General features: G+C 50.6%; 10 protein-coding genes and 1 long non-coding RNA gene across 33 annotated transcripts in view; 3 read left to right on the forward strand and 8 right to left on the reverse strand.

The window, feature by feature from the left end:
- Positions 1–11,703, reverse strand: part of LOC128091787 (deleted in malignant brain tumors 1 protein-like) — a 38,789-nt gene extending 27,086 nt beyond the window's left edge. The window contains exon 1 of the mRNA XM_052705097.1: positions 11,424–11,703. Within this exon, the coding sequence (XP_052561057.1) occupies positions 11,424–11,538 (115 nt within the window). The 5' untranslated portion in view covers positions 11,539–11,703. The remainder of the gene's footprint in view (positions 1–11,423) is intronic.
- The window catches only part of LOC128091788 (deleted in malignant brain tumors 1 protein-like), a 25,564-nt gene extending 891 nt beyond the window's left edge, over positions 1–24,673 (reverse strand). The window contains exons 1-14 of the mRNA XM_052705104.1: positions 24,407–24,673; positions 23,043–23,363; positions 21,560–21,889; positions 20,797–21,111; positions 19,402–19,716; positions 18,480–18,794; positions 17,683–17,997; positions 16,620–16,934; positions 15,263–15,577; positions 12,867–12,929; positions 5,133–5,480; positions 3,891–4,223; positions 2,994–3,323; positions 592–921 (exon numbers count right to left, since the gene is read on the reverse strand). Of these exons, the coding sequence (XP_052561064.1) occupies positions 592–921; positions 2,994–3,323; positions 3,891–4,223; positions 5,133–5,480; positions 12,867–12,929; positions 15,263–15,577; positions 16,620–16,934; positions 17,683–17,997; positions 18,480–18,794; positions 19,402–19,716; positions 20,797–21,111; positions 21,560–21,889; positions 23,043–23,363; positions 24,407–24,479 (4,018 nt within the window). The 5' untranslated portion in view covers positions 24,480–24,673. The remainder of the gene's footprint in view (positions 1–591; positions 922–2,993; positions 3,324–3,890; positions 4,224–5,132; positions 5,481–12,866; positions 12,930–15,262; positions 15,578–16,619; positions 16,935–17,682; positions 17,998–18,479; positions 18,795–19,401; positions 19,717–20,796; positions 21,112–21,559; positions 21,890–23,042; positions 23,364–24,406) is intronic.
- Positions 24,674–33,063: 8,390 nt separating this feature from the next.
- LOC128091805 (uncharacterized) lies at positions 33,064–35,179 on the forward strand. Its single transcript, XM_052705158.1, has 2 exons — positions 33,064–33,467; positions 34,512–35,179. The coding sequence occupies exons 1-2, from the start codon at positions 33,301–33,303 to the stop codon at positions 34,957–34,959; spliced, it is 615 nt and encodes a 204-aa protein (XP_052561118.1). The 5' UTR covers positions 33,064–33,300; the 3' UTR covers positions 34,960–35,179.
- Positions 35,180–44,080: 8,901 nt separating this feature from the next.
- On the reverse strand, positions 44,081–48,350 carry LOC128091800 (uncharacterized serine/threonine-protein kinase SBK3-like). Its single transcript, XM_052705151.1, has 4 exons — positions 48,179–48,350; positions 47,477–47,652; positions 47,048–47,250; positions 44,081–46,532 (listed from the first exon to the last, which is right to left on the reverse strand). The coding sequence occupies exons 2-4, from the start codon at positions 47,646–47,648 to the stop codon at positions 45,777–45,779; spliced, it is 1,131 nt and encodes a 376-aa protein (XP_052561111.1). The 5' UTR covers positions 47,649–47,652; positions 48,179–48,350; the 3' UTR covers positions 44,081–45,776.
- Positions 48,351–51,248: 2,898 nt separating this feature from the next.
- Positions 51,249–54,807, reverse strand: LOC128091802 (CD5 antigen-like). Of its 2 annotated transcripts, none has more exons than XM_052705155.1 (5): positions 54,683–54,807; positions 54,381–54,410; positions 53,126–53,437; positions 52,224–52,540; positions 51,249–52,138 (listed from the first exon to the last, which is right to left on the reverse strand). In XM_052705155.1, exons 1-5 carry the CDS (start codon positions 54,714–54,716, stop codon positions 52,130–52,132), a joined length of 702 nt encoding a protein of 233 aa, XP_052561115.1. In that variant the 5' UTR covers positions 54,717–54,807; the 3' UTR covers positions 51,249–52,129. The 2 variants fall into 2 exon arrangements, with proteins under 2 accessions (XP_052561115.1, XP_052561114.1); XM_052705154.1 differs by having other exon boundaries at positions 53,126–53,440.
- Positions 54,808–54,990: 183 nt separating this feature from the next.
- LOC128091785 (soluble scavenger receptor cysteine-rich domain-containing protein SSC5D-like) lies at positions 54,991–68,192 on the reverse strand. 22 transcript variants are annotated; one of them, XM_052705078.1, is made up of 11 exons: positions 68,088–68,192; positions 66,924–67,077; positions 64,827–64,853; positions 63,027–63,341; positions 62,888–62,953; positions 61,435–61,794; positions 60,801–60,968; positions 60,102–60,416; positions 57,072–59,837; positions 55,485–56,588; positions 54,991–55,299 (listed from the first exon to the last, which is right to left on the reverse strand). In XM_052705078.1, the coding sequence occupies exons 2-11, from the start codon at positions 67,066–67,068 to the stop codon at positions 55,010–55,012; spliced, it is 5,556 nt and encodes a 1,851-aa protein (XP_052561038.1). In that variant the 5' UTR covers positions 67,069–67,077; positions 68,088–68,192; the 3' UTR covers positions 54,991–55,009. The 22 variants fall into 22 exon arrangements, with proteins under 22 accessions (XP_052561038.1, XP_052561037.1, XP_052561043.1 ...); XM_052705077.1 differs by having other exon boundaries at positions 66,924–67,186; XM_052705083.1 differs by lacking the exon at positions 64,827–64,853 and having other exon boundaries at positions 66,924–67,186.
- A 132-nt stretch (positions 68,193–68,324) lies between these two features.
- LOC128091789 (zinc finger protein 628-like) lies at positions 68,325–74,317 on the reverse strand. The gene is given in 3 exon segments (XM_052705105.1): positions 68,325–69,324; positions 69,326–73,079; positions 74,220–74,317. Coding segments are annotated over 2 exon segments (3,906 nt in total). The 5' UTR covers positions 73,070–73,079; positions 74,220–74,317; the 3' UTR covers positions 68,325–69,162.
- An 83-nt stretch (positions 74,318–74,400) lies between these two features.
- On the forward strand, positions 74,401–80,709 carry LIG1 (DNA ligase 1). The gene is made up of 24 exons (XM_052705107.1): positions 74,401–74,532; positions 74,656–74,810; positions 74,901–74,942; positions 75,065–75,140; positions 75,497–75,711; positions 75,791–75,877; positions 76,594–76,650; positions 77,152–77,324; positions 77,403–77,569; positions 77,641–77,717; positions 77,807–77,898; positions 77,972–78,071; positions 78,545–78,630; positions 78,709–78,824; positions 78,900–78,995; positions 79,097–79,207; positions 79,287–79,358; positions 79,424–79,568; positions 79,638–79,720; positions 79,804–79,956; positions 80,069–80,122; positions 80,209–80,352; positions 80,424–80,516; positions 80,586–80,709. Exons 2-24 carry the CDS (start codon positions 74,794–74,796, stop codon positions 80,661–80,663), a joined length of 2,334 nt encoding a protein of 777 aa, XP_052561067.1. The 5' UTR covers positions 74,401–74,532; positions 74,656–74,793; the 3' UTR covers positions 80,664–80,709.
- Positions 80,710–82,047: 1,338 nt separating this feature from the next.
- LOC128091806 (uncharacterized) lies at positions 82,048–84,019 on the reverse strand. The gene is made up of 2 exons (XM_052705159.1): positions 83,762–84,019; positions 82,048–82,723 (listed from the first exon to the last, which is right to left on the reverse strand). Exons 1-2 carry the CDS (start codon positions 83,926–83,928, stop codon positions 82,276–82,278), a joined length of 615 nt encoding a protein of 204 aa, XP_052561119.1. The 5' UTR covers positions 83,929–84,019; the 3' UTR covers positions 82,048–82,275.
- Positions 84,020–85,261: 1,242 nt separating this feature from the next.
- On the reverse strand, positions 85,262–95,900 carry LOC128091798 (zinc finger protein 501-like). Its single transcript, XM_052705149.1, is given in 4 exon segments — positions 85,262–87,478; positions 87,481–88,811; positions 88,919–89,029; positions 95,672–95,900. Coding segments are annotated over 3 exon segments (1,524 nt in total). The 5' UTR covers positions 88,941–89,029; positions 95,672–95,900; the 3' UTR covers positions 85,262–87,307.
- Positions 95,901–110,134: 14,234 nt separating this feature from the next.
- On the forward strand, positions 110,135–113,319 carry LOC128091812 (uncharacterized). Its single transcript, XR_008211518.1, has 2 exons — positions 110,135–110,472; positions 111,689–113,319. It is a non-coding gene; the product is annotated as an uncharacterized LOC128091812 (long non-coding RNA).
- The last annotated feature ends 12,650 nt before the right edge of the window (positions 113,320–125,969 follow it).

Raw genomic sequence — 125,969 nt, forward strand, 5'->3', positions numbered from 1 at the left:
TAGTTGGACCCATGCTCTCTTTTAGAGTTTCTTCTTACCCTTCATTTTTTCTGCACATTTTTGGGAAATTTCAGTATCTTCCATCACAACTTTCCCTGGGGCTCAGGCACCACCCTGTCAGCTTATCTTTGCTGAGTGCATGGAACCCTACCTTGGACTAATGGAACCAGGGGAGATCTCTGCATTCTCAGACACCCATGGGAGACAGCAAGGCATTACAGAGCCCTATTACAAATAGGAGACTACACATTTGCAGAAATCAAAGCCCACTGGAAATTGTCTTGCCTAGTCTCAGCCACATCTGCTGAAATGCATTCTCCTAATTAATACCACATTAATGTCTACAGCTACTTCCTTCAGGTGCGTCTACCCTATCTAATGGTTTCTGGAAGCACTTTCGCCCGTCTGGAAAGGAGATAAAACTAGGGCAGGAGGTTTGAGGTTTAGGGAGAATGGCTATCACCCCATGTCTTCTGTACCATTGCTAAGTGGGACCTCTATCTGTCTTAGAGACCTAGTTCGACACTAGTTCAGACAATAGTTCAGACTGGTGCCAACTGCAGTAGGATGATGGAGGTTCCTAGCACTCACCTTTCATCTCTGTGCACACCACACCGGCTGCCATGCCGTGTCTGCACAGGCCTGGGCCCATATTTCTCTGCTGGCACTCCAGGAAGAGCGATTCTGTGCCACGGCAGCTCAGCCCCTCCAGCAAGGTAAGGTCATGCCTTTGGCTGAACTGGCCTCCAATGGGTGCAGACTCTGCTGGTCCACAGCCCAGCTGCTTGCAGACTACCTTGGCCTCCAGCATGGTCCAGCTGCTGTCACAAATGCCATACCAGGTAGAATTGTACAGAACCTCCACACGCCCCGCACAAGGACCAGGACCATCCTGCACCCGCAGCTGCAAGGGGTTGGTGCCTGCAGTGGAGAGCAGAGAGGGGAGGTGATGTCCTTGGACCCTCCACACTCCTGGAGATGGAGAGTTTGGAAGGAGAGTGACATGGGCGCTAGCACAGGAAAAATGCTGACAGGTCAGGTTTGTGCTTTATTGACAGTTGCATGGAAGCAGAGGCTTGTGAGGAATAGCACACATACAACATGTATGCCAGCACACTATCTTGCACACACACACACATTGGCTCACATTTCATACGAGTATTCAACTAGAGACATGCTTTCTGACTCGCTCTAGGTCATTTTTTCAGTGTTCTGCTACAGGCAAGCAACCATTCAGCAGCACCCGTTGCTTAAAGTTAGGCTTACTGACCTACTCCAATGCCTTGCATGAGATTCCTCTATAAGCCACATCACTCGAGGACTAGTAGATGCAAAATGGGAATCAGGGGAGATCCACACTGTTCTAGGGCAGCCAGACACTGAACTCTCCTGTCTGGGAAATGTGCATCTTGATTTTTAACAGGGCTTTGCCCATCACAAGGTTCTGTCATTGCTAGAGTGACTGTGGTTGAGTCAGTATAAATTGGATGCACAACTCCTTGCAAAGACATATTATTAAGCACCTTCTGAATGTGCAAAGGCATTATAAAGCATGCATAAATGGCTCACAGTCAAAGAAACTTCTCAGAAGTCACCTATTACAATACTGCATCATTCTCAAGGTGTTCATGGCACCTTTCTCTCAAACACACATACACTGAATTCTTCCTTTCCAAGGAAAAGACATGGAACTTCCTAGATACAAAGCTGAATCAAAAAGTGCGATGGGGAGGCTCATTTCTGCCCTGTGTGTACCTGTAGTTGAAGGTGTCTGATAGCACAAGGCATTTTAATTCTACAGGCAAAGGTGAAATGGAATTAACAGTTCAATTCAGATAAACTAAACAAACAAAAAAAATTGAAGAAAATACCAGCAGTGAAGTTAATTTCTTATCAGGCCAATTTCCCTGTAGACGCGATGGATTCCCTACCATCTGACTTAAAACTTAAGTTGAATAGCTGTCCCAAAAGTCTGCCAAAAACTGATGTGGGTCATGAAGATCCCAGCCTGCTATGTACAAAGTTACGACTGAAGATAAGACTTCCTAGCCCGTCAGTTTTAAATATGTTCACCTGCAGAACTTTCCCCCATCCAAAAAATAACAACACAGTTTCCTTAGTGCTGGAACAGAAAAGGTGGGACAGTGCAGGCTGCTCCTGATCCACCTCTGAGGTGGGTTCATCTAACCAACAGTTGGAGTCTTCAGCGCAGAATATTCTCTACATGGGAGAGAGACAGGACCAGGCTCCTAAAAGTCCCTCAAGGCACTACAGGAGCAGAATTCATCTCTCCATAACATGAAATCTACAAACTGGCAAGCAGCATCTTCCAGTCTTGTGCACATGTTTTGGTACCTTAAGGCATCTAAAGGAGAATGAAGCATTGATAATTGAGAAATGGGGTCCTGTCCATGTGCAGGCAGTGGGGCCTAACTAGCAACTCAGGTAAGCAAATGTCATCTGCTTTGTAGTGTCTCCAGCCTGAGCATCTCTCCAGCCACTCTTGACTCAGTTAGCTGGATAAACTCTGACAGTGTCCAAAGTCTGGCCAGCTAATCCCATGAGTAGTCCTACAGATAGACACCTACACTTGGTATCTTGATCTCTAACCAATTTAGGAAACATCGTAAGATGTGAAGATGTGACATTGCTCAGGGTCTCCTGGCCTGGAGATGGAGTTAGGTTGCTTGCAATACCCTACATTGTCTTGGATTGCATACGGCTCTCAGACATGATTCAGGACGTGCAATCAACCTCATGCTCCTGCCTCAGTCAGGATATACCTGATAGGAAGCATCTACACCGAAGCAAATGAATACTATAAAAGGAATGGCAGTATTTCTGCTGCACTCCAAAAGAGGAAAGAAGGAAAAAGGAAAGTCTGTCACAATCCTTAGGCAGAACGATGTCTCTGTGTCCAAGCCCACAGCCCATAGAATTCCCATTGGATGGGGACACTTCTGGATATCCCACTCTTGTGCCCATAGTGTTACCTGTGCACACCACACCAGCATCCTCACTGTGACCACAGTTGTGTTCTCCCCAGTTGCTCAGTGTACACTCCTCTAGGGTGGACTCTGTTCCTATACAGTGAACGTTGTCCTGCCAGATGGGGTCTGAACCTTGCCCAAAATGAGCTGAGCCTGGTGCTGACATTGCCATCCCGCAGCCCAGCTCCCGGCACACGACTGCAGCATCCTGTAGATCCCAAGTGTCATCACACACGGTTCCCCACTTCTGGTCATGAAAAATCTCAACTCTCCCAACGCAGTTGTTTGATCCATTCATCAGCCTCACCAGACGGTGCTCTGAAGTCTTTATGTCTGTATAGGGAACAAAGTGTACATTCATGCTTGCTCAACAGCTATAGCTCCAAGGGATTAAACCATGGGAAAACTAGTACTACATCCTTCAAGATGCCTAGGGAGCACATTGTCAAAGATGTCTTGGGATTTTCCTCTCATCTATTCACATAAAAAGAGGCCACAGCTTCAGAGCTTGGAGTTCAGTGCCTGGCAAAGGGTTCTAGGATCAGTAGTGATCACGCAAAATTGTAGGAGGCACTGGAAACAAGTTTATGCAGCTAGAGTTATCAGAAAGGGAGTTGTCAGAAAGGAGAATAATTCTCTTTGGGTGGATCTTTCTGCACATGGTCTTTCTTACAGCTTGCTGAGGTCTTGTAGAAGGAAGGGCATCACCTGGTGTGGCATTCACAATATTCTCTGATTCTATTTTATTCTTCACCATGTGTGGCAAAGGCAGTTGTCTGAATAAAAAGATGTGATTTGATTGTTGCTGCACCAACCCTGCATAGTAACACAGCATAGCCTAAGTTGGAAGGGACCTTAAAGATCACCTAATTTCAGCCAGTATTTATAGATAGGGCTCACCTGAGCACACCACACCAGCATCCTCCCTGTGGGTGCAGTCGTTGGATCCCCATGGCCTCCTCTGGCACTGAGAGAGCGCAGCTTCTGCCCCCGTGCAGTTCACGTTATCCAGCCAAACACGGCCAGAGCCTTGCCCAAAGTGAGCTGAGCCTGGGGCTGAGACAGCTGTCCCACAGCCCAGTTGCCTGCACACCACTGTGGCCTCGCTCAGACTCCAGTCATCATCACACACTGTGCCCCACTGGTGGTCGTGTAGCACCTCCACGCGCCCCGCGCAGTGGCTGGGGCCATTCGCCAGGCGCAGCTGAGCTGGTTTTTCAGTGACTGTGCCTTCTGGTGGCAAAAGGGAGAGAGAAACATAGAATGCCTTTGGTTAAAAGGTAACTTTAATGATCGTAGGATCATGGGATGGCTTAGTTTGGAAAAGACCTTAAAGATAGTAGAATCATAGAATGGCTTATATTGGAAGATCATGCAGTTCTAAATGCCTGCTGTGGGCTGGCTGTCACCCAGCACATCAGGCTGCCCAGGGCCCCATCCAGCCTGGCCTTCAGGGTTGGGACATCCACAGCTTTTCTGGTCAGTCAAGGCTTCACTACTCTCTGAGTAAAGAGTTTCCACCAAAAATCTAACCTAAATCTCTCCTATTTTACTTTAAAACAATTCTCCCTTATTCTGGGAATGTTAGACTGTGTAAAAAGACTTTCTCTGTCTTTCTTCTAAGCCCCTTTTAAGTACTGACGTGTCAGTACTATCTCCCCAAAGCCTTCTCCAGGCTGACTGAGCCCAGCCCTCTCAGCCTGTCTTCTCAGGGGAGGTGCTTCATCCCTCTGATCATCTCTACAATGATGCTGCCAGTGTATTAATACAGGAAGATTCAGAGCTGTTGAGTAGGTGCACACAAAGCAGTGTAGCCTCAGAGCCCATCCACATTAAATGTGTGAACACTAAACTGTCCCCATAAACTTCTGCAATCTATTTCTAACAGGTCCAGAACCTGCTGTAATGGCTTGGAGATCTCAGCAATCTCCAGAGGAAAAGGCTTTCTGTTACACCCCAAGGAGTTCTGCTAAGAAGTCCAACATGACACTTTGCACTAGAGAAGAGAGGACAATGTCACCCTTCCACCAAGGTGTCTGCCATCCATCACTTTGTTGGAGCTTTGAAAATGGTATTAAGCCCTGGAGAAACGCATCCTCCTCTGAACTTCTGGTATGCCTGCATGATGTTATCAGAGCTTACCTGCACACACAACTCCAGCATCTTCTCCATGGTCACAGTTATTGAATCCCAGCGGCCTGGCTTGACATTGAGACAGGGCAGTTTCTGTCCCAGTGCACTGAACATTGTCCAGCCAAATGGGACCTGACCCCTGGCCAAAGTATGCCGAGTTATGGGATGATACTGCTTCCCCACAGCCCAGCTGCCGGCACACCACTTTGGCATTAGTAAAGCTCCAGTCGTCATCACACACAGTTCCCCACTGGTGATAATACAGTATCTCCACTCTCCCAGAACAGCGGTTCGAGCCATTCACCAGGCGCAGCTCTGCAGAACCAGTGCTAGGATCCAGGTTGTGGCTGTCTGAGCCTGCAAGAAGTAAAGAGGTGCACCGTGAAAACCCCTTGCCTCTCATTTCATAGAATTATAGGATCACAGAATCATAGACTCATCAAATGGCTTGAGTTGGTAGCATCAGACCCTTGCTACAAGCACATCTGTATGCCATTCATGCTCTCAGCAGCTGAAAAGCTCCCCACATGATCACAGAATAACAGAATGGCTTGGATTGGACAGGACCTTGAAGTGCATCCAGTTCCAAACCCACTGCCATGGGGCAGGGTTGCTACCCACTAGATAAGGCTGCACAGGGTGCCATCCAACCAGTTCTTGAGCACCTCCAGGTATCAGGCATCCGCAGCTTCTCTGGGCAATCTGTTCCAGTGCCTCACCGCCCTCTGAGTAAAGAATTTTCTCCTAACATCCAACCTTAATCTTCTCTCTTTTAGTTTAAAACTGCTTCCCTTGTCCTATCACTATCAGATCATGATTATCTATTGGGACAATTTTGGCACAGGGACGTACGATACCCACCAATTGCCTGTACCTCGATAAGCCACCAAATCTCCAACTCTGACATATTTTGTGGTTGCAAAAGATTTCTCAAGCTGATTTCACAATGACAGCGGTTAAAGCACAGGAACAATCTGGTGTCCCTGCTATTGGAAACAGTGAGGAAGTATCTGAATGCCTCCTTTTGATTCCTCTCTCCTGCCTAAAGTTGTCTTACAGTGCCTGAAAAGTATAATGGGTGGCTTCATCTCTAATGTTGTCTTTTTCTTTTTTCCCCAGAAATTCAACCAATGCAAGGATCCTTCCAATCATGGAGAAGTGTGATGCGCAAAAGGCACCTCCCACAGAAGTGGCTCCGCATCTCAGGACTTTTGCAAGGTGAAATGAGCACTGATTTCCTGATAATCCAGCTTCCAAAACTGGTTTCCAATTTGCTCTTTTGCCTACTGGTCTCCATATGGGATGAACCACAAAATATCCAACTGTATCCTCCCACCTTATGAATTCCTCAGGTGTTACTTGAGCAAACCACACCAGCGTCTTCACCATGGTGGCAATTGTTCTTCCCACAGTCATTTGCTCTGCAGTAAGAAAATGCAACCTCTGTCCCCATGCGTTTGACACCATCCAACCGGATAGGTCCAGAATTGCCCTGAATTGCCTGTCTCTGATGGCTGTTGCAAACCTCCACCCACAGTGGCTGGCAGTGCACTGCTGCAGCCCAGCTGCTGGCACTAAAAATTGGCATCTCCCAGGTCCAAGTGGTCATCGCACACCACTCCCAACCTGTTGCTGTAGAAGACCTTGATGTGGCCAGCACAGCGGTGTGATCCATCTGACAGCTGGAGGGGAACCCAGTGGGGAGTGAGCTGCTCCGCAAGGGACACAGCACTCACAAAGGGTCCTGCGCAGAAGAGCTGGGAATGCCTATACCACCTGTGCTAGCTTTACATGGTCTCTGCAACCAGCAACGTGAAGCACTTTTCCTTCGGTAGGCAAATAAAAAAAAAAATCCAGATCTAGGAGAGAAAATGCTCTGCATTTTCCTAATAAAAGACACTTGCCTTTAAAGGGGATTTGGATGTTTTTTTTTCCTGCATATGTTCAGGAACAAAATGAAAACACTGCAGTGAGTGGATGGAAAATTCTGAGTGTATGGAGTAGCTACCAGTCAGCTGTTGCATTAGGTGAAGTACCACCAGCAGGTCAAGAGAGGTGATCCTTCACCTCTGTTCAGCACTGGTGAGGGTGCTATGGGTTCAATTCTGGACTCCTCAGCACAGCAGAGACTTGGACGTGCTGGGAAACGTCCAGTGGAGGGCTACAAAGATGATGAAGGAATTGGAGCACATCTCCTGTGAGGAGCAGTTGGGAGAGCTGGGACTGCCCAGCTTGGAGAAAAGAAAGCTCAGGGGCATCTTATCAACATGTATAAATCTAAAAGGAGGGTGGAAAGAGGATGGATCCAGGCTCTTCTCTGTGGTGTCCATGAACAGGACAAGAGGCAATGGGCAAGACTAGAACATAAAGAAGTCTAAATATCAGGAAGCAATTCTTCACTTTTTGGGTGATGGAGAGCTGGCACAGTTTTCCCAGGGAGATTGTGGATTCTCCTCCTTGGAGAATTTGAAAAGCAGTCTGGACATGGTCCTGGGCAATGTCTCTGCTTGAGTAAAGGACTGGGCCAGATGGATTCAGAGGTCCCTTCCAATCTCAACTACTCTTTTGTTCTGTAATTCTGTTGTTCTATGCTAAGACAGTGAAGGGAGTTGTTTGGTGTGTAGTCTTGTATTTTAATTAGTGATTTGCATGATGCTGTATGAAGCCAAGAGCCAGTGGGTGGTGTTCCAGCTGTGCACAAAAATAATGAATTTTGATGGTCTGAGAAGCAAAGAGACATTATTTGGAAAGAAGAGAACATAAAATTAAGTAGGCATGAACAGGAAATAACACCTCAGCACCTCAGCTATCAGAGGATTTAAAGCACAATCAGCCATCTATGGTGTGAAGAGCAGCAGAAGTGCCTGCTCTCGTTAGAGGAAAGAGAACTTTAGGCCCCATCTTTGTAAATGAACAGCCTGGCCCTGAAGAAGTGGCCAACACAAATATGCTGTTTGTGATCTTAACAGCAAAAGACTGGTAAGGCTCCAAATATTTCCCAACTACTCTGTGCGAGGAAAACAGTGCAGAGGCCAAAGTAATTATCCAGCTAGTAAGGCCTCCTGCCCCATCCACCATTTTCCCTTCCTTTTTAAAGGCTGACAGGCAAAAGGAGGCTTTGCCAAGCCTGTCTGCAAGCCCAATCTCCCCATTCTTGCAGATCACAGATCCCTCTTTCCCCATACACATGTTAGAACATGTGGGATGCACCTTCTCCCATGCAAATGCTACTCACCAATGAGGCATGCCAAGTAGATGAGGAGCCCTGATAAAGCATAACTAGCCAGGGTGCACTGGACAGGCAGAAAATGTCCTGAACGCCCCATGCCACTGCTTCTAGGGCAGGTGATCCTACGAGCAAGAGCTGCAAGCTAAGCGGAGTGATGCCAAAGTCAGAAGTTATATGATTGGTTCCCTGCTCTGCAAAGCCCTGCCCTGTGTTTGCCCTGTGCTACAGCTTACACATGAGGGGAGCACAGGGGCAGACACTGACCTCTGCTTTCTGGTGACATCAACAAGATCCAAGCGAACATCATGGAACTGCATCAGGGGAGGGGAGGATCAGGCTGGATGTTAGGAAAACATTCTGCACTAAAGATAAGTAGGCGTGGAACAAGCAGCTATAACAGCCCTGAGAGTTCATAAGCTGCTGAGTGCCATCTGTATCTAAATGCCTGAATTTACTCCTCATAATCTCAAAATGGATCCCACACCCCAGGAGTTCTCTTCTGGCTCATGCCGTTCTGTGGCTGTATAACCATACAACAACTGCATGCAGTGCAGACACACCCAGTTTGGAGAAGTGGAAGAATTCTTATTCGTGGGAAGGTTTCCTCACTCTGCAAGACCTGCAGCAAAAAATTGCCTCTAGTTCCTTATGCGTGCTTAGAACAAGCAGTAACAAAGTGGAGCAATAAGCTAACTGGAAGTGACTAATGCAGAGAGCCTAACGGTCAGCATAAAAATAAATGCTGAAGAGGAATGTGCTTGCATTCTGTCAAGAGATTTTTGACCATGGATGATGATTTCCAAAGAACTGGGGCACCAATCTGTGCTCAGCTCCAGCACAGTACTGCTGTTCCTAGAGCTGAGTCATAAGCTGTGTTGGGATCTGGTGCCTGCGTGTTCCCTCACCCAGGTACCCCATCCTCCACAACTGCTGAAATCTGAGCAGCTGAATGCCTCGTCCTCCTTTTATCCTTCTTCTACCAGCACAGAGAGCAAGGGGTAACACTGTCCACCTAAAATGGGACCTGCCTTCTGCAGAGGCACATCACTCTACTGTTTGCTTTCATCTGCTGGTTCTCTGTCGCATGCCCGAGTTAGAAACTCCAGGAAGACCAATCAATTCCAGCTGGGAAAGTGCAAGTATTTCCCTAAATCAGCAGAGAGTCAGATATAACACGTGGGAGGTCACAGAGGCCAGAAGGAGGAAGAAGCAGTGTAGAAATCAAATCCCTGCATCATTCTTAGACACGAGCCAGAAGTAGGGAGCCGTAGGCTTCCTGAAAAGAACAAACTGTCCTTCCATGTGTAGGCTGGATTAGCTCAGCTCTTTAATTTATAAGGGCAGAGAGCAAGAAAATGTCTTGGCAAAGACACCGCTAGAATTAACTTTGAAGATGAGTCTGAAATGGATGCACTGCAGGCACTCACTTCCCAGACTCATGCTCTCCATTCCCCACGCACATGGGCATTGTGCTCCCTTTCCTCATTTTTACTAAAAACTACCCTCTCAAAAGCAATAACAAATCAACCTCACAGCCTAGACTTTGCAGAGCTGGTGTATTGCTTGGTATTTTTCTTTCATTGCCTTGGGCAGAGAATGAGAGGTCATGGCTACCCTAGGCAGTCCCAGCCCAGATGACTCCAGCAAGCCAGGAGATGCTGACTCTGGAAGAGCAGTCACCATTCTGAAACTTCCAGTAGTAGGATTTCCAGAAAGAAAGTTTTCACTGCTCATGAATTGATCACCAGAGAGGAAGATAACCCAAGCATGTTATAGTATCTTTTTTTTTCATGAGGAAGTGATACAAGCTGGTTTAGTAACAATCAGTTAGGAAATTAAGCTTGTACTGGCAGAGAAAGTACATTCCTAGTTTCATTTCCTCTAAACATGATCTGAAAAAGAGGGGAGAGCTGAAAAAGCACTTAAATAGTGCCCAGATCAAATAACCCACTTCTGCTCTGAGTTGTGGCAACTTGAACAAAGCCCTAGGCCCCTTCTTAACCAATCCCATAACAAAGGCTGCACCATGAAATAGCTCTTGCCTCTCCTACTCCATGCACAGGGGAGCAGAGTTCACCCAAGCCCCCTTTATTCTGCTAGACCAGCAATTGGCTGCACTCAGAAGATTTGGCAAGATAAAAGACCACAACCGCAAGTATCTATGGGACCGATTCAGGATAAAAACTGGGCATACTTCCTTCTGCTCTTGTAACACTGCTAAGTCCCAAGTCTCTAATCCTCTGGCAAAATCACATGTGAAGATGTAGGGAGATGATACACAGCTTTGGGAGTTCAGTCTGCAGGGCTAGTCTCACATAAAAACATCTCTCCTGACTCCAAAACCATCACAAGATATTCCTTCTTGCCCCAGATAATAGAACCACAGAAACATAGGATCATGCAGTCATACAGTCATAGCATCACAGTATGCCTGGTTGGAAGAGCCATTAAAGCCCATGTTGTCCCAGCTGCCCAGCCATGGGCTTGTTGCCCCCCACCATATCACATATCACACCCATCCAACCTTCAAGGCCCCAGGGATGGGACAGTCAAAGGTACTCTGCGCAGCCAGCACAATGCTAGCTATCCTATTTCCTCCTAACACCTCACCCGAATCTCCCCTCAATTAGTTCAAAGCCATTCAGTCTTCTTCTATCACTGTCAGAACATGACAAAAAGTGGTCTCCTTCATGTTTATCAGCTCCCCTTATGTACTGGAAAGACTCCGTGAGCTGTCCCCTCAAGAAATCACAGAATCACAGAATGGCCAGGGTTGGAAGCGACCTCAAGGATCATGAATCTCCAAGCCCCTGCCACATGCAGGGCCACCAACCTCCACATTTAATACCAGACCAGGCTGCACAGGGTCCCATCCAACCTGGCCTTGAACACCTCCAGGGACGTGGCATCCACAGCCTCTCTGGGCAGCTGTTCCAGTGTGAATCCCAGTACCCTTGACCAGCCTGTGCTGCACTCCAAGAAACCCTGGATCCCCACTCCCGCTCCACTCCCACTACAGGAGCACACATTGCGCATGGGATCCCTGTGGTCAGAAGCAAAGCATCACTCACCCCAAAGGCACACCATCAGGAGGAGGACCCCCACACTCTTGGCTCCAGTGCAGGTGGGTTGGTTTCTGCCCCAGGGGAACCTGGGTGAGGGATGGAGTGCACCAGGCAGCCCCATGTTCACACATCCATGGGCTGGAAGCTGGAGCAGCACACCCTGCTGAGGGCCAGCAGCGGAGTGCCAGGTCCCACCGGCCAGCTGGGAGGGACAGAGAGGAACTGGGGCAGATGGGAGTGACAGGCATTTCAGCAGCAAGCCCTCTTCCTGTTCCCTCCTTTGCTCTGGGCTTTTCCCTGCTTTGCCTGCCCAGCTTCCTCTGCCCCTTGGTCACTTGGGCTTTGTGTGACTCTGTTCCAGCAGGTGACCCTCTGCTCCACGCCACAGCCTGCTCCTATCTCCAGGTTGTGAAATGGAGAGCTGTTCCAGGAACATACAGAGCAAACACAACCCTCTCTGCACCCTGGTCCCGTGTTCTACGTGCCAGCCCCAAGGGCATCTCCGTGGTCCTGCTGTGCCATGGGTACAGCACAAGATGACTTCTGATGATGACCTGAATCATGCTTTCATGCACAGGACTCCTCATGCACTAATCCCTCCTCTCTTATGTCCCTGGACTTGTCCCTTCAGTTGGAAGGAGTTGGGGTAGCCTTCCTGCTATAGCTCGGAGGCTCCCCCTGCTGTCTTTGTCTCCTGACTTGCAGCCAGCTCTGGTCCTACAACAGAACTCACAGCTCTCATCTATGAAGTTTATGGACTTGGGAGAAGCCAAACCTTCCCGGTCGTAGTAAATTCCCATAAACAACCAGCTTAGCTCCTGAAAAACATGCAATTTGACTTGTTTGAAATGATTGTGAATCATGTACCTTTGACTCCATTCAAGATTGTCCTTTGAGATGCCATTTGGAGCTAGATGGAAGAAAGAGTAAATTCACTTTGAGTCCTTTATGCTAAGGTGTGGTGAACTATGTCCTGAGAAAGTTAATTTCTCATTAGGAGCCTCAGAAAAACAGAGTAGAACAGAAGAAAACAAAACAGAATAGAAAAGTGTAGAGGAGAAAGTAAGCGAAAGGGAGGAGAGCCTTAGTCATGATCTTTTCTTCATCACGATCCTGCTCATACCTGCCAGCCCCAACAGCAAGGATGCAGCAGAACAGTGGAGCTGGGGACGCAAAGCAAAGTGAGAGCAAATGCCTGCCAGTAGCACCTTACAGAAGCTCACAGCCCTTGGTGCACTCTATGAACCAGCTGTTGTTCCTGATGCATGGTGATCAGCACTATATACACTATAAAAGACATGGAAGATCTAGAGTTTTACTTCACAACAAAGTTAAACCCCCTGTCTTCTCCTCAGCACCTCCCTTAAAGCATACAATTTTTTGTTGGATTGTCTTGGCTACTAAAATGCACAGAGACAACAATTTCAGATAACTTGTTAACAGCTGTACCTGGTGAGGGGGTGGGAGTTGAACTTGATGGTCCTTGTGATCCTGTCAGGCTTGAGATATTCTCTACGATAGACCAGAAAAATAAAACATTAAAAGCCAGATATATATTGTACAATGAAATCTATTTTCATTACATTTCATGGATACATAGCTAGATGGCAGGAAATTGCTTAATTATTTAATTAATTATGTACTATTATTTTGTTATTCAAAGACAAGCACTTTCAGAAACACTATCCTATGGCTACATTGCAGTCTCCAAATTTACTTGCAAGAACACACATTGAGTAATGAGAACGGTTCTCTTCAAGATTGGGAGACAAGAGAAGTCTTTGCATCTCAGTATCTTTCCTAATATGCAGCACATGAAATCTCTGAACCTCCCTTTCAGTGATGAGCTAAGCTATTGCAAACTGTCTCTAGAATAAAGGTAAAGAAGAGAGCTCAGGGATAATTTGAGATGGTTGTAGATAACCATCTCACAAATAACAGGGATATAGGAAGCTCATAGCTTTAAATTTTTTTTAGTACAAATAGACTCTTTACCAGAGTCTGTTGTGACAAGACAAGGGGAAATGGTTTCAGATTAAAAGAAGTGAGATTTAGATTGGATATGAAGATGTTTTTTACAGTGAGGGTGGTGAGGCACTTGCACAGATTGCCCAGAGAGATGGTGGATGCCCTATCCCTGGAGACATTCAAGGTCAGACTGATGGGGCTGTGAGCACCTGATCAAGCTGTAGATGTCCCTGTTCATTGCAGGAGAGTTGGACCAGATGACCTTTAAGAATCTCCTCCAACTCAAAAAAGTCTATGATTCTAAGATTCCAGAATTGCTCTTTTGCTGATTAGCTGAAGGGCTGGAAGCACAAGGTCACTGCCCAGCCATGCTGGAGCTGAGCTCTTCTAAACGGTGACAGGAAAAAGATGAAAAAGGAACTGTGCTTCCTGCTCAGAGAATAACTCCATGTCAAGATGAGAACCACAGCTTTAGCAACAAGAACAACAACAAAAGCAAACTCTTAAGCCTGTCTGTATTCTAGAGAGGGATCTCTTCATTACCATGTCCTTTTTAGTGTCTCTGGGCCTTAAGGGTAATGTAAAAGGGAGAACGTTCCAGCTTTTCTGTAGGCTTTCCCACCCTTCATAAGCAGCCCATGGACTGTATTATCTTCCAAACCATGTATAGTTTCATTTGAGAGATACCACTGATTGGAACAGAGGAGCAAGATGATGTGTAAGTTGTGTAAGTTGTGTAAGTTGTGTAAGATGATGTGCAATGTTCAACCTTGGACATCAGTTTCTTTCAATTTGCAGTTCAGGCTTCACCTTCTATTTTTTATTTCTCTGATACATGCTGCAGAAGACAGGCAGGAATCACCATCACCTCTCTTTCCCTGGTGGGATGCAGAGTTATAGGATCTAAACTTGGTATGCCAGCAGAGACCTTGAGAAGCATGTACAGCATGGGATGATAGGAGATGATGCACACTGGAAAACTCGAGGCTACAAGCAACTCAACAATTGTCAGCATGCAGACCTGGATCTGGACAAAAGCAGTCCAGAGAATAAAGACAATAAGGAACAAGGACCCAGAGCAGAGGCAAGTGGAGTATGCAGCCCATTTGGATGCAAGATTGGCTTGCACATAAATAAGGAAAGACCCAACAGTATGTTAGAAATTTGTTAAAATAGGTGAGGACAAAAAAGGAAGGAAGCAGGAGGCAGAAGGAACTCCATGAACCTTGCACTTACTTAGGAAATATGCTTTGAAAAGTGACAGCCCACTGCCAAGCTTCCTTGTATCAATGCCATTGATCTTTAGATGGAGTGAAGAGTGGGAAGATGAACAAAGTGAAGAAACCAGGGTGTGTGTAAATAAGCTACCCTGAGAAAGTCTTTTTTCCCTCCTATAATAGAGACTAGGACACACATCCCTGCAGGCATTAATCAAATATTCCTTACACCAGTATCAATTGGAGAATTAACTGTTCATGCAATGATAAGATTAACACAGTATTGCTACTCAAAAAATGCTTCTACAAACCTTAAACACTCCTCCATATAACACCACAGCCATAGACTTGGCCAGAGTCCTGTCTGGAACTCAGGAATTCACATTCTGGGATGACTGTGTTGACCAAGGTGAATGGCAACTGTGGGTCATCATGGTGTTGATTGGAAGGGATCTCTGGGGAGCCCAGGTCTAATCTCCCATGAGTTGATCATGATAATCATGGGCAAATTACTCTAGTGGGCCAGGTGGAGTCTGGAAATATAGGATTCAGTTTGCCTTGAAGAAAATTCCATCTTCATTCTCTGTTAGTCTTTCATTTCTGAGCAGAGATCACACCACCATGCCCAACCCCTTTTCTAAACCAATGGGGCCGCATTACCTGAACACACCACACCAGCATCTTCACCGTGATTACAGTTGTGTTCTCCCCGTGGCCTGGCCAAGCACTCCAGGAGGTTGTTTTCCATCCCTGTGCAGTTCACATCATCCAGCCAGATGGCACCACGCCCTCGCCCAAACCAAGCTTTGCCAGGGGCCGAGAGGACCGTCCCACAGCCCAACTGCCGGCACACAACTGCAGCATCCTCCACGTCCCAGCCATCATCACACACAGATCCCCACAGCTGCTTGTGGAGCACTTCCACTCTCCCAGCACAGGAATTTGAGCCATTCACCAGTCGCAATGATGTGGGATCTGAAACAAGATTGACGTGGTTTTTGGAAGCTTTCTTCCATTGTCATATTAATCACATACTAAAGTATGTCACTGATTTTTTCTCCTTTTCTGACACTTATAACCAAGAAACTTTTCTATGTATTTCGAGCCATTAAAAATGACATGCTTGAAAGCCTCTGCAATGGCCACAGACCTTGCAGCCTAGACAGCTTTAGCACCAAAACACCAGTAGGCCTCTGTGCCCACATGCTATGCAGTCATGATGATCAGGAGTGTTGAATCACCTGAACCTTTGGGAAGGAAGTGCGTGCTCCTGTTGTTATACTTAAATATCATAGAAATGTTAAATATTTAAAGTGAGGTTTTTATCATCATCCAGAAAAAGAAAATTTCTGATAAAATTTGTCCATACTTACTGGCAAAGAATACAATAGATTTTGGAAAAATCTCTTTCTGATTGCTGTGTCCTTGCGCAACAAGCCCTTCCCTTCTATGCTGCTCTCAGTTTAGCAGCTCTTGATTGCATCACACTTCAGTTCTCTCTAAGTCTCCAAAAAAAGCCATCATTCAAGAATTTTGTTGTATGTCTCTCACTGCTTTTCTCAGATCCTTCTGCCCATCACCAGCTCAGCACCTCTTGGGTTGCTCTTGTCTCCCACCTCCCCAAGGCTTCACTGGAAATCCAGGCCACTGAATGAACAAGAATAGGGCCCTGGATTCTATGGGTTTTGTGCTATCCAGCATTGTCACACACTTCCTTCCTCCAGCACAGCTCAGTACTCTCCTGAATCATAAAAGACTTCATGCTGGAAATGACTTTAAGGTCCATCTAGTTCTAACCCCCTCCCATGGGCTGGTTGCCACCCACTACATCAGGATGCCCAGGGCTCCATTGAGCCTGGTCTTGAGCACCTACAGAAACAGGGCATCCTCTGCTTCCAGGGGCAGTTCATGCCAGTGCCTCACAACCCTCTGAGTAAGGAACTTCCTCCTAACATCTAATCTAAATCTTCCCTCTTTTAGTTAGAATAGTGAGTAATGCTATTCAAGAAAATATTACCTGAGCACACAACACCAGCATCTTCACCGTGATTGCATTTACTCAGTTCCCCTTTCCTGGACCTGCATTCAGAGAGGGCACCTTCCATCCCTGTGCACTCAACATCCTCCAGCCAAATAGGGTTGGATCCTTGCCCAAAGTGTGCTGAGCCCGGAGCTGACACGGCTGCCCCACAGCCCAGCTGCTGGCACACCACCTCTGCATCATTCAGGTCCCAGCCATTGTCACACACTGTTCCCCATTGCTGGTTGTGAAGGACCTCGACCCTCCCAGAGCAGCGATTAGAGCCGTTCACCAGCCGGAGCTGGGTTGGTCCTGGAGTTGAGAAAGACACATGCAGGTCAAACACATAAATGTGGAAGATGGGAAACTCACACTGCAGTCAGATGCAATGTGACATAGAGACTACCACTGGAATAAACGCAGACATTTAATCCTATTCAAGGTATCCTCAGGCATTCAAAAAAAGCATGGTTCATGTGGGCAAATATTTGTGACTGTTTTACAGTGGGCTGATCTGTGTTGGGCATTAATTAGCTGCATTGCCTAGGTCACCCAAGACTTTAATGGAGGTGGTTCAGCCACCTGGTTTACATGGAGGAATCTGAGTATAAACACGTAAGTTTTGTGCTATGGAAACACAAAGTGAGAGGATGCCTTGGCAGTCCAAGCAGACTAGATGGACTCATGGCAGAGGGGAGGTTCAATGTGCAAAGGGACTTTATGGTGCGGTGTAAACATGCATCACTACAGCATCATGCACTATGAAAAGGGAAAGGATGTTCGGAGCCCAACAGACCAGTCAGTGGGCTATGGAGGATAGCAAAGTGGTGGTTGGAAACTGACACTCATTCTTCTAGGATAAAACCTTCACAGTTAGCAGACAACCTGAAATAGGTACCAACACAGAGGCAAGAGATTTAACATGAGCAAAATGAAGTTGTCTCTCCATTACTCTACCAGCATGCTTTCCTTTAAGGAACATAGCAAAGTACAGAGTCCATAATTCCTCCCAGCATCACTCCTTCCAGAGCTGCACCACAAAGGAATGCGAGTCTCTTACCTATACACACCACACCAGCATCTTCTTTGTGGTTGCAATTACTCACTCCCCATGGTCTGGCCCTACACTCAGAGAGGGCAGTCTCTGATCCTGTGCAGTTCACATCATCCAGCCAGATGGGTTCATAGCCCTGCCCAAACCGAGCTGCAGATGGAGCCCATATGGCTGTACCGCAGCCCAGTTGCCGGCACACCACTTCTGCATCATTCAAGTCCCAGCCATCATCACACACACTTCCCCATCTCTGGTTATGCAGCACTTCAACTCTCCCAGAGCAGTGATTTGAGCCATTCACCAGCCGGACCTCGGTGGGGTCTGAAATAGAAAGAGGCAGAGAGTATCAACTCATGGCTGTAGACCTTGTGATCAGAGACCAAGCACTTGATATGACACGGAGAGCGAATAAGAATCTTCTAATTGTCTTGGTTGGAAGGGCTCTTAAAGTGCTGCAACCCAGTAGATCATTCTCTCCGGGGCCACATCCTGTCTGGCCTTGAACTTCTCCAGGATCCACAGCTGCTCTGGGAAACTGTTCTGATGGAAGCGTTCAAGAAATGTGTAGATCTGGTACTTAGGGATATTGTTTAATCAGCAATATTGGTGATAGGTGGATGGTTGTACTTGAAGACCTTAGAAGTCTTTTCCAACCTTCACGATTTTATGATTCTATGATTGCCACAGAGATTCAAAGACCCACACATGGGAAGAGCACTGTCATAGGTGAGAAAGGAGAACCAATCCATTGAGCTCCTGAAATGTTAATACCCATAAGCTCATCAGCTATGAACAGCAGCTACCTGAGCACACCACACTGGCATCTTCTCCATGGTGACACCCGGTGACTCCTTTAGGCCTGGCCCTGCATTTGGAGAGGCTATCTTCTGTCCCTGTGCAGTTGACCTCAGACAGCCAGATGGGACCACTTCCCCGTCCAAAGTGAGCCAAGCCAGGAGCTGCAATGGCCACACCACAGCCTAGCTGCCAGCACACAACGTTGGCATCTCTCATGTCCCAGTTGTCATCGCACACTGTCCCCCATTGGTATTGCTCCAGCACCTCGACTCTCCCAGCGCAGCGACTTGGGCCATTCACCAGCTGGACTGCCATTGGATCTGAAATGAAGAATAGAAAAAAGAAAAAAAAAGAAAGAAAAGGAAAAAAAAATTCTGAAGGAGCTGCTGGAGATGATGTGGAGTTGTTGGAGCTGGTCCAGAGGAGGATGTGAAAATGCTTATAGGACTGGAGCTTCTCTCCTATGATGAAAGACTGAGGGAGCTGGGGGTGCTCAGCCTTGAGATGAGAAGACTCCAGAGAGACCACTTTGCAGCCTTCCAGTATTTAAAAGGAGCTTATAAAGAGGAAGGAGACTGACTTTTTACTTGGGCAAATAATGATAGGACAAGGAGGAAGGGAAACCCTGGAAACAGGAGATCTTGTGAAGGACCATAACTCTTAGCTCCACCATGTAATGTTTTTTTAGACAGGAAATCTCTTGGGACTCAGCAAGGTGTAAGTCCAGTGAGAAGCCATGTGTCTGTTCACTTGAGTTAAAAAATGAGCCAGGAAAAATGGGAAAAGTGGCAGAGATAATGTCCTCCCTGCATCATTTCTTGGCAGGAGGAACGGTATCATCACCCCTTTGCATTCTGAACACCTTTATTCTCAGTGGCAGTGTGGCTCTCCATATACACAGACAAAAAAGATGTGGCATAGACTTACCTGTGCACACCACACTGGCATCTTCCCCATGGTGGCAGCTGTGTTGTCCCCATGACTGGACTGTGCACTCACTAAGGGCAGACTCCATCCCTGAGCAGGTCACTTTCTCCAGCCAGATGGGGTCATAGCCTCTGCCAAACCTAGCCCAGCCTGGAGCATATACTGGAGTGCCACAACCCAGCTGCCGGCACACCACTTTCGCATGCTCCATGCCCCACTCGTTGTCACAGACAGTTCCCCACTGCTCGTGATGAAGCACCTCGACTCGCCCAGCACAGCGACTTGGGCCATTCACCAGCCGTAACTCTGTGGGATCTAAAGGTAGGGTAAGAAAAATGAGTTAACAGGGACATTCAGTCTTCTGAAGTAGATGTTTTTCTGAGGCTTGCAGCTAGGTGCAACCATACAGTGTACAAGTGGTGGAACACCTCTCCTGTGGAGAAAAGCTGAGGGAGGTGAGATGAGAAGGCTCCAGAGAGCCTTGCAGCCTTCCACTACTTAAAGGGAGCTTACAAAACAAGAAGACTGACTTTTTATGTGGGCAGATAGTGATAGGACAAGGGGGAATGGTTTAAAAATAAGAGGAGGGACTTTGGTTAGGTGTTGCCCTGTCAGCACTCAGAAATGATTTTTGACAACCGTGTTTCCCCATCTGAATCAGTATCTTCATTTGGGAGACACTGATCACATTAGGAAGAAGTTAACAACAGGATGCCTTGGAATGTTTCCTATGGGCAACAGCTGCAAGACTCCTGAACATCCATGTTCAAATCATAAACACCAGAACAAGTTTCAAAGTGCTGCTAATGTGACCACATCTCTCTCTGAAAACACATTTAATTAGGAAAGATATTTTTTAAATAACATTTGTTTACTCAAGCAAAAAGAAGATTTTGTGGGAACATGGTGTCACTGTGTCCTTCCATGCTATTTAGTCTCATCTACTAAAGCTCTTTGCAAATGCTGCCTGAAGGCACCCAGATTTTCTCTTCTTGTTCACAAGGATGGCATCCCATTGCAAGCTGGAGGAAAGGGGAAATATCTTTCAATCTTGGATCACCTCTAGAAATCCAGAAGAAACTTGGGACAACATTGTTGGTCTAATGGATCCTCCGAGTGCACAAATTGAAACATTCAGAGCAGCCCTGCATGATGGGTGTGGTGAGCCACTTGTAAACTGCTATGTTAAGGTGTCAGAAAGAGGATTAGCACAAATTCATACCCGTATAATCTGTCTATAGATTGCCTACAAGAACAGAGTTATCTCTCAAACATTATTGCTTGCAGTAGCATCACAGACAAAGGAAAACTGTGTATGGAGGAAAGTAAAGTAAAATTAGATGCTAGAGTACCTGCAGAAAAACTTCTCCATGAATCCATGAGCCGGGCACTTACCTGAGCACACAACACTAGCATCTTCATCGTGTTTGCAGTTATGGTCTCCCCAGCGCTTCAAGCGACACTCAGTGATGGCCCCTTCTGTCCCCATGCAGTTCACCTCGTCCAGCCACACAGGATCGTGTCCCTGCCCAAACAGAGCTTTGCCAGGAGCTGACACTGCCGTCCCACAGCCCAGCTGCCTGCACACCACCTCTGCATCAGCCAAGTCCCAGCCGTCATCGCACACTGTCCCCCAGCGTTGGTTGTGGTGTACCTCAATTCTCCCTGAGCAGCGGCTGGAGCCGTTCACCAGACGTACTTGTGTTGGTTCTGGAAAGACACAAGCACCAAAAACCTGGGTGATGGCCCAGGAAGGGACCAGAACTGCCCTGGGACCAAGGAGTCCAGTGCTTAAGTGAATCCCACAGCTGAAGGTTGAAATGCTGCAGATGTGAACTGAAAATGAGCAGACTCCCCATAGTTACTCATCTCCCAGAACTCATCACCCAGAGTAACACCTGGATGAATGTCCCCTCTGAAGCTCCCTGTTCCTTTCCTTTCCCCATCACACACAGCCCATCAAGGAGTTCCTTCCACCTCCATTTACAGGGCTGTCGATATCTACACCTAGGACCATTTTAAAGCTCTTCTGTTCTTGTCTCCACCCATTCCTTCACCAAAAATAGAAAATAAAAAACAGAAAAATGAAAATAAAAATAAATAACAAATGTTTTAAAAGCATGGATGCCAGACCTGATAGAGAAGAAGTTAGACTTACCTAAGCATTCAACACCAGCATCCTCTCTGTGGCCACAATTGTGGCTTCCCCAGGAAGTGACCTGGCACAGAGAAAGGGAAGCCTCTGTCCCAACGCAGGTCACGTCATCTATCCAGATTTGTCCTTCCCCTTGCCCAAAAGTAGCCTCAATGGGGGCTGACAGAGCTGAGCCACAGCCTACTTCTCTGCACACCACTTCAGCAGCCATCATGTTCCAGCCATCATCACACACGGTGCCCCAGCTGCCGTTGTGGAAGATTTCCACTCTGCCAGAGCAAGAGCTTGAGCCGTTTATCAGCCTGACCTGGATCTCACCTGGAGTGGGTGCCCCTGAAAAACCCCGGAAAGCAAAGAATCAGAGTCTTTCTGGGCATGCAGACACCTACAGTGCTTAGGATCAAATGGTCACAAACTTTTCTGGGCATGCAGTCACCTACAATGCTTAAGAGCAAGTGATTAAAAACTTTACTGGGCATGCAAACACCTACAGTGCTTTGTTTAGGAGCAAATGATTAGAGACATTCTTGGGCAAACAATCAACTGTAATGTTTAGGAGCAAATGATCAGAATCTTTGCTGGACATGCATTCATTTGCAATGCCTAGAGCAACTGGAGCAAATGACCCCGAACTTTGGTGGGCATGCAGTCACCTACGATGCTTAGGAGCAAACGGTAGAAAATATGGTAAGCATGCATTTGTATATAATAATTAGAAATGACTGAAACTTTGTGGGCATGCATCATCACTGATGTTTAGGAATAAATGATCAGAATCTTTGCTGAGCATGCAGTTATCTGCAATGCCTAGCAGTAACTGATCAGGAACTTTGCTGGGCATTCATCTGAAACATCTTTAGGCGACAAATGGTTTATTTCATCCTAAAGGAGGTGCTAATGGAGAACTTCGTGCTCCAGCAAAGGCTGCTGTTGGATGACTCATGTCTCCGATGCTCTTAGCCATAATGACCTTGCAATGTCCTGCACTTGGTTCAAGAGGAGACAATGACTGTGAACATGGATATTCAAAGAGGTGAAAGAGATATAAGGAAGAAATTCTTTACTATGAGGGTGGTGATTGACCAGAGAGACAGTGGATGTGCCATCCCTGGAAGTGTCCAAGGGATGGTTGGGACCCTGGGCAGCCTGATCTAGTGAAAATCAACAGGAGTTTTGAAAATAAATGTTCTTTAAGGTCCTTTCCAACAGAAGCCATTATTTGATTCTGTGATTCTATGACTTCTGTGATCTTTTGATTCTGTGACTCTGATTCAGTGACTCTGCGGTTCTACAACATTAGCAGGACCTTTTCCCATCCTCATGCTCCGTGCATTCCCAAAGCTCAGCCACTACGAAGGAGGGACAGTTCTGCCCACCATTTAATCCTTTGGCTGTCTCCAGCAGTTGGTGCAAGACAAAATCAATGAATGGTTGGAAGGGACCTCTGGAGGCCATCTGATCCAAGCAAGTCCGGAGCAAGACTCACCTGAGCACACAACACTGACATCCTCTCCATGCCCACAGTTGTGGGTTCCCCAGGGCCGTGCCCGGCACTCGGAAAGAGCAGCTTCCATCCCGGTGCACTGAACGTTGTCCAACCAGATGGGATCTTTTCCTCGGCCGTACCGAGCCCCACCAATGGCAGACAGCCCCATCCCGCAGCCCAGCTGCCGGCACACCACATGGGCTCCTGCTAGGTCCCAGTGGTCATCGCACACCGTCCCCCAGGTGCTGTTGTAGAACACCTCCAGCCGCCCCGTGCAGGAGTCAGGGCCATTCACCAGCCTGATCTGGAGAGGACCCGACACTGACAAAGAGAAAAAAGGGAAGGAGAAGTTAGTGAGAAATCACAGAGAAAAAGAAACTGAGGAGCTGATGGAAGGGAATCTTTACAGTGTCTACCTTCATCCCTATTCTGCAGGAATAAGCAAGAGGAAGACACAAACAATTATAATTTTATTATAATTTCAACAAGGACACGTGCCAGCTGGCCCTTGAGCAAAGCCCAGATTTTCCACCTGCAGACAAGAATATAGTTCCTCAAAGCAGGAAATGCCAAAACATGACATCTTGCCAATTGCTTTTTAAGCATGTGTGCTTCAGGGATGAACTTACATGCCTAAATATAATTTAGCAATTAAAGGGATGATTTGCAGGCTCTTTGTGGGAGCAATTTTGAGCAACACTGTGCACTCACATGCTGCACTCACTGATCACACCTGGCTTTGTTGGATGAACAGCCTTGACCACAGCATAAGGGCTCCTTTATTTTCTGCAAACACCTACTCATCTGTCTCAGATCAGCCTGGTCCAACCACATCAGCCCAATAGCAACACCCATTACAGAGCAGGTAATTCCCATTCCTCCTCTTTTTTCAGCCATTCACGCTCTATAGCACGTAGCTGAGTCTATCAAAATGGCAGCAATATATTCACTTGGCACACTTGATTCTGCACTTTTCTCTTCATTATCTCTATCCACCCTTAGTAATTCACTCTGGTTTCTTTTGACCATAAATCTATGTTTTGGACAACTGGGTTGAACTCCTCTTCAATCCCTGTAAGCTGTTTGCTCGTTCTTAATTTGCAACATTATTCTACTGCTGTACCTTTTGCAACATTCACCTTTTAGAAGGTACCAGCACCTCTGAGAAAAACTCAACTCTTCTACAGCTGCATTTGGAGTTTCTGCATACCCTACTCCCACCAGTTCCCAAGAAACCCACACAGGTTGCTCTAAGCATGCATTTTATGAACTTGGAGCAATAGTAATTAAGCTGCATAGAAATGAAGAGGAGAACATCATTCCAGCATGGTCTTTCCCAAAACGTGGGAACACAAGGCACTCACCACACATCCCTGTAAGGATAAAGAGGATCCCTCCAGTTCCCAGCCAAGTATATGCAAGCAGCCTCTGCCCCATGCCCAGCCAGCAGTAGAAGACTTTTGGAAAAGCTGCTCCCCGCCTGGTGGGATGGAGGAGACAGGCTCTGTAAAAACTGAGCTCAAGTCCACCATCAGCAAATGGAGAGGAAATTCAGCAAAACTCCATGGAGGCAGCTGCAGGAGAATGCATTCCACTTGCTCCCTGGCTTGCTGCTTGTGCTTGCGTAACACCAAGCTGAGTTTCTGAAGGGGAACTGAATCTTCCACTTTCAGCTTTATCCATGGTGATGAGCAAGTGTGTTCTGGGAACACTGTGGGCATTTGGGGTCAGTCCCCTGGGCGAATATTATAAGAGGACAGCAGAGAGAGAGTAGGAGGGTTGCAAGGCTGGAAGGCACATCGTCCTGCCCAGCTCTTCTCCTTTCTCTCTGAAGAGATAGACGGAGGAAATGCAGCAACCAGTAGGCACAAAACCATGTAAAAAACCCATGGTATCATCAGCCCCAGTGACTCTTCTTCTGCTTTGGCTTATCCAGGTCCAGTATGTTGACGACCAGGACGCCTGGGTCCTTATGCACAGAGCTCCTTTAAGCAGCTCAACCTCTCACCTGTACAAATGCATGCAGTTATTCCTCCCCTGCTATAGGACTCTCCATGGTCCATGGCCTTCGACCATGCATCATAAGGGACAGGTTGAAAATGGTAGATTTTCAGGTAGATACCAGCTTTGGATTCTTTTTAGGATTCAACCTCTGGAATAGAGATTGGCTTTCTTCCTGCCAGCAAATCTCAGACTCCAAATTCAGTTTTTGGTCTTTGTTTAATGAAAAATGGAGTCCACAGTCTTAACTGGAGGATATGAAGGATATGAAGGATATGATTTCTTCATACTTACTAAGGTACAAAGAAATTGAATTAAAATTTGCTGTAACCACTTTACTTCAGTTTCCAGCTGTTTCCCATGCACAGGACATTGGTTTTGTTCAGCATCTTTTTGCATTTCCCCAATTTCTTTGGGATCAAGCACCTGCCCCATGGCTCCTTGTGCCAATAACAGACCAACCAATCTCTGGAGCTCACAGACTTTCACCTACTTGTGCATTACTTTATTTATTATTTTTTTTCACGCAGCATATTTCCTGTTTGTGCATGAAAATTTCATGCAATGCATTTCTGAAGAGGGCACTCACTATTCAGGGGAAAAAAAATGTGCTTTAAATTAGAGAAACACCTTATAAGACCTGTCTTCTGTTAGACAGGCTAGACAGGCTAGTTAACTCTTTCCTTGCTTAGAGCTCTGTTTGATTTCTGGGGAGACAATCCAGTTCCAGAGAATATTTTGGCTTCTTCTGCTTGTTCTATTAATTCTCCAAATTCCAAACTCTCAAATTGAGGTCTCTTGCATTTTCATGCAGATAACCTGTAGAGTTATGTCACAGAAAATCACAGAATTGTAGAGGTTGAAGAAACCTCTGGAGATCATGCAGTCCAACTCCCAGCTAATGAAGCCTTCAGGTGGGTCAGCCACTCCTCCCAGCTTTGTGTCATCAGCAAACTTGCTGAGGGTGGGCTCTATCCCTTCATCCAGTTCACTGATTAAGATGTTGAACAAGATCGGACCCAGAACTGGCCCCTGGGGAACACTGCTAGCTTCAGAGCTCCAACCAGACTCAGTGCCATTAATCACAGCCCTCTGAGCTCTGCTACTCAGCCAGTTCTCAGCCCACATCACTGTCCACTCATCTAGTCCATACTTCTTAAGATTCATTACAAGGGTGTTGTGGGAGGCAGTGTCAAAAGCCTTGCTGAAGTCATGGTACATAACATCCACTGCTCTCCCCTCATCTACCCAGCAAATTATGGCATTGGAGAAGGCTTCCAGACTGATAAAGCATGTTTTCCCCTTGGTGAATCTACGTTGTCTACTTTTGATAACCTTCTTCTTGCAAAACACAGCAGACACCACTGGAGGCAGAGAATATCCTATGTGGAAAGAAATGGGTTTGAGTTACACACAGAGAAATGATCTACTTGAGGGGAAATTGCATTGGAACTAATGGGGAATAATCAAAGAGGAGAGGAATGCTGCATAATGAAATGCAGGTCCTGTAAAGGGATGCAGGTTTTATGATAGCATGCAGTTCTTGTGGTATAAAGGTTTTGAAAACTATTTTGAAAACTATTCTCATCTGTTTACTCTCCAGTAACACTGTGGCATTTGGTCGATGGTTGTAGGGGGTGATGGAGATAGGAAGGGATGCAAGATGATAGCCAAGAAAGAGCATGGGCTGGATGGAAGTGGGGTTGTTCCAGTTTTGGAGATTCACACAACACAGGCACCCTTCCTCTGGTTTTGCATGCTGCTTTCATAGGGGATGGGCTGTGCTTTGTGCTCATTTAACACACTGAAAACAACAAAGCCACCAGGAAATGTGCCCTGAGAAAAAAGAAAAAGAAAAGCAAGAAGAATAGGAAAAAGAATAGGAAGAAGAATAGGAAGAAGAGAAAGAAGAGGGAGGGGAAGGGGAAGGTGAAGGTGAAAGGGAAAGGGGGAGGGAAAGGCAAAAGGGGAAAGGGGAAGGGGAAGGTGAAGGGGAAAAGGGAAGGAGCAGGGAAAGGGGGAAAGGCAAGGGCAAGGGGAATAAGAAGGGGAAGGGGAAGGGCTCACATACAACATGCAGTTGTAGGTTTGGTAAAAGTGAAATTATGAATTATTATTTGATAGGGGGAAAGAGACGAGAAAATGTAAAAGACACAATGGAAGACATTCAGGGAATTCTATCCTAATCCTAATCAAATTAGGATTGGAAATTCCAGATTCAAAATGCCAGGGACCAGCACAGGAGGTTGAATTCCTGGGAGGCTTGTGAATTAAAGGGGCTGCTGTTACATCCCAGGACACCCTAGAGAAAGTAGAAAAGGTGGAAGTCCATCTAGTGTATAAGACTTACAGTAGTTCTGGGGAGCATCAGGCTACTGGTGCAAATGTATTCTTGGCTTCACCATTATTTCACATCCCTTGTATAATTTGCTCAGAAATGGAAAATGATGGGAATGGACTGAACAGCATACAATTGGAACTGTTAATAAAAGAAAGAAGGCTATTCCATCAGCTTGGCACTATAATTGTCTGACCCTATCCATGTTCAGTGGGGGTATAGTGAACGTGGTTCCACTGCAATTTATGGCAAAAGTGGCCAAAAGGGCTGAAAAGACCATCAAATTAGCACTTGGTGGATTTCACCTTGTTTTTAATACAACTGAGCAGGTTTTCTTTCCTTTTGTGTTCACAGGAGTCCCAGATGACCCACACAGAGACGGAGGGACCTAGGTCTAAGGATGACCCACCAGGTTGAATTAATCATACTACGTTTCACTCCAACCCTAATACAATCCCCTTTGATTTGTCACAAAGTGACATGGTATCTCTGGCTTAGAAATGATGATGTATTGTGCCACCAGAAGGTGGCATTGTTGGTATAACTTTACTCTGTTGGAAGTCACTCTTGTGACTTGCCTTGGGCAACAATGGCAAAGGCAAATAGGGCTTATGTTTAAATTCATAGTTGCATTGACCAAAGCACAAGACCCTTGTGCTGCAGAAATACTCTGCAAGTGTTGGAACACTACAAAGCCTATTTTAGACCCAAATCCATCTACTTTAGCTTTCCATGGGAATGAAGTCTGCTTAAAGGGTTGGAGACACTCTCTTTGGATGTCTAGGCTCCATGTCATCCCAGGGAAGGAAGTACAGATTGGCTGCTGGGTAATTGATGTGCCTGCTTACCAAAGACCCACCAGAGGTAGAGTAGCATACATTGCTAGTTTCAAACCTATCATGCAAACTTTCCCCCTATCAGGATGTTATCAATATACTGATACACAGTATGGTCAGGTGGAACAGGAATCTTTGCTGCAAACTTAGCCAAAGCGTTATGGGTATTAGAGAATGTTTACATCCTCTCTGAAGCCTCTTAAATGTATATTTGGTCTTCCTCCAGATACAAGCAAACTTATCCCACTCAAGGACAGAAATAGTGAGAAACTTATTAGCCTCCAAGGCAGCCAATGAGCAGTGAGCAGCTCCCTGCATCAGTGTCACTACCACTCCAGTGTTTGCAACTGAGGCAGTTAAAGGTGCAGTTTTAGCATCTGACTGTTGATATTCTACTGTGAAACACCATTACCTAGTAAGTTTTTCACTGGCCACGCAGCTGAATAGTAAGGCAAATGAGTCCTTTTAGCCATGGCTCTTTTTTCCAATTCTATCATCACTCCATCAATCCACATAAGCGCTGCTGATGGATATTGCCAGATATTGGGGATTTTGCAGGGAGCACAGGCTGAACAAACCAAGAGATATCAGCCATTTCTCACACGGCTTGCTCTCCAGACCCTTCCCCACCTTCATAACTCTCCTCAGGATGCTTTCAAATACTTTCATGTCCCTGTAATACTGTGGCACCCAAACCAGCGCTCAAGGTGAGGCCACACTTCTAGGAATGCAGCATCCACAATTTCTCTCGGCAGCCAGTTCCAGTGCCTCACTACCACAGAGTAAAGAACTTCTTCCTAACATCTGGCCTAATTCTTCTGTGATCAGGTGGCTCACATAGTGGGGGAGGAAAAGGCTGTAGATGTGATCTACCTAGACTTCAGCAAAGCCTTCAAGACTATTTCCCACCACTCTCCTGGAGAAATTGGCAGCCTGTGGCTTTAACTGGAGTCCTTTTCGCTGGCTGAAAACCTGGCTGGATGGCTGGGCCCAGGAGGTGGTGATGAATGGATTTAAATCCAGCTGGCGAACAGTCACAAGTGTTGCTCCCCAGGAGTTGGTATTGGAGCTGGCTCTGTTCAATATCTTTATTGATGATCTGGACGAGAGCATTGAGTGCACACTCAGTAAGTCTGCAGATGACACCAAGTTGGCAGGAAATGTGGATCTGCTTGGGGGTAGCAAGGACCTACAGAGGGACCTGGACAGGCTGGAATGCTGGGCTGAGGCTGATGAGATGAGGTTCAACAAGGCCAATTGCTGGGTCCTGCACTTTGGCCACAACAACTCCAGGCAATGCTACAGGCTTGGGGCAGAGTGGCCTCACAAGTTAGGGAGATAAGTCCCAAAAAGTATTGTCTCACCTTCACAAGGCCGCTTCCTCCGACAGTGCTTTGCTCTGTCAGTGAGGTGACATCCTTCTACTCTTTCACCAAGTGTTTGGGACATGACCCTTTTCAGTCTTTTATAGGTTTATCCTGCTTTTGTGATGGGGACGTTTGGGCAGAGAGCAGCTTGGAGCCAAGCCCCACTGAAGCCAGCTGTCACATCAGCCTTCCAAAATCACAACAGACGGGACAAGCTGAGATGGGCAGCAGAAGGAGACCCAGTTTGCTGATTTCTCACTGGAGCAGTGGGAGAAGTTGATGAGACAACCCAACCCTCCACTGATGGGAGATGACCCAAGGAGCTTGGTCCAGAGGGGAATCCTCTGTCTCACATCATATCCCATAGGATGTGCTGGTGGATGGTATATCCCAGGGCATCTCAGAGGAACAAAAGAGTCTGGTGTGGGTTGGTTAGGGGAGACAAAGCTAGAAACTTGAACGAAAATGAGATGGCTTGGCATTGATGTGGAGTCTGAAAGCAGAGGTCAGCAGGAGAGAGAAACAGCAGGTAAGTAAATTAAAGTTAGATCTCTCCTGGGAGACACAAAATGACAAAGAGGAACCTCGACCTGGTGTGTCCAAATTGTGTAGAGGAGGAGAAGAAACCTGTTGTCTCCCGGAGCCCCAGGGCTACGGTTGTGGTTTCCTGAGTCTACCCTGCTCCACCCTGAATTCACATTTCATACCCAGGCAGGGAGGCAGGGTGAAGCATGAGTTGTTGTCCAAGCTGGGAGATGCACCCTGCACTGCTTCTGGTGGGGACGGAGTTAATTTCCTTCCTAGCAGCTGCTGTCACGCTAAAGTTTGGATTTATGAGGAAAACAATGAAGGCACGCAGATGCTGTTGTTGCAGAGCAGTGTTTGCACAGAGCCACGACTCTTCAGCTTATCGTGCTGCAGCGCTTGTGGAGACACAGCCACAGAAAATGACCCCAAAAGCTCCAGTGATCCTTTGCACCTTTGTTGCTTGTTTTCTGCTGCTGCTGCTGGAGGGGATTTCAACACGTTTTTTGTAAATTTGGGATTACTCTCTTTTAATGTTGGGACCAGAAAGTCCACACTCTCTGCGTGGAAGATCAGGGAGAGGTGGGTGAAAAATGAAACTAAAGAACAGTGCTACAGTTTGGTAACAAAACTTTAAAAATACATATTGGAATTAAATTAAATTGATAGACAGGTAAGTATATAATTATAAAAATAATAATGAAAATCATAAAAGCAAAATTAAATAAAATTACCCATAGCTGCTCAGCATGCAGGGGAAAATCTCAGCCCTTCCATGAGCCCATTGCACAGCTCAGTGCTTGCAGCCTGCAGCAGGAAGCCCCATGGAGATTTCTGTTGAGTGCGGAATGGGAGGGAGCTGAGTCAAATATTTTTGGGGGAAAAAAAAAAAGGAAAGAAGTTTTCATTCTTGCACCAATCACTGCAGAGGCTGCTGGAATAACAGCTAAACTGCCCTCCCTGGAAGCACAGGGGCGTCATTTCTCCTTCTCTAGCAAATGAGTTTCCTTCCTAGTGCATAACACAGCCCTCAGTGCTGGAGCCAAAATACATCAGGATAGCAAGGGAGAATGCTTGGTAACAGCACAGCCACTGCATTTGCTGGGGGAGAAGCTATGAGGAAAAGATGAATCCAAAATGCTGCAGAGGGGTTGAAGAGCAGAAAATCAGTGCAAGAATCATGCAGTTGTGCAGGTTGAGGTGTTGCACAGGGGATGTGTGCTTGTTTCAAGAGGCTTTGTTAAAGGCTGTACAACTGAATATGCAAATCTCACCCAAGAGGTGTTCCTGTGTGGGAAGAGAGGTTCAGCTCACCGACTGGTCCCAGCAGCATCCTCCTGACTGGTCTGCAATGATACCTTCCCCAAAAGTTCTTCTCTTCTAAGCTCTCTTCATAGTATTTTCTTACTTTTGGGTGGAGCTTGAGTGACTCTAGACACACACAGTCTATTTTTTTAAAAAGTTTACTCACTAACATGTTTTTCACAGAAAGGTGGAAAGCTGCCAGCATAGGGTGAGAACAATTTATCAGTCCTGTAGTACCAAGAAATTTCCATCCCCACAGTGTTATCACAGTGCTTGGACGTGGTGTTTCCACTCCACCCCACCCTCCGTGCTGTATCTCTTAGAGCCTGCACACCACACTCTCAGGTGCTGCTGGTAATCTAAGGTTTGCAGGTCTTAGGTTGCCTAGGGAGCTATCACAGAACTGGTGAGCTTCATTCCACCTGAGAGGTTTCCTTCTCTCAAGGGGTGGACATTTCAGTAAGTCACCTCCAGTAAATATTCCACATAATCCCCCCAGGGATAAAAGTCACTCAAGCGTCACAATATTTAGTAGCAACTGCAGAGATCCTCTGCTTTCCTGTTATGAGTATTAGAGCTCATGGGGCTCTCGGACTGCTCACTGTTTGTGGGGTAAGATGAATGGCTGATAGTCATAATATCTGGCAATATCTTAAAAGCAAACCAGCTAAGCTTAGGAGAAGGAATGTCCAGCAGACTGACTGGGGCAATTCAGCTGCTTAATGTGTTACCCTTCTGCATGGCAGCTGCTGCTGGAACACAGGAGCAATGGATCCCCATTTTAGATGCATTCCCATGAGAAATGCCATTTCAGCAGTGGCTCCTGCTTCTCTTTTACCTGGAAAACTGGAAGCTTTCCTGCAACACTCCGCTTCTCATACTTATTTTCAGAAGGCAAAAGCATTGCTAAACAAGAGGCTCAACCTTGTCATTGAAGCAGATCAAATTACCAAGGCTGGACTTTTCCCTTCACAAACCCAGACTGACTCTGAATGACAGACAGTGGGTTGACCAGGAGCCAGAGGGATCCTGGGGGCCATTACAAAGAGCAAGGTCAGCAGGTCGAGGGAGGGGACCCTCCCTCTCTACCCTGCCCTGGGGAGAGCACCTCTGGAGTGCTGAGTCCAACTCTGGGCACCGCAGCTCAAGGCAGAGAAGGAACTGGGCCCAAAGATGGTGAGTGGCCTGGGGCATCTCCTGTATAAGTGATGTCTAATTCAGCACTTTATCTTCATCCTTGCAAAGCTTTGGAGCCCACTTCTTCCCACAGTGAAAAGAGATCACACAGAATCACTCTGAGTTTTGAGTTGCACTGCATTGCAAACACACTGTTGCATTGCAAATGTGTTGTTGCAGTGCTACACAGCTGCTCAGCAATAAATTTGCATGGAGCAGTTGAATTCACAGCTGCTTGTGACCCTTCCACTTCCACGTGTAAACCTATAGCTTAATGTGACCTGTGCAACAAATAACATTGGGACAAAAAGTATCAGGACTAACCAAGGACAGGATAACTAAATTTGTATTTAGCAGATACCCTGAGTTACTCCTTCATGGGCAGGGTGTGGGAGGAGCATTTATTGTTTTCTGAGCATCAGCAAACCCTCAGCCCTGGAATTCTGGATATTTTCCAGCTGGATCCTTCCAGAACCAGAGCTGGAGATGGAGCAGGAGAGCACAGCCCTCTGCGTCGCTCCCCCCAGGACTTCCTTGAGCAAAAGCTGTACTTTGTGAGACCTGCAAACCCCAACAGGATGTGGGGGAGGAGCACTGCATGCCCTGCTCTGAGCTCCCATAGGAAGGCACCACTTTTGTTTTTGCTGCTTTCGCACCACTGCAGCGCTTTTGGAGCTCCACAGTGTTGCTCCCAGGACTGAGTGGGGAAGATGCCACTAAAGGAGAAAAAAGAAAAGGAGAAGCCTTGCAATGACAACTGTAACCCTGGGCAACTGGGGGAGAGTGTGGAGAGCCTGATGAAGAACATTGATGTGTGCCGCAGCGTGGGCCTGGAGATCATCAACAGGACAAAAACAGTGACACTGAAGGAGTTCAGGTGGGTACCCCTCTGTCCCCTGCTGCTTTCTGCCACCCTGCCTATGAGGAACATCTCCAAAGACAATGGAGAGGCTCAGTGCCAAGTGCTGGAGCAATTTCCAGCATGTTCCTCCATCTTGTGGTGGACCGTCCTCAGTTTGCACTGTACTGCTTCACACACTCCAAGAAATTCCTTCCTTGTCCCCATGCTTCTCCGATTCTTTCTGTGTCTTTATTCTTTCCTTATTCCCTTGGAGGCCTTGCTTAGATTCCCCGCTGTCATCAGTGAGCTCTTGTCCCTTCCAGCCTGGGGCAGCCAGTCATGAGCACACATTCAAACTGTGCAAGCATTACAGCTCCTTTCTCTTTTGCTGTTTCCCCCCCATCAGATACCTATATAAGAATCCTTTGAGCCACTCCTCTTCTGTGTCAGTGGTCCCAGCTCTGCCAAGGGGACAGATTCTCCTGTCCCTTCACCATCTCAATGGACCTCTGTAGAACTCTTTACGCTGTCTCCCTTCTCCTGGGGGCAAGAACTGGACACAGCACTCCAGGTGTGAGCTCAGCCGTGCTAAGCAGAAGGGCAGGATCTCTTCCTGCCTTGGGCAGTGCTTTGCCTGATGCAGCCCACAGCACCCTCAGCCCCATAGGCATCAAGGGCACATTGCAGATCATGTCCTTTTCTGCCACTGCTTCCAGCTGGGTGCCCCCAGCATAACCCAGTGCTGGAGTTACTCCTGCCCAGCTGCTGCACCTGCACTTCTCCTTGTAGGACTGTATGAGGTTCATGTGCACAGAGGGCACAGCTTGGGTCCAACAAGGTGAAGGGTAAAGACGCTTGGTAGGGACACTGAGCTCCATTTCTGTCATGCCTGCTCTGGTGATGCTGTGCACTGGTGATTCTGGGAGTGGTAATTCTGAGTCAGGGATGCTTGGCATTGGCAATGCTTGCCTGCTCTCTAGAGAACTCTGAGTCCCACTCAGCACCTCTGCAAATGAGTTGCCCTTGTGCCTCCATCCACTGGGCTCCAGCTGCCCTTTCTCACCAACCCTCCCTCTACAGGAGTTATTGCTTCAGTGGCAAGATCCAGACCACGCTGCCCTTTCAAATTGGCCCGAACTCCAAAGGAATATGTGCCTTTGCAAAAACTCCCTACAGCCTGCGAGGGAGCGTGGGCATTGTGGTCTGCAAGGCTGGCGGTTTCTTTTTGGCCATCACATTCTCCAACCCCTTTGACTACATCCTTTACAAAATTGAGTTTGCCTTGGAGATCTTCACAGAGGAGAACCACCTGGGAGTCCTCAGTGATGTCTTCTGCAAAATGATGAAGAGTAAACCATACTGCGGCTCCTCGCTCTTCCAGCGAGCCACGCTGGGATATGAGCATGGAACCCTGGAGGTCTCCAACGAGTACATTCGTGTTCAAGCCAAGATGTCCAACAACCAGAAAGCCATCCTGAAAGTCCAGGTTGAAGACATGAATCCACCACTCTACGACAAAGTCATGTGAGGGCACCACTGCTGCCAAAAAGATCCCCTGGGAGATATTCAGCAAGGATGCAGCAAGGCTTCTCCAGTGGTTTTGGAAGGAGGTGGATGGTGATGATGGATCCCATGGGAGATGGAATCACCACCTCATGGCTTTGCTGCAGGGCCAACAGTGTTCTACAGCTTGCAAACTAACTCATGATTACATATGACAAACAATAAATATATTCTTACCCTCACAAGTTGCATATATTCTTTAAGAATGGCTCAGTGCATGGAGAAAAACTCTGACAGCCAGCAGCATGGCAAGACACAGTGACACCATGGTGTCGCTGTGTCCTTCTCTGTTCTGGTGTCCTGGCTTGGGATGTCTTAGGTCAGCATAAATGTTGGTGGAGAGCAGCTCCAGTGGGATGTGAAAGTTAAAATAAGAGTTAGGATAATGGCTAAAGGTAGAGCTAGGGGTAGGTTTAGGGGTAGGAGTAGCATTAGGGGTAGGAGTAGGGTTGGGAGAGCTAATAAAGATGATGAGGGCCCTGGACAAGGCTGAAAAACCTGGGACTGTTCAGCATGGAGAAGAGAAGGCTTGAGAGGAGACCTGGTCAGTACTTGTAAATAAGTAAAGGACAGGAGTCAAGTGAATGGAGCCAGGCTCTTTTCTGCCTCAGCAGCAGAACTAGGGGTGGTGAGCAAAAACTGGAACACAGGAAGTTCCATATGAACATAAGGAAAAAATTCTTCACTGTGATTGAACAGTGGAGCAAGCTCTGGAGCAACCAGAGAGGTTGTGGAGTCTCCTTCTCTGGAGATAAACAAAACCTGCTTAGTTGCTTTCCAGTGCAAACTAATCAAGGGAATTTGGGACTAGATGATTTCCAGATGTCCCTTTTGACCCCTTCAACTCTGATTCTGTCTCATTGTCAACATCATCATCAACATCAACATCATCGTGTCATCTTCAAACCCTGGGTTCTACTGGTGACCTGGGCAAGGGTATAGGTGAGCAGGATATCACAGATGCCCTGCTCCAGCTCCTCAGAAGTGACACCGTGGTGACTAAGGCACAGAAGAAGGCAGGAGAGCTGCTTGAAGAGTGATGGGGCCATCATGGAGTCCAGGAGGTTGGTGAGGCTCTCAATGATCTTCAACTTGTGGGGGAGATTTGGGGTTTGGGGTTGCATGATTGCAAAATAATTGGGGTTTGGGATGGGAGGCTGAGTGGGATCAGTGTTGGGTCATGGGGATTGAGGGGGTTGTGCTCCCCTAAAAAGAAATCTAGTGGGGTCTCATTGGGCTGAGGCTTCTTCGGTGCACACAAAGATGGAAGCCACCACCAGGTAGCAGACACTGTGGGAGTACAGAGTGGGCATTGCGACATTCTAGAGCCTCCTCAGTCCCCTCGCTCTGTCCTCCTTTCACTCTTGCCATCACACCTTGCTGACAGGGGGTGTGGAGTCCTGTGGGGAGAAATGGAGGAGTTGTAGGGGTACAGGGATAGGCTTGAGAGGCAGTGAGATGGGGCTGGCACCGGACAGGCAGGACCAGAGGGACACTGGGAGATACTGGGGTAGGACTGGAAGACACTGGGGTGAGCAAGCATGTTCGGGGCTAGGCTGAAAGGCACTGTGGGCTCTCACTGCATTCCCATCAGGGGCCCTCAAGCACTGGTACTTGGTGGGGGCATGCTCCTGGTGGGAGGAACAGGGAATATGGTAGATGTAGCTCAGCACCTCGGAGCTGTGGCCCTATAGCGGTGTTGCAAAGCAATGAAGTTATAATAAAATCATAGATTCAGAAAACCATAGAACTATAGAGTCCCAGAGTCAATAAATGATAGTCACAGAGTCAGAGTCATGGAATTACAGGCCAACTTGAGGCCTCACCTCCATCTCCTGTTCTCCGGGACAAACAAACCAAGTGCCCTCAGCATCTCCTCACACACTTAATGCTCCAGACCCTTCCCCAGCTCCATAACCCTCCTTTGGATGTTCTCGAATAGTTTTATGTCCTTTTGATGTTGTAGGACCCAAACTGCACACAGTGCTCGAGGCAATGCTGCACCATTGCAGAACAGAGAAAAACGTCAGGAGTTATCAGCCTGGATTAACCAAGGGAAGTCATGTCTGCCCTATGACACTTTTATGATGAAATCTCCAGCCTTCTCCAATGGATGACGTGGGTTATGTGAATGTTGTTTTTCAGGAAAGCTTTTGACACTCTCACCCATAAGACCCTAAGAGGGAAGGTGTTGGTAGGGGCAGGACAAGCAAACAGAGAGGTGGATCAAAAGTTGTCTGAACAGCTGGACCCAGAGGATAGTAGTGAGTGGTGCAAAGTCTACCTGGAGGTCAGTGATGAACAGGGTACCTCAGGGACTTCCTGGTGGCAGTAGGCCTTGAAAGGAACATTCATGGAATCATAGAATGGATTGGGTTGGAAGGGACCTCAAAAATCATCTAGTTCTAAGTTCCCTGCCCTGGGCAGGATTGCCAGTCACTAGATCAGCCTGATATGTGCTTCATCTGTGAGAAAACACCGAGCACCCAGGCTAGCACAATCCTGAAATAAGTATGCAGTGCCTCTCCTGAGTGTGTGATGATTGTATTGCATTTCAGGCTTTTCAGACAAGGTGACCCAGAGAAGGTGTAGATGCCCCATCCCTGGAGGTGTGCAAGGCCTGGCTGGAGGGGGTCCTAGGCAACTTGATCTAGTGGGTAGCAGCCAGCCCAAGTGGGACATAAGGTCCCTCCCAACCCAAGCGATTCTGTGGTTCTGTTGCTCCATAAGAGGCTGGAGATGTGGGCAGACAAAAATCTCATGAAGTTCACCAAGGAGAAATGCATAGTCCTGAACCTGAGAAGGAACAATCCCAGCACATGATGACATGCAAGGGCACCCAACTGGAAGCAGATGGCAGAACAGAATCAAGGAAGTCCTGGTGGACACCAAGTTAGTCATGAGTTAGCAACATGCCCTTGCTGTTAAGAAGGCCAGTGATCTTATTGGCTTTATTAGGCAAAGTATCACCAGCGCGTCAAGAGAGTTGAACGTTTCCCTCTCCACAGCACTGGTGAGGCTGTACCTGGTGTTCTGGGTCCAATTCTTGCTCCCCCCCGATACAAGAGAGACCTGGCCTCCAAGATGATGAAAGAACTGGAACGCCTCTCCTATGAGGAAAAGGTAGGGGAGCTGGGTCTGCTCAGGGGGTATCTTACCAGTGTGCGTAAATACCTAAGTGGATAGTGAGAAGGGGATGGAGCCAGGATTTTTTTAGTGCAACAGGCCACAAGAAGAGGCAATGGGCACAAATTGGAACAAAACAAAATATCAGGAAGTATTTCTTTGCTGTGCAGGTGAGGGAGTGGTAGAACAGGTTGCCAGAGAGGCTGTGGAGCACACTATTGCATTCATTAGTCTTAGCCATTAAGGTGGGTTTACACAGCATTGGTATCCAAGAGGTTTATCCTCCTAGTGGATAAGCATCACGAAAGATGAAAGCCAGGGGAGAGTCTCAGCTGAAGTGAACGCAATGGAAAAGAGACAACCTGTCTCTATGCAAAAGGAGAGAGCAAAATGAGGAAACTGGGGAGCACTGTCAGTCACTGCTGAATGTAAGAGATGATGGAAAATGTTTACATACATGCCTGTCTCCAAGTTACTGAAATGGGCTGGCAACTTCTGTTGTACAGCAATGGTGCACAGTTTCTTCATTATCTCTTCATAGTCCTGTGGGATCTGCATCAGGGAATGGGAGTGACACTCGGTGACTTAAGAAAGTAAAGGCAGGAGAGCCAGAGAGTGTGAAAAAGAGCATCCTGAGGAGGAATCCAAGCCTACAGTATCTCTCATCCCTGCTGCAATGCTCCGGTACGGCCTCATACTGCACCGGCTAAATAGGTGGGAACATTAAAATTAGCAGAGGAGGTCGCTGTTGTGCTACCTGTGGACCATGTCCTCCTGGGTGACCTCTGTGCAAAACTTGCAAACAGTCTGTGCACAAGGTCACAACACATCTGCAGTACTTTGGGTCTGGGTTCTTCAGGGAAGGAAACAGGGATCTGCTCAGGAAGAAAGTTTGGAGGGAATCAGATGGAAAGGTGGGAGAAAAACAGACACTGAAGTACTCCAAGGAATCTAACAGGCACCCAAATATGAGAATTAAATAGGAGTTATGTGCTGTGCAAAGGACATTGGAGATTTGGAAGGTACATACTGTAGGTTCTAATATAACAGCTCTAATATAACTTTATAACCTGGTAAAAAGGAACGCAGTCCAGGAGTGAGCCCCATGACACTGAGACTCAGGACTACATCCACAAGTTCTGGCACCTCACAATTAGTGAATGTTGGCCTGCTCAAACCACAGTGGTGCTCAAGATGTTATGCATCTTCACCAGCTCTGAAAGGACACTGTACAAGCTCTCCCAGGCTCCATGTAATTTCCTTGAATATATGTTATTTTTTAGATCTTATATCACCATCTCTTGCTCAGTTCATGTGTAGCCACATTTTGAGGGAGAGATTCTTGGACATCTGTGCCAATTTTGCAAACCAATATTGCATGCCAATTTTTGTCATTACAGCATGTTCAATTCAAACACACTGTGCAGACCAGGGGGACGTATCCACTTCTGTGTTAAGAGCTGGACAGAGTGGATAGAGTGGAATAGAGTGCAAAGAACTGCCTCTGAGAAACAGCCATGATCAGGTTGAGAGCTGGTGAGTGAAAATCAGGGACCAGACCAATAAAGGACATCTGGGGCTCTACTACAGCTGTCTGATCAGAGGAGCCTGTGGATGAGGGCTTATTGCTTCAGCTGCAGGAAATGTGCCTGCAGACCCTCATCCTGATGGGGATTTCAAGCACTTCAGTGGCTGGGAAAGCAGTGTAGCAGTCTTTAAGCAATCCCGAAGACTCCTGGAGTGCTTTGATGATAAGGAGAGATGAGCAGTGTTTCTGAACTTGGTACTCATTGACAGAGAGGAGCTCATTAAGGACGTTAAGATTGGAGGCCTCTCTGGGCTGTAGTGACCATGCTCTGATGGAATTTGTGATCTCGAGGAGGATGGTCCTGGGAAAAAAACAAAGTCAGGACCTTAGAGTGAAAGCTTCAGACTATTTAATGGATTACTGAGTCGGATCCCCTGGGAAGCTGTCCTTAGAAACAAAGGAGCAGGGGAAAGCTGGCAACTCTTTAAAGATGCCTGTCTGAGAGCACAAGAGCTCTCTGTCCCCAGTATAGGAAAACTAACAGAGGAGGCAGGAAATCTGCATGGCTGGGCTAAGACCTGCTGGTCAAACTGGGGGATAAGGACACGTACAGATAGTGGAAATTGGTGAGGGATGTGGAAAAACAGAAAGAATTCTAACGTGCATTAATCAGAAGGGACAGGCCCTGGCACAGGATGCCCAGAGAAGCTGTGGATGCTCCATCCCTTGAGACCTTCAAGGTTGACTGGGGGCCCAGGAAGCCTGGTCTAATGCATATCAACCCTGCTAATGGCAGGGGATTGGAACTGGATCACATTTTAGGTCCCTTCCAACCCAAGCTATTCTGTGATTCCATAACTGTGATATTTGTGAGGAAATGAGAAAGAGAACTTTCCAGCTTTAAGAAGACAAGAAATGAAATTTCAGCACAGCTTGGCAACCTTTGTACTCATTTACTGCGTTGCTTTTCTCACCAGATTGCAACATAGCCCAGTAGATGCAATACCCAGTCTCCCACAGTTGACAGCAGAGTTTGTTATTCACAGTCCTGATGTGAGTCCTCTAAATAGACCCCTAATTTTTTCCTCCTTTCTGCACAATGAAATTGTTAAAATGGAAGAGTTATACTCCAGTGAAAGAAATGCAAGTGTAAAATGCATCTCAGCACTGTGAACTGCAGTTAGTGGTGGTGAGCTCTCCTTGGATCCAGATTCAAAAAGAGCCCTTTGAATTCACCAGGAGGGGTAAATAAAGGCACAGAAGGTGTCTCTGCTCTTCCAGGTCTCTCTCTGTAACTTGGTCTCTAAGCACCCATGAGCAAGAAATATAAGAAAATAAGAAATCAGCAGTTTCACTACCTTTTAGTCAGCAGTCAGTTCATAGTTTTGGCTTCTTCTCTCCTCTGGGGAAAGAAGAAGGCTTATGAGGGAAATTAATCAGCTTTTTTTCATGCACTTTCATAGCCTGAAGCTTGAAAACATAAGGAAGAACACAGTAATATGGAGAAATTGTAGAATATCGCCTTCGTGGCCTTCAGCAGTAATCATAACATCTCTGTCTCTTGCAATTTTGTTTAACAAGGATGAAAATTGCAAAAGTCAGCATGTTTTCCCTACAACTGCACTCCACACCATGCACAACTGCTTTCTTTCCATCTCCAAGCCTGGAAGAGACAGGGATGCTGAGCACCAAAGCTCCTTTTCTTAGAACTTGTTGGGACATTGTGCTTCTTGGGGGAGCCTGTGTAACACCAAAGGAAACAGAAAGTCTTTATCCAACCCCCCCCTGCAGTGATTAAAAAAATAACATTTTGATAAAATATTTTGATAGATGTTTTAATGAATGATGAGATTTTAAAAATAAGCCATTCCTGGTTGTCACTGATGACAAGGAGATGGCTCACAGCTGGGTTTAAGGATATTGTTCAGAATCTGAAAAGCACCAAGAAGACTGTCAGAGCAAGGCTGGTTTCAACATGATCCCATAAAACAGTTCCAGAGACCTGAATCACCAGATCCTTAATATAACTCTTAATATAATAATATTATATATGTATAATATTATGTATATTACAATACTAAATTATAATAACTTCATATAACTTAATATATTGATATAATAGGATTTTGCAGTAACCCACCACCATTCTGAAGAAGAGTCTCTGTTTTCAGGAGGCATTACACTGCTTTATCTGCGCCACTCACATCCTTTGAGGAGGAGAAACACTATGAATAGATTAGGATTAATAAAAAATAATTGAGACAAATGGCACTAAATCACTGGCCTTGCCAGTAACCCATTCAAGAAATTCTGAGGGCACAAAGAGCAGCTCTCTAACTCTGCACCGTCCCATAAGGATCCCATGAGGGCAGCCTGAATGGCAATAAGCATGCGGTGAAAGACTTTCTTTTCAGCATTTTCATGCAGTGAAAATATTAAGTATTAATTTTGCCATTAATATCTGAGGTCTGAGAACTTTCTCCTGCTGAGAAAGCGAGCTTGGAATCCAACATGTCTGCTCGTTTCCCTGGCAATGGGCAGGAAATCAGCTATTTCTTCCAAACACGAAGGTCTGGAAGCTGAGCAAAGCTTGTAAATAACTTTCATTCCTCAAGGCACATTTTTTCCAAAAAGCAGCTTTCCAAAAGGGATGATTGTATCCCTGCCTGCCTCACCTCATGGAGAGACAAAGAAAAGTGGATGCTTTGTCTTTGCCCAGAGGTCTGGTCTTTGACTGGGGACATTCAGGGAGCAGAACTCTCTGTGGGTGATTTGGGAACACTTAAAAGCTTGAATTTATGTTGCACTGTGTCTTGGTAATGCTGTGGTCCTCCCAGCTGTAGCTCTCCACCTGATCTATCCCAGTTTTATTCCTATCTTCTTTCTGCTATTACAGCCCACCCTAAAACAGGAACCCTAGAGCTGAGTCTAGGGGTCCGTGAGGCTTTCCCTATCCTGGCCCCATAAGGTCAGTGCTGCTTTCACCATTTACAACCATTCCAACTTGCAGCTGATGCCAGGTGTTCTTGCACAGTTGCACTCCCCCAGAGGTCCTCAGGACCCTCCTGTGGATCACGTGGGGCACATCCATCCCTTGTGGAGCTCTCCTTTAATCCTGCAGCTCTGCAGCCCGGCTGCATCACCCCCTCTTACTCCTCTTTGCACATAAGGGAGCAAATCCCAGCGAAAGGAACTGATCAGCACAATCTAGGAGGTGGCTCAAGGAATCATCACCTGCAGCATCCTGCACCTCCATTGCATGTAGCATCAGCAGCCTCCTGCTGGTTCCGCCCCAGTGACTGAGGAGCAGTAGGTCACATCTTTGTGCTTGACATTCTTGTGTATTTTGCTTGGCACTCACATTCATGCAGATCATAGAACGGCTTAGGTTGGAAGGGACCTCAAGAACCATCAAGCTCCAACCCCCCTGCTGCAAGTAGGGCCGCTAACCTCCATATCTGATACTAGACCAGGCTGGCCAGGGCCCCATTCAACCCAGGTCATAGATCTCTTTTGGTAGGTCTGTCTTTGTGCTGCAGACACCTCCATGCAATACTTGTTGCAAACATTCCCTTGCCCACTGAATGTCACTTCCCATGCAGGCTGCAGCATGATGAGCCATGATGCTCAGGGGGGATTCTGCACCTGCAAAGCCAAGCTGCATGGGATGAACTCAGAAACAGATTGCAGGAATCCACCCCGTCCTTTTGGTTGCAGATGGTTTGTGGGCACCTCACCGGGATTTGGGCACTGAAAGTTGCAGAGGTGAAATCTCAGCCTGTGAAGCCTCAAATTAATAAGCTTTTCTGCAGGATGAGAGATTTTCCTGCAGCCTGGCGTCGCTGCCTGCAGGCCCAGAGCCCTCAGGCTGTGATTTAGGAGAGGCAGGTGTAAATGAAAAGCATCCGCACGCATTTCGGCTACCGATCTCAGGCGCCTGGTGTGCAGCCCAGCTGCTGGGCTCTGCCTCCGCGTCCCTGTGCTTCCTCTGTCCCCTTCCTTCATAGAATTGTGGAATGGCTTTTGTTAGAAAGGACAGTAAATATCACAGAATGGCTTGAGTCGGAAGGGATCTTGAAGGTAATGGGATTATACAAAGGTTTATATTGGAAGGAACATTAAAGATCGTAGAACCGTAAAATAGCTTGGGTTGGAGGGGACCTTAAAAGCCCATTCAATTCCAACCCCCCTTCCATGGGCAGGGTTGCCACCCACTAGATGAGGCTGCCCAGGGCGCCGTGCAATGTGGCCTTGAACACCTCCAGGAATGGGACACCCACAGCTTCTCTGGGCAACCTGTGCCATTGCCTCACCACCCTCTGACTTTAAAAAAAAAAACAACAAAAAAAAACTTCCTAATATATTGCCTGAATTTTCCCTTTTATTTTAAAATCAATCCTCTTTGTCCTGCCACTGTCTTGTGGGAAAACAGTTATAAAAAAAGGCGAAACACAGAGAGTTTTATTAAGCTTCAGCATTTCAGCTGATTTCCAGCTCCCCTTCCACTGTGCAACAGTGTTCTTGCTTAGCCTGAGATCATAAAGCTTAGTCATGGAATTCTAGCCATAGAATCACAGAGATGATGGAAAGGTTTGGGTTGGAAGAGACCTTAAAGACCATCCAGTTCTAAGCCCATTCATGGGCATGGACACCTCCCACTAGATTTCCCAAAGCCTTATCCATACTGGCCTTGAGAAATGCCATGGAAGGTGCATCTACAATTCCTCTGGACAACCTGTTCCAGTGCCTCATCACCCTCATCCCAAAAACTTTCTTCTTAATATCTAACCTAAATCTCACCTCTTTCCATTCAAAGCCATTACCCCTTGTCCCATCACTGTATTCCCTGGTAAAGGAGGGCTAAGAACATCTTAATCCCTTCAGGACCCTGAAGTCCATTCACATGCCAGCATCTTTCACATGCAGAGCCAATCCAACATGCTCTCCCTCTGTCTCTTTTGTATATCCACATCCCATCCTCTCAGTGCAAATTTTCCACCTTTGGCAGAGCCATGAATTGTTCAGAGGGAGCTGTATTCCAGGTTGATCTCTCCCTCAAGCACTAGGAATTTGCCCCACAGCTCTTCCCAACCTATCTGTGTGCCTGGAGTGCTTACATTTGTCTCCTCACCTCATTAATCCCAAGGAAATCCTTTGGCATCTTAACTAATCACAGCAGGCTGACATCCTCCTCACACACGTATGAAAGGAGTGAATGTCAGATCCATTTCTGGGTTCCCCTGCAGAACTGATGAGCAGTTTTACCACCCACCTCCACCAAGCTGTTGCACCAGCCTTAACAATTTGGACTGACTGCTCTCCTCCCATTTCTCTGTGTCCTGTTGGCTGCTCTTTACTTGGCTTTCTCTTGCTCATTTGTTGCTCGGGTGCTTTGCCATTGTATGTGTTAATAGGGTGCAAAGTGTGGGGTTGGGGTCCCTGACCTCTTCCAAATACAGCCTGAGGTGTTTCTTCTCCTCCCCCTGCCACAGCATGCTCTTGGTTTGGCTTCCTGCCCCTGATGTTCTCACCCAGGGGACCAAGTGGAGTCCAAGGCTTCCATCCCAGCCCACAAGAAACACAGAATCATAGAATGGCTTGGCTAGGAAGGGACCTTAAAGCCCATCTACTTCCAACTCCCTGCCACAAGCTGGTTGCCACCCAGGTTGCCCAGGAATCCATCCAACAGACCTTGAGCACCTCTAGGGATAGAGTAACTGCAGCTTCTGAGTGTAACCTGTTCCAACACCTCACCACCCTCTGAGCAAAGAAATTCCTCCTAACTTCTAACTTAAATCTTCCCTCTTTAGTTAAATATCATTCTCCCTTGTCCTATCACAATCAGACTGTGCAAAAAGTCATTCCCTCTCCTGTTTATAAGCTCCCTTGAAGTACTGGAAGGTTGCAATGAGATCTCCCTGGAGTCTTCTCCAGACTGAACAAGCCCAATTCTCTCAGCCTCTTTCCTTAGAAGAGATGCTCCAGCCCTCCGGGCATCCTTATAGCCTCCTTTGGATCTTCTCCACGTGCATTTGGATCCAGCTCCACTTCCATTCTGTGCTGCATTCCAAGAAGAAGAAGAAGACCCACACCCCAAGGACACCTCCATGCCATGTTGGAAATGCCAGCTAGTGGCACAGGGCCATGGCGCTGGCGGGTGTTGTGGGCACGCTGTTCCCCTCCCCATAACTGCTGTCACCGCACTCCCCATCATCCCCTGAACCCCTAGCAAGGGGTGACTGAGGGCCACCATCCACCACTCCGTGTGAATCACCATCCCCCCCTCCACGTCCATCACCATCCACCGCCCCCGGCCCATCAGCGCCATCGGTCCTATCCCTGCTGCTGGGTGCTGTCAGCCAGGGCACGGCCAGGTACTTGTGCACCTCGATGGCTGGGCTGCGGCGGTCAGGGTCGAGCCGCAGCAGGCGCTGCAGCATCTCCTGTGCCCCACACTCAAAGCCACCCCAAGACTTTGGTGCCTCCCGTCCCACCGTGTCACCCTGCCAAGCGCTGAAGGCTTCAAACTGGGGGTCAGGGCTGGCAGCTACAGCCCAAGGGAAGCAGCCAGTGCAGAGGCAGAAGAGCAGCACAGCGAAAGCCCAAACATCCAGGCTGGAGTCCAGCTCCAGTGTGTCAGAGCCCTGCAGCAAGCAGAGCTCCGGTGGAGCGTAGGGCAGCGCGCCAGACATGGCACCAATTTCCGAACCCTGCAGGCGGGTGAGCCCAAAGTCAGCCAGCTTCACACGGTGGCACTCGTGGTCGAAGAGCAGCACGTTGTCCAGCTTGACATCCCGGTGCACCAGGGCCCGGCTGTGCATGAAATCCAGTGCCTCGGCCAGCTGAGAGGCACAGCGCTTTACCAGCACCTCAGGCAGGCCCTCCTGGGAAAGGCAGCAATGTCACCAGCATGGGACACACTCCATAGCAGCCCCCAGAGGTACCCCTGCACCACAAAGGGGCTCCTGGTGCGCCGCATGAGATTGCACTCCACTGCAAAGGGTGTCCATGCAACACTCTGCATGCACTGCGTGTTCCCATGCACAATGTGGGCATGCACCATACTGAAAAGTACGTAGCTGTGGAACCCACTGCAAAGGATCTCCTCAGGAATACCAGAGGCATGCACACTGCTGCAAAGGGTGTCCCCGTGCACTGCATGAGCATCTGCCCCATTGCAGAAGGCCTCCCCGTAGATACACACCCCACTGCAAACGATGTCCCCATGCATCACACAAACATGCTCCCTATGGTAAAGAGCCCCCCCATGCACACAATTTCACACCACCGCAAGGTCCGCTTTGCTCCCCACCCCCTCCCTGTACCCACTGCAACACCCTCCCAGCCCCTTCTCCTCCCCAGCACGCTGTTGTGTCCCCCAGCCCTGAGGCACACACACCCCTGGTGTGAGCAGGTTGCACAAGTCCCCAGCGGGAGCCAGCTCCTGCCCAAAGGCAAAATGCGTGGAGTTCTCAAAGGCAAGGGGGAGGGCATGGATGCAGGCAGCGTGACCAGAAAGGCACCGTGCTATGCAATACTCTCGCAGGAAAGCCCTTCGTTCTGTCCGTTCCTTCAGCATCAGCTTGAGGACCACTGGCGAGCCTGGGATGCAGGGAGAGGGTCAGCACCAAGGTTTCGGGACCACGTACATCATGAACATGCAACTCCAATGCAAAGGGTGTCCCCATTCACATCACAAGCATGCAACCCCACTGTGAAATGGGTTCCCACGCACACGGTGAGCATGCAACTCCAATGCAAAAGATGTCCTCATGCACTACACAAGCATGAGGTGCAGCATTGGGGCAAAGACCCCACAGCTGCTCACCACCATCCCGGGGCTCAGTGAGCACCACATGGCCATAGGTTCCGCTGCCCAGCTCGCCCAGCACACAGAACTGCTCCTCCAGCTCCTGCCACTGCAGTGCCCGGCCTGCCTGCACCATTAGCTGCTCCAAAGCTGCCGCATTGTCCTCCTCATCCTCCTCCGGCTCTGCCATGGCCCTGCAGAGACCAACATCATGCTCAATGGCCCCAGGGCATGCAGAGGGAGTACCCAGATGGCACTGCCCAGTGCACACCAGTTTGGCCCAGCCTAGTGCAGCTCAGACCAATCTTGTCTAAAACAGCCCAGTCCAGCCCAGTTGAGCCCATTCAGCCCAGCGTTGTCCAGTTCATCCCACCTGAGCCCAATTCAGCCTAGTCTAATTCAGATCAGTGCACCCCAGCCCAGTCCAATCCCCGTCCAGATGTAGGGAGCATCCCAAAGGGGAACAAGCAGAGTTGTGACACTGCCCCATATCAGCCCCACATCTCACCCCATGTCACCGCATGGCAGTGGGTCAGCTCTGCCACTTCCACGTTCCTCCATCCCCAGCTGTGCAGCAGGATCTTTGACCTACTGCCACTACCAGATATACGGGACAGCAACAAGAGCCCTGTGCTCCCCCATAGCCCTGCTGCAGGGCTATAAGGAAGCCACAAGCAAAACACAGGTCGGGGTTGCACAGGGACAAGCAAGCAGCCTCACCTGAGTCCCTGAAGCGTCCCTGCAGCACAGCTTTGTGCCACCAGCCCCACGGCGCCCGTGGCCGTGACTCAGATTTTCCTGCGCACTCCGACACCGCCGGACCCAGGGCAGCGCTGGGCCGTGTTAATCTGTCCCAATGGATTGGGAACATGTGCAAGGCACAAGGCGTGCCGAGAGCCAAAGATAGGAAGGGGCAGGACAGACAGGGCACGGTGTGTGGACAGACAGACAGGATGCAAAAAGAGATAGAGCATTGCACGGGGACAGAGAGACAGCATGAGATGCAAAGAGAGCGAGGGCACTGTGTGGGGACAGACAGAGAGCATGCAGCATGGGACAGACAAACAGACAGCCAGAGCATGAAACAGCATGGAGTGAAAATTTAGCTTCTCCTAAGTCCACAGATAAGGAGGTTGTATGTCCCAGTGTTCTAAAGGTTAAAGAAAGGCTAATTAGATTAAACTCAATATTATTAAACATTGGATTACCTTTATTAATACTGATCATTGTTCTGTAAGTTTTAGTGATTTAGTCAGGCTCAGGGTGAGGGGAACACAAAGGATGCATCTGCGTGTTCCCCCTTATTCTGCTCTTAGTGTGGGCTGCCTGGCGTCCCAAAATCAAACTTGCCCCTGCTCCATGAAAAGGTGTGAGGCTGCACCAAAGACGTGGGGCTGCACCGTCTGCTTCAGAGCCCATTTCTGCCTCTCCCCCTTTTCCAACATCCTCGAATTCCCAGGCTTTCCTCCCTCACCTCCCTGTTTCCCACCACCACATCTTTCCAGTTGCCACGACCACATCCCTCTCCCCAAATTTACACATCCTCATGTCTCTCTCTCCCCCTTTTCCCATCCCTATATCCTTCCTTCTTCTCACTTCCCCCATCCACATCCTTCTCTCCCCACTTCCCCATACCCTTATACCTCCCTTTTCCCTCTTTTCCACATCCATATCCCTCTATCTTTTCTCTATCATATCCTTTCCTCTTCCTCGTTTCCCATATCCCTATACCTCCTTCTTCCAGTCTTCCATATCCCCCATCTCTCATTTCCCACAGCCCCAGTTCTTACATCCATACTTTTCCCTCTCTGTTTTCCCACATCCTTGTATCACCCTTCTCCCTTTTTTTCAACACTCATTTACCTTCTTCGCCCTCTTTTTCCATATCCCTATGCTTCCCTTTCCCCATTTCCATATCCACATTCCTCCCTTTTCCCATGCCCATATCTCTTTGCCTCCCTTTTCTTGCATCCATACCCTTCCCTTTTCCCTATTTCCCACAGCCCCATCTCTCTCTCTCTCCCCTTTTCCCCACATCCTTATGCCTTCCCTCTCCCCACTTTCCATAACCCCTCTCTCTACCATTTTCCACAGTCCTATCTCTTCCTCTCCCCCTATCCCATGGGCATATCCCTCCTCCTCCCCACTTCCCACACCCATATCTCTCCTCCTTTTCTCTTTTCCTACATCCTTATGCCTTCCTCTTCCATTTCCCATATCCACATCTCTCTCCCACCCCTTTTCTTTCATCCTTTCCCATGCCCACATCCTTTCCTCTCCTTTTAATCCTGTGGTAGTGGAAGTGGAACTAGATGGGCTTTACAGTCCATTCTTTGCCATTCTATGATTCCTCACATCCTTATCTTTCCCATCCCTATATCCTTCGTTCCTTCCCACAGTGTCATCCCTCCTCTTCCCATTTCCCATGACCATACCCTACTCTTTCCCCATTTCCTATGCCCTTTCCTCACATCCTTATCCCTCCCTCTTCCCTATTTCCCACTGTGCCATCTCTTCCTCTCCTTTTTCCCACAGCCATATTCCTGCCTCTCCCCAGTCCCCATGACCGTATCACTCTCTCTCCCCTCCCTTCCTTCAACTTTTTGCCACTCTCTCCCCTTTTCCCACACCCTCTTTTTCCCAAGACCACATCCCAGCCCATTTCCCACAGCCCCATCCTTCCCTCTCTCCCCATAGCTGTTCCCTCTCCCTCCCCACCTGCTCTTTCCCCTATCCCAGCTGCTTGCCCTGACCCCAGCTGTCTGGGCCATAATTAACCCCTGACACATAATTAACACCTGACAGCACATTAGCAGGCCCTGCTGGCACGTGGAAAGGTCACTGAGCTGCACCTCTCACCCTGTCCTCTCCAACCCCATTACAGAGAGCAGATGCTGATGGGGAGGGTGTCCCCTTGCTATGGGGCAGCGGGTGTGGGGCTGACTGCTCCGTCACCATCCTGCCCCATTGAAAAGCAACAACAGAGCCCAAAGCAGAGGCCCAGTGCCAACCCCATGGCATCCAGCCCTGCGGGGGTGGCTGGGGGCGGGGGCACCGACAGCTGCTGGGACACAGAAATAGCCAGGGCCAGGTGGCAGAGCTCAGCCTTGGGGATGCAGCCAGGACCTGGCCCCATGCCGAGCCTCAGTAGTTGAGGCCAGCCCAGTGCCCCTGGGCTTGACCCCCACATCCCTTTTTGCTGGGGGCAAACTCCACTCCCCCTTCCATAAACCCCAATGCCCCCATTGCTGAGCTGCTGCACTGCTGCCCACTCCTCCATGCTGTGACATCTGTAAACCCTGCCCCCGTTGCCCCCACTGTCCAATTATGTGCCCTCCCAGCCCCATTGCCTCACTCCCTTCCTTTCCCACAGCTCCCAATACCCCCACTCCTTGCCCTTCCACAAACCAACAGCTTCCTTCACCCCATAACCCACCTCATGGTTTCCCATTGCCCCATATCCACCCACTCGCACCCCATCTCCCCTCTGGCTGCCCCCCCAGCTGCTCCCCCAGCAGGGACTGGCCCCAACCCCACATCCCAGAGCTGCTGGCTGGGTGCCGAACCCATGCCCTGGCAGCAGGTGCCGGCAGCAGACAGGTGGCTGGTAGGATTAGCACTAACGAGTAGTTTCATAATGGGGTCAAGAGGCCACGGGGGGGAGGGGGAGACAGGACAGGGGGACTTCAGCAGCACACCTGGGCTTGCCAGGACCCCAGCACCCAGTGTGGCACTCCATTCCGGTGTCACTCCACTGCCCTAATCCCTGCAGCCCTAGGCAGGTTCCATGTTCATGGATGCTGCTCGCTTTTAATGACACTATTAAAGGAATAGGGCTGGGGTGGGGGGTGGCAGCAGATGGGGCTGAGGACCTGGATGCTTTCTGATTTTTGACCCTGCCTGGATTTAGGGGGGTCTTGCTTGTATTTTGAGTCTTTTTTGGGCTGGGAGTTCTCTTTGGACAGGGAATCCTGATTGTGCTCCTCTGTTTGTGCTCTCCTATTTGGTTTGGGGTTCTGTTTGGCTCTGGATCCTGTCTGGATGTGGGGTCTTGTTTGGGCTCTGGGTCCTTTTTGCTTTTGGGTCCTATCTAGGTTTGGGAGTTTGTATTTTGGGTTCTGTTTGGAATGAAGGCCTGTTTGGTTTCGGGTCCTGTTTGGGCTCAGAATTCTTTTGGGGCTCTGGGTCTTGTCTGGATGTGGGATCTTGTTTGGGCTTAAGGACCTGTTCTGTTTTGGGTCCTGAGTTCAGGGGTCCTGTTTATATTTTGAGTCCTGGTTAGTCTTGGGGACCTGTTTGGTTTTGGGTTCTGTTTGGACTCAGGATCCTTTTGGGGCAGGGGATACTGTTTGGGCTCTGGATTCTGTTTGGGTTTAGGTTCTGTTTAGACTCTGGGTCTTGGCTGGATGTATGGTTTCCTTTGGGCTCTGGGTCCTTTTTGATTGTGGATCTTGTCTGGTTTTGGGAGTCCTGTTTGTATTTTGGGTCCTGTTTGGGCAGAGAGTTCGGCTCAGGCTCAGAGTTCTGTTTGGCTTTAGATCCTGTTTACACTCAGGATTTGTTTGAGTTGCAGTCCTGCTTGGGCTCGGGGTCCCGTTTGGGTTCCTCACACAGATGCTGCAGGAGGGACAGATGCAGTTCCTGACACTGGTGGGGACAGCGCCATGATGCTCAGGGATCCTGTAAGGAGAGAAGACTGAGCATGGCTGAACCCTGCTCCACAGGGCCCCGCGGCCATCACCAAGCCGTGGCGGCAGCCCCACACCTGGCATACAACTCCGACATCCTCGCGATGGGTGCAGTCATGATATCCCCACGCACGATGTGCGCAGTCCTGCAGGCTCTTCTCCTGCCCTCGGCATCGGACGTCATCCAGCCAGATGTGCCCAACGCCGGGCCCGAAACGTGGCCGCTTCCCATCCATGCCCTGCGCCTCACCGCAGCCCAGCTCCCGGCACACCACAGCCGTGTTGGCCCCTCTCCATCCGTCATCGCACACCGTGCCCCAGCGCCCGGCTCGCTGCACCTCCAGCCGCCCCGCACAGCGCCTGGGCCCCCCGGCCAGCCGCAGCCTGAAGGGCTCTGCGGGGACACAGCAGTGACATGAGGTCTTGATGTGACGCGGGCCTCACTGTGTCCCTTCCAGGCCCTGCCAGGCTTCATCATGTCCCCTCCAGGCCCCACCGTGATGCCAGGCCTCAGTGTGTAGACACCAGGCCCTGCCAAGACAGGCTTTGCTGTGTCTCCACCAGGCCCTGCCATGACACCAGGCCTCACTGTGTTCTCACCAGGCCTCAGTGTGTCCCTATTAGGCCCCACCACGACCCCAGGCCTTGATGTCCTCACCAGGCCTCACTGTGTCCCCTCCAGGCCCTGCTGTGACACCAGGCCCCGCCATGATACCAGGCCTCGCTGTATCCCCACCAGGCCCTGCTGTGACACCAGGCCCTGCTGTGACACCAGGCCTCATTGTATCCCCACCAGGCCCTGCTGTGACCCCAGGCCTCCCTGTGTCCTCACCAGTCCTCACTGTCTCCCTCCCACCATGACACCAGGCCTCACTGTAACCCCATAAGGCCTCGCTGTGCCCCCGCCGTGCCCTGCCATGACCCCAGGCCCCGCCACATCCCCGCTAGGCTGCGAAGCCCGGTTCTGCCCCACGCTCACCCTCGCAGTTGACAGCAGCCACGTGGTTGGACGGACAGGACGCAGCGTCACCTGGCTGCAGCTCGCAGTGCTCCAAGTCCAGCTCCTGCCCTGCACACAGCACCTGACGCAGACCCACCGTGTTCCCCTCAGCCATGGGTGGGCTGCAGGGCACTGGGACGGCACGGGGGCGGCCGCAGCCCAGCTGGCGGCACAGGACGCGGGCAGCTGCAAGGTCCCAGCCCACGGCACAGACCGAGGCCCAGGAGCCAGCCTGCAGCAGCTCCACGCGGCCCTGGCATCGGGAATGGCCGCCGGAGAGCTGGGCAGGCACTGCTGGGGAGAGCGGGAGAGTGAAGTGTGGCCTTCCCAGTGCAGCACCAACCTGACCAGCACAGCCCCAGTCTGCTCAGTGCGGCACCAGTTTGTTTAGTACAGCGCCCAGTCTGCTCAGCACAGTCATAGCGAAGCCCCAGCCCAGCTCTAGCATGCCCAGTTCAGCCCCACACTGCCCAGTTCAGTCTCAGTCTTCTCAGCTCAGTCACAGCACAGCCCCACTCTGCCCAGTTCAGCCCCAGTCTGTTCAGCATGGTCCCAGCACAGCCCCACTCTACCCAGCTCAGCCCAAGACTGCCTAGTTCAGTCCCAGTTTGCCCTGCTCAGTCTCAGTATTCCCACCACACTCACAGTGTGCTCAGCACAGCCACACCACAGCTCCTGTCTGGGTCTCTGGGTCTCACTCCCAATCTGCCTCATTTGGCCCCAGCTCGGCATCAGCACAGCCCCGGTCTTCCTATCTTGGCCCTTGTCTGTCCAATTTGGTCTCAGTCCGCCAAGTACAGCACCAGCATGGCCCAGTCTACCCAGAACAGCCCCACTACAGCTCCAGTGTGCCCAGCTTAGTCCCGGTGTGTCCAGAACAGCCCCATCACAGCTGCAACACAACCCCAGTCTGCCCAGCACAGTCCCAGTATGGTGACCCAGCATAGTCCCTGTGTAGCCTGTCTGTCCTGTACAATTCTAGTCTGCCCAGTAGGCTGCCCAGTACTGTTCCAGTCTGCCCAGTTCAAACCATCCCACCTGTTGCCCATGCCCTGTTGCCTGCCCATCCAGCAACTGCTGTCCCCCGGGCACCCAAATGGTATATGTGGGGACATCCCAGGACACCCAGTAACCCCCCGTGATGCCCAGTGACCCCTGCTGACATCCAGGACACTCAATGACTCCAAGTAACACCCAAGTGAACCCCACTGACACCCAGTGACACCCAACATACCAGAACCAATCACGGCACCGCAGCACAAAGCTGAGGGGGAGAGAAGTAGGAGTTGGAAAGAGACAGAGACATTCACAGACCATCCAAGACCCTCAGGACCCCCCAGTCCACTGACACACAACATAAAATGTTTTCCCCCCAGTTCTGTGTGCCCCCAGCTCCGTACCCCTCCTTTTCCTTCAGTTCCACCCACCACGCATCCCAGCTTTGCCTCCCCATGTGCCTCCACCTCTGTGCCCCTCATTTGCCTCCCATCTCTACACCTTCCATTTCCCCCAGCTCTGCACCCCCCATGTCCTCACCCAGGCACAGTCCAAGGCTACGCAGCCCCCCCATGCTGGCAGCAGGGCCTCCCCAGCCACTGGGGCCACCCTTTTAACAAGGGGGCCTCGGAGGGGGGGCAAGGGGAGGAATCGAAAGCTGAGAGCAGGAACCCCGCAGCAGCCAAGCAGGCGCCAGAATGGGATGAGTCCTTCTCTCCCTCTCTCTCGCCTCCCCTCCCCCTCTTTCACCATCTCCTCCCTCTCCTTCACCTTCTCTCTCCCCCTCCCCCTCTATCTTCTCCCCCCCTCTCCCCTTCCCCCTCCCTCTCCCTCTTCAACACTCAAGATTGGTGAACCAGCCCAGCTTTATTTCCCTTGCCTCCTGTGCAAGGCCCCTCTCTGGATGCCCGCACCCCTGTACAGCCTGGGGGGGTCCTCCAGGATGTGCTGCCCCACAGCAGCCAGCCTGCCCAGGCGGCGGGTGACGGCCTCCAGGCGCTGAGCTCCCCGCCGCTGGTTGCGGGCCAGGGCCCGCAGTTGCCCCCGCAGCTCCCGCACCTCCCACAGCAGTGCCCTCAGGGCAGGGGCCACACAGGATCCCCCCTGATCCCATACTGCAGAGAGTGTTGGCACCGGTGGTGCTGGTTGGGCTGGACCTGTGGGGCGAGAAGCAGAGACCCCCTAAATCCTCTGTGTGCGTATGTTTGCTCCCCCAGGGCAACCACTCTCAGAGCAAGGGACCCCCCAGCACCCATCCCTCCTCTCTCCAAGCCAGTGGTCTCAGCATGTGCAAGCCCTGCATCTCATGGGTCCAAGCCTCACCCACAACCCCAAGACCTACCTACACACGGGGGTCCAGGCAGTACAGAGCTTGCAGAATGGGTGCGGAGGGTCTCTGTGGGTGCTGGGGGGGTCTTGGTGTTGAAAAACTTCACGGGGTGCCGGAGGGGTGCTTGGGGAGTCTGAGTGCTGAAAGTCTCCAGTGGATGCTGGACAGGTGCTGAGGGAATCTGGGTGCTGGGGGGATCTGTGAGGTGCTTAAAGGATCCTGGGGGTGTCTGGGTGCTGCGGGGCTCTTTGGGGTGTTGGTGGGATATGGGGGAGGTCTGAGTGCTGAGCAACTTCATGGGATGCTTAAGGGATGCTGGAGGGTTCTGGGTGTCAAAGGTATTCATAGGGTGTTGTAGTGTTGATGGGGGCCTCTGGGTGCTGGGGGGCTCTGTGGAGTGCTGGGGCAATGCAGGGGGCCTCCGGGTGCTGAAGATCTCAGTGGATTGTTCAGTGGGTGCTACAGGGGGCTGACTATCAGAGGTCTCCATGGGGTGTTGGGTGGGTGCTGGGGGGACTTGTGTGCTGAAGATCTCTGTTAGATATTGGGAGAGTGCTGAGGGACGCTTGGAGCTGAGGGTCTCTGTGGGATGCTGGGCAGATACTGGGGATTTCTGGGTACTGAGGGTTTTAACAGAGTCCTCAGAGGGTGCTGGGAGGCTCTGGGGTCTGGGGATATCCATGATGTGCTTGAAATTAGCAGCATTCATGTAAGGGCTGGTGGGATCTATGGGGTGCACAGTGAGTACTGGGGGGCTCTGAGCGCTGGGGTTCCTTGATGGTGTCTGGATAAAGAGGTCTGGGGGTGTCCAGAAACCAGAGGGTTCTGCAGAGGGATGCTGGGAGAGCACAAGCTCTATCGAGGCAGTGGGGCTCTCTGGAGGGTGTTGGATGGATGCTGGGTGTCCCTGGGTGTTGGGGATCTCAGGGTACTGGGTAGGTTCTGAGGGTCTCTGGGTACTGGGGGCCTCTGTGAGGTGCTGTGAGTGGGTGCCAGAGCCTGGACTCAGTTGAACAGCAATGGCAGGAGAGACAGCCAGCCCCTGGGTGGAGCTCAGAGATGGAGAGGGTGATGAAACTCTAGTGGGCAGAGCAGAGATTCCCATTGGACCAGCACCTGGGGAGGAGACACAGCCCATGAAATCCCCTCCAGCACTCCTCAGCCATCCATTGCCCCTCCTTCCTCTCCTGCACCCCTTCTGCTTCTCCTCTCCCTCTCAAACACTTCCACCTACAGCCAGCCCATTGCTTTGGCCTTCCTCCTCCTCCTAATCTATTGTTGCTACTTCATCCATCTACCCGTCCGTCCGTCCGTCCGTCCGTTCATCCATCCATCCATCCATCCATCCATCCATCCATCCATCCATCCATCCATCCATTCCCTCATTTATTGTTCCTTGATATCTTTCTATCCACTCAGTCACCCCTCCAAACTTTCTATTCTTTCTTCCTTCCCCTTTTCTGTCATTTCAAACTCTCCTTCCCCCTTCTGCCCAACCACGCAGACTTCTTGCTGTCCATCCACCCCAGCCCTCCAACACTTCGTTCTTTTCCTTAACATTACTTTCAAGATCTTGCAGCCCTATATAGTAGTCTGAACCTGATTCTGCTGTGGGAAGTGTTCTCCTCCTGATTCCATCTGATGCTAGTTCTTCCGTGGGATGAGTCCTCCACATGGGATCTCTTAGACTTGTTTCTGCTGCAATATATTTACTCTCCATTGTGCCTTTGAGAATTTTTTCTGCTGAAGGATGTTTGCTTCTCACGGTACCATCTAGATCAAAATCAGCTGAAGAATGAGTGTCCCATGCAGTACCTTCTGCATCAGATTTGGGTGCAGAACGTGTGCTCCAGGTAGAAATACCTGCTGTGGGATATGCACTCCATATGCTAACACCCAAGCTCAATTCTGCTGAAGAATGTGCACTCTGCATAGTACCATCTGGATCAAGTTCTTCTGGAAGATGTCTGGTCCATACAGTACTTTCTGGATCCAGTTCTGCTGCAGGATGTCTGCTCCTCATGGTAACATCTGGACCCAGTTCTGCTGCAGGACTTGTGCTCCTCATGGTAACATCTGGACCCAGTTCTGCTGCAGCACTTGTGCTCCTCATGGTAACATCTGGACCCAGTTCTTCTGAAGGATGTCTGCTCCTCATGGTAACATCTGGACCCAGTTCTGCTACAGGATTTGAGATCCTCGTGGTAACATCTGGACCCAGTTCTGCTGCAGGATGTGCACTCCTCGTGGTAACATCTGGACCCAGTTCTGCTGCAGGACTTGTGCTCCTCATGGTAACATCTGGACCCAGCTCTTCTAGAAGATGTGTGGTCCACACAGTATTTTCTGGATCAAGTTCTGCTGCAGGACTTGTGCTCCTCATGGTAACATCTGGATCCAGTTCTGCTGCAGGACTTGTACTCCTCATGGTAACATCTGGACCCAGTTCTGCTGTGGTCCCTTCTAGAACTGATTCTGCTGTAGGATCTGTGCTCCTCATGGTACCTCTTGGACCTGGTTCTGTTGCAGGATGTGTGCTCCCCATGGTATGATCTGGACCTAGTTCTGTTGTGGGATATGTGCTCCCCATGATACCATCTGGAACCAGTCCTGCTGTAGGACCTGTGCTCCCCACGGTACCTTCTGGACCTGGTTCTGTTGCAGGATGTGTGCTCCCCATGGTACGATCTGGACCTAGTTCTGCTGTGGGATATGTGCTCCCCGTGATACCATCTGGATTCAGTCCTGCTGTAGGACCTGTGTTATTCATGCCACCTCTAGGGTCTGGTTCTACTGAAGTATGTGCACCTCCCATGTTACCATCTGGGTCCAGTTCTGTTAGAGGATGCATGCTCACAGTACCTTCTGGACTCAGTTCTGTCATAGGATCTGTGCTTTTCATGGTACCTTCTGGAGCTGGCTCTGCTGTGGGATATATGCTCCACATGGTGCGTTCAGGACCTAATTCTGCTGTATGTTGAGTGCTCCTTACGGGACCTTCAGAACCCAGTTCTGCTGAGGGATGTGAAACCCAAGAGGTCCCTTCCAGACTTGGTTCTCCTGTAGGAGCTTCACTCTTCGTGGTACCTTCTGGATCTGCTGCTACTACTACAGGAAGTGTGCTCCCCATGGGATCCCCTGGACCTGGCTCTCCCAGGCTGTGGTTACTCCATATGGCAGCACTTGCCTGGAGCCTCGTGGTAAGAGCTAAGTCCTGCTCTGCATTGGACCTGGTGCTCTGTGTGACACCAGCAGTCTCCTGTCCCATATTGCGTTGGGTAGCACTAACAGCATCCCATCCTGCCAGCCCCTGGGTGCTCCTGGTGGAACCAACCGGAACCTGTCCTGCTTGAGGCTTGGTGCCTGGTGTGGTCCCCACCAAAACCCAATGCCTGGTGCTCTGGTTGGCTCCCACAACAACCCGCTCTGCTTTGGGATGGGCAATCCACACAGTACCAAGCGGATCCCGTCCCACTTTGGGTCGAGTGATGCGGATGGTGCCAGCTGGATCCCATCCTGTCTTGGACCTGTTACTGCCAGCTGGATCCTGTCCTGCTTTGGTCTTGTTGATGCCAGCCGGATCCCGTCCTGCTTTGGTCTTGTTGATGCCCACCAGATGCTGTCCTGCTTTGATTTTGTAGATGCCAACAGAATCCCGTCCCACCTTTGACCTGTTGGTACCAGCTGGATCCAATCTCACTTTGGTCTTGTTGATGCCAACAGAATCCTGTCCTGCCCTGGACCTGTTGATACCAACTAGATCCAATCTCACTTTGGTCTTGTTGATGCTAACAGAATCCCGTCCCACCTTGGACCTGTTGGTGCCAACCAGATCCAGTCCCACTTTGGTCTTGTTGATGCCAACTGAATCTCGTCCCACCTTGGACCTGTTGGTGCCAGCTGGATCCCATCCCACTTTGGACCTGGTGGGGCCACCAGTCTCCCGTCCTGCCTTCAGCCTGGTGATGCCAACTGCCTTGGGCTTGGTGCTCTGGATGATGCCAGCTGGATCCTGTTCTGCTTTGAGTCGGGTGATCCTGATGATACGGATGGGATCTCGCCCTGCTTTGGTTGAGGTGGCACTGACTCGACTCTGTCCTGCAGATCGTGTCATGGTGCTGGAGACACTGGTGGTAGGATCCTCTCCTGAGGATCGTGAGGTAGTGCTGGGGACACTGGTGTGTGGATCCTGTCCTGTGGCTCTTGCAGTGGTTCTAGTGACACTCACAGTTGGATCCTGTCTTTGGGGATGCATGGGAATGATTGTGGTCAGAATCTGTCCTAGAGGACGTCGAGGGATGGTACTGGCTGGACCCCATCCTGGGGGAGATGGGGAGCTCGCCACAGGTGACAAGTCTTCTGCCCCTGAAAACAGTGAGGAAAAATTCAGTCCCCTTCCCACAACCCTTCTATTTGTCGGAATCCTCCCTTTCCTCTCACCAGGGCGATTCTCGGGGACAGTGTCCAGCCCCAGAGGCACCCAAGAGGCTGGGACATCCCTTGGGGACATGTTTTTGGGAGCTCTGGAAGGGACCCCAGCAGGAAGAGGCATGCACCGTGTAGTCTATGCCCACAGAAGTGACAGGGTACAAGATATAGGATCTCTGCCCTTTACCAGGTACACCTTACCTGTGCAGATGACAGCGGCGTCCTCTTGGTGGTCACAGTTGTGCCTTCCCCAAGGCCCAGCTGGGCAGTGCCACAGTGCAGCCTCTGTCCCACTGCACTTCACGTCATCCAGCCATATGGGGCCAATGCCAGGGCCAAAGTGAGCGCTGCGGAGGGCTTTGCGTGCGGCCCCACAGCCCAGCTGCCTGCAGACCACAGCCGCATCCAGCAGGCCCCAGCCATCATCACAGACCGTGCCCCAGCTCCCAGCATGCAGCAGCTCCACGCGCCCTGCACAGCGCCCAGGGCCCCCAGCCAGACGCAGCAGGAACGGGGCTGGGGAACAGCCAGCACCGCATTACTGCCAGCACCAACGCAGCTACTGCATTTGGAGATGGAGGCTGCATCCCTGCATCTTCCCTGCTGCATCCCTGATGTATCTTCATCCTCTTTCCATCTCCCCTCCAGCCCACCTCCATTCCTCCTCCATCCCCTCTCCACACCCACTCTATCTTTTCTCCATCTCCATTCCATTCCCTCTCCATGTCTTCTCCATCTGTCTCCAAACCCTCCATCACGTCTCTTCCACCACACCTCATCCCCATTCCCCTCACCGCCCTCCTCCATCCCTTCCCCATCCCCTCTCCTTTCACAATCCATCCCCAACCCCATCCCATCTCCATCCCATCTCCATTCCCACTCCATCCCTTCTCCTCCTACCTGTCTGCGACGTCCCTGCCATGGGCCAGCTGCTTGGTGTAGGCTGAGGGGAGGTGGTGCTGCGGGGCCGGACACTCACACGTGGCACAGCAGAAGGGGGCACCAGCAGTGACCTGGTGGGCAGCTGTTCGGGAGGGGGCTGCATGGGATCTACCCCAGTCAGCTCATCTGGGGGAGGCAGGAGAGCAGCGTGAGCCTGGTGGTGCACTGTGCACACCTGCCTTGTGCATGCACCTCACCCCATGAGCTCACATGGTCACTGCTCTCTGCATGTGTTCACATAGCATATGCACTGCACCTTTTAATGCTGCTGTGTGCAGCGCACCCTGCTGCCACCCTGTTTGCAATTTAGCTGCACATGCACTGCCTCAGGAGCACTGTGTGAGCACGGAGACTTCATACAGAGTACATAAACACTGCATTTCTCTATGCCATGTGCATGAACAAGAGCACAGTGAGGTGTGTGCACGCTATCCATGACTGCATAGAATTGCATGCATGCCAGGAGCATACTGCACTTCTCTACAGAAATGCACATACTGCATGCACACTGGGAGCACACCGCACAGCTCTGCAGAACTGCATGCACTGCAGGGAGCACACCAGGCTGCATGCACGATGCATGGGCGTGTACCTGCACAAATGACAGATGCATCCTCGCGGTGGCGGCAGTCGGTGATGCCCAATGGTGCAGCTGGGCACTGCAGCAATGCCGACTCGTTCCCCCAGCACCTCACATTGTCCATCCAGATGGGGCCGGTGCCCTCACCAAAAAACGCCCCACCAGGTGCAACCAGCGCAGCTCCACAGCCCAGCTGCCTGCAGACCACGGCCGCGTCCGGCAGCCCCCAGCCATCATCACAGACTGTGCCCCAGCACCCGGCGTGCAGCAGCTCCACGCGCCCCGCGCAGCGCCCAGGGCCCCCAGCCAGACGCAGTGGGTATGGGGCTGGGGAATAGGGCACCCACATTGCTGCTGGCACCAACTCTGCTGCTGCGTTTGGGGATGAGGCATGTGTCCCAGCTGTCTCCCTGTCTAATCCTCCCCATCCCTGCTTCTTTCCTGCAGTATCCCATCTCCACCTCCACTGCATTTGCATTCCTTCCCTCTGCACTTCTGTCCACCTATCTGCACCTATCCAACTCCATTCCCATCCCCATTTCTTCACTACTCCATCCCTTCTCCATGTCTTCTCCATCCCAGAGACTTCTACTCTCCTTCCCTTCCCATCTCCTTCCCCAGTCCATCTCTAATCCACCTCCAACCCATTCCTTATTCATCTCTCTCCATCCCCACTGCATTCCCTCTCCATACTTGCTCCCACCTGGCTCCATCCCCAGTTCCTTCCCTGATACATCCTAGCTCCTGCCTTTCCCATCTCCATCCCCTCTTCATCTTCATCCATCTCTTTTGATTCCACGTCCACCCCATCTCACTCCCTGCTTGATCCCCACTCCTTCCCTCCTACCCCCCTTCCTTTCTCCACTCCCTTCTCTATCTTTCTCCACCCCTTCTGATTCCAGCCCTTCTGATTCCAGCTCTATCCCCTCTCTATCTCAGTTCTATCCCATCTTCATCCCTATTTCTTCTGGCTCCATCCCTGCTCTTTCCATGCTCCTTTCCCACTCCATCCTTTTCCCCTTCCCTTTTCCATCCCATCCACCCCTTCTCCTTCCATGATCCTTCCCAAATCCATCTCATCCCCATCCCATCTCCATTCCAGCTCCTCCTATTCTCCTTTTCTGTTCTATTATTTTACCACCATCCATCCCACCCCTATTCCACCCCTACTCCATCCCCTCACCATCCCCACAACCATACCTGTGCATGCTGTCACCTGTGCACCCCATACCGTATGTTCCAATGCACCCCTACATCCCCATGCATGCTCTGTGCATGCTGTGAAGCCTGAAACCCTGCACCCAATCCTAATGCATGCTGTACCCATGCACTCTATAACCATGTCTGCACACCATATGCAGCCCTGCACATCATACCTGCACGAGTTACACCTGCCATACTGCATCTGTGCATCCCATACTGCACCCTGAACCCCGTGCAACGCTCACGGCCATGCAACACTCACCATCTGTTGGGGTGCTGCCAGCAGTGCCAGTGGGCTCCGTGGTTCCAGGCGACAGCAGGGGATGAGCTGTAGAGATGCACGCCATGATGGGGGGGCTCCCTCTTTTCTCCCCTCCCTCACCCTCACGCCCGCTGCCCACCCGAGCACACAACGCTGGCATCCTCCTCGTGGGCGCAGACATGGCTGTGCCACCCCCGGTGCCGGCACTGGACAAGGCGCTGCTCATCGCCGCTGCACCGCACGTGGTTGAGCCAAATGGGGCCGGAGCCTTCCCCAAACCAGGCTCCCGATGGGGCAGCCAACGCAGTCCCGCATCCCAGCTGCCTGCAGACCACCGCCGCGTCCGGCAGTCCCCAGTCGTCGTCGCAGATCGTGCCCCAGCTCCCGGCGTGCAGCAGCTCCACGCGCCCCGCACAGCGCCCGGGGCCCCCAGCCAGGCGCAGCGGGAATGAGACTGAGGAATGCCATTGCATATGGGGCCACCAGCACCACCAGGACCCACCATCACCCACCGTGTGCTCTGGGACTTGCTGGGACCCATTGGGAATCTGCTGGGACTGTCTGGGATGTGCTGAAACCCACAGGGACACCTGCGTGCTCTGGGATTCCCTCTGGGTTCCCACTCGAACTGTCGGGACCCTACGGGAATTTCTGGGACCCCCACACGCTCTGGGACCTACTGGAACCCACTGGGAACTGTTGGGACCCTCTAGGAATTTCTGGGACCCCCACACGCTCTGGGACCTACTAGAACCTACTGGGAACTGTTGGGACCCTCTAGGAATTTCTGGGACCCCCACATGCTCTGGGACCTACTGGAACCCACTGGGAACTGTTGGGACCCTCTAGGAATTTCTGGGACCCCCACATGCTCTGGGACCTACTGGAACCCACTGGGAACTGTTGGGATCCTCTAGGAATTTCTGGGACCCCCACATGCTCTGGGACCTACTGGAACCCACTGGGAACTGTTGGGACCCACTGGGAATTTCTGGGATCCCCATGTGCTCTGAGATACTTTAAGCTGACCGACTGGGACCTACTAGGAACTGTTGGGTCCTACAGGCAACTCTGCATGCTCTGGGACCCTGGGACCTGCTGGGACCCACTCTGTGCTCTGGGACCCATTGGGACTTGCTGGAATCCTGCATACTCTAGGATCAACTGGGATGCACTGGGAACTGATGGGACCCTCTGGGAATTCCTGGGACCCCCACATACTCTGGGATCTATTAAGATCAGCTGGGATCTACTGGGATCCGCTGGGAATCCTACATGCTCTGGGACCCACTGGTATCTGCTGGGACCAGTGTGTGCTCTGGGACCCCTCGGGACTTACTGGAACCTCCTGGGACCCCCACATGCTCTGTGATCTGTGGAGACTGCCTGGGACCTACTGGGAATGGCTGGTACCCTCCCATGCTCTGGGACCCACCAAGATTTATTGGGACCCACAGGGAACCGCTGGGAGCCGCTGACACCACTATGTGCACTGGGACCCATTGGGATCTACCAGTAGCGGGTGGGACTTGCTGGGACCTACTGAGATGTTCTGAAACCCATTGAGAGCCACTGGAACTCACTGGGACTTGCTGGGATCTACTTGGACCACTGAGTGCTCTGAGACATTCTGAGACCCACTGGGATCTACTGGGACTCAACGGGACCTGCTAAGACCCCTGCATGCTCAGGGACCCACTGGGACCTGCTGGGATCTATTGGAAACTGCTGGGATCTACTGGGATTTACTGGGACCCTCAGTATCTGGGACTGCTGTGTACTTTGGGATGCATTGGGATCATGTGCATACACCAGGGCCTACTGGGACCTAGGGGAACCCATCAGAGCCTACTGGGACCTACTAGAACCCATTGGGATGCAGTGGCGGTGACAGGAATGCTGTGGGGCAGGGACCCTCAACCCAGCCTTGTGCCAGTACCTGTGCCAGGGAAGGCCAGAAGCCCCACTGGAGACGAGAGAGGAAGTGAGGGGATGCTGCACCTGCCCAAGCCCCTCCAAGACCCCCAGGATGGAGCCATGGAGCCACAAGGAGCTTGGAGCCAGGGGTCCTACCCGGGGTGCAGGACTCAGCACCCGGAGTCCAGCAACCAGCAACCAGTGCCCCATTCCAGTGACCCATGACCACCGTCATCCCAGTGCCATTCCCAGTGGCCAGGACTAGTTCCATTCCCAACGCCATTCCACACACCTCATGACCAATTCCATTCCCAGTGCCCCACGACCAGTTCCACTCTCAGTGCCATTCCCAGCGCCATTCCCAGTTCCATTCCCACTGTCCCATTCCCACAGTCCCATTCCCAGTGCCCCATAACCAGTCCCATTCCACGGTCCCATTCCCAGTGCCACATGACCAATTCCATTCCCAATGCTCCACAACCACTGTCCCATGACCAGTTCCATTCCCAGTGCCATTCCCAGTGTCCTGATCTCAGTGCCATTCCCAGTTCCCCAAGACCAGATCCATTCCCAGCACTTCATGACCTGTGCTCCATGACCAGTATTCCATTCCCACTGCCCCATAACCAGTTCCCTTCCCAGTGTCCCAGTCCCAGCGTCATTCCCAGTGCTTCATGCCCACTGCCACACCCAGTGTCCCAGTCCCAGTGCCATTCCCAATGCCCCATGATGAATTCCATGCTCAGTGCACTCCCAGTGTCCCAATCCCAGCGCCATTCTCAGTGCCCCATGACCAGTTCCTTGCTCAGTGCCATTCCCAGCATCCCAATCCCAACGTCATTCCCAGTGCCATTCCCAGTGTCCCACTGTCCCATTCCCACTGCTCAGTGACCCTTGACTAGTTCCCAGTAAGCATTTTTCAGCACCCAATTCCCACTCCCATTCTCAGTTCCTCATGACCAGTGCTCAATGCCCAGTCCCCTTCCAGTGTTCAGCAATCACAGACCACTGCTACCTGCCCCACGCCCAGTGCCCATTTCCCTTCCCAGTGTTCAGTTCTCTTTCCAGTGCCCAGCACACCACAGAATACCCAGTGCCCTGCCCAGTGTACCCACAGCCTTCCCACTACCCACAGCCCAGTGTATAGCACCCAGCACAGCTTGCAGCGCCCACTGCACTGCCTGATATCCACTGCAGCACTACCACAGTACCCCATGCACTGCCCGGTGCCCCATGCAGAACCCAGACCCCTGACGTGCCCAGAAACTTTGCAGCACCCCTGCAGTGCCCAACACAGCGCAATTTCCCTGCTGCGTGTGCAGTGTCCTTGCAGTAATCCTGCAGTGCACAGCCTCATTGCATTGCCCAAGGCAGTGTCCTCCCCTTTGCAGTGCCTGTCGCAGTGCCCAGACCCTTACAATGCCCACACCATGCTCATTGCCTGTGCAGTGTCCAGTGCAGTGTCCAGCTTGCCTGCAGTGTCCACATGGTGTCTGCCGTAGAGGGCAGCCCCATGCAATGCCCGGTGCAGTGCCCACAAAACACGTAGAGCTGTGCCCATGTAATGCTCAAAGCAGTGCCCACGCTCTGCCCAGTGCACACCTCTGCAGTTCCAATTGCAGTGCCCACGCAGTAATCATGCAGTGCTCAGTGCAGTGCCTACACAGTGCTCAGAGAAGCACCCATGCAGAGCTAATGGAATGCCCATGCAATGTCTAATGCAGTGCCCATGCAGTACCCACGCGGTGTCACAGTGCCCAAAGCAGCGCTCAGAACAGTGCCCATGAAATGCACAGTGCAGCACCCGTACAGTGCAGTGCCCATGCAGTGCTCAAATATTGTCCAGCACAGTGCCATGTAGGGCCCACAGAGTGCCCATGCAGTGCCAAATGCAGTGTCCATGCAGTGCTGAGCGCAGTTCTCATGCAGTGCCCAGCACAGCGCCTTGCAGTGCTGAGAGCAATGCCCACGTAGTGCCCATGCAGTGCCCAGCACAGCACTCAGCTCCCCTTACAGTTCCCACACCGTATGCAGGATATACCCATGCCGTAGCCATGCCATCTCCATGCAGTGCCATGCAGTGCCATGCAGCATGTGCAGCGCAGAGCCGGGTGCTCACCCAGCAGCAGCAGGGTCGGGGCCATGGCGTGTGCTGGTGCAGGATGGAGGAGGCCCGGATGGAGGCGGCGAGGCCAGGGATGACTCAGTGCAGCCGCTCGCTCCCCCCCTTGGCTAGGATGGAGGGGGCTGGAGATGGGGGGCATGGGATACCCCTGCTGTGGGACATCTGGTCTGTGTGTGAGGTCCTGCTGTGGGGTCTCCTGGGCACTGCCCCCATTAACCAAGGCACAGAGGGGAGTCCTCGGAGGATGAGGGTTAATGCTGGGGGGGGGGGGGGGTTGGGTTAACACATGCAGGCACCCACGCACCCACGTGGCACTGCGGGGGGGTGGGGGGGGGAACAGGGCCGCACGTGGCCATGGAGTCAGGGCCGCGTGTGAGCGGCTGCACACGTGCATGGGAGACACTGCGGGTCTGTAGGCACACACACACATACACACACACACACGGGCAGCCATTGTGTGCTGGGGGAAGGGGGACACTGGGAGCATACTGGGAGACACTGGGAGATGTATTGGGGACAGCTGGAGCATACTGGGAGACGTGGGGAACATTCTAGGGGACACTGAGGTCTACTGGGGGCCATAATGGGGGAAACTGGAAGCATTTTTTGGGGGACTGTGAGATCAGACTGGGAGCATTCTGGAGAACAGTGGGGATATACTGGGACCACACTGGGGTATTCAGGAGCCATACTAGGGGACACTGAGGGTATACCCCCTACTGGGGTATACTGGGGGCCATACTGGGGGCACTGCGAAGAACAATGGGATCAGACTGGGGGCATTCTGGGACTATAATGGGATATACAGCGCCATACTGGGGTATGCCGATACCACGCTGAGGAAACACACGGGGACACTGGGCCACACCAGGGAACACGAGGTATACTGCGGGCACTCTGGGGCATGCTGGGATTACATTGATTTTCACTGGGAACATACCGGAGGAGGCCCAAAGGCCATACTGGGGGCATGCTGCAGGCATACTGGAAGACATGGGGGGCACACTGAGGGGCACTAGGGGCTGTACTGGTGTTTAACGGGGGCGTTCTGAAGGACAGCGGGGTCAGACGGGGCTGTAGTGGGACCACACTGGGATGTGCTGGGGCCACACTGGGGTATAGCGGTAACGCTGAGAACACGCTGAGGGTCACACGTACCGTACTGGGCTGCACCGGGTTGTACTGGGGGCATACTGGACCCAGCGGGGTCGTACAGCCGACACCAGGCGCTCCCGTTCCCCCTCCCGATGAGCAGCCGCGACCCGCCCCGCTCCCTCCCCCCTCCCAACCCGCCCACCACCTACTGCGCAAGCGTCTCCCTCTGCTTCCGCCCCTGCCGAGGACCCGCCCCCCGCGGCGGCCAATGGGATTCGCCCATTCCATCCGCGCCGGAAGGAGGAAGTGCGAGCCGGGACGCTCCGTTTATTAATCCGGCTCGGGCGGAAACCGTGCTACATCTGTTCCGCCCCCCCGGCTCCCGCACCCCATTGCTCACCGGCCCGCAGTGCTGCTCGCCCCCACGCTGTTGTGGCCATGAAGCGACTAAGGGGGTGGCCTATAAGTGGCAATGGAGTCCTGTAGGGTGCTGTGGTGGCCATGAGGTGGTTATGGGATGGGTGTGGTGGCCATGAGGTGCTGTGGTGGTCACAAGGTGGCCAAGAGGTGGATATGGCGTGGCTATGAGGTGCTAGAAGATTGGTGTGACAGCCACTGGGTGGCCGTGGGGTGCTGCAGTAGCCATAAGGTGGCTATGGGATGGGAGTGGTGGCCATGAGACGGACAAGAAATCGTCTCTGGTGGGCTGTAGGGTAGTAGGGGTGGCCATAAAATGTCCAGGAGGTGACTGTGGATTCCAGTAAGGGGTGGTCATAAATAGCTATGGGGTGTCTGTGGTGGCCATGAGATGGTAATGTGGTGCTGTGGGATGTTTGTGGTGGCCAACAGTTGGCTCTGGAGTCTTGTAGAGTGTCTGCGGTGGCCATAAGGTGCCCAGCAGGTGCTGTGGGATGTCTATAGCGATCATACAGCACCCAACAGACGGCCATTGTGGGATGGCCACAGTGGCCATAAGGTGGCCAAGGGGCAGCTGTGGGATGGACAGGAGATGCTAGGAGATGGCTGCAATGGCTACAAGGTGGCCGGTAGGGGGCCGTGGGATGTTATGGGGTGGCTGCAATGGCCCTAAGGTGTCTGTAGGATCCTTAGAGGAGAGCATGGGGTAGCTATAGTGGTTCTAGCAGCTGTGGGGGCCACGTGGAGGCCTCTGGATGGCCCTGGGGCAGCCACTGTGTCGCTGAAGAGGCCATGTGGTCACTGTGGGGGCCATAGGGTGGCCATGGGAGCCGGTGGCATGGCTGTGGGGTCTGTGTTCCTCCTCAGAAAGTATGCACAAGCTGCGCCCCTGGCAGCACCTGCACCCCCTGCACAACTGGCAGGTGGGGGGTCGGGGAGCCAGGGAGCAGCTGCACCACAGCAGGACCCTCACTAACTCCCCCCTGCCGAGGCTCCCCACGGAGGACCAGGACTTTTGGGGGTGCTGGGGTGGGCACTGGGGACTGCTCACTGGAGCCCTGCAGCACCAGGACACTGCGAAGCCCTTCAGATGTCTGCAGCACACCCAGCCCTATGGCCGGTTCTGGCCCTCCCTGCACCAGCAGCACTTCTGGGCCCGCTGGAAGCGACACCCCGGAGGGTAGAGGGGCTGATTGGGCTCCCGATGGGGGCTGTAAGTGGACTGGGGGCACCTCCAGGGTCTGGAGCTGGATGTTGGGCACCTCGGTGGTCTGGAGATGGATGTTGGGCACCTCCACAGCTTGAAGCTGGACACTGGTCACCTCAGTGGTCTGGAGATGGACATCGGGCACCTCCACAGTCTCAAGATGAACATCAGGTACCTCCATGGTCTCAAGGTGGACGCTGGGCACCTCAGTGGCTTGGAGATGGACGTTGGCCATATCAGTAGCTTGGAGGTGGATGCTGGGCACCTCTGAGGTCTCCAGATGGACACTGGCCACCTCTGTGGCTTGGAGATGGACACTGGCCACATCAGTGGCTTGGAGATTGATGTTGGGCACTTCGGTGGACTCAACATGGAGATTGGTCACCTCTGTGCCTTGGAGATGAGTGCTGGCCACATCGTTGGCTGGGAGATGAACACTGGCCATTTCAGTGGCTTGGAGATGGACGCTGGGCACCTCCGTGGTCTCAAGATGGACACTGGGCACCTCCATGGTTTCAAGATGGACATCGGGTACATCCGTGGTCTCAAGACGGACATTTGTTATGTCCGTGTTTTGGAGCTGCATGTTGGGCACCTCAGTGGCCTGCAGCTGAACACTGGTCACCTCTGTGGTCTGGAGCTGCACGTTGGGCACCTCAGTGGCCTGCAGTTGGATGCTGGTCACTTCCGACGGTTGTGGCAAGGTTTGCAGCTGAACGTTTGTCACTTCAGTGGCTTGCAGCTCAACATTGGTGACATCTGTGGACTGTGGCAGGGCTTGCAGCTGGATGTTGGTGACCTCCAAGGGATGCGGCAAGGCTTGGAGCTGGACATTGGTCACCTCACCAGCTTGCAGCTGGATGTTTGTGACCTCAGAGGGTTGTGACAGAGCTTGGAGATGGACATTTGTCGCCTCGGCAGCCTGCAGCTCAATGTTGGAGACATCCGAGGGCTGTGGAAGAGCTTGCATCTGGACATTTGCTACCTCAGTAGCTTGCATCTGGATGTTGGTGACATCTGTGGGTTGTGGCAGGGCTTGCAGCTGGACATTCGTCACCTCAGTGGCTTGGAGCTGGATGTTGGTGACATCTGTGGGTTGTGGCAGGGCTTGCAGCTGGACATTCGTCACCTCAGTGGCTTGGAGCTGGATGTTGGTGACATCTGTGGGTTGTGGCAGGGCTTGCAGCTGGACATTCGTCACCTCAGTGGCTTGGAGCTGGATGTTGGTGACATCTGTGGGTTGTGGCAGCGCCTGCAACTGGACATTTGTCACCTCACTGGCCTGCAGCCTGACAGCCGCCCCCCCCACCGCTGCCTGCCCCTGCGGGATGCCTGCTGGGTGCAGGGGCTGCTCGGGGAGGCCCTGCAGAACGAGGATACCGGTCCCCGTCCCCTGTGGGACAGCCGTGACTGCCTGTAGCCGCAATGTGGGCAGCGTGGTCCCCGTGCTGGGCACAAGCAGAAGGCTCTGCCCAGGGGTCGGGGTCTCCCCTTGGTGTTTGGGGGGAGGCTGGGAAGCTGTGGGGAGCAGGATGAGCTTCTGTGGGGCCGGTGGAGGGCTGGGGATGAGCTGGAGGCCCTGTGGCGTCTGCAGCAGCAGGAAGGTGTGGGCATCAGGAGCCGTCACCTCCAGACTGAGGGCAGCCTGCAGGACGGGGCCGTCACGCTGCGGTGCCGGGACAGGGCGAGGGGACCCTTTGGGGCCAGCTGCGTGGGTGCGGAGATGCCGCTGGAGGTAGGAGGCCATGACGAAGGCTTTGGGGCAGAGGGGACACTGGTGGGGCCGGGCACTGGAGTGCGTGCGTTGGTGGAGCTGGAGGTTGGAGGAATGGGTGAAGGTTTTGCCGCAGTGGGAACAGGCATAGGGCCGCTCGCCCGTGTGGGTGCGCTGGTGTTGGCGGAGGTTGGAGGTCTGGGTGAAGGCCTTGCCGCAGATGGGGCAGGCGTGAGGCCGCTCGCCTGTGTGCAGCTGCCGGTGGCGGCGGAGGCAGGAGGTGTTCTTGAAGGCCTTGGGGCAGTCGGGACAGGCGTAGGGCCGCTCGCCAGTGTGCAGCCGCAGGTGGTACTGGTAGTGCGAGGACCACTTGAAGGTGAGGCCGCACTCGGCACACTTGAAGGCACGCAGCCCCGTGTGCACCCGCTGGTGGATGGCGAGCAGTGAAGAGCGCTTGAAGGCCTTGGGGCACTCGGAGCACTTGTAGGGCCGTTCGCCTGTGTGGTCCCGCATGTGGTAACGCAACCCCGATGAGCCCTTGAAGGCTTTGCCACACTCGGTGCATTGGTAGGGACGCTCCGACGGTACGGAGGTCGGGGTTGGGGTCGCTGGAGGGGGATGCGGTGTTTCCGCCGAGTGACCCCGCTGGTGGCCCAGCAACCCAGCCAGCTGCCCAAAGCTCCTGTGGCACTGCGAGCACTTGTAGGGCCGTTCAGCACCGTGGCTGTGCCGGTGCCGCGCCAACCCTGAGCTGTTCTTGAAGGTCTTGCCACAGGTGGGGCAGCGATGGGTGGCCGTTGTGGTGACGTCCCCTGGTGTTGCTGGCTGTGGGTGGCTGCGTTGGTGGCCCAGCAACTGCTCCTGGCTGGGGAAAGCCAGGTGGCACTCAGCGCACTTCCACAGCATCTCCACCGCCTCCAGGAGCAGTGGTGGTGGGGACAGCTGGGACGGGGACAACGGGGATGGCAACAACGGGGATGCGGCATGGCTCTGCAGATGCTTCTGCAAGCAGGCATCTGAGACAAAGGCTTTGGGGCAAGTCGGGCACTTGTGGGACCGGGTGCTGGAGTGGGTTCGCTGATGGAGGAGGAGGTTGGAAGAATGAGTGAAGGTCTTGGAGCAATGGGAACAGGCGTAGGGCCGCTCTCCTGTGTGGGTGCGCTGGTGTTGGCGGAGGTTGGTGGATTGGGTGAAGGCCTTGCCGCAGGCGGAGCAGACGTAGGGCCGCTCGCCTGTGTGGATGTGGCGGTGGCGGCGGAGGCTGGAGGAGTTCTTGAAGGCTTTGGGGCAGGAGGTGCACTTGTAGGGCCGCTCACCCGTATGCTGCCGCAGGTGGTACTGGTAGTGCGAGGACCACTTGAAGGCCAGACCACACAGCGCACACTTGAAGGCGCGCAGCCCCGTGTGCACGCTCTGGTGGATCTGCAGCAGCGACGAGCGCTTGAAGGCTTTGGGACACTCGGAGCATTTGTAGGGCCGCTCACCTGTGTGGCTGCGCTGGTGGTAGAGCAGTGCTGAGGAGCCCTTGAAGGCTTTGGGGCACTCGGAGCACTTGTAGGGCCGTTCACCTGTGTGGGTGCGCTGGTGGTGGACGAGGCGTGAGGACCATCTGAAGGCTTTGCCACACTCCAAGCACTCGTAAGGGTGTTCCCCGGTGCTTGGCGCTGCTCGGCCCGCAGCCAGCTCCAGCTGCTGAGCACCCACCATGGCTGCTGCCCTGCAGGGACACAGGGTGTGATGGGGACATGCGCGTACATGAGACAAGGGCTGACCCCAGGGACACGACCCAGGAGAGAACCCCAGGTTAATGGGGATGCAGACAAGGACTGGTCCTGATAGAAGGACAGAGCCCAGCAGACGGGGACAAGATGCAGGGAAGGATGCAGGAGGATGGGCACAAGACCCAGGAGAGGGGGACTGACCAAGAGAGGGAGGTCCATAAGGTGAGGGAAAGAACTCAGGGGAGGACCCCAAAATAAAGGGGCTGGTGACAAAATACAAGGAAAGACTCTCCAGGAGGACAGGGACGGGATCAAGGCCTGGCCCAAATAGAAAGATGGAAGCCAAGGGATGTGGACAGGAGGCACAACTGGACACAGGAAGGAACCCAGGGGACAGAGTGGAGTGAGCACAACCAAGAGCCTGGTAGGAGACAGAGAATGAAGGCCAGGAGAGGGGGACTGGACAGAGGAGATGGGAACAAGATGCAGGAAAGGACCCCAAGGTAATACGGTTGGGGACAAGGCCAGTCCTGATAGAAGGATGGAGCCCATGCGATGGGGACAGGGCCTGCCTCTGGGATATGGGAACGAGGTCACGGATAAGGGATTGCGGACAGAGCCCCAAAGTAATGGAAATGGAGATAGAGCACGGCCACGAGGACCAACCCGTGGAGGCTGGGGATGGGGACAAGACCTGTCCCGGACACCGGGAGGATGGGAACGGAACAAGGCCTGACCTCAACAGAAGAACTGAACCCAGGAGGCAGGGACAGGGCCCAGCTGGGCTACAAGGATTGACCCTGAGGAACGGGGAGAAGGTCAGAGCCTGGGGCGGTTCACAACGGATGGGGACGGACCCACGGAAGGAGCCCGGGGGAGGAGGTCTGGGCCCGGGCCTGAATGATGGACGGAGCACAGAGGACGGGGCTGCGGCCCAGGGGGCGCGACCAGCGGTGTGGGCGTGGCCAAATGGGGGCGTGGCCTAAAGGGGGCGTGGCCACCGCTCCGCGCAGACCCCGGCCCTCCCCACTCACGCACCGCCGCGCGCCCTTTAATGCCCCGCCCCCTCCGGCGCAGGCTCCGCCGCCGCGGCCCAGCCCGACCCGGCCCCCCCCCCTCCCCGCTCCGCCGCTCACCTGGGCGGGGAGGGCCCGCGCCTCCACGGCCCGGCCCGGTCCGGCCCGGCCCCTCCCGCACGGGCCCGACCCCGCTCCGGCCCTCCCGGCGGCCCCGACGCCCGCGCCCGCCCCCGGCGGCGGCGCGCACGGCAACGGCCGCGCCGAGCGCACGGCCCCGGCCCCGCCCCCTCCGCGCAACGCCATTGGGCGCGGCCGCCGCGCGGAGCCGCCTGGGAAATAGAGTCCGGCCCGCCGCCATCTTGGAGGCTGAAGGGAAGGTGACGCCATCGCGCCGTGACGTCATCACGCCGCGACGCTGGCGCCATGACAGGTACGTGTGGAGCTGGGCGTGCATATGTAGGTGTGTATGCATGTATGCGGATGTGCGTGGCTGTATGTGTGCGTAGTTGTGTGTGTGTGCAGCTGTTAATGCAGGTGTGTGTGTGTATTTTAGGACTCCACCGCGCAGGCGCTGGTCTCAGCCGAACTACACCTCCCATCACCCCCCGCGCCTCGCACCGCTCCCAGCTTCCGGCCGCCGGCAGTGACGTCACCCACTCGGATTTTTCCCCGCGAAAACGGCGGCGGAGCGATGCAGCGGCGGATCACGTGAGCAGCGCGGCACCGGGCCCCCCCTGCCCCACATGTCCCCCCATAGTGACGCCCCTCTTCTCTTTCTTCTCCCCTCCCTCCCCACAGGTCTTTCTTCGCCCCTCCCAGGGCTGCAGATGGCGCCGTCCCGTGAGTGGGGCGGGGATGAGCTGGGGGGGATTGGGAAGTTTTTTTTTACTTGGGGGGGGATCAGGGGTGCTTCCCCGCCTCCCTCGTCGCACACCCCCGCCCTGAGCTTCCTCCCCTCGCAGAGCACATGCGCGGAAGTTGGCGCTGAGCCCCCCCGAAGAGACCCCCCAGGAACGTCGGGACCCCGATGGGAGCGCGGTGAGAGCCCCTCGTGCCTGCCCGGTTCCTCCCAGTGCCTATCAGTCCAGCCCCAGTCCTACTCTGTCACACCAATATCTCCCAGTCCTACCCAGTATCTCCCAGTGCTCCCACCGCTCTTTCTCAGTCCTCCTTCAGTCCCATCCCTGTGTCTCCCTCTCCTGTCCCATTGCTTTCCCAGTGCTTTCCAGTCTAGCTGTGGTCCTGCTCTGTCACCCAGTATCTTGCAGTGTCGCTACGGTGCCCCCCGGTCCAGCATCAGCCTCATTCTTGTTCCTCCCAGTCCTGTGCTGGTGATCCCTGTCCCCTCCCAGCCCTATCACTGTCCCCTCTTAATGCTCCATATTTGCCCACAGGATCCCACATCCCCTGGCAGCAGCTCTGCTCCTGTACCCCCCACGTCCCCTCGTGCCCCCTGCTGTCCTCCATCCCCACAGCAGCCAGGGGACAGGGATGGAGACACTGATGGGGATAGGGACAGTGCCCCCCCCGCATCCAAGCGCTGCCGTCAGTCACCCAGCAACCAGGACAAGGAACCTCCCCATCCCCACAAAGCTCCGGCCTCCAACAGGTGGATGACAGTGTTGGTGGGATGACACAGGGGTCCCTGGTGGTGCCACCACTGTGTCCTCCTGTTGTTGTCCCCGCAGCTGTATACCAGTGGAGCCATCCCAGTACGACCCCAGCAGGAGTGGGTACCACCCAGTGCAGGATGCTTGCTGGGGGCATGGACACAGGTGGGGGCTTTGGGGAGGAACCTCAAGTGGGAATGGTGGAGGATGTGGGGTGGGTTTTGAGGGGGGGGTTCGTCACAGGTCAGGATGTGGGGTGATGAGAGATGTGGGATCATAGGGGATTAGGAGGGACACTGGGGTGCAACATAGGGTTGTTCGTAATAGGATGGGACCTAGGGTAGGAAATGAGGTTACTGGGGAATGTGGGGTGGTTCGAGGGGGGGAGATGGAAGATGTGGGGTAATTGTGGGTGCTGGGAGCCTTGGGAGGATCATGGGGGATGTTGGGGTCACAGGGTGTGATGTGTGATGGTGGGGAACATTGGGTCGTGGAAGGTCGTTCAGATGGGACTTAGGTTGATGGGATGACGGGGAACTTTGGGATGGGATATGGGGCCAGGGGGCTTTGGTGGGGGGACATCGAGGTGGGACATGGAGTCATGTGGGGTAATAAGGGACTCATGTGACATTGGGGGTGATAGGGTCACAGGGTGGGACGTGCAGTGATGGGGGATATTGGGTCATGGGAGACATCAGGATGTGACGTGGGGGACGTTGGAGTAGGGTGTGGGCTTTTGGTGGGGTGATAGGGGACAGTGGGGTGACTCATGGTTGGGAATGATGGAGGACATAGTGGGGGCATTGGGATCGTGATGAGTGATGGGGGGACAGGGTGTGGGGGTTGGGGCGGATCTAGAGGTCACAACCCCTCCCCTTCAGTGTCCCCTACCTGGCGGTGGCTCGCACCTTTGAGCGCATCGAGGAGGCCTCATCCCGGTAAGACCCCACTTTTTTTTTTTAATCTGGGAAGGCACAGCCCCATCTTTCCCCAAACCTCAACATTGACCCCATACCCAAAAGGCCAATGATTTTGGGTCTGTGGGATGATCTCATTTCCTCCTTCTATCCCAAACCCTGATAATTTTGGGTTGAGACAATGACCCCAGCTCCCCCCTACCCCAAACCCAAATAATCTACACTACCCCAAACCCCAGTGATTTTGGGTTGGGTTGGGTTAAGAATGACCTCATCTGCACCTAATCCTAACATTGACTCCTCACCCTAGTGTTTTTAGATGGGGAGGATGACCCCATTTCACCTTCACTCCAAACCCCAATAAGTTTAGGTTGGGGGGCACGACACCTTCTCCACTCCTACCACAAACTACAAAGGTCTTGGGATTTATGGAGACAGCTTCGTTTCCCCTCCATCCCCAACCCTTACCCCAAACCCCAACGATTTGAGTTTTGGTGTCCCCGCCCTCAATCCCCTCTCTAGGCTGAAGATCATTGAAATCCTCACCAACTTCCTGCGCTCTGTGGTGGCCCTGTCCCCCTCCGAGCTGCTCCCCTGCCTTCTTTTGTGCCTCAACCGTCCTGGAGCTGCCTCTGAGGGGCTGGAGCTGGGCATCGGCGAGACCCTGCTGACCCGTGCCCTCGCTCAGGCCACTGGTAGGACCCAGGGGTGGGGATGCCCAACGGCGTTGACAATGGCAAAGGTGCTGATGATGGCACTGACATCCCCCACAGGCCGCCAGCTGGCTCAGATTCGCAGTGAAGCACAGGACAAAGGGGACTTGGGGTTGGTGGCCGAAAGCAGCCGCTGCACCCAACGCACGGTGGTGCCACCGGCCCCGCTGAGCGCCAGCGGTGTCCTTGGCAAGCTGCGGGAGATGGCCGCCATGTCAGGCAATGCAGTGAGTTTGGGGACCACGCGGGTGGCACTTGTCACCTTCCTTTTGTGCCGACGTTGCTGTGTTTTTTGCAGTCTGCTAGCAAGAAGATTGACATCATCAAGGGGCTGTTTGTTGCCTGCCGGCACTCGGAGGCACGATACCTCGTCCGGTGAGGACAAGAAGGGGCCATCGGAGTGCTGTAGGATCACCTGATAGTGACGTAGTGACACTGGTGTCCCTTGGTGTCCCCTAATGCAGGTCGCTCAGTGGGAAGCTACGCATTGGGCTGGCCGAGCAGTCGGTGCTCACTGCGCTGGCACACGCCGTTGCTCTCACCCCACCAGGGCAAGGTGAGAGCCGTGAGGATGCTGGGGGCGGTGTGGGGATATGGGGTGGTGACGCTGGGGCTGTGTCGTGTGGCAGAGTGGCCGCTGGCTGTGGTGGATGCTGGGCAGAGCATGGCACCTGATGCACGCAGAACTTGGTTGGAGGAGCAGAGCCGCATCCTCAAGCAGACTTTCTGGTGAGGCCTGTGCCCTGTGGATTCCTGTAGGTCCCCCTTAGGTCCCCTGGGTCCTCTTTGTTTATTTGGGGTACCTGCTCTTTGGATAGGCTGTTCTCCTGAGATTCCCATCCTCTTGTGTCACCTGGAGTCTCTTTTGATTCTTTTGGGGTCCCTGTTCCTTCTCCTGGAGTCCCTTTTTGTCCCCCAACATCCTCCTTTTGCTCATCTCAGTTGCCTTTATATCCCCCTTTCTCTGCATGCTTCCCCTTGATCCTTGTTTCTTAAGTGTCTCGGCGCTCTTGGTGTCCACATTGGTACCTTTTAGTTTTATGGAGTCCCTGCTCCTTGTGGGTGGTGCTGGGTGATGTTACCAACTCACTGAACTCCCTGGGTCTAATAACCACCCCATGAGCTCATTAGAGCCAAGTCATCTCCTATCTTGGCAACATGTTAACAGAGGAGGGTGCTAGGTCTGTCCCCTTGTCCTGCAGTGAACTGCCAGACTATGCTGCCATTGTCCCAGTGCTGCTGGAGCACGGCCTGGAGCAGCTCCCCAAGCACTGCGGCATCACTCCAGGTACCATGAGGCCAGAGGTGGGTGGTCCCAGCCCCATCCTGTCCCCATCATCCTCAATATGTCCCCTTTTGTCCCCAGGTGTTCCCTTGAAGCCCATGCTGGCCCAACCTGCTCGCTGTGTCAGTGAGCTGCTGAAGCGCTTTGAGGAGGCTGCATTCACCTGCGAGTACAAATATGATGGAGAACGAACCCAGGTAGAGTTTTGGGAGAGTCACAGGGTACCCTTTCACCCTTTGTCACCCTCCTGTCACCTCTTTGTCCACCCCTAGATCCATGTCCTGGATAGTGGGGCCGTCTTCATCTACAGCCGCAACCAGGAGAACACAACAGCCAAATACCCTGACCTCGTCGAGCGCATCCCCAAGGCAAGCTGGGGTCTCCAGGGGCAGTGTGAGGGTACCAAGGAAAACATGGGGGACTCGGGGACAGTGGTGATGCGGTACTGAGCTCTGGGATTGCCTCAAAGGTGCTGAAGCCCGGTGTGCGCTCATGCATCCTGGATGCAGAAGCAGTGGCTTGGGACAAGGTCACCAAGCAGCTGCAGCCCTTCCAGGTGCTGATGACGAGGAAGAGGAAGGTGAGAGCAGGCTTGGGGACATGAGGGGCAGCAGCTGGACAGTGCAGTGACACCCTCTTTGTGTTCCATGCCTCTGCAGGATGTGGATGCTGCTGCCATTAAGGTGCAAGTGTGTGTGTATGCCTTTGATCTGCTATACCTCAATGGGGAGGTGAGTGCATGTCCCCAGGGGGGTGACGCCTCGTCCCCAAGGGGGTGACACTGTTCTCCCCACAGCCGCTGGTGCGGGAGCCCTTGGCCACGCGACGTCGGTTGTTGCGACAGTCATTCGAGGAAGTGGAGGGCGAATTCCTCTTTGCCACCTCAATGGACACCCACAGTGCTGATGAGGTCTCTGATTTCCTGGACAAAGCCATCAAGGGTGAGTAATGCCACCAAGGGAATGCTACCCCTACGTCCCCTTCCTTGAGTGACCACAGGTTGTCCTCAGCCTCTTGTGAGGGCCTCATGGTGAAGACACTGGAGGTGGAGGCCACCTACGAGATTGCTAAGCGGTCCCACAAGTGGCTGAAGGTGAGCACTGGGGCCTATGTGTTGTCTCTCTGTCCTCCTGTGGCTTTCCCCATGTTTCCAATCCCCTGCCTATCTCTCTGCAGCTGAAGAAGGACTACCTCGATGGCCTCGGGGACACGCTGGACCTCGTTGTCATAGGTGCCTACCTGGGCAAGGGCAAGCGTGCAGGCATCTATGGGGGCTTCCTCCTGGCCTGCTATGATGAGGAGAGTGAAGAGTACCAAAGCATCTGCAAGGTGACCACAAGGGCCACCTGTGGGCTTGGAGACACCATTGGTGACCATGGCAAAGCACCTATGGGCTTGGGGACATTGCTGGGGGCTGTGCCTAACCATTGTTCCTCTACAGATAGGCACTGGTTTCACTGAGGAGAGCTTGGAGAAACACTACAACTTCCTCAAGGTGAAGTGCTGGAGCTGTAGCACCACAGAGACAACTTGGGCCGTTTGGTGACAATTTGGGCCATTTGGTGATGTTGTGTCCTCCAGGAACACGTCTTGACTCAACCGCGTCCCTATTACCGCTGGGACAACGCAGTGGCCCCTGACCGTTGGCTGGCGGCCGTGCAGGTCTGGGAGGTGAAATGTGGGGACCTTTCCATTTCCCCTGTCTACAGGGCAGCTGTGGGGCTGGTGAGTGTGACAGCGGGACGTGGGAAGGGACGTGTGTCCTTGATGGCACTTTGACTCTGTGTTTTGTCAAGGTGGATGAGGACAAGGGCATCTCGCTGCGCTTCCCGCGGTTCCTGCGTGTGCGCGGGGACAAGAAACCCGAAGAGGCCACCAGCAGCACGCAGGTGACAGGTCGGGGGCAGGGATGGGACACGAAGGAGGGAGGGGTCTCACATCTACTGTTTCCTCTGCAGGTGGCCGAGCTCTACAAGAAGCAGCAGCAGATCCAGAACCAGCAGCAGGCAGAGAAAGGGGACGAGGAGTTCTATTGACATCACCCTACAGGGACAGGGGCAATGCTGCCCAGGGACTTGTCCTGCATCAGACATCCCCATGTGTTCCCCTGTGGCCTGGGGACCTCAGGACATTGCTATCCTCCATCCCTTCAGTCCCTTCACCCCACATCTGTTTTCCCCCTATAGCCTGGTGTCCCCAGGCCATTATTGCCACCTTCCAACCCTTGTCTACCCCTGCCTCGTTTCCAGGGTCCCCATGCGTCCCCCTGTGGCATGGGGGGATGCAATAACGCTCCATCCATTGCATTCCCCCACCCCATATCCAGTGTCACTTCTGCCCCATCCCTGGAGCTCCCCATGTGTCCACTTCCCAATAAACTGTCTGCCCATTGCTCCAGCTTCTTTAGACCTGGAATGGAGCTGTGGTCATGCAATGGGACTCTAGCAGGGTATGGGAACACTGGGAGTTTGGGGAGGGTTTGGGTGAGATCATATCTGTGCCTGCCCCATGTATCTGAGCTAGGACTGTGCTCCTGCATGGGCTGCACTGCAGGACTGACCGCCTCCATGGAATGATGGAGGGCACCACGCACCTCTGGGACTCTTCACCTTAAAAGACTGCTCTGTAGGGCTGTGCAACCCTATGGGGGTGATGGATGACATTATGTACCTCCATGGGGTGTTGGGATGCCAAGTAGGGCTGGGCTGGCCTGAGGAAGCAGAGGGAGAACTGGAGGAAGTAGGAGGAGAGCAAGAAATATCTCTTTTCGAGGAAGCAGTGTGGTTTCTCTTTTGCCTGAGCTGCACAGCAGCAGGTCCCACACAACATTTTGTTTTCAACATTTGTTGATTTATGCTTTGGTCCAGATGTGCTGGGTTTTTTTTGTTTTTTTTGTTTTTTTTCTTTTTTAGAGCACATTTCAACCTTTCACTTCTCTTCTGGCATCTGATCTCTGAGAAAGGGGTGGGGAATAGGAGTAAGTAATGCGACCACAAAAAAGTGACAAAATTGCTAACAGTGACATCTCACAAACAGAGGGGGGCAATGGCTCCCTCCTAGTGCAAGAGGCAGAGAGGAAATGGTGCTAGCACAGAGCCTGGCCCTAACTGCCCCTACCACCGCCCTGGCCACTCTGACCCTAACCCTACGATTAACTCTGCTCTAACCCTTAGCCCTAACTCCTAGCCTTAACCTCTGTCCCTTCCTCTAACCCATCCTTATCCCTAACTCTAATTTTAACTTTCACATCCCACTGGAGCTGCTCTCCACCAACATTTATGCTGACCTAAGACATCCCAAGCCAGGACACCAGAACAGAGAAGGACACAGCGACACCATGGTGTCACTGTGTCTTGCCATGCTGCTGGCTGTCAGAGTTTTTCTCCATGCACTGAGCCATTCTTAAAGAATATATGCAACTTGTGAGGGTAAGAATATATTTATTGTTTGTCATATGTAATCATGAGTTAGTTTGCAAGCTGTAGAACACTGTTGGCCCTGCAGCAAAGCCATGAGGTGGTGATTCCATCTCCCATGGGATCCATCATCACCATCCACCTCCTTCCAAAACCACTGGAGAAGCCTTGCTGCATCCTTGCTGAATATCTCCCAGGGGCTTCTTTTGGCAGCAGTGGTGCCCACCTTCCCTCACATGACTTTGTTGTAGGGTGGTGGATCTATTTCTTCAACCTGGACTTTCAGGATGGCTTTCTCATTGTTGGACATCTTGGCTTGGACACGAATGTTCCCCTTGGAGACCTCCAGGGTTTCATGTTCTGACTCAAGCGTGGCTCGCTGGAAGAGCGAGGAGCCACAGTATGGTTTACTCTTCATCATTTTGCAGAAGACATCACTGAGGACTCCCAGGTGGTTCTCCTCTGTGAAGATCTCCAAGGCAAACTCAATTTTGTAAAGGATGTAGTCAAAGGGGTTGGAGAATGTGATGGCCAAAAAGAAACCGCCAGCCTTGCAGACCACAATGCCCACGCTCCCTCGCAGGCTGTAGGGAGTTTTTGCAAAGGCACATATTCCTTTGGAGTCTGGGCCAATTTGAAAGGGCAGGGGATCCACATTCTGGCCACTGAAGCAATAACTCCTGTAGAGGGAGGGTTGGTGAGAAAGGGCAGCTGGAGCCCAGTGGATGGAGGCACAAGGGCAACTCATTTGCAGAGGTGCTGAGTGGGACTCAGAGTTCTCTAGAGAGCAGGCAAGCGTTGCCAATGCCAAGCATCCCTGACTCAGAATTACCACTCCCAGAATCACCAGTGCACAGCATCACCAGAGCAGGCATGACAGAAATGGAGCTCAGTGTCCCTACCAAGCGTCTTTACCCTTCACCTTGTTGGACCCAAGCTGTGCCCTCTGTGCACATGAACCTCATGCAGTCCTACAAGGAGAAGTGCAGGTGCAGCAGCTGGGCAGGAGTAACTCCAGCACTGGGTTATGCTGGGGGCACCCAGCTAGAAGCAGTGGCAGAAAAGGACATGATCTGCAATGTGCCCCTGATGCCTATGGGGCTGAGGGTGCTGTGGGCTGCATCAGGCAAAGCACTGCCCAAAGCAGGAAGAGATCCTGCCCTTCTGCTTAGCACGGCTGAGCTCACAGTGCCTGGAGTGCTGTGTCCAGTTCTTGCCCCCAGGAGAAGGGAGACAGCGTAAAGAGTTCTACAGAGGTCCATTGAGATGGTGAAGGGACAGGAGAATCTGTCCCCTTGGCAGAGCTGGGACCACTGACACAGAAGAGGAGTGGCTCAAAGGATTCTTATATAGGTATCTGATGGGGGGGAAACAGCAAAAGAGAAAGGAGCTGCACGGTTTGAATGTGTGCTCATGACTGGCTGCCCCAGGCTGGAAGGGACAAGAGCTCACTGATGACAGCGGGGAATCTAAGCAAGGCCTCCAAGGGAATAAGGAAAGAATAAAGGCATAGAAAGAATTGGAGAAGCATGGGGACAAGGAAGGAATTTCTTGGAGTATGTGAAGCAGTACAGTGCAAACTGAGGACGGTCCACCACAGGATGGAGGAACATGCTGGAAATTGCTCCAGCACTTGGCACTGAGCCTCTCCATTGTCTTTGGAGATGTCCCTCATAGGCAGGGTGGCAGAAAGCAGCAGGGGACAGAGAGGTACCCACCTGAACTCCTTCAGTGTCACTGTTTTTGTCCTGTTGATGATCTCCAGGCCCACGCTGCGGCACACATCAATGTTCTTCATCAGGCTCTCCACACTCTCCCCCAGTTGCCCAGGGTTACAGTTGTCATTGCAAGGCTTCTCCTTTTCTTTTTTCTCCTTTAGTGGCATCTTCCCCACTCAGTCCTGGGAGCAACACTGTGGAGCTCCAAAAGCGCTGCAGTGGTGCAGAATCAGCAAATAAGGCCAACTCCCCCTATGGGAGCTCAGAGCAGGGCATGCAGTGCTCCTCCCCCACATCCTGTTGGGGTTTGCAGGTCTCACAAAGTACAGCTTTTGCTCAAGGAAGTCCTGGGGGGAGCGACGCAGAGGGCTGTGCTCTCCTGCTCCATCCCCAGCTCTGGTTCTGGAAGGATCCAGCTGGAAAATATCCAGAATTCCAGGGCTGAGGGTTTGCTGATGCTCAGAGAGCAATGAGTGCTTCCCCCACATCCTGTAATTCAGGGTATCTGCTAAATACAAATTTAGGTATCCTTGGTGTTAATCCTGGTACTGTTTGTCTCAGTGTTATTTGTTCCATGGCTCGCATTAAATTTATAGGCTTACACATAGAGGGTCACAAGCAGCAGTGAATTCAACTGCTCCATAATTTAATGAGTAACACTGCTTATTTGCAATACAATGGTATGTTTGCAATGCAGTGCAGCACAAAACTTATTCAGAGCGGTACAGTGCAGTTTATGGCAGTATTCAGCCTAGGAAGGAGTGGGCTTCAAAGCTTTGGAACAGAAATTGCTGAATTAGGCATCACTCATAATCATAAACCCCATGCCAAGAAAATCATCTTGTCCCACCCTCTTGAGCGTGCATCATAAAATGTGGTGGGGGTCTTTGGTGGTCACTGAATGAAGGCTAGATGTGAACCTCTCTGTGAACTTCCAACCTTCTCAGGGAGCTGGGGATAGCCTGAACCAGCTGGTATTGGTGTTGTGTTGGGCTGAGGATCTGTTTCACTACCTTCAACAACAGAGCATCTACTCCTCTTTCTTATCATCGTTTGTCAGCAAGTTTGTGCAACTCTGCATTCTGTTCTTGAGCTTACCTGTATGCAAGCAGCTCGTCCTTCAGCTTTTATCCACTCAAGTTATCCAGAAAGTCTGTTCTCACAGCATGGAAAAGCTGCTCACATGATTCATCCTCCCCTTTTTTATATCCTTAGTAAATCCTTTTGCCCACCATGCACCACTGTCCATTAACACCTTCCTGAATTACTTTCTAGATTCCACCTGGTGGTTCATATCATGTCTCTTGGCATAATCATCTGGGTCTTTTTCTCTTAGGACAACACCAGAAAGAACACTGCATACCTATGCAGGTTATCTCTATAAGGATAATCAAGTACAACTACTGCTACAAACAGTTGCTCTACCCAGGTAAAGTCAGGGAGCCAGTGAGTGAACTTATGCTGTATGTCCATGAATCCAAATGTGGATTTTGGTCCATAGCAGTGTCAGCCATACCAGCCCGCCCCTTGATTCTCACCCACAAGCTCTCCACTGCTACACCGCACTCCCCCAGCTGGAGTTCAATACATTCTGGCTGCTCTCTCACATAAAGAGCAACTCCACCACACCGCCTCACCAACCGATCTTTCCTAAAAAGCACACAGGCCTCCATGACAACATTCCAGCCATGAGAGCTGTCCCCCCACATCCCTGTGATGGCAATGAGATTGTGGCCATGCGACCACACGCAGAACTCCAGCTCTTCCTGTTCATTTCCATACTGCACACATTGTGTGCAGACACTCTAGGGAAGCAGCATCCCCCTGCTGCTCTCCATCCCTTCGAACTCCACCCTCATCACCCATCAAGCTCTGTTTTGAGCCTCGAACTACCCGCTCAACCCCAGCAGCCCTCGTTTGGTCCCCTTCCCCCTTGTTACCTAGTTCAAACACCTTTCAGTGAGGCCCACCAGTTCCTGGGCCAGGATACTTTCACCCCTTGCAGACAGGTGAGTTCCATCTGCAGCCGTCATGCCAGGAGCCAAATAAATTGCCCCATGGTCAAAAAAAAAACCCAAAATCTTGTGCCTGCACCAATCTCTAAGCCATTTATTTATGAGGAGGGTTTTTTTGATCCTCTCAGTGTCCTTCCCCACCATTGCAGGGATAGAAGAGAAAACCATCTGCACGCCCACTCCATCAAGTATCCTCCCCAGTCCCTTGAGAGCCCTCAGGCTTCTCTCAGCAGCATCATCACTGCCAACCTGAACTACCAATAAGGCATAGTAACCAGATGGGCGAATAAGCCCAGGAAGCTTTCTAGAGATATCCCTGACCCGTGCCCTAGGGAGGAGGCAGCACACTTCCCTATAGGTGAGGTCAGGCAGACATACTGGGCCCTCAGTTCCTTTTAGAAGGGAGTTACTTACAATATCACCCTCCTTTCTTTACTGGAGGAGGCAGTCTTCAAGCGTGGAGCTGACTGCCTCTCCTTAGAAAAGCTTGGAGGCTGTCTCTCCACCTCATTCTCAGCCACCTCACCCTTCAGTTTCAGGGCTTCAAACCTATTAGAGGCACCTGAGGAACCGAGGCAGGTTGGGATGAGTGCTGCCTGACTTGCTGAGGTGGGACCTGTTGCCATTCCTTCTCTCTTCTCAAGTTTGCTCTCTCAGTTTGACCATGGCAAGGGAGAGGGTCCACTATAGTTTGGGGGTTGCAATCTCTGCTCCTTTCTCACAGAGAGTCACACCACCAGTCCATCTCCCTCTCACATTCTCTAACGGTTCTTAACCTCTCCACCTCCTCCCTAAGCTCCACCACCAGGCTGAGCAGCTCCTCCACCTGCTCACACCTCGCACAGGCGGCATCCTTCCCCTCCTCCCTCAGGAGCAGCATGCTCAGGCAAACACAGGCAGCACATTCATAGGGGATGTGTTCCAAACTGGTATCCACTGGTGTGTGATGAGCCCCCAGCTCTGGACATACTTCTTCCAGCAATCAAGGTGCTCATAGGGCTCTCTCCTGTGTTGGTTTATTGGGGTCTACTAAAAGTTAAGCTCCAGCTGAAGCTCTTCCTGCGTTCCCTGCAGAGTGAATTCTTGGTCCAGCTGAGGTTTAATCTGGATCCTCATCTGTTGACCCACAGCAGATGAGTTTCTCTGGAGTGAGAAGAAATGACTTCTTCAGACAATTCCCTGCACACAGACCTGGCAGAAATGTGCTTCTGATCCACCTGCCATAATCGCTGGATTCTCCTTTGCATGTCCACTTGCCCATATTGCTCTCTTTCTGCTGGAGACAGGGCAATTCCCCCGGAAGGAATGAGGAACATGATTGGCTTTGGCTCCAGAGCTCTTCCTCTGCTCAAGCGATTTGTGAAGGTTTCATCATCGTGCAAATCCACAAGCAAGGAACAAGGTTGGGGTTCCAGCTGAAGACCTTCTCACATTCGTGGCACTAGCAGGCTCTATCTCTTGTGTGGACGTGCTTGTAGGTAAGGAGGCTGGAACTGCTTCTGAAGCTTCTCACAAACTCAGGGCACTTCTGTCATCTGTCTCCTCTGTGGATGCGCCTGTAGGAGTTGAGTTTACGACTGCTTCTAAAGCCTTCCCAACACTCAGAGTACTTGCAAGGTCTCTCTCCTGTGTGGGCGTGCTGCTGATCTCTGAGATTGGAACTGCTTTCGAAGTTCTTCCCACACTCAGGGCACTTGTAGGGTCTTTCTCCCCTGTGTGGATGCGCTGGTGGCGGATGAGGTGGGAACTGCTTTTGAAGTTCTTTGAGCAGTCAGGACACTTAAAGGCTCTCTCTCCCGTGTGGATGAGCTGGTGGTAGATAAGGTGGGAACTGCTTTTAAAGCTCTTTGGACACTGTGGACACTTAAAAGGTCTCTCTCCTGTGTGGATGCGATGATGGATTGTCAGGTTGGAACTCCTTCTGAAGCTCTTCCCACACTCGGGGCACTTATAGGGTCTCTCTCCTGTGTGGATGCTCTGGTGGTAGATGAGGTCAGAACTGCTTTTGAAGCTCTCCTCACACTCTGGGCATTTAAAGGGTCTCTCTCCTGTGTGGATGTGCTGGTGGCGGATGAGGTTGGAACTGCTTTTGAAGCTCTTTCCACACACAGAGCACTTGAACGGTCTTTCTCCTGTGTGGATGCGCTGGTGGCTCTTCAAATGAGAACTGCTTTTGTAGCCTTTCCCACAGCTGAGGCACTTGTAGGGTCTGTCTCCTGTGTGGATGCGCTGGTGGATCATGAGGTGGGAGCACTGCCGGAAGCTCTTCTCACACACAGGGCACTTGTAAGGTTTGTCACCTGTGTGGATGCGCTGGTGGATTGCAAGGTCAGAACTGCTTCTGAAGATCTTTGGACACTCAGGACACTTAAAAGCTCTCTCCCCAGTGTGGATGCGCTGGTGGTAGATGAGGTCAGAACGGCTTTTGAAGCTCTTGCCACACTCGGGACACTTAAAGGGTCTCTCTCCTGTGTGGGTGTGCTGGTGGGAAAGGAGTTTAGAACTGCTTTTGAAGCTCTTCCCACACTGTTGACACTTGTAGGGTCTGTCTTCCGAGTGCATGCGCTGGTGGGAATGAAGATCTGAACTGAAGTTCTTCTCACCCTTGGGGCAATTATCAAGTTTCTCTGATGTGTGGACGCACTGGTGGATATGCAAGTTGCAACTTTTTATGTAGCTCCTGTCACATTCATGGCATTTAAAGTGTCTGCCTCCTGCATGGATGTGCTGCTGGTTAACACTGTCAGAATAAGTTTGAAAGCTTTTCTCACTCCCATCACATGGATTTTGACTTTTCTTATGGCACACTTCCTTGCTCACTGAGTCTTTACATTGCTTCTGACCTGTGCTGCAGCCTAGGTGTTTCCTTGCTCTCTTTCCTGGACAGTTTCCCAGTGGCTTCTTGATGTGCTCTCCTTGCTCCACACCCCCTTGGACATCCTTCCTGGCTTTTCCAATAGGGACGCTAACACACTGCCTCTGGGCCATGCCACTGTTCTGCAGATCTTCCTTCATAGTTGTGATACCATCACCTGCTGGATGACAGAGGAAATTCAGAAATACCACATGGTGCCAAAATATTTCCCAGTCAGAGATGGCTTTTGCCAGCCCCAGCCTCCTCCTTCCACCCCCCCCCCCTCACCTGCGCTGAGCTCTCCTGCCATGTCCTCCAAGGTGTGCACATCTGGGATCCAGGGTTCATCCTTTCCTTCCAGCAGGGAGATCTCCACAGGCTTGGGAGCTGGAAGTGACACTTAAATGACAGAAACAGGGCAGATGAGAGAACGTTCATGACTCTGGCAGAGCTGCTCATCCAACAATGTTATCATATGTCCCTCTCAACTCCGAAACCACAATTTGGGCCTGAATGACACCTGGTCAACACATACAGGCTTCCTTTGGAGCCCAGCACACCTTTCATGTCTCTGAAAATTATGCAGGGACATTTTCATTAAAATTCCCTTTAGGATATTCTGTTTATTTTTTTTCCAAAATGCTCAATGCCCAAGGGTTCAAAAAGGTTTGAACCAAAGGAAATTGACACTGAAAGGCACAAAATGCTACAAACAGTAACCTGGGAGCTGTCTGGTTGCTGGAGTTGGTGGCAACACACGATCACAGAATCATAGAATTGCTCAGGTTGGAAAAGACCTCAAAGATCAAGTCCAACCATAACCTAACCATACTACCGAAACTCTAACAACCCTCTGCTAAATCATGTCCCTGAGCACCACGTCCAGATGGTCTGTAAACACATCCAGGGATGGTGACTCAACCACCTCCCTGGGCAGCCCATTCCAGTGCTTAAAAACCCTCTCTGTAAAGAAGTTTTTCCTGATATCTGACCTAAACTTGCCCTGGCGCAACTTAAAGCCATTTCCTCCCTTCCTGTCACCAGTAAGAAGAGATGAGCCCCGCTCTGCTGCAATGACCTTTCAGATACTGAAAGAGAGCAGTAAGGTCTCCCCTCAGCCTCCTTTTCCCCTGACTAAACATCCCAGGTTCCTTCAGCCTCTCCTCACAGGCCATATTCTCCAAGCCCTTCACAGCCTTGTTGCCCTTCTTTGGACCTCCTCCAGCACCTCCACATCCTTTCTGTACTGAGGTGCCCAAAACTGAACACAGCACTCGAGGTGAGGCCTCACCAGTCCTGAGTACAGGACAGGATCACTTCCCTGGCCCTGCTCACCACACCATTCCTGATACAAGCCAGGATGCCATTGGCCTTCTTGACCACCTAGGCACACTGCTGGCTCATATTCAGCCCACTGTCCATCAGCACACCAAGGTCCATTTCCATCAGGCAGCTTTTCAGCCACTCCTCCCCAAGCCCGTAGGGTTACCTGGGGTTGTTGTGACCAAAATGCAGGACCTGACACTTGGCCCTGTTAAAACTCATGCAGTTTACCCTGGCCCATTGATTAGGGTCTATCCAGGTCGCTCTGTAGTGCCTTTCTCCCTCAGGCAGATCAACAACCCCTCCCAACCTGGTGTCATCTGCAAACTTACTGAGGATGCACTCAATCTACTCATCAAGATTGTTAATAAAGATGTTAAATGGAAGCAACCCCAGTACCGAGCCCTGGAGGACACTGCTCATGACAGGTTGCCAACTGGATTTAACTCCACTGACCACAAGTCTTTGGGCCTGGCCACCCAGCCAGCGTTTCACCCAGCAGAGCGTACGCCCATCAAACCATGGGCAGCCAGCTTCTCCACGAGGATATTGTGGGGGACAGCGTCAAAGGCTTTACTGAAGTCCAGGTAGACCACATCAACAGCCTTACCTTCATCCAATCAATACAGCAAAACAAAGGGCTGTTTGCAGGGAGCCAATCATCCCCGCCTGGCTCAGGCCTGTTTGCCAGCAGTGACTCAACCTCAGGAAAATTTGCTGATTCAGAACCTCAGTGAGTGGCAAAGAGTTTTCTCTAGCCTTTGTGAGCCTTGCTAGGAGTGTATCTTAGAGTGATTGTGCACACAGGATCCCTTAGATACAAACCATTGACCTACTCTGGGACTAGGAATGGATCCAGCCTCACTGCAGCTCCTTACCCCCATGGTTCAAGGAGTTTACTACGGTACCTGTGTGTTCAACACTAACCACTACACCACAAAAAAGTGTGCCCAGCCATCTCCAATCTTAAATCACTATAGCATATCTATATTATATGAACACGTAGATCCCCATTTCACCCTTAAGAGTATATAGTGTAGTTCTATCCATCCCTGATAAACTGGATATCTGCAAAGAAATCTTCCAAAGTGGAGTAATGAAGCATGGGGAAACCATTACTTTTACCCATTCCCAGAGTCCTGACTTATAATCAGCCTCCAGGCATTATCTTTAGTCTAACTGTAGCATTCCAGAAATGAGAAATCAGTGATGGAAATCCCACTAGGGCTTGGGAAGCTCAGCATGCAATTCAGGCAGCAAAGACTTAAGATTACTAATGTAAAAGAAACAAAGTATTGTGGCCCAAATTGCCAAAGCAAATTTCTGGCTCCTGGATGAGAAATTCATGTCACCCACTTTCTCCACAATTATAAATACTCAAGAGAAATATTTGGGGTTTTGATATTTTAAACACATGACCTGGTGCCAGCTTCAAATACCGATGCCAAAAAGGCAGTATACTTTGCACAGCCTCTGCCCTCCTTGAAACAAAAACTACTGCAGTACTCCAGTACCACATTTCTGCCATGGCATGGGGTGGAATTGCTGAAGTTACAGCAGATCTGGAAAGAAAAACTTTCTGTCACCCACAACTTTTTATGCCATACACACCAAGCACCGTAATCAAAGGAACTTCTACCAAACTGGTGGGGCAAGCAGCAGCAGCCACTTAATATCCAGCTCAGCTACATTTAAAGAAACTGTACAGTGACATATGTATGGGGAAAGGGACTGTTATCTTCAGCCCAAGCAGTGAAGTGAGTTGACACAATATATAAAGGACAGCCTGTGCCAACAGTGTCTTTTAATTTACTGGAAGCAGGACTAAAGAGGACTGCCCTCCCAGAATCCACTGCAGAAAATCCGCTAGGAAATGGTATGCTCACCCAACAGGACGTGCAGGAAAGGATGTTGATAATGGAAGAGCAATCTGAACGCACCCCCTTCCGCCCCTCCTCACACTCAGGCACAGGCACTCAGGCACAACAACAACAACAACACGGTCTTTTGGGTTTCACCCACTGAAAAGAGAGAATGACAGCACAGTTGAACCAGCCTGTGATGATCAAATCACCACCTACTGAGGCTGTGCTTATGATTTTAACTACACCTTGCAGCCTATTTATTGATCCATAGTGGTGCTAAGCATAAAATGATGGTATAATGGATTTATCTTCTTTTTAACGGGTGCCACCTGAGAAGCAGGAGAAGGGTGACCTGATTTGCAAATCCCCTTGATTAGAGTTAGGTGAATCGACACTCTTAATTCAAACATAATCATCAAATTTAATGAGATTCTCTGTACAACAATAATCTTAGAAGTATTGTCAGTCTTTCAATTATATTTATCTAAACTGTGCAGCTAAAGTATGCAACTTTATAGGAAATCCAAATAAAGACTGTGATACTTAACAACTTTACAAGGGGAAAATAAAGATAAAGAGAGAGGGGGACACGATAGGACAAAGACAAAAAAAAAAAGCATTGTGGGAATACAAGAAAAACTGAACAGAGCAGCAGCTGTGGAGCAAGATAAGCAGCATGAGAACCAAAGACACCTGTAGCAAAAGAATGTCTCACGGCTCTGACTGGAGAAGTGCCTGCGTGAACGGTTGAAGAGTGTTTTGCAGAATGTTCTGCTGACATGTATAAATAGAATAGTGCTTAAGAATAAAGCAGACTAACAGCTTTTAACCACACTGGTGTGCTGCTGTGTCTCCAGCACGTCCTGAGAGTCCAGAGATTTCCCCCAGAGCACCTGTCTGGGTGCCAGTGTTGGTGCAGCCAACCGGGCTGTAAGAGAACTTGACCAGAAGCTACAAATGGAAGCCTCAAAGTCCCTCCTCCAGTTTCTCTCACACATCTTTTTATGCCTGCTAGATTTACAAAGTCTGCAGTCAACAACTCTCCTTGAACAGGGGAGTTTTGGCCAGAGCAAGGCTGTACTATGCACAGTGGGCTCCCTTCTCCTTGGTCTACCACACGGAATAACCTGTTCTGAATCCCCTACCAAGGTGATTCTCCACTCTTTCACAGCCTCTAAATTAGCCAAAAAGGGTGACGCTCATAATCCAGTTAAAAAAAGATTTGCTTGCCCATCCTAAGGATCAGGGCTTGCCAAATGCTCCAAAAGGAGGGATTTCCAGGTAGAGATCCCTCCCTTGTGGCTGCTAGCCCCTCAGTGTGGTGAACTGCTTCCTCCTGTGCTCCCAGTGCTGGCTGTGTTCCTTCCCCAGGTGCTCAGTCGCTGCTTCAGGCCATGACTGAGCAACTGCCATACAACACAGAAAAGAGGTGCAGGGTATCACACAAGAGGAAGATGGCAAATAGCTGAGAGGAAGATTTGAGGGTTGCTCTCTTTTTATTTTTCTAGTTCTGAATAGTTTTAGAGACACTGAAGAGAGTAGGCCTGGTGGACAGGAATGAAGAAATTGTACTTCTCCAGAGCACAGAAATCAGAGAGATGATAATAAGAAGAGAGAAGAGAGTGAGAGACAGAGGAATAAGGAGAGGAAGACAGAAAGATGGATAGCATCCACTCTTGGATCCAGCACTGGAATTTTCAGTCTTGGATGGAGGGTTGTGTATATTTCTATTATGATCGAATAAATTATGGATAACACTTTTTCATCCATTTAGCTCTATTCCACAGCTCTGCTTCCATCTAGTACCTATGAACTCTCTGTCCTGCTCCAAATCCAAATCAACTTTTAAAATTGACTGTATCCTGGTACAAAGAGGGGTTGAATGAAATGTACCAACTGCAAATGGCATTGACTTTGATTATCAATTATAGGAGGACTGAAAGTAGGAAAGGGCTGACCCTTCAAATGGAAATGGGCAGTTAACCATTCCTGTAGGTAAACTCTTATCAGTAGAATCAGAGGGAATGCGATCCTACATTTCTTACCCACAAAACAAATGTATATACAGAGAAGGCATGCTAGCCCTGTGAGTGAACTACTCAGCACTCATCTCTATGAGGACTTGCAATAAATATCTCACGCCTGTGTGCACACCAACCTAGAGCACCTGAATTTTGGGACAGCAGCAGTAACATTATCAGGGACTGGGACATCAGTATGAACACAGTATTTCTATCCGTTATCCTGCAGAGTGCAGAATCATCTTGGTGGGGAATTCCAAACAAGGTACCCCTGGAAAGCTGAAGTTCCCCATGAGAACAAAGGCTAGTGATCGCACAACTCCTGCCAGCTGCTCATAGAATGCCTCATCTGTCTCTTCATCCTGGTCTGGCATTCTGTAATGGACCCCCACCTGGATGTCCACCTTGGTCTTCACCCTGACCCTGACCTGCAGGGACTCAACCTTACCACCCCCAGCCCCGAGCCCTGTGATATCAAACTGTTCTCTACCAGAGAGCCACACCACCACACCTCCTTTCTTGCCTACACTTTTTGAAGAGTTTATACAGCCACTCATTGCACTCCAGTTGTAAGAGTGATGTCGCCATGTTTCAGTAGTGACAATTAAGTCACGGTCTGCACGCCACAAGATGGCTTCCAGCTCCTCGTGCTTGTTGGCCACACTGTGTGCACTGGTGCAGATGCATTTCAGTTGAGCCACTGGCCTCACCTCCAGCCCTAACATTGTTCCCCAGACTCATCGCTAGCATGCCTCATTTCATCCCCTTTCCCCTTCATACTTAGTTTAAAGCCTTCTCAACAAGCTCTGCCGGCTCCTGGGCTGTGATCCTTTTCTCCCTTTGAGACACATGGGACCCATCTGCAGCCATCAGACCAGGTGCACAGTAAACCAGTAAACTGCCTTATTGTCAAAAAAAAACAAAAAAAAAACCACCAAGGTTGCAGCAGTGGTACCAGCCTCGCAGCTACATATTTATCACAAGTATTTTTCCAGTCCTCTCAGTATCCCTCACTGCCATTGAAGACACAGAGAACACCATCTGTAGTCCCACTCCGTCCACTAACCATCTGAACTCACAGTAGTCCCTTATGACAGCCCTAAGGCTTCTGTCAGCAAGTACATCACTGCCAGCCTGAGCTGTCAGTAAAGGACAATGACAGGAAGGGTGAACCAGGCCAGAAAATTTTCTGGTGCTGTCTGTGTCCTGGGCCCTGGGGAGGCAGCACACTTCCCCACTAGGAATGCACAGGGTTAATGCTCCCCCCCCCATACACCTTTTTTTTTTTTTTTTTTTTTTTTTTTTTTTTTTTTTTTTTTTTTTTAAGTTATTACTATATTTTAAACAAGTAATTACTCTGCTGTTGGAGACTTGTTGGCAGGTTTTTATTTTGTTTTGGTTTTGTACCCATTCCACAATGGTTAACGCTGACTGCCAATTCTCTTCTGTCCAGCTCTGCCCCTCTGTGGTCAGGCAGGCCTTCCTGCCTTTTAATGGCTCTGACAGAAGGGAGCAGTCAAAGCCAGTCTGAACCCACGAAGCCATGACCATCTGCTAGAGAATTCAGAGTCAGCTGATTAAGTGTCCTTCCTTGCCTGAGGAAACCCACACTCAGTGCTGCTGTACTCGCAGAAAGTGCTCTCGCTGCCAATTCAAACGCCTCACCCCATCAGGCGGGCTGCGAGGAAGGTCAACCTTCTTACGCTCTCAACGAGCACCCGCCTGCTCAACCGGGCCTTCCGTGCCGGCTGGGCCCGCTGTCCCGCACACCCCGCGTAACCTCACTCAAGACGGTCAGCGATGGAACACGCGGCGCCAGGTGCTGAACTCACCCCGCCAGCTCCGCTGGAGGAGCTCAGCCCCGCGCACGGCCCGGCTCCCGACCTGAACCGCGGCCTCGCACGCTCTACCGGGAAGAGACGGCCGCCGTTCTCCCGGACTCGGTACCGACGCCCGGAGCAACCAGTTCAGTCCAGCCCCACGCCGCCGGAAGTCGCGCAGGCGTGGGGCAGATACTTCCGGTCAGGGCTGCCCCGTCTGCCGGAAGCCGCGCAGCCGTGAGGGAGAGCACTTCCGGTCGGGCTGTCCGGCTGCGGTGCTGCTGCGCGGGCGCTCCCACGGGAGGCGGGGGGGAGCAGATGCCCTTCGCTGCTGTGAAGAAAATTGCTGCTCCAGGCGGCTCGCTCAGTCATCTTCACCCCATAAAGAGGCAGCGGGGAGTCTTCAGCTTTCTTTATCACAGAATTGAGGGGTTGTAAGGGACCTGCAGAGATCATCCAGTCCAACCCCCCTGCAAAGCAGGCCCCCTGCAGCAGGCTGCGCAGGTGGGCGAGCGAGTGGGTCTGAAATCTCACCAGAGAAGGAGAATCCACAGCCTCCCTGGGCAGCCTGTTCCAGTGCTCCGTCACCTCGCTGTAAAGAAGTTCCTACGCGTGTTGGTGCAGAACCTCCTGTGCTCCCGTTTGTGGCTGTTTCCCCCTGTCCTGTCTCCACCAACCACAAGGTTGGCCATGTGGTTTGGACAAGGTTGGACATTGGCCATGTCCCTTTGCCTCCCACGCTTAAGATATTGTAAATGTGAATCAGATCACCTCTGAGTCTTCTTTTCTCAAGCCTGAACAGAACCAGGTCACCCAGCCTTTCCTCATAGGGGAGATGCTCCAAGCCCTTTATCATCTTTGTGGCCGCCTGCTGGATTCTAGATCCCTGTCTGTTTTGTACTGGGGAGCCCAGAACTGGATGCAGTGCTCCAGGTCAGGGGAGAGCAGAGGGGGAGGATCACATCCCTTGTCCTGCTGGCCACACTCCTTTCAATGCACCCCAGAATCCCACTGGCCTTCTTGGCCACCAGGGCACACTCCTGGCTCGTGGCCAACCTGTAGACCACCAGAACACCAGGACCTTCTCTGCAGAGCTCTTATCCAGCACATCATTCCCCAACCTGTACTGATACTTACGGTTATTCCTTCCCAGTTACAACACTCTACAGTTACTTTTGTTAAACCTCATTTGGTTTCTTGCTGCTCAGCTCTCCAGTCTGTCCAGGTCTTGCTGAATGGTAGCACAGCCTTCTGGTGTGCTTATATGAATAAAGGAACAGTCCTCTGGGGCACAGTGCTGTGGGGGCTCTCTGCCACTCTGTTATCCCTGTTCCTCAGCACTACACAGACCTTCCCCCATTTCCTTTTGGTTGAGGTTCTCAGAGTTCAGTTCACACTCATCTCAATGCGCCCATCAGCCACCCCCTGGTAGGTACCCCCTTTTCTTTCCTTTGTTCATACATCCTTGATAATATGGGTTCAATGTTTGCTGTTTTGCCCAACTGGATCTACCTTTGTATCCCATAAAGTCCCTCCCTCTTTGTTCTGCCCAGCAAATAAGATTTCCAAGCAGGTGCTCAGCTAGCATCTCCTGCCATATATCTGCAACTTTAAGTCTCTTATCTGCAAACTATTAAGTCTCTTTAACTCGTTTTTCTTCTCAGATCTTATTTTGCAAGGACATTTTATCCTTTCTTCTTTTATCTCAGTCATAACACTGCTTTCTGGCAGTAAATACGTTTGGGAACAAATATTTTCGGGATGAAGCACAGGAAGTGTAACATTTCACCCAAAAGCTCCGATGAGCACCTTGAGAACTCCCTAAGAATTGATACCACTTTTGCTGAGCCGGACTGACACATCAGTTTCACAAAACAAAGTCCACAGAACAGTTACCCATTCTACACATCCTGTGCATCTATCCTGACCATTCCACCAGGTATGAATCAGGATTGTATGCTGTCCTGCTTCATGCTCATGCGGCAGTAAAAATGAATCAAACCCTTGTGAAAGCAGCTCCTGAGCAAAGCAGTGCAAGTAATCCAGTGGAAATCAGTAAGTCAGAGACAGAGTGGAACCCACTCAGCAGTCAAAAATCTTTTTTTAAACAACCAAAGCAGAGAGGCTGGCTTATGTCGTCGATTATAACGTGGAGTTGTGGTTGTAGGGGCACTTAATTAGCCTCGAGCGGGACTGACATGAGAACATTTGTAGGAGTCTGCCCAAGAATGTATTAAACATTCATTATCAGAAATCAGATACATTATCAGGTTATCAGGAGTAGTCAGCATGGGTTCACCAGGGGGAGGTCGTGCTTAACCAACCTGGTGGCCTTCTGTGATGTTGTCTCTGGCTGGGTGGATGAGGGGAGAGCAGTGGATGTAGTCTACCTTGATTTCAGCAAGGCTTTTGATATTGTCTCCCACGACATCCTTATAACAAAGCTGAGGAAGTGTGGGATGGATGAGTGGACAGTGAGGTGGGTTGAGAACTGGCTGACTGGCAGAGCGCAGACGGTCGTTGTTGGTGGTGCAGAGTCTGGTTGGAGGCCTGTAACCAGTGGTATTCCTCAGGGGTCGGTGCTGGGTCCGGTCTTGTTCAACATCTTCATCAGTGACCTTGATGAGGGGATGGTGGCCACCCTCAGCAAATTTGCTGATGATACGAAGTTGGGAGGATTGGCTGACAGCCTGAAGGCCGTGCTGCCATTCAGCGAGAGCTGGACAGGCTGGAGAGCTGGGCAGAAAAAAAATGGATGAGGTTTAACAAAAGCAAGTGTAGAGTCTTGCATCTGGGGAGGAATAATTGCATGCACCGGTACAGGTTGGGGGATGAACTGCTGGAGAGGAGCTCTGTGGAGAGGGACCTGGGTGTCCTGGTTTACAACAGGTCGGCCATGAGCCAGCAGTGTGCCCTTGTGGCCAAGAGGGCCAGTGGCATCCTGGGGCACATTAAAAAGAGCGTGGCCAGCAGGTCGAGGGAGGTGATCCTTCCCCTCTGCTCTGCCCTGATGAGGCCTCATCTGGAGCTCTGCGTCCAGTTCTGGGCTCCCCAGTACAAAAAAGACAAGGATCTCTTGGAAAGAGTCCAGCGGAGGGCCACCAAGATGGTGAGGGGCCTGGAGCATCTCTGCTATGAGGAAAGGCTGAGTGAACTGGGTCTGTTCAGCCTTGAGAAAAGAAGGCTGAGAGGGGACCTGATCCAGGTCTATCAGTATCTGAGGTGTGGGGGGCAGAATGGCGAGGCTGGACTCTTTTCAATGGTGAGTGGAGACAGGACAAGGGGAAACGGCTGAAAACTGCAGCACAGGAAGTTCTGCACCAATGTGCACAAGAACTTCTTTACAGTGAGGGTGACGGAGCACTGGAACAGGCTGCCCAGGGAGGTGGTGGAGTCTCCTTCTCTGGAGATGTTCATGACCTGCCTGGATGCCGACCTGTGCGACCTGCTGTAGGGAACCTGCTTTGGCAGGGGGTTGGACTCGATGATCTCTGGAGGTCCCTTCCAACCCCTACAATTCTGTGATGCTGTGAAACAGCACTAATTTTTCTGACCAGGAGCGCTGTCTTTGTCTGTACGTGCAGTTGTCACCACAAAAGGAAGCAAAGATGCTCTAGAGAAACTTTAATTAGCTTAATTAGCGTGAGAAAACATGCATTTGAGTGGAGATCTGACCACGTAATGAGCGGCCACCTTGGGCTGATGGGCTGGCACCTGGATTCTGAGCACTATTCTCTGTAACTGTTACACAACCAAAAGAAAGCAACCAATCAACGATGTGCTTCAGCACATCAGGCACAACCCGACCCCTGCTGAGGAACAGAGGGGTTAAGCACTGGGTTTAAACTGAGCTCCGGGCAAGGAGGTGCCCGGCCAGGGAAACAGACTGGGAGTCTGGGCTCTTCTAGGATGCTCTGTGTGGAGAAAGGCTGTGGAGGAGCTCACTGATCCCCATCGAACAGCAGACCCGGGAGGGGAATCCTGTGAAGAGAGCCTGGCTGGAAGCCATCCAGGCAGCACTGTGGCAGCAGGAGATGCACCAGGGCCATCCTGCAGCTGGGTCTGGGTCGAGAACACTTTGCATCCTCTGCTCTACGCGACTCCAAGAAGCCGGGCTGCCTGCAACAGAGATGAGAGCAGATCCATGCCCAAGGTAAGTGTCCCCCATTGCTCATGCAGAGAAGCTTTAACCCATTCTCTGATGCTTTGTGAGACTGCCTCCATGCTCAAGAATGCTTTTCTGCCCACCAGGAATGCTTTTTCTGCAGCACCAGGAGGGGAGAGGGGAACAGCAAAAGGTTGTTCAGAACCAGCACTGCTTTACTCCAGGTGGGATCCCGGTCCCGGCTCCATCTCAAGCCCAGCACAACAGGTTTGCTGGGCCAGTGTTGTAGCCCAGGCTGGGAACCGAGGGACACAGGAAGGAGTCGGAGCTGAGAAACGAGGAAGCGAGCAGTGGAGGTCAGCGTGCTCTGCTGACTTTTTGGCTTTCTAGTACAGCACAGCTGGGGCTGCATTTCTTCTCCTCCCTCGAGGCCATGCGAGACACAGGATGACCTTGCTCATGATCATGCATGCTCATGCATGCAATCCTCTGCATGCATGGACTCCTGTAAGCTTTGAAATACTTCCTACCTCCTTCCTGCTTTTGAGTTTGTAAAGCCTCCAAGGAGGGAATTCCCATTTCCCTCCCTGCTCCCTGCCAGGCCTCTATTTTCCTTAGAGGATCCAGCAGGCAAGATGGACCTCTAGCGGCCCTTGTAAGATTACCTTATGTTCAGCTAGTGCTTGGCTTGGTTGCTCACTTGTTTTGAGGCTTGTGCTACCCTCTGAACTATAGGACTGGGGTTTCTTTGTTGTTCAAACCCTTCCCAGCGTTTTTGTTGAGGATTTCCTTTTATCTCCAGTTCTGTTCTGTGCACATGCACACTGCATTTCTCCTTGCATTTGAATCCCAGGGACAGAGAGAACTTCAGTGCAGTGGTTTAACTGCAGCAGGGAGCTCAGCACGTCGCCCAGAGCTGTGCTGTGTCACTGGCAGAGCTAAGTTCCTCTCTTTCTGTTTTTCATAATTGTACGCATTAGATCACTTAGCAATAAAGAAATCTGAATTGAATTTCTAAGAACAGATCTTTCCTAATGTGCAGCATCCTTACTTTGCCTATCCTAGTTCCAAAGGTATACTAATCAGAAGAGGAAGTCCATAGAGTGTATGTCCTCTGATAAATGAGAAGGGAGAACTGGAAACAGCAGATACTGAGGAGGTTGTGGTACTCCACAAGTTCTTTGCCTTGGCCTCCACTGGCAGCCATGCTTCCCTTCTCTCTCCAGTCCCTTACCTTATAAGTGAGGGTGTTGAGGGCACAAAATCCTCCGACTGTAAGCAAAGAACAAATCTGAGCTGATGAGACTGAACGTGTACTAGGCTATAAGGTCTTCCCAGGAACTCACTGATGTAGCAGTCAAGACAGCCTCCATCATAGCTGAAATGTTATGGCTGTCAGGTGAAGTCCTCAGTGGCTGGGAAAAGGGAAAAAAGAATCCCATTTTTAAGAAGGGTAAACAAAGACCCAGTAAACTACAGGCCTCTGAGATCACCTCTGTGCCTGGGAATACCATGGAAAATATCCGCCTGGGGGCTATCTTGAGGCACACGCAAGACAAGGAGAAGATCCTAGACATGGATTCACCAAATGCCGATCGTGCCTGACCAAACTGGTGGCTTTCCACGATGAAATGAAAGCACTGGTAGTCAGTGGAGAGCTGACTGAAGTCACCTACCTGGACTTGTGCAAGGCTTTGATATGGTCTCACTCCGCATCCTAATCTCTAATTTGGAGATACGTGGATTTGAAAAGTGGATAAGTAGCTGGCTGTATGATTGCAGCCTGAGGGCTGTGGTCAGCAGCTCTGTGTCCAGGTGAAGGCTAACGATAAGTGGTATCCCTCAGGGTTCCATCTTGTGACTGCTGTTTTTAATGTCTTTGTTAGGGACCGAATAAATTCTTCACTATGGGGGCTATCAGGCACAGGAACAGGTCCCCCAGAAAGGTTTTAGATTGCCCCATCTTTTGAGGCATTCAGGGACAGGGTGGATGTGGCTCTGGGCAACCTGATTTACTGTGTGACAGCCCTTCCCATGGGGGAATGATCTTTAATATCCCTCCAACCTAAACCAGTCTATGATTCTCGGAATCTAACTCGGTTCAGTTGGTCAATTTAGGACCCAAATAAATATCTGTACAAACATGCCAAGGCACCCTAACACAAGTGCATGTGGCTGGCAGTGATCACACAGGATGGATCCCACTCACAGTGCAGGGGGGAAGGATGAGGAGAAGTCTGAAGTTCTCATTGTCTTTTCTACGTCTGCAACTGCGTGAGCTTTAACAACAAGAGCCGAGTGCTGCTTTTCGACTACAGAAACCCCAGGCGTCGTTACTACAGGCTCGGAGCAGAGCGGCTGTAAAGCTGCACGGAGGAAAAGGGTCTGGGGGTGCCGGTGACAGCCTGCAGTGCCCTCCGGTGGCCAAGGAGCCCAATGGCAGCCTGAAACGGGGCAGTCAGGAGCGGGGATGTGATCGTCGCTGTGATTTGCCAGTGGCCCCACGGGATCTAAATTGCTAGCAGTTGTCTTTGTCCCTGTAGCTGCAGCCCAGCCGCTCCTACAAGAAGACGTGGAGGCCCTGGAGTGTATCCAGAGAGGGGCAACAAAGCTGTGAGGGGTCTGGAGCACAAGACGTACAGGGAGTGGGTGAGGGAGCTGGGATGGATCAGTCTGGAGAAGAGGAGACTCAGGGGAGACCTTCTCGCTCCCTCCAGCTACTTGGAGGGATTTTATAGTGAGATGGGACCTCTTCTCCCAGGTAAATAGCAACAGAACTACAGGGAATGGCCTCACATTGCAACGTGGGAGGTTCAGATTGGATATTAAGAAAAGTTTCTCCTCAGAAAGGTGGCGAGGCATTGGCACAGGCTGCCCAGGGAAGCGGTGGAGTCTCTGGAGGTGCGTAAGGAAAGGGTGACGGTGGTACTTCAGGACAGGGTTTGTTGGGCAATGTTGGTGGTAGTGGATGGTTAGACCGGATAAGCTTAGCAGTTTTTCCAACCTTAATGATTCCTTGATTCTCCGCTCGGTACCTTACATTCACAGGAGTAGCATTGTATATACTGTGAATCTTTCTAAAGTGCAGAAAGTTATTGTGAGCTGTGTCTGTTCTATAATTGGCTCTGGAGCATCATTCTCCAATTGATGTGGACGAGGGTGTCCCTTAAGGAGATATGCATAGGCAGGAAAAGCAGTTGCTCAACATCCAACACCGCATGGACGATGTGACTGCCCACCTCTGTCTGCTTAATGCCACCTGGCACTTGCATCGCTTTTCCTTACATCAAACTTCTCTACTCAAGTCTGCACTGAATGTTTGAGATCCTTTGTAGCAGCTGCCACCTGCTCTCCTCAGAGAACATGGATGCAGAAGGGTTTTTCCTATGTTTAAACAAAGAACAGTAAAGCATAACCAGGTAACCAAGAAATAGAAGAAACAGAACGTACTCCTCGGCTGTATGCCTGCACTGAAGTTCACCTTCCCAACAGATAACTGTACAGGAAATATTTTACATACATAGATAGGAAATGATAAATATTAATAAGAAAGGCATATTAATTAAGCAGTAAGCTGGCTAAGGACATGGCGAGACAAACTGCTAAGGACAGACAAACATTAACTCCCTGAAACTCAAAGCAAGAACTGAACCGATTAAAAGGGCTGTAAATGATCAGAGATTAAGGGGAGAGGAAATTGGGATAACAATAGACAGTACAAAGGTTGAGACAGGCAGCTGGAAAGGTGCCTTCCAACATGTCAGCCTAATCAGGACAGGTGGAAATACCTGTAAAATGAGGGCAGTTACATGCACAGAATGAGAGAGTGTTGTCAATGCAAGAACAGTGAAAGATTGGTATTTCTTTCCATGCAGTGAATACCCATCCTGAAAGGTCACGTTTTCTTGTGATAGAAATTCCACTTATAGTGTAGGTGTTTTACTGACAGGATTGAACCAGGGCAGCTGATGAGGAGGTGCTGAGTGTTTGAAAAACACTGAAGATGACGTCAGATTTTCAAACGGAGCTCCACTGTGTGAACACGAGCAGCCAGTGCCATCTCAAGAGGCCCTGGTGTTCCTGAGGTGCCTGCCTGGGACTAACAGCTGTCAGAGAGAACCTGCAGGAGACCAGGGCCCTTTGGGAACTGCAGATGGAGCCTGCAAGAAGAGCCCCAAGGGATCTAAATTGCTAGCAGTTGTCTTTGTCCCTGTAGCTGCAGCCCAGCCCAGCACACTAAATCCTCTCCCCCACAACAAAACGGTGGATCCTTGGGGATGATCCACAGCTGAAGTGACCACTGGGAATCCAAGAAACTTTCTGATTCTTAGTAGATATCCAGATAGCCATGAAACATCCTGGATTATCTGTGGCAAACTCAGACTGAAAGAGTTGAGTGCAGGTCATGCTGTGGTAGAATCCATTGTTTTGGCAGAACGTCTCTTTTCAGCTTCAGGGAAGTTAAGGGGAACAGTGTGAAAAGATCCATCCTCTGAGTGAGGGAAAATAAAATTTATTGTGCTATAGTGGCAGAAGGCAAACATTACTGGACTGTGCCTCAATTTACTAAAAGCTGTCTAATCCATTTAATCCATGAGCAAAAACAAACAGTCTTAGCAGAGTGAAGGACATTGATTTGTGACATAACATGAGGAAGACAGTGGATTGCTGGTGTAAAACTGTCATGCTTGTGCCATGACCAATGCTGATTATGCTGGCGTAAAAGCCTCAGGCCAGCACCAATGTGCTGAAAGCCCATGGGAATGACTGCAGATTGACTTTGCAAGACCTCAGTCCACGACTGAGGTCGTGCTGGAGCTCAAAACAAGAAATGCATGTTGGTATTAGTAGTTCCTTTTTACAACAGGGCAAAAGCCATTTATCCCTTCACAGAGGCCAGTGCTGAGGAACCAAAGGCTCTGCAATATCGTTTGTATAACTCTATGTGTAGAGAAAATGGCTTTGATCCAAAAAGCTAATAGTGCAGAGAGTTTATAGGAAAGGCAGAATGCAAGAACAGCAAAACGACGCATCAGTGACAATGAGCTTGTCTTTCTCTGTTTCTTTCAAATATGTTTTTTTCTCCTTCAGCACTGATTGCCATATTGTAGGAAGGATTGAAGGAAATAAAAAGCTAACTATATTAGAATTATTTGGGAAGAAAATGAATGTAAGCAACCTCAAAAAACACTTCTTTATTTTTTGCATAAGCTTGACTTAGTAAAAGGTCCCCTTTTCTGTATGTTTGAAACAACGGATACACCAGGAAATTTTGGCTGACCTCGCCAGATCACAGCCTTTTGAAGGATCACTAATTGCAAGAGAGAAAGATTGTGGTGGACTACATTAAGGGGAAAATGAAAAAGCTTTTTTAGGGTTGTAAAGCACCAGGACTACAGCACCCTATTATGACTTCAATTTAAATGGACTGGGTGCCCTGCCACTGGCTTGGAGGGTGGGTAGAAGGCAAGGCCAAGCGAGGAGGAATTGAAGGAAGAATGGAGGGAGGGATGGAGGGAAGAAGAGATAGAGGGAGAGGGAAGCAGAGGGCAGGGGCTGCAGCTGCCCCATAGGGAGACTGAATGCAGGAGGGACTGAATGCATCTAAACGGCACCAGAAAGAGTCAGAAATTGTTCTGAGGGCTACAGAGGACACTGAGTGCTATCTCTGGTGGGCTGTCCCCCCCAGTGTCACTCAGTGCCATCTCTTTGACTTCAGTACTGTGTTCAACCCACTGGATATTACATCGTGGAATAATGGAGTTACTGCAGGAATAATGGGGCACACATGGACAAAGGGACAGAGGGACTGATGGATGCAAGAATAGAGGGACACACAGACACAGGAGCTTTGCTGGGGTTGTTTATTGGTGTTTTTTTAATGGGAAAATGGGCTGTGTTGTTTCGAAGATCTGATGGAGACATGCAGGGATGATCAAGTCCTTATGGAACACAGTGGGGCCAGCACAGGGTTCACACCAATGTTTCATCCTGAAAGTCAAAGAGCAGGTGGTGACCTTACGGTCACTTTGTTCGGTCTGTATGGCACCAGAACCCTTTGTGTTCTTTGGGTGACCTTATGGGTCCTTATGGTGCCACGACAACCACTTGCACCTTACAGGCATGGCGCTGTTCTTCTTGGATCCTTTTTGATCCCCTCCACACCTCCCAGTCCAGAGAGATTTGGGGTCCCACCACAGCCCAGCAGCCTGCAGGATACAGGGGTCCCCCAGTGTCACTCACCTTGATAGGAAGATCCACAACCACAGGCAGCTCCAGCACCACGGGGGGATGGGGATCGGAGTTCTGCTTCCCTTGTAGCAACTTAAGCTGTGGTGGGAGAAATGAGGAGATCCCGGTGGGCACCAAAATCTCCTAAAAAACCGCTGAGGAACTGGGGCTCCCCAAATGGGAGGCACCTCCTGAGGACACCACAGTACTCACCCCTATCTCAAGAGCTCCGCTTGCTCCCACCTCTAAGTCATCCAGGAGCTGGGGAAGGAGAATGAGGGACAGTTTGGGTCAGAGTTAATAGGAAGGCGTATGGCAGTGGGTGATGCCTTCGCAACAACCCCATATGGCCTTCCCTTGGTCTTAAAGGGAAAATCCCAACTGGTTCCCACAGACCCAATTTCTTCCACATGTCATATGGAGTCCTTGGAATGTGGGGATCTGGGCTTGGGGTAGAGACCAGAAGGTGGAGACCCAAAGAAGGAAACAAGGGGACCCAAGGAGAGGGGACAGAGGGGACCTAAAGAGGAAACCCAAAGAAAGGAAATCAGTAGGACTCACAAAGAGGAAACCAAGTGAACCCAGGGACCCAAAGAGAAGGAACCAAAGGAACCCAAAGAGAGGAAACAAGGGGACTGAGAGCAGGAAGGGAGACCTAAAGAGCAGGAAGTGAGGGAACACAAGGAGAAAGTGGTTGCGAGCCATCCCGTTACCAAGAACCCATCTACCTGTGCCTGGAGGCACGTGGAGGCGAGGAGCAGGAGCACGATGACAGCAGCCGCTTTCATCTTCCACTGTGTGCTGAAAGCTGGGTGAGGCTGCAAGAAGCCAGGGCTGCATTTATCCTCTTGGGACCCCCCTCAAGTTCCAAAATGCCCCTGGGCTTGGCAGAGTCCCCTGGCACAGGCTGAGCCTGGCATGCAGCCAGCCCTTGCCTTGGCTCCAGGGCATGGGAAGGAGCCAGGGATCAGGGGACGGGCACTGAGTACTGGGAACCCAACGGCACCGAGCCCCAAAGGGAGGAATCCTAATATTATGCCAGAATCCTAGAATCCTAATGTCCTAGAATCCCTAGGAATCCTAGGAGAACTGAATTTGGAGAAAGACCTCTAAGAACATCAAGCCCAACCATGGACGTGCCATGCCATTGTCCCCACACCTACTCCCCGGCGCCATGAGCCCGGCGCCCAGCAGGGTGACATGTTGCAGATATGGTGACATGTCACAGGTGTGGGTTTAGTGGTGGAACTGGCAGTGCTGAGTCAATGGTTGGATGACCTGATCTAGACCTAGGTCTTTTCTAGCTTAAAAGATGCCATGATTCCATGCTCAGCTGCTGGCTGAGCAGCCTGAGAACCTTGGACTCCATCCCACTTTACTTATCAACATTCTGCTGTTACTAAGAACTTGGTATTTCTTTTTAGGTATCATCAAACCAGCAAAGAGGGTTTTCCTAAGTGGAACCTTTAATGTGAAGTTACTACCAAGTATCACCCACCTGCTTTGCCTTTATATTAAAAACAGTCTTCACCTCACCAAAGTGTGATGTCAGTCTGTATTTAAATACAGCAAATAACGTAGCACTGATAAGCTCCCTGACAAACACTGCAGAGCAGAAGCAGCCCAGAGGAAACTCTTCCAGCTGACCGCTCTCTGGGCAGTTTCCAAAGCAAACATCCAAGTGATCTTTTCAGAGCACAGCAGCTCTCTTATTTATGGGAAATGTCCCACGAGGCTGTGACCAGCTATCCATTCTGCCAGACATCACACTTAAAATTGGCGCTTTTCCTTGAGGAACCGTTGAGTCATTTATAGCTCTAAGCCATTTATCAGTGTTTTATTGTTTCTTTCCATCTGTCACTTTCTTTCAAGCCATGACAGGAGTCTGGATCATCACAGGAACAAAACCAGTAAGACATCTTTCGTTCTGCTGAAACTCAGGCACATAGCCAGTGAGTCCAAAGCCCAACATGAAGTTTTGGTTGCCTGACTGCGTGTCCTAAGGACAAAGCAGCACTGCTGACATTTCAGATACATGGTGCAGATTTCTGGATGGTGACTCCTGATGTTGGTTATGTAAAGAGAGCAGAAAATACATGGCGTTTCCTGATGAGACTGTAGGGGTCCTGTCACACCTAAATGATTCCTTGACTTTATGTTTCTACGATACTCTGATGCTGTGGTTCTATGAGTCATTTTGTTCATTCTATGAGTCTATGACCCTACGATTCCGAGATGTCATAGATCTAAAAGTCCTGGTCTTTGGATTTCGCAGCAATGAATGAAAGGGAAACCCAGCTGCCACTGCCAGATTTTCATTCACTCCTGATCTCCCGCTTGGCAACAAGGGCGCTTAGTGGGCGCTGCCACAGACACGTGTCTTTGTTTCCCTGTGTTCTGATGTCCCTGTCACCCACCTGCTTCCAAGTGTCCCCCTGTCCTCGTATCACCATGATGCCCCCATATTGCCACTGTCTTCATATCTCCGTTATATCTTTGTGTCCCCATGATGTCCTCACATCACCACGATGTCCCCGTATCACCGTGATGTCCCCACTGTCCATGTCCCCACTGGCCTCCCTGCTAGGCAGGGGGGTTGGAACTACATGATCCTTGAGGTCCCTTCCAACCCAGGTGATTCTGTGATTCTCCCATCTCTCAGTGTCCCCAGATGTCACGTTCCTAGGGCCCCAAGGGATCAGTCTCTCACCTTGGTGCCTCACAGGACTTGAGAGGACTCTGGCATACCTACATGGACAAATCCTTGATACAGGGACAGCCTCATCTCTAGGTGGCCCTGGAAGACAGAAGGCATGTCCCAGATGCTCAATTTGGTGGCTTTGGAGCTTGGTGCCATTGGGTTCCCAGCACTCAATGCCTGTCCCCTTCCATCCACGGCTCCTTCCCATTCCCTGGAGCCGAGGTATGAACCGCCTGCAAACCAGGCTCAGGCTGTGCCAGGGGACTCTGGCAAGCCCAGGGACATTTGGGAAGTTATTCAAGAGTTAATTGACTATGGCTGAAAAAAGGACCTGGGCTTGTGGTGGTTAGCCTTGCTCCCAACCCCTCTTCTTGGGGTAGCAGCAGTTCTGTGCTTGGCAACGTGCTGCTAGAAGGTGCAGTAAGTGAACGTTTCATTAGGAAACTTCAGTGGTTGATATTTGAGTAAAGATGCCATAAATTAAGACCTGAAAGGAAAAAAAGATTGATTCTTGAGATTAAAGAATTTCAAGTAGGTATGTATTTTTTTCTTTATAAGAATACACCATTTGTTATCCTGAGACTTACTGGGTTTCAGAATCCAAGCTGAGAGAAAGGCAAGCTACGGGAAAGAAATTTACACTAATTGGTCTTTAATCAAGAGGCAAGGAACTTGTGAATAAATTCTAGCAAGTACCACGTGTAACAAAATGTACCCTAAGAACAATGTCAGCCCATTAACGTTCTGTGGAGAGTCTAAGAGTGAAGGAGTGGTGTTAGGTTTTTACCTTTTGTAAACGTACTCACCTCTGTGCATTTGTCGGTGTAGCACAGGTGAGCTGGACACTTGCTCAGCACTATCATTTGTACATTTCAAAGAAGTGTTTTGGTTTTTTTTTTAAATGACATCTGAAAACTGAAGGTCTTTTGGTGCAGAAGTGGGTTGTATTTCTTCTCGTATAGTCCTTTTGATGCGTGTGTTACTGTAATGGATCGAAAGAGAGCACAGAGCCTTCTGAATATTGGTACTAAGCTGCTTGTCAGTGGCCTGGAAGAGAACTTACAGACGTGACAGATTACTTTTTCCCCCTCCTCACCTTTATTTCAAAGTGTGCAGCGTTGCCAGGCAGCATTCAGGTGACAGTTTGTGTGAGCTTTCCAAGTATAAAAAGTTTGAGTAAGCTTCCAAGTAGGACCAGCAGTCCTACCAGGAGAAGCTTACACAGGAAGTAGGGAACTAGAGAACTCAGAACTTGTCAAAAACAGCTTTTGCATTTCACTCCAAGTGTTAGCTTCAAATCTCTCCGCTCTGCTGGCTACATACACTTTTATTGATTTACACTTAGTATTTTGAGGCTGTTCGGATGTTTTTTTAAACTTCTAGTTTATTGCCTCAGGAAAAAAAGCAATGAGGAAACTTAGGGCTGTAGCAAGAACATTCCTGAAAGCTATCTCCAGAGAAAATACAAACTATATATGAATTACAGTGTCTGCACTGATACAGAAGTCTTCTAATCTGGAGTCCATGAAAGCTTTGCCCCCTTTGAGTAAACACGGAAGTGCGTGAGGGTTTCAGAGAAGAACCTTCAGACCTCTGAGCAGTGTGCACTGAGCTCTGAATGCAGAGGTCAGCAGCTGGACCTGCTTTCCAGCACTGCTGAAGGAAATGACTGTAAGTGTGCAGTAAAACAATCACAGCTGGCAGGGACTGTGGGAAGCAAGTTTTGTGAGACAAGGAAACCGTAAGGCAGGACATGCAGTAGCTGCTACTGACAAGGTAATAGAAGCAAAACCATTACCTGTGGGGACTTCCACTGAAATTACTGCCTTGACAAGAACCTTAACTATATGGACAGATGCTAAATGTTCTTTTGGGGTGGTACCTACTCATAGTGCCATCTGGAAAGAGTAAGGGTTGCTTACACACAAGGAAAACAAATTCAGCATGATGTAAATCTACCAAAGAACATCATGGCTGTTAAACATTGTAAAGGACATCAGAAGAGTGACACTGCAGGAAACTGGAAATGTGATGGTGGATCAGGTGGCAAAACAGGCAGCTAAAAGAAAAGAAATTGGAGAACTGGCTTTAAGTCCAGACAGTACACTTGAAATATCTGAACCTTAGTCAGAACCTATAAGGTACTCTTAAAAGGATAGGGATCTAATTAATGAAGGGAAGAGAGCAAGCTGACAGATGGGTGCATACCCAGATGGACACACTGCTCTGCCCGTTAGTATTTTATAGCATTTGGTTCTAAGGGAACATAATAAAACATGGGGGTACAGACACCAGAAAGTAACTGTACAATCCTAGTACCAGGAACAGGGTGCAAGTGGGGCTTGTTGGAAAGGGAACCTTCCAGGGCTGCAATCGCAAAATGCTTTTTTTTTTGAACTGCCAGGAAAAAGGAGGGTTTTGATATATGCTAGTTCTAACCAATACCCTTTCAGGGTGACCAGAAGCATTCCCTTGCAGGACCAATAGAGCCAAGGAAGTAACCAAGGTGCTTTTGCAGGAGATTATTCCAAGGTTTGGGTGTCCTGAAACAATCCCCTTCAACCAGCGAACTCATTTTATTGCAGAGATTGTCCAACAGGTCAGCAAGCATTGGGAATAAATTGGCAATTGCACACAGCACACAGACCACAGGCGAGTGGTCAGGAGGAAAAGATGAACTATGTAATTAAATCACAGGGTGTAAAACTGGGCCAGGAAGCTGGACTATCCTGACCACAGTTGTTGCCTTTGGCTCTCCTTAGTACCAGAACAAAACCTAGAGCCAAAGAGGAGTTAAGTCCTTTCACAATACCGTACAAAAGGCCTTATGTTGTACAAAAGGGGACCTCTACCCAAGTAGGGAGCGAAATACTAACTGAGCATGTGATAAGTCTACAGGAATAGCTCTGAGAAAAAGAGAAACTGGTTCTAGGAGCTAGAGCCCAAGGCCTTGATATGGCTCGATAACATGTGTATAGCAGATCTCTTTCAGATTCGCCCTTGGAACCAAGGTGGGTAGGTCTGTTCCAGGTGCTGCTAACATCCCAAACAACAGTAAAAGCACTGTGGATATACAATACTACAGTTAAGAAGGTCCCTCGAACACAATGAGAACTGAAGTCAGCTGGACCCTTAAAATTGTGAATCCAGAGACAGAAATGTGGGCTTTTGTAATCGTTAGAAATGTTGATTTGATGAGTGCAGCATTTGATGTAAATGTTATGTATCTCTTGTGACAAACATCATTGCATATCAGTATTGTTTGGTATGTGGGCAAGCAAAGGATTTAAACTTTTCTCTACTTGTTGTCCCTGATGATTTTAAGGGGAGAAATCAGACTGTTGCAGGGTTTGAGTCACTGTCCTGGTGGGTGATGATCAACAAGAATGTAGATTGAATTAACTACATCTGTTATAATCAATGGAGATTTACAAATTATACAAAGTGCAATAAAGAGAATTGCAGGACAGTTAGATGCCACAAGTAGAGTGGCCTGAGAAAATAGGATCTCCTAAGATATGATAAAAGAGTGTATATGTAACGCTGGGTACCCGTTGTTGCACCCTCATCCCAGTAACACAGCTTGGATGGCATAATAACAAAGGCATTGCAAGGGCTTGGTGCCACCCTTGTCAATGAAGTGGCAGAAAAATCAGGAATAGATACTTTGTCACTGGATGGTTGGAGTCCTGGTTTGGTGAATGGAAGGGGTGACTGTATCCACATTTACTTCTTTGATAGCAGTGCAGGAGCCTTGATGGCCACTGGTTGCTGTGTTATCCCCTGTGTGAGGGGACTGGTAGAGTGAATGATAGAGAGAGCACTATTGAAGCAAACACCAATGGAGCCATTACATGTGGATAAAATGATGGTGTTAGAGGAGATGGGAGATAAAGACAGTGAAGACGAGGGAGATGTCTATAAAAGTGAACCTTAACAAAAAAAAAAAAAAAAAAAAAAAGGAACTGCAGAAATCAACAATGTATAAAAAAAGAAAAAGGGGGGAATTGTGGGAATCAAATGTTGTTTCTGCGCTAAAATTGGATAATATTATTTTTATTTCACGGTCTCCGCTATCATAGTTCTTTTTGGGAGTCCTTCTGCTTAACTTGGGGAAGATCTCTGATAAGTTTACATCACTTATCTTCTAGACAAAACTTCCCAGGAACGCACACTCTGTACATAGGTGTATAGATGTATATTTTGTCACACACTGCAAGAACATTCTGCACGAGGTCAAACCAGAGAACAAGTGATGGCCTGCCCGAGGAAGCACCTGAAGAGACATCGAAAGGCCTGGCATCGTTCCCCCAGTGCTCTTTGTTTAACGAAGACTTTGAAGAAAATCACCATATCAATACTGCAAGGAGAGCAGCGAGATACCTTGGAAACAACAGGATGGCTGCCGACTGACACCAGATAATAAATAAATTAACAAGTAAATAGCAAATGTAAACCTTCTGTAAGATTGTGAACCTGGAGTACCCAGCCAGTGGGGAAACAGGGGAGGGGGGAGGCAAGGGGGAGAAAACAGGGTCTAAAGGCTGCCATGTTGTGTCCATAGGCGCTCCTGCTTGCGGGACGCCGCCATTGCAATCGCGAATAAATTCTGCTTTTATCAGAGATACCGTCCTGACAAAAATTACTTGGATATTTCCAACAGGGATGATACCATTTTATTAATCACCAAACATAGCAAATGATGCAAGTTCCCAGGAAGCTTTGCAGTCACGTGCAATCACTTTCTGTTCTGCCTGTTAGGTGTTCGTTTTTCTTGTTCCCCTGTTTCAGAAAATCTGCAGAATTACTTTGTTTGGAAAGACCTTGAGAGTTGGTGTATTGAGGCCCCTCTGCTCAAGCAGAGTCAGTTAGAGCAGCTGTCTTTCATCAGAAAGGAAGAAGTAATTTTATTTTGCCACCCATCAGCTCTCCTGAGGTTTGTATTGTATTTTGGAGAGAGCAAATTGAGAAGCACCATTGCGTCACAGCACTAAATACATCGCGGTGGTGTTTCCGATCTTGATTTCCTGTGTTTATGGTTCAGGGCATTTGCATTTTATATTGGGGAAATGTTCATCAAGCGGTGGTTTCACACCAGTTATCAGCAGAACGCCACCACACCGTGCTGTCACAGCCCCTCCTCAAAGGAAGAGGGGGGGAGAGAAAATGTGGTTGGAAAGTGAATGAATGAAATGCTCATAGGTTGAGATAAGGACAGTTTAAAGGAAAAGGAGGAAAAAGAAAAACATCAAGCAAAGGCCATACAAGGAGAGAAAACGATTATCCTCTGCTCATCATAGAATGGCCTGGGTTGGAAGGGACCTCAGAGTGCATCTGGTTGCCAGCCACTGGATCAAACACCAGCAGGTCAGCTTGCCCAGGGTGCTATCCAGCCTGGCCTTGGACACCCCCAGGGATGGGAAACCCACAGCTTCTCTCAGCAGTAAGCAGCATTTGGCCCCCCCTTGGAAAGCAGGCCCTCAGTACATGCTGTGGCCCTTCCCCAGCTGCTCGTGCTGTGTGTGGCATCATCTGGTATGCGATATCCATGTAGATCAGTGCCCTGCTGATGGCCTTCCCCCTCCTCTTGCCCACGTCCAGCCTGCTGGCTCAGGGGCTGCAGAGTTGATGCAGTGCTGTGCTGTGGCTGTGAAACCAGTGCTGCTATGGCAGCAAGAGCAAAGCACAGCACCGTGTGGCTGCCGTGGGGACAGCAGCCTTGTCCCTGCCTGCCCCAGTACAGCACCCTGCGTGTAGCATCACTGCTGTGTAGGAGCACATATCAACTTAGAGCTTGCAGTGTTGCACCTGTTATTCTGGCTATTAAACCGTATGGAGGGAACAGAGACCCAAGCAATGTTTGTTGAATGAAGGCTCTTCTTAGTTTGAAGTTTCTAATGACAAAATTCCTCTTTCTCAGGAATGTATTATTTTGTTTACTTAGGAGCTTGGGATGTGTCGATATATGTTTGCAAGATAGTCCCATAAATATACTAGAGTTGAAGATAATTCATGAAGCATTCTGAGTCTTTTTCTTCTTATCTGCTGTTACTTGACAAGGCGGCAGGCAATGAAACATACAACAGTGTCAGTACTTGGAAGGTTTTTGTATTCCACAGGCATTCCATTTAGAGGCCCAGTGACAAATGTATTGAAGGATGCTAATATACCTAGTGCACAGTTTGCTTATGCACATCAGTGAGGTGAAGTCTGTAAAAATACTCTTATCTCTCCCATTTCTTTAGCTCGATCAAGAAAATACTGTCACGCTATGTAATATGAAGCATTATTGAAATTCTGTCTGTGAATAACTACTGATGTTGGCAAAAGGTGGCAATTGTTCAGATTCCATATTTGAAAGGAAAATATTGATGGAAATATTTTAAATATATATGTATTACTTTTCCCAAAGGATTCAGTTTAGTAGAAGCTCCACTTGTTTTTTTTTCCCCAGAGATAATTAAGTTGAGCAGAACATCATGACAACAAATGTGAACGTCAGGTACTTCACCATTGCACACCTTTATTATTCACGTTTTGGCTTTGTAGGCTGCTGATCTATCCAGCCCAAAGAACATGTTTGGATGCTTTTGTGGAAAACTTGAGTTGTTAAAAATGCATGTTTTGATACTGGTTTCCATGTGAGCTGCCCTTACAGCGCTGTTATGTCCTGGCATTTGTAACAAGGCAGCATTGTGAACAATGCAATGTGTTGTGCTCTCGTAAATGAGGAGTGATGATATAGCAGTACCAGAATGTTTTAAAGCAAGGAAAGGAGCCTGCGAGTGATTACAGAAGAAAAACATGAGCGATGAGGTGCCTTGTCTCAAAAATCCCCCTCTTGTCTTGAAATATCCCAGCGAGCAGCAGTATACGAGCTCTGCTTTAAGGTGCGAACTTCAGCATCATCTTACATGGAGGATTTGCTCAAAACAAAAGAAACAAATAAGATTGCACACTGCACATGTGGCGGGCATGAGGTAAATTGAATCAGTAGAATTTTCCTCTTAGGATATGTTCTGTGAAGGCTTTTTTGTGTGAAAGGTTTGAGGGATGAGGGAGGAGGAATTGCTTTTGTCATGAGTCGTCTGAAAACATTTTGCAGAAATTGTAACATTTGCAGGAGGAACTTATTGGCATTTTGCAGTTGTGCAGAGTGCTGATTGGGATGGAGAGCAAGGAGTATTTGCAGCAGACCGTTCTCTTCTAGTTTTGAGGAACCCAGGGAGAGCTCAGATTGCAGCCCAATATTCTTTTCCATACTCCGGGTCCCGTGTTACGTTCGCCAGTTTCATCTCTCCTTTAGATTCCAGTTCTCCTGACAGGTTAGGCTTGAATTCAGCATAATATCTGCTTCTCCCTGGTTTCGGGTTCTTCGGGCCTCCTGCCTGCTTTTCACCTTTTTATTAATGGAGAGTGGAGTTTCTACCACAGAGCAAAGTTTCAGGATTAACAGAAACAAACACGGAACTTTCCAAACGGACAGAGTCATTTCTTGGTAAGCTAGCAGTCCTACTTATCTTCACCAGTAGCACCTGACCTGGATTTTACCTTGTCATGGATAATGACTGAGATTTCTGGGCACAACATCAGATGAATGTAGCTCTGCCTTTTTTTTCCTTCTCCAAATGCCTCGGGACTGCTGTGCTCTCATTAGTACCATCAGTGAGTAGATGCTGCCTCCTGTTGGAGCCCAAAATGCTTTCCAAAGCAGAGTAGTTGGAAAGGTAGGGTTTTAACTTAAAACTGTTTGCACAGAGTGAAGGTTGGGTTATTACATTCTCCTTTCTTTTATAAACCTTGTTGTCATCCATACACTCTACTCTGTTGTCATCCGGCCCTCTCCTCTGCTCTTGTGAGGCCCCATCTGGAGGCTGCATCTGGAGCCCCCAGTACGAGAAAGACAGGGAGCTGTTGGAGAGGGTCCAGAGGAGCCACAGAGATGATAAGGGACTGAGGAGAGGGGAATGGAGGAGAAGGAAGGACGAAAGGAAAGAAAAAGGGAACTGTGAAGGGGAAGCGAATGGAAGAGAAAGAAGGAAAAGGGAAAGGAAAAGGGGGAGGAAGGAGAAGAAAGGGAAAAGTTGAGTTGGCTTGTGCCAGAGAGGTGTTTTTGTTTTTTGAAGGACATAAATGAAGTCAGTTTCTGGTTGCATCCAAGTACTTGTGTTTAAAAGATGGATGATGTGCTCTGATGGAGTGTGATTTTGTTGTTTGTTTTGCTTTTTCTAAAGAAAGCCCAAATACTGTGAGGCTTGTAGAGCAGGGCTGAGGTGAAAGTAAGAGATTTCCCTCAGGCGCAGTGCTTGGAAGAAGTGAAAGAACAATGGGAAACCATTGCCTTAACCTTCTGAGAACAAAATGCTATTGAGTAGGAAAAGTCACGCAGACAGTGGAACTGAATACAGTTTTGTGCTCCAGGTGCAGGGCAGCTGTTGGAAAGCAATTCAGCAGAGGGTTCCGAGACGATGAGGTGTCTGAAGCAGATGAGAAAAGAGAGAGACCTTGAAAAGGTGCCGTATACAGCATAAGGGCTCTGACTGGCCGTGCGTTGTTGCCTGAGCAGCCTTTGGAGTGAAATCTCTGTTTCTGGAAGTAGAATGACTCCCTTGAACAGCAGGTCACAGTGAGAGCTTACATCCCACTTTGTGGCTTACAGCTGCTGTTAGTTCCCACCAGCTGGGAGCTGATAAGTGATTTCCTTGTTGATGGCAGTTGTTCCATTCAGTGGGATGAAGTATTTGTGGTACGGACGTGAGCGTTTCAGTGCTGCACATTGCGAGTGCTGGCATAACAGGCAAATACTTGCAAGGTAGCTGAATGAGCAGTTGAGAAACGTTTGCAAATCTAATTGCTATATTAGATGGATAATATTCATCTGAATTGCTCTAATACTTTCTGGAGAGCAGCCAAATTTGGACCTGCTGGCAATGCCGTTCTGCTACACTGTGCGCAGAGAAAGGGAATGGAGCAGGTCAGAGAGAGCGGTTCTCAAGCAAACAGCTGCAGGGATTTGCTACCAGCAGGGGAGAGGATTTCAGAGGATCTTGTTGTCCTGCCTGTTCTGCCTGCCCTCAGAACAGGGTCGAGGATACGAAAAGCGAGCTCCACTGGGAAAATGACTGCTTGGTGCTGCTGAGAGAGACAGAAGAGAGTTACTGAACTGCGTGCCTTTGGTAGTATTTGTGCAGTTAAATAAGGTAGTGTTACATCTTCCATAAGGTGAAAATGTCACTGCTTTTGCACTTGGTGGCAGTGAAAATGCACGCCCATACATAGGTGTGAAATGGGTGCAGCCTTAAAAGAAGCCGGTAGGTGGGCAGCATGAAAGCCTTGGCGTTTGAGAGAAATCTGGGCTTTAAAGACTTCTGTTTTTTGGGCTTGGAAGTGATTCCGGATGTTGCTCAGAGTGCTGCTGTCCTTTTGTTTCTGGTAGTTGAGGTCCTGCGCAGTGACAGCTCCAAAGCAAGAAATGGCGCTCGTGAGACTTTTTTCCCTGGTTTTTGCATTTCTGAACGAGGGGCTGCGTGGTTTACAAACACGTGTTTACAAACACGATGACTGAACAATTTGTGAAGTTCTGAGCGCGTCCTTAAAAAGAATTGTACTGTTGTACATTCAAATATGGAATTGTCTTTCAAAGCAAGTTAATTGCAACTTTCTTTAACCTAACCAGCAGTAGGACCCTTTTTCCAGCATTCAGCAGAACTGCTCTGTACTCGCTCAACATCATGTGAGAGCGCTGGCTTTGCATTCAGAAACTGACTATTGGCAGGTTTTTCTTTATCTGCTTCGTTTAAAGTTGTACAACTGCGTGGGCTGTCAGCCTTGGGCATCAGAACAGGTGCTTTGGTGTGGCTGAGTCCAGCAGCACAGACGGTTGGCATGTTTTACAAGCACTCGCCGGTACGGAGCCATAGCTGGGAAGGTTGCATAGAAAGAATTAGGTTCAATTGGTCTTCCCTGAGCAACTAAGTGTGTTGCTGTGAGGTGCGTGTGTATCCTGCTGCCTCTGTTGTGAGGACAGCACCTGGTGTTAGGAGTGCAATGTTGATGAGACCAGTAAGGTTTTGGCTGCCACAGCAGCTGGCTTAGTAAATTTCTGCCTTAAGAGGACTGAAATAAGCATGGTGTTGCATTGGCTCTCATACATCAATCGACATTCCTAGTTCAAAAACTGTGAGCCGCTTCACATACGGTATTCTTGGATTTGTAGCTCTTGTGAAAATGCTTGAGCTGAGTGCAGGTTTTCAGTATCACGGGCAAATTCTGTTCTGTTTTGAGGACACGTGGTTGAATCTCTTAACTTGACTGTCCCTGCTGTGCGGAACTGTTTCAGGGAGCACAGCAGCAGTAGGCAGTTTTCTCAATGAAAGCTAGCAAGCTGCAGTTTAGAGCTGGTCTGAAAAGGACTTGTCTCCCTCCAAAGTACAGAGTATTTCTCCTTCTAATGTGTGCTGAGTGCAGCTTCCGTTCTCGAGTCAAGGATACAAATGAAAAGCCCAAAATAAAAAGATTTATTAGAGACATAATTTCCCAGCGATAAATCAGACTACATAAAAATAAATATAATCTTTAAAGAAGTGCCACTGGTGCACAAACAGCACGGTGCATGCCTTTGACATTTCTGTTTCACAGCACGGAGGTATCAGATCTCTGTTTTGCTTTGTTGAGAAGATACCAAAAGAGAACAGTTGCAGTGTTTGAAGACTGATTTGGGATGATGTTCCGTACAACTGAGTGGGATAAAAGTGACCACATGTAACCTGCGGTGAGCACCAAGCCACTTTAATTAGTTTCCAGTCCTGTGAGTATGTTAAGTGTTTGTACAATGTGCAGCACGCTCAGATGAGATCTGGAATAGCTGAGTTGATGTGTAAGAAGGCAGAACTCACAGCTGACTTAGCTGAGTAGCCTGGAGTCTTCCTGTAGAAGTCTTATATAGTTCTGTTTCCTTTCTTTGCTCAGACAAGTATTTCCCTGCCTGGGTATGGAATGCCCAATAATAGTGATAAGAGCTTGTGTGGTTTTAGTCCCACCTAACAGGGCTTTTGGTGTTCCTGAAGGATTGCTTCAGGAACTTCTTGTGTCAAGCAAGATTTTAAAAGTCTGACGTGGTCACAGCTTTCTTTCAGTGCTGCTTTGTTCAGATTTTGTGTTTTTCTCGTTGGTGAGCTTTGCGGCCGCAGCAATGCAGTGGCCAGGTGCTGGCGAGCATTCCCAGCGCGGTGTAGAAATAAACTCCCTGTGGATTGTTGAAGTCTTGCAGCATTTGTCTTCTGGCCCTTTTTTCTCCCTCGGTGAGCTGACTTGACTTTTTAAGGAGAATAGAATCATAGAATCATAGAATCACCAAGGTTGGAAAAGACCTAAAAGATCACCCAGTCCATCCGTTCACCTATTCCCAATAGCTCCTACTAAACCATGTCCCTCAACACAACATCCAGTCTTTCCTTGAACACCCCCAGGGTCGGTGACTCCACCACCTCCCTGGGCATCCATTGCAGTGCCTGACCACCCTTTCTGAAAAGTAATACTTCCTGATGTCCAGCCTGAATCTCCCCTGCCGTAGCTTGAAGCCATTCCCCCTGCTCCTATCACTGATGACACGAGAGAAGAGGCCGACCCCCAGCTCACTACAGCCTCCCTTCAGGAAGTTATAGAGAGCAATGAGGTCTCCCCTGAGCCTCCTCTTCTCCAGGCTGAACATTCCCAGCTCCTTCAGCCTCTCCTCATCAGCCCTGTGTTCCAGACCCCTCACCAGTTTTGTTGCCTTCCTTGAACACGTTCCAGGGCCTCAATATCTTTCTTGCAGGGGCCCAAAACTGGACACAGCACTCGAGGTGCGGCCTCACCAGTGCTGAATATAGGGGAATCACCTCTCTGCTCCTGCTTGCAACGCTGTTTCTGATGCAAGCCAGGCTGCCATTGGCCTTCTTGGCCACCTGGGCACACTGTCGGCTCATGTTCAGCCCAGCATCCATCCATACCCCCAGGTCCATTTCCTCTACGCCGTCCTCCAGCCACACCGCCCCAAGCCTGTAGCGTCGCCTGGGGTTGTTGTGGCCGAAGTGCAGGACCCGGCATTTGGCCTTGTTGAAACTCATCCCATTGGCTTCAGCCCAGCTCTCCAGCCTGTCCAGGTCCCTCTGTAGGGCCTCGCTACCCCCAGGCAGATCCACACTTCCAGCCAATTTGGTGCCATCTGCGAATTTACTGAGGGTGCACTCGATGCCCTCATTGAGGTCATCAATAAAGATATTGAAGAGGACAGGCCCAGCACCGACCCCTGGGGAACACCGCTCACGACCGGTCGCCAGCTGGATTTGACTCCATTCACCACCACTCTCTGTGCCCGGCCCTCCAGCCAGCTCCTCACCCAGCCAAGAGTGCATCCATCCAAGCCTCGGGATGCCAGCTTCTGCAGGAGAATGCTGTGGGAGACAGTGTCAAAGGCTCTGCTGAAGTCTAGGTAGAGCATCAACAGCCTTTCCCTCATCCACCAGATGGGTCACAGATCATAGAAGGAGATCAGGTTGGTCAAGCAGGACCTGCCCTTCATGAACCCATGCTGGCTAGGCCTGATCCCCCGCTCATCCCGCACATGCCGCATGATCTCCCTCAAGACAATCTGCTCCATAACTTTCCCTGGCACCGAGGTCAGGCTAACAGGCCTGTAGTTCCCCAGATCCTCCTTATTTTGATCTCCTGCAATCTTTTGTAATCTCCCCAGTTGTTCTCTTGTTCCCCTTTCGTTCTACTATGGAATGTACCATGTCTACCATTTGATCTGCTATTGGTTGCCTATCGGTTCCCCCAGATTTCCCTGCCCCCATCCCATCTCCTATAAATCCCCCCTTGTATCTCCTGCCTCCCCTTCCAGCCCCTATCAATTATTTTGTCCCAGTCATCTTGTGCATCAATGTCCATCCTTTATTGACCCACCATCTATCCACCCAAGTGTTACCTCCTCCCAGCCATACTGAGGAATCCCACATTGGTTCTCCACTACCTCCAGGTGCCCCCTGGCGACAGAGAGGGACTCATCTGTGCCAACCAGGAGATCCCATCCCAAGTGGGCACCCACCACCCCACAGACCCCTGTGACCTATGCTAACAGTGGGTGCTGGAAGATCCCATTAATGCCTCCCTCCAAAGTGTCTCATTTTTGGTGTGAGACCCACATTCCCTGTTTTGGGCTCCCTGATGCTCTCTTCCCCCTTCAGTGACTCCCAGATCTCCTCAAATCCAATACCCCTGAATGCCCACCAGTGCCCCAAATGCTTCCCAATCACATCAAATAACTAAGTGCTCATCTCTAGCCACAACATCCTCTCTTTTGCCCCTCAAATCCCTCAGCACCCTTTGATACATTCAAGTCCTTCCCAATCCACACCACCTCCAACATCAGCACTGTGGGATCCCCACATCTGTCCCAATCCACACCTCCCCTACAGATCACCTCTAGACCCCCTGACTCCCATTCTGTCCAACATACATCTCCTATAGATTCCCTCACAGGTCATCACAGTTATTTCTCTCTTCCTTGCCTGTTTTATTAAACAGGTTTTTCTCTCAACCCCTGAGTTCCAGGTTATTTCTCCTCTGATTCTCTCCCCCATCCCCACTGGGAGTAGTCAGTGAATGATGAGAACAGCTTTTCTACACTTTGGGAACAGCCTTTCTCATCGCTTAACTCCAACTCTCAGGCGGGAGCAGACAAGATCCTCTGGAGAAAGGCATTCCCTCACTCTGGATTCTCTGTCTCTACTTCTGCTCTGTGGTCAAGGCCTTGGGGAAAAGCACTATGAGTTGGGCAGGGCAGTGCAGAGTACACGGCAGTAAGAACTGTGCTTCAGCCCTGAAGGCACCCAAGGGGGGATTTATTTTGGCACAGGGTGGAAATCATGAGTCTGCCTGAAAGGTGACAGAGGTACGGCTCTGGCTCAGTGTGGGTGGTGGGGAGGACATTTACAGTTTGGGGTAACACGGGTCACTGCCACATTGCACTGCCAGGAGGGGCTGGGCAGGAAAGCAAGGAGTGGGACTTTGTGGAAGGAGGGAATGTCTGAATCGGTTTTCTTTTTCTTGGTGATGGAATCTGTGTGTCATTATTCCTGTCTTTGTGACTGTTCAACATTTGTGTTCCTTGTGGAATCCCTTTTCATGTTTGAAATGCTGTGTGTTGCTGGGGGACGTTGGTTATGACTCTTGCCCAGGGAATTTGGTGCCCTGGGGAAGCGGGTGGGCTCCATTACCCAGCAGCACACAAGGGATTTTCAACCACTACTGAAGAGCAGCCTGGTTAAACAGCTGTGATGGGTCACAGGGTGTCAAAAGAAAAACCAAGAAGACCCCTCTGGCTCAGTGGAGAGACATCACTGGTGAGCCTGGGGGAACACTGACTAAGAAACCGGGAACATAAATGATGTAACAGGGCCAGATGTCATAACTGAGTATTCTAATAATGATAGCTGGGTGTCTGTGGGAATGTATTGTTGGAGTCGTGGGCTTTGGAGAGAGTGGGACAAACTGGTTTGATGGTGTGTGGGATTGTAAATATATAATGGTGTGTGGGAGTGTAATTGAGGGTACAAATAGTGGAACTGTGGGGGAAGAAAACGCAGAAGAGTTAAGTAAAATCAGTGAGATTGAGATATCAGAGCTAATGATCTGCACTGATGAGAACAGTGGGAACAAATCTCCTGCACCCTCCTTCACCAGGGCTCATAAGAAGGACCCTCAGAGTGGTAGAGAGAGATCTGGAGCCAGAGACTTCACTGAGCAGTGCTGCACAGAGCCAAGGATGGCTCCATTTCTCAGCTTCTCGCTCTGTGCTGCCAGAAAAGGGCTGGGGATCACCAGGAGCTGGGAGGGGACAGAACCAGGACAAGCTGACCTGCAGTGCCAAAGGGATCTTCCACACTGTATGGCATCAGGTGAGCTCTGAGGAGTTTCCTGGTGGGGAGAAGCCACTGCTGGAGGTGATGTGCGGTGAGCAGTTGCGTTGTGCATCACTGATTTATATCTATTCAGATCTCTATAATTAAAATCACCATTATTTATCTCTTCCCTTTTTGTCTTCTCTGCATTTCTGGTTTCTTTTGTGGTGAAGACCCCATTCAGAAACAGCCATGAGCTGCACCCTGAAGCAGCATGGCTGTGGGCAGCACGGTGTGCAGAGGGACGCGAGCAGTATCACTCACCATTGTCCCCAACACGTGCAAGATACGAGCCCTGCCATGTGGCACCAGTCAGCCCAGCGGACACAAAGGGATGCTGGGGAGAAGCTCTGGGGCTGCAGCACTGCCAGACTTCGCAGCTTTGGGATGGGCACACTCACAGAGCGAGGACACCCACAACCCTTTGGCTGAACCAACGCTGACACCGCAGCCCTGATCCCTTCCTCTGCCCGTCTTTCTCTTCCCTGCACTCCATCTCCTTCTCTTCCCTTTTCTCTCCTAAGGCTGTTCAGGCACTGCAAGGCATATTTCCATTTCTTCTCATCGCATCTCTCAGCTACACACACAGATGGCCTTTCCCTGTTACCCAGAGCAGTTCTCTCACCATGCTTGGTTTCTTCTGCTCTTCCTGCCAGTAGATTTTTGATGCCGTTTCCTAAGGAGAAGCAGCTGTGCAGGGATGTTCTGTGTGTCTGTGTGCATGTGTTGCTCTCAGTAATTTGTGAGTGCACTGGTGAACCTGAGAGAAGGGTCAGGAGAGCAGTAACGTGGCTCTTGGAGGTTTTCTGAGAATCATCTGTAGTGGAAGGCGTAGAGGATGAATAAAGAAGCTGAGTTGTTCTGAATCTTTCTTCAGTGTAGTCTTGTTTGTTGTTCTTACAATGAATGTCAGCATGTGGAATGAAGAGAGGGAAAGGTGCAAGCAGGATTTGGTTTGTGTGCCTCCTCCAGCCCACTGCTTGCTTCTGTAGAAGACGTTTTGTTCATACAATCCTGTCATCCTTCCTAACCGTGCTGCATTGTGTTTCTGTTGCTCAGAGCAGCAGTGTTACACTGAGCCTTGTCTCCAATAAAAGTACAAAAAGCTGAGCTTGTTCTCCAAGTTTCTGGAGGTGGTGGGAGCAGAAGGCAGTGCAAACCCACACGGTGTGCCAGCAGCTCATCCCCACAGCACAGAGATACCAGAGTGCTCTCCAGTGCATGCTTGCCTTGCAAGTGATCCCTTTTGAGATTAAAGGTTTTTATTTTCACCTTGGAAGGTGTGTGCGAGACCTCCTGCAGGAGGGCCTTCTCATTTGCTGTGCTCAGCTAAAGCTGCCGTGCTAGGAATGCAGTTGGCAGGAAGTGGAGGTTGATTTGGTGAGCCAGTGAAGCTGTTTTTCCCATTATTTTTTTTCCTGAAAAACTCATTTCAATGGTGAATTTCCCCCCATGGTTTGTCACACGTCATGTTTAATTGCATTAAGAGTTAGAAAACTCATGTGCCTCTGAACTCCCCTGCTTTCCTTCTGCTCTGGGGAAAGTCCTTCTGTTGCAGACATGAGTCTCTGCAGAGTTGTGACTGCAGTAACAGGATTGTTTCAGATGTTACATTGGTTTGTATTGCTTGTGGTTGTGGAATTCTGGGGAGGAAGGAGGGGGCCTTCCATTCTCAGGTTGGATGTTCACTTGGGAGGCTTTGTCTTGGTGAATTCTACCAGTACTTGCATCCACCCCGCAGAGAGCTATGTCATAGGTCACCTCTGCACTCATGGAATCAACACAGCCACAGACACAGCTCCCAAGGGAACAACCAGCCCCCCAGGTGCCCATGTGCAAGGCTGTTATGCGTTATTGGTTTTTCCCGTTGGCATCCAAAGTTGGAGGCCCTGTGTGCTGCAGCATCATCAGCATGAGTGAGACGTGGTGGGAACGGTCCTGTGACGGGTGTGCTGTATGTGATGGATGCCCACACAGCAGAGCAGGTGTGAAGTATTGTTTCAGCCTATTGAGAACAGGGAGGCTAACATGGTTTCCACCAGTCAGTGAGTTTAATCCAAGAAGACTGTGGCAACCCAGACGGAGGGGTTGCTCAGAAATGTGGCTGTTCAAGTCTCTGGCTTCAGGGACTGCTTGAGCCTGCTGCTACCTGGGGAAGATGGCAGGGATTACATCTGCATGAGGTGTGAGCAAGTGGATGAGTTACTCCAGCTGGTGATTGAGCTCAAGGAAGAGGTACAGAAACCTAGGACCATCAGGGAATGTGAGTGGGAGATAGACTGTTGGGGTGACTGGCTGGCATGTCAGAGGAAAGGGTGCCAGGAAGACACC

The sequence above is a fragment of the Tympanuchus pallidicinctus genome, unplaced genomic scaffold (genome assembly GCF_026119805.1).
Source record: "Tympanuchus pallidicinctus isolate F22 unplaced genomic scaffold, pur_lepc_1.0 scaffold52, whole genome shotgun sequence".
Lineage (NCBI taxonomy): Eukaryota > Metazoa > Chordata > Aves > Galliformes > Phasianidae > Tympanuchus > Tympanuchus pallidicinctus.

Bases quoted from the DNA above. Each gene is read 5' to 3' on its own strand.
- LOC128091805 (XM_052705158.1), top strand. From the start codon at position 33,301: ATGCCACTAAAGGAGAAAAAAGAAAAGGAGAAGCCTTGCAATGACAAC. The intron at 33,468-34,511 runs GTGGGTACCCCT...CTCCCTCTACAG, and splicing joins GTGACACTGAAGGAGTTCAG to GAGTTATTGCTTCAGTGGCA.
- LOC128091800 (XM_052705151.1), bottom strand. From the start codon at position 47,648: ATGGCAGAGCCGGAGGAGGATGAGGAGGACAATGCGGCAGCTTTGGAG. The intron at 47,251-47,476 runs GTGAGCAGCTGT...CCTGCATCCCAG, and splicing joins CACTGAGCCCCGGGATGGTG to GCTCGCCAGTGGTCCTCAAG. The intron at 46,533-47,047 runs GTGTGTGTGCCT...TGCCTTTCCCAG, and splicing joins GCAACCTGCTCACACCAGGG to GAGGGCCTGCCTGAGGTGCT.
- LOC128091802 (XM_052705154.1), bottom strand. From the start codon at position 54,716: ATGGGGGGGCTGCGTAGCCTTGGACTGTGCCTGG. The intron at 53,441-54,380 runs GTATGTTGGGTG...CGCTCTCCCCAG, and splicing joins CGGTGCCGTGATTGGTTCTG to CAGTGCCTGCCCAGCTCTCC. The intron at 52,541-53,125 runs GTGAGCGTGGGG...GTGTCCCCGCAG, and splicing joins GGCTGCTGTCAACTGCGAGG to AGCCCTTCAGGCTGCGGCTG.
- LOC128091785 (XM_052705073.1), bottom strand. From the start codon at position 63,891: ATGGGGATCCCAGAAATTCCCAGTGGGTCCCAACAGTTCCCAGTGGGT. The intron at 59,838-60,101 runs GTAAGGTGTACC...CACTGTTTTCAG, and splicing joins CGCCGCTGTCATCTGCACAG to GGGCAGAAGACTTGTCACCT. The intron at 55,300-55,484 runs GTAGGTCTTGGG...CTCGCCCCACAG, and splicing joins GCCTGGACCCCCGTGTGTAG to GTCCAGCCCAACCAGCACCA.
- LIG1 (XM_052705107.1), top strand. The intron at 77,718-77,806 runs GTGAGGACAAGA...CCCCTAATGCAG, and splicing joins GAGGCACGATACCTCGTCCG to GTCGCTCAGTGGGAAGCTAC. The intron at 79,208-79,286 runs GTGAGAGCAGGC...ATGCCTCTGCAG, and splicing joins TGATGACGAGGAAGAGGAAG to GATGTGGATGCTGCTGCCAT.
- LOC128091806 (XM_052705159.1), bottom strand. From the start codon at position 83,928: ATGCCACTAAAGGAGAAAAAAGAAAAGGAGAAGCCTTGCAATGACAAC. The intron at 82,724-83,761 runs GTGGGTACCTCT...CTCCCTCTACAG, and splicing joins GTGACACTGAAGGAGTTCAG to GAGTTATTGCTTCAGTGGCC.